The 144,179-nt window shown below is 39.9% G+C and overlaps 1 protein-coding gene across 5 annotated transcripts; it reads right to left on the bottom strand.

Annotated features, from left to right (window-relative positions):
- Window positions 1-25,214: 25,214 nt before the first annotated feature.
- WDR44 (WD repeat domain 44) lies at window positions 25,215-128,667 on the bottom strand. Of its 5 annotated transcripts, none has more exons than XM_055267353.2 (20): window positions 128,157-128,667; window positions 96,078-96,111; window positions 87,167-87,241; window positions 81,016-81,649; window positions 80,111-80,241; window positions 78,955-79,050; window positions 77,187-77,323; window positions 75,835-75,918; window positions 71,114-71,220; window positions 68,465-68,616; window positions 65,843-65,981; window positions 64,511-64,575; window positions 42,373-42,486; window positions 38,447-38,569; window positions 33,677-33,868; window positions 32,893-32,994; window positions 32,568-32,683; window positions 31,565-31,692; window positions 30,764-30,898; window positions 25,215-26,283 (listed from the first exon to the last, which is right to left on the bottom strand). In XM_055267353.2, exons 1-20 carry the CDS (start codon window positions 128,231-128,233, stop codon window positions 26,189-26,191), a joined length of 2,736 nt encoding a protein of 911 aa, XP_055123328.1. In that variant the 5' UTR covers window positions 128,234-128,667; the 3' UTR covers window positions 25,215-26,188. The 5 variants fall into 5 exon arrangements, with proteins under 5 accessions (XP_055123328.1, XP_055123329.1, XP_055123331.1 ...); XM_055267354.2 differs by having other exon boundaries at window positions 31,565-31,668; window positions 128,157-128,633; XM_055267356.2 differs by lacking the exon at window positions 38,447-38,569 and having other exon boundaries at window positions 128,157-128,650.
- Window positions 128,668-144,179: the final 15,512 nt, after the last annotated feature.

Raw genomic sequence — 144,179 nt, 5'->3', positions numbered from 1 at the left:
ACAAATACATGTGGGAAATGCTCCTTAGTGTATTATTCTGTGGAAACTATTTCATCTTCTCACGTCTTCACTTCATTTTCTGGACTTCCTCCAGCTCGCTGACTTCACATCATCGTTTGCTCTTTCCCTGACTTGTGCATGCAAAAAACAGATCTCCACCTCGAAGGCTTTGCCATTGCATTGCTTTTACGCTAGTAGTTAGGGAGCAATTTTTAAGTCTCCGTCTTAAAGGATTTATTTTTTTGCATCTTATCCTTAAGAGCTATTGACTTTGGTTTCATCTTTCTCTTGAAATGGCTGAAAATGTCTCCAGAGTGGGTATATTTTTGACTTCTTTCCCCCTCACAGTACTCCAGGCGAGAAGCTTTCTGAGATTTTCATTTTTCGCACTCATGAATGGGAGTCCATTTAAAAACTCTGAGGTGGAGATCATCCTAAATGCTTAGTTCTTTCCTGGTACTCTCTTCACACAAGGTAAAAGTGTACACAGACATAATATACATATCTATCATTAAGTATACATCATATTTGTGCATATATATATATATATTTGCTCACTGTGAGATTTTGAAGTTTATTAATTAGTGTTTGTGAATGAATAAAATATGTTCCATTATACATTTTTTTTTGAGACAGGGTCTCACTCTGTTGCCCAAGCTGGAGTGCAGTGGGGTGATCTCAGCTCACTGCAACCTCAACCTCCCAAGCTCAAGCCATCTTCCCACAGCCTCCTGAGTAGCTGGGTCTACAGCTGCATGCCACCATGCCCAGCTATTTTTTTTTTAATTTTGTAGTGATGGGGTTTCAACATGTTGTGCAGGCTGGTCTCGAACTTCTGGGCTGAAGTGATCTGCCTGCCTCAACCTCCTAAGGTGTTGGGATTACAGGTGTGAGCCACAGCACCCAGCCTAAATATACATTTCATACACACATGCATGTGTGCAAATATGCATGTATATTCACATATGAAGTCAGTGTCTGTACTTCCCATTGCTAGTTTTTATACTCTTACTGTCTGTGTATTTATTCATAAATACTGTATAGTAGCTCCCTTTCCTTTCATTGTTCGTCTTGTAAAATCAATATTCTACCACTGCTTCCCCTCCTTTTGCTACTCACTTGATCCTTCGCTGCCTGCCACTTGACCTCTCATAACTGCTTGACAAAAATCTTCTCATCTGAAGTCAGATGCGGTGGGTCATGCCTGTAATCCTAGCACTTTGGAAGGCTGAGGTTGGAGGATTGCTTGAGCCCAGGAATTAGAGACCAGCCCTGGCTACATAGCAAGATCATGTGTCTACAAAAAATAATTTTAAGAAATTTATAAAAATTGAAAACAAAAATTAGCTGGGCATGGCAGTGTGCACCTGTAGTCCCAGCTATTCAGGAGGCTGAGGTGGAAGGATCCTTTGAGCCCAAGACGTTGAGGCTGCAGTGAGCTATAATGGAGGCACTGCACTCCAGCCTCGGTGACAGAGTGAGACCCTGTCTCTACACAACAACAAAAAATCTTCTCATCTGAAAGTCATCACCATACTCAGTAACCTTTCCTTGGTCCTCATTACCTGACTTCTTCATTGTTCCTCCTCCCCTCTTTCTTGGATCTCTTTTGAGATGGAGTCTCACCTGGCCTCCCTGGTTCAAGGGATTCTCCTGCCTCAGCCTTCCGATTACAGGTGTGCACCATCATCCCCAGCTAATTTGTTTTTTTTTTGTATGGAGGTTCACCATGTTGGCCAAGCTGGTCTTGAACTCCTGACCTCAAGTGATCTGCCCACCTCAGCCTCCCAAATTGCTGGGATTACAGGCATGAGCCACTGCGCCCAGCCCTTCTTGGATCTCTTTTTTTTTTTTTTTTTTTTTGAGACGGAGTCTTGCTCTTTCGCCCAGGCTAGAGTGCAGTGGCGCAATCTCGGCTCACTGCAAGCTCCGCGTCCCAGGTTCACGCCATTCTCCTGCCTCAGCCTCTCCGAGTAGCTGGGACTACAGGCGCCCGCCACTACGCCCGGCTAATTTTTTGTATTTTTTAGTAGAGACGGGGTTTCACCGTGGTCTCGATCTCCTGACCTTGTGATCCGCCCGCCTCGGCCTCCCGAAGTGCTGGGATCTCTTAATGAAATACTCTAATGTTGAAGGGGCTGGCCCCTGTGAAGAGGTGAAAGGGTGGGGCTCAGGGCTAATATCCTGCTTTGCCACTCTCTGGGCAGGCCTGTTTTCTCTCCCGACCCCCAGCTTCACACAGCCTCATGTACATTTCCAGAGGGATGTTCTGCTGTTTCCTTCAGCTTCACTTGCCTGAAATATAACTCATCATCTTCCACAAAGCCAGTTTCCGTAGCTTCTCTTTTTCTGTCACTAACGTCAGCATCAGACATAAAACCTGAGTCATCTTTGACTCCTTTCTTGACTTCCCACCCACGTTCTATCCATCACCTAGTTGTGTTGATTTTTTTAATGTTTTGAACTTTTGAAATATTTCAAAAACACAGAAAACTACAGAGAATAAATGATTTCATCACTGCTTAGATTTGACAAATCTTTATATTTTGTCACATGGACTTCAGAGTTTTTCAAGAAATAAAACATAATACATTTGAAGTCCCTCTGCACCTTTCCTCAATCCTGTCCTCTACTCCCTTAGAAGTTATCACTACCTAAGGTCTATGTACCCCAAAAGCAATGTTGTATACTTTTCCTACATATGTATTTATCCATAAATAATATATAGGACAGGCACAGTGGCTTATGGCTGTAATCCCAGCACTTTGGGAGGCCAAGGTGGGAGGTTCACTTGAGCCCAGGAGTTTGAGACCAGCCTAGGCAACATGGTGAGGCCCCATCTCTATAAAACATTAAAAAATTAGCAAGGCATGGTGGCATACACCTATAGTCCCAGCTACTTGGGAGGCTGAGGTGGCAAGATCACTTGAGCCCAGGAATTCAAGGCTGCTGTGAGCTATGATCATGCCACTGCACTCCAGCCTGGGTGGCAGAGTGAGACCCTGTCTCAAAAACAAGAATTATCATCATCAACAACAACAACAATATTTTATTATAATAAAGGGTTTATTTTAGAGAAAATCAAAATTATGGGAGAAATTATTCTTATTTTTTGATCTAGTTGTCTACATCTATGTAGATATAGGTAGTCTTGTTCCCAAAGATGTAACCCCATTATCATTTGAGTCACGTGAATGTCAGGTATAGTTCTCAGGAGTAAACAGAGATTTGTGTGTGTATGTGTGTGTGTGTGTGTGTGTGTAAGAGATGGGGTCTCACTCTGTTTCCAGGTGGGAGTGCAGTGACAGGATCATAGTGTGTCCGGAGTTGGTTCCTTCTGGTGGGTTCTTGGTCTTGCTCACTTCAAGAATGAAGTTGCGGACCTTCGCGGTGAGTGTTACAGCTCTTAAAGGTGGCATGGACCCAAAAAGTGAGCAGCAGCAAGATTTAGAGTGAAAGAACAAAGCTTCCACAGCATGGAAGTGGACCTGAGTGGGTTGCTGCTGCTGGCTAGGGTGGCCAGCTTTTATTCCCTTATTTGTCCCCAGTCACATCCTGCTGATTGGTCCATTTTACAGAGCGCTGATTGGCCCATTTTACAGAGTGCTGATTGGTGCGTTTACAACTGTTTAGCTAGATCCAGAGCACTGATTTGTGCATTTTTACAGAGTGCTGATTGGTGCATTTACAATCCTTTAGCTAGACACAGAGTGCTGATTGGTGTGTTTTTACAGAGTGCTGATTGGTGCATTTACAGTCCTCTAGGTAGACGCAGAGCACTGATTGGTGCGTTTTTACAGAGTGCTGATTGGTACATTTACAATCCTTTAGCTAGACAGAGAGCGCTGATTTGTGTGTTTTTACAGAGCACCAATTGGTGCATTTTTACTGAGTGCTGATTGGTGCATTTACAATCCTTTAGCTAGACACAGAGCACTGATTAGTGCATTTTTACAGAGTGCTGACTGGTGCATTTACAATCTTTTAGCTAGACACAGAGCACTTATTGGTGCGTATTTACAGAGTGCTGATTGGTGTGTTTACAATCCTCTAGCTAGACAGAAAAGTTCTCCAAGTCCCCACTCGACCCAGGAAGTCCAGCTGGCTTCACCTCTCAACAGCTCATACCTTATTACAGCCTCAAACTCCTGGGATCAAGCTACCCTCCCATCTCAGCCTCTCAAGAAGCTGGGAATACAGGCATGTGCCACTGTGCCTGGCTAAGAGAGAGCTTCTGAATGTCTTTGCTTATGAATCTAAATGTATAAAGTGAGTAAATAGCATGGAGTCCAAATGAAATTTCTGTTACTAGTGGTAGGGTCACAGGAATATGCTAAATTGTAAGGGCTCAGTGCTATTAGGTAATGAAAGAGAGAAACTCACTACATTGACAAGTGTTTTGAAAAAGATACCTCTTGGTTTGTTCAACAAACCCTACTAGGATAATTTGTTAGCTAACTGTTAGGATAAGGCCTATTTAATCATTACCCAAGCTCCATGCACATTAAAAAGTAAAATAAAGGCTGGGCGTGGTGGCTCTTTCCTGTAATCCCAGCACTTTGGCAGGCCAAGGTGGGTGGATCATGAGGTCAGGAGTTCAAGACCAGCCTGGCCAACATAATGAAACCCCATCTCTACTAAAAATACAAAAACTTAGCCGGGCATGGTGGCGCATGGCTGTAATCCCAGCAACTTGGGAGGCTGAGGCAGGAGAATTGCTTGAACCCAGTAGGTGGAGGTTGCAGTGAGACAAGATCACTCCACTGCACTCCAGCTTGGGCAACAGAGTGAGACTTCGTCTCAAAAAAAAAAAAAGCAAAATAAAACTATCAAATAATACGTAGAAAACTGAAATAAATAAACATTTATCTGATCTCTAGGTAAAATTGTTCTAAACATGGGGGGGAAAGCAAGAAACTTGACCATACAAAACCTTTGTGTGGCTGGGCACGGTGGCTCATGCCTGTAATTTCAGCACTTTGGGAGGCTGAAGCAGGAGGGCTGATTGAGACCAGGAGTTTGAGACCAGCCTGGGCAACATAGCGAGATGCTCCATCTCTATTCAAAATATTTTTTAAAAATAGGCAGGGCATGGTGGTTCATGTCTGTAATCCCAGCACTTTGGGAGGCTGAGGCAAACGGATCACCTGAGCTCAGGAGTTCAAGAGCATCCTGGCCAGGAGGTCATACACACACACACACACACACACACACGCACATATATATATATTATATATATATATATAATATAAATATGTATATTTAAAAGTAAAATAAAACTTCTGTAAAAAAAGGATCGTGAATTAAAAGATAGACGATGAACTAGGTAAAGGGATAGTATATTTATTGTAAGGGGGCTAATGCTGTCTTTGATAATAAAACAGAAAGACTCCAATAGACCAGTGTATATCACATGAAAGATCTCTTCACCAAGAGGGAGATAAAAATAATGAGGATTGGAAAAACTGTTCAGCCTCACTAAAAATCAAAGAAAAGTAAATGAAAACAAAAATTACGTATCAGTTTTTGCCTATCAAATTAGCAAATATTTTTTCTTTTTGAGACAGAGTCTCTCTCTGTCACCCAGGCTTGAGTGCAATGGCACAATCTCAACTCACTGCAGCCTTTGCCTTCGAGGTTCCAGTGATTCTCCTGGCTCAGCCTCCCAAGTAGCTAAGACTATACGTGCCTGCCACCACACCCAGCTAATTTTTGTATTGGGGTTTCACCATGTTGCCCAGGCTGGTCTCAAACTCCTGGCCTCAAGGGATCTGCCTGTCTCAGCCTCCCAAAATGCTGGGATTACATGCGTGAGCCACCACACCCGGCCAGCAAACATTTTTAAAAAGACTATTAGTGAATTAGAAACTTCTGTTCATTTTTGGTGCTTCGTTTAACTAAAGCAATATGATAGCATAGTGGATGTTTGAAATATTCCCGCACAGCTGACCATAATCTTTTGAATAGCATTTCAATTAGGGTTGCCAGATTTAGCAAATAAGAACATGGATGCTTGTTTAATTCTGAATTTCAGATAAACAAGAAATAATTTTTTACTATACGTCCCATAAATGTTTGGGATACACTCATATTAAAAATTATTATTATTATTATTATTTTTGAGACGGAGTCTCGCTCTGTCGCCCAGGCTGGAGTGCAGTGGCGCAATCTCGGCTCACTGCAAGCTCCGCCTCCCGGGTTCACGCCATTCTCCTGCCTCAGCCTCTCCGAGTAGCTGGGACTACAGGCGCCTGCCACCACACTCGGCTAATTTTTTTGTATTTTTAGTAGAGACGGGGTTTCACCGTGCTGTCGATCTCCTGACTCGTGATTCGCCCGCCTCGGCCTCCCAAAGTGCTGGGATTACAAGCGTGAGCCACCGCGCCCGGCTCATATTAAAAATTATTACTTGTTTATCTGAAATTCAGATTTAACCAGACATCCTGTATTTTATTTGGCAAACTTACTTCCTATATTTGTGGAAATTCCAAGTTTATAATGATCGTATCGAATTCTTATTGTCCTTTTCAGCTATCCTGCAAGCGTGTGGTCTCGGCTTTTCTTTCAGGAAACTTATATTAGGCAGTGAGGATGATGATTAAACCAGGCTCTGCATAGAGCTTCCTTTTGTGCTGACAGAGGTGATGAAAGGAGGGAGCCATCTATTTTGGGTGCTGGCGGCAGTGCCAGTGGATTTTTTTATAGTGGGGTTCAGGGCTACCACATATGTATAAGTCTAGGGAGTGCCATTTACATGGACTATGGTATCTGTCACCCAGGCCAGAGTGCAGTGGCGTGATTTCAGCTCACTGCAACCTCCACCTCCCGGGTCAAGCAATTCTCCTGCCTCAGTTTCCCCAGTAGCTGGGATTACAGGTGCCTGGCACCATGCCCAGCTAATTTTTTTGTATTTTTAGTAGAGATGGGGTTTCACCACGTTGGCCAGGCTGGTCTCGAACTCTTGACCTCAGGTGATCTGCCTCACAAAGTGCTGGGATTACAGGCTATAGTATCTTTTCCATCAGCTTATTCTGTGGCCTGATTTGGGGCATTTCTAGCAGCTTAGCCTTGATTATCCAGTCCCTCCAACAATTCTGTGAAAGACTCAATATCCTTTAGTAAACAACTTCTCTGCGCAATTTCCCAGAATCAGCTTCTGTTACTTGTGACTAAAAACCCTAATAGACAGTTGTATCAAGAGTCTTAAAAATGTGCAAATCGGCTGGGCGCGGTGGCTCCCAACAATTTAGGGGGCCAAGGCCGGTGGATTGCTTGAGCCCAGGAGTTCGAAATTGGCCTGGGCAACATAGCAAGACCGTGTGTCTACAAAAAAATTTTTAAAAAGAAAATTATCTAGGTGTGGTGGTGCAAGTCTATAGTCCCAGCTACTCTGGAGGCTGAGGGAGGAGGATCACTTGAGCCTGGGAGGCAGAGGTTGTAATGAGCCGAGATCATGCTACTGCACTCCAGTCTGGGTGACAGAGCAAGACCCTGTCTCTAAAAAAAAGTGCAAATCCTTTGAGTCCTCATTCTTAGACATTTACCTAAGTGTGCACTCTATAGTGCAGATAAAATTTTGTACACAAAGATGTTCATCCAGGTGTTATTTATTTTCTGAGTTGGAGTCTTGCTCTGTCACCCGGGCTGGTGTGCAGTGGCGCGATCTCAGCTCAGTGCAGACTCTGCCTCCCAGGTTCAAATGATTCTCCTGCTCCAGCCTCTGGAGTAGCTGGGATTACAGGCATGTGCCACCACACCCAGCTAATTTTTGTATTTTTAGTAGAGACAGGGTTTCACCATGTTGGCCAGGCTGGTCTTGAACTCCTAACCTCAAGTGATCCACCCACCTCGGCCTCCCAAAGTAATAGGATTATAGGTGTGAGCCACTGCACCCGGCCCAGGTGTTATTTATTTATTTATTTTTGAGACAGAGTCTCACCCTGTTACCCAGGTTGGAGTGCAGTTGCACAATCTCGGCTCACTGCAACCTCTGCCTCCTGGGTTCAAGCAAGTCTCCTGCCTCAGCCTCCTGAGTAGCTGGGATTATAGTCATATGTCACCATGCCCAGCTATTTTTTGTGTTTTTAGTAGAGACGGGGTTTCGTCATGTTGGCCAGGCTGGTTTTGAACTGCTGACCTCAGGTGATCCGCCCACCTTGGCCTCCCAAAGTGCTGGGATTACAAGCATAAGCCACCTTACCTGGCCGGTGTGATTGATTTAATAGAAAACTGAAAAACTGGAAACAATTTAAACCTCTAACATTAAGAGAATGGCTGAGTAAATTATGGTACAGCTAGATATCAGGACACTGAATAGTCTTTAAACAGAATCATTAGAGAAGTATTTAAGGATATGGGAAATGCTATAATATTAAAAGTGGCAATACCAAGATAAAAATTTATTTGTGTCAGCCAGGCGCCGTGGCTCACACCTGTAACCCCAGCACTTTCAGAGGCCGAGGTGGGAGGATTGCTTGAGGCCAAGAGTTTGAGACCAGCCTGGGCAACGTGGCGAAACCCAGTCTCCACTAAAAATACAAAAATAAGCTGGGTGTGGTGACAAGTGCCTGTGGTCCCAGCTACTCAGGAGACTGAGGTAAGAGGATTGCTTAAGCCCAGGAGGTCGAGGCTGCAGTGAGCCCTGATGATGCCACTGCCCTCTAACCTGGGTGACAGAGTGAGAACTTGTCCCCACCAAAAAAAAACAATTATATATGTGGTACAATCGCTATTATGCTAAAAAAAAAAGAAAAAAAAAAAAAAAGCAGAAAAAAAGCTGGAAGAAAATATGCCAAAAGGCGATTTGGGGCATCAGCTTATTCTTTTTCCTGCCTGTTTATACTTTTCAATTTGTTACACAATGAATAAAAATTACTCTTGTAGTCGGAAAAAGAAGCCTCTTCTCTAATCCTATTGGAGACCTATACTCCACTGGCCAATGTTTCTATTGCGCAAACAGGCAGGGTGATTTCTGTAGGGATGGGGATTCCAGAAGCATAAGGTTTTAGAGTGATCACCCAAGTTAGGCCACAGGGGCAGAATAGCAAAAGAGTTTTTAGAGAAATACTGAAATCCCCTTGGGGCAATCTCATTCTCATTGATTCCATTTTGGTTTTCACTTGCAAAAGAGCCCCTCGATTCCCTTCTGACATCACCTTTGGAAATCTTTCCTGTATAAGGCGGCAAAATCTAGCCAGGCTGATTTAAATATTATAATACGGTTAACAGCTTCAGTGCAATGATAAAAAGATCTGTTTCTCAAACAGAGATCAGTAAGCGTGGGGAAGAGAACAGGCTGGGAAAGGGGGTCGTATGTAAAGCAACAAGGTGCATCTTCCTGGAGTTTCCATTTTACTAGACAATGAGTAATTTTGTTATTATTATTATTATTATTTTTGAGACAGAGTCTCGCTCTGTTCACCCGGCTGGAGTGCAGTGGTGTGATCTCGGCTCACTGCAACTTTCACCTCCTGGGTTTAAGTGATTCTCTCACCTCAGCCTCGAGAGTAGCTGGGATTACATGCGCATGCCACCACGCCCAACTAATTTTTGTATTTTTAGTAGAGAGGGGGTTTCACTATGCTGGCCAGGCTGGTCTCGAACTCCTGACCTTAAGTGATACACCCGTCTTGGCCTCCCAAAGTGCTAGGGTTACAGGCATGAGCCACCTTGCCCAGACGACAATGAGTAATTTTAAATGGTATTTTTGTATTAAAATGCATTTGGATATGTTATGGAGCAGGAAGCAAACTTTGCATGGATTTTTGGAATAATACCTGTGAGTTCAACAAAATTGTGTGCTTACCACATTCATACATTTGTGCTTTGGGATACTTCTGTGGAAAGATGTGGGAAGTGCAGAAGGGCATCCTTTGGCTTCTTTGTTAGGTAGGCGTTTGATTCCTCCCAGTATCTGAACGATTGGGTTCTTCATAGAATATCTCTTTCCAACTGCTCAGGGAGCCCCAGGGGGGTTAACTGAGAATAAGATCCGTTTTATTTAACAACTCAAGATTTACTCAACATGACTAAGTAAATGGGCAGTAATAATTTCTCTTTTCCTCTCAAAGCTCATGTAATCTGTTTTTCTCCTTTGCCTACTTGGTTTGTGTCCTGGAGTTTATGTGCAAGACTGGATGATGTATTTCTATTCAACTTTATTTGATGATGCCAGAAATCAAGTGTCATCAGGGAGATCTTTCTTATCAAGTCTTTCCAGATACAGTCTATGATTTTAGAGTCACACGTGTAGGTTCCTCTTCCCGAATCTCTTAAACAAGCTTTTGTCCTTTTGTAATATTTTGTTCCAAACCCTAGCGTGACCTCTGTTTTCCAAGGTGATTGCAGGACATTTCCTTTTCCTTGTTTTTTTTTTTTTTTTTTTTTTTTTAATAGTGCAGTGGCGCGATCTCAGCTCACTACAACCTCTGCCTCCCAGGTTCAAACGATTCTCCTGACTGCAGGACATTTTTGACAAAACTGTGAAATGCTCTGAGATTCTTGAAAGAGAGATGAGTCGTGTAATACTCTGACAGAAACAGGGATCCATTTATTCATCCATGATTTCAACAACATTTATTGAGTGCCTACTACATACTAGGCACCGTCCTAGATGAGGGGGATTCAATGATGAGCCAAACCTGACACTATCCCAGCCCTCAAGGAGCTCATATCCAGTACAAGAGATAGGTCTTAAATAAGTTAGTCACAAATGCATGAAGAATTAGAATAACATAAACAGGACTTCACAGCCACCTCAACTCTACTCTGGTGTATGGACAAGAGTGTCTAGAATATTGGATTATTATTCTCATTTCTTCCTTCTCCCTAGAGAATTATCCATCTGCACCCTCTGTTACGCAACTTTGTAGTACATCCCACCCAGTAGAGTTGGTGGAGTATATTTCCCCATTCCGGGAATTTGGGGCTTGGCCAGGTGTCCTATTTTGACCAATGGGCCAAAGTGATAGTGTGTCAGTTCTGAGCAGAGGCTTTAAGAGGCGTCTTGTATTCCTGATATCCACTAAAAGACAAGCATGCCACAGGTAACTACTTCCTTTTTGGCATGGGTCCTGAAATGAGAGATACATGGAGCAGACCTGAACCTGAGCCTAAGAAGCCAGCCTGGCCAGGCGCAGTGGCTCATGCCTGTAATCCCAGCACTTTGGGAGGCCAAGGCAGGCAGATTGCTTGAGCCCAGAAGTTTGAGATCAGCCTGGGCAACATGGTGAAATCTTGTCTCTACAAAAATACAAAAAATTAGCCAGGTGTGGTGGTGTGGGCCTTTAGTCCCAGCTACTCAGGAAGCTGAGGTGGGAGCATCACTTGGGAGGCCGAGGCTGCAGTGAGCTGAGATGGCACCACTGCACTTCAGCCTGGGCCATAGAGTGAGATCCTGTCTCAAAAAATAAAATTGAAGAAAAGAAAAGAGGGCCAGACGCGGTGGCTCACCTCTGTAATCCCAGCACTTTGGGAGGCTGAGGCGGGTGGATCGTCTGAGGGCAGGAGTTCAAGACCAGCCTGCCCAACATGGCAAAACCCCTTCTCTAGTAAAAATACACAAGATTAGCTGGGCATGGTGGAGGGCGCCTGTAATCTCAGCTACTTGGGAGGCTGAGGCAGGAGAATCGCTTGAACCCGGGAGACGGAGGTTGCAGTAAGCCAAGTTCGCACCACTGCACTCCAGCCTGGGCAACAGAGGGAGACTCTGTCTCAAAAAACAAACAAACAAAACAAACGAACAACAGTACGAAGAACCCCATATACTCTCTTTGCTCAGATTCGGCTATTACTACCATTATGGCTCATTTGAGCATGCTCTCTCTCTCTGTATCCATCTATTTGAGAGTAAGTTTCATGATTTATGACCCCTAAAGACTTCAGTCGCCCAGGCTGGCATGCAGTGGTGCGAACATGGCTCACTGCAGCTTCGACCTCCTGAACTCAAGCGATCCTCCTGCCTGTATATTTTGAAGACTAGGAATATTATTTTACATAACCACAGTACAGTTAACTTCAATTTAATATGGATATAATTTTTTTCTTATCTACTGTCCATATTTCCATTTTGTCGATTGATCCAATAATGTCCTTTATAGCATCATCTCCCCCCCAAGATTCAATCTAGGATCTGGTATGTGTTATTTGTCATGTTGCTTTAATCTCCTTTAATCTGGACACATTTCTACAGTCTTTGTCTTTTTTTTTTGAAATGGGGTCTTGCTCTGTTGCCCAGGCTGGAGTGCAGCAGTGCAATCATGGCTCACTGCAGTTTCGACCTCCCAGACTCAACTGATTCTCCTGCCTCAACATTGTGAGTAGCTGGGACCACAGGTGCGCACCATCATGCCTGGCTAATTTTTAAATTATTTGTAGAAGTCTCGCTGTGTTGCCCAGGGTGGTCTCAAACTCCTGGGCTCAAGTAATCCTCCCACCTTGGCCTTCCAAAGTGCTGGGAGTACATCTATGAGCCATCATACCCAGCCTTTGTCTTTTTCAAAACTGATTTTTATTTTTAATTTTGTTATTATTATTTTTGTAGAGTAGGGATCCCGCCATGTTGTCCAGCCTGCTCCTGAACTCCTGGCCTCAAGTGATCCTCTCGCTTCAGCCTCCCAAAGTTCTAGAATTACAGGCATAAGGCACTCCACCAGGACAGCTTTGTCTTTTATAACATCACTGTTTTTTAAGAATGTAGGCCAGGCACAGTGGCTCATGCTTGTAATCCCAGCACTTTGGGAGGCCGAGGTGGGCAGATCACCTGAGGTCAGGAGTTTGAGATCAGCCTGATCAACATGACAAAGCCCCATCTCTACCAAAAATACAAAAATTAGCTGGGCGTGGTGGCGGGCGCCTGTAATCCCAGCTACTCAGGAAGCTGAGGCAGGATAATCACTTGAACCTAGGAGGCAGAGGTTGCAAGATGGCACCATTGCACTTCAGCCTAGGTGACAGAGTGAGACTCCAACTCAAAAAAAAAAAAAAAAAAAAGAGAGAGATAGAATATAGTCCTTTTTTTTAAAAATAGTATTTCTTATTTGGAGTTTCTTTGGTGTTTCCTCATGATTAGATTCAGGTGATGCATTCTCAGCTCGAATACTACACAAGTGTTGCTGGATCTTTCTCAGGGTGTCAAACCAGAGGCACATGTTATCCATCTGTCCCACTGGTGATATTAATTTTGATCACTTGGTCAAGGTGATGTCCAGTTTCTTTACTGTATAGTTATTCTTTTTGCTATGCAACTAACAAGCAGTCAGTGAGGTAATACTTTTTTTTTTTTGAGACAGAGTTTCGCTCTTGTTGCCCAGGCTGGAGTGCAATGGGGTGATCTCGGCTCACTGCAACCCCCACCTCCCCGGTTCAAGTGATTCTCCTGCCTCAGCCTCCTGAGTAGCTGGGACTACACGCACCCACCACCACGCCTGGCTAATTTTTGTATTTTTTGGTAGTGACGGGGTTTCGCCATGTTGACCAGGCTGGTCTTGAACTCCTGACCTCAGTTGATCCACCTGCCTCAGCCTCCCAAAGTGCTGGGATTACAGGAGTGAGCCACCGCGCCTGGCCAGTGGGGTAATACTTTAGGACCATGCAAATAGTCTACTCCTCATCTAAATCCATTGATGACTTTTGTCTGAACCAATATTTACTATGATGGTTGCAAAATACTGATTTTCCACCTCTAGTACTTCTTCCACATTCACAATTGAATTGTACTGTAAAGTTCTCTCCCTTCTTCATTTTATTTAGCGATTTATTTATCTATTATTGGTATGAACTTATATCTTTACTAATTTTTTAACATGTCCTAATTCATTACTGTATTTAATTATTTTGAATCTCAATCTTCCCAGATTTGGCCCACGGTCCCTTCAAGGTGGTACCTGTCCTTGTGACATACCACCATCATTTATTTTGAGCACTTCCTTAATTTCTGGCATAAAAATATGCTCCAGGCTCACCTTGTGCTTACCTTGCCCAGCCCTGGAATCAGCCATTCTCTAACAAGCTCTGGTACACTAAAATCTTTTGACTCCAGCTTGCAGCTTTATCACGACACAGTAGGTCAGCCCTGAAAACACCAAGGCTACGTTTGTGGGATCTTAATGAAAAGCTGTGTTTTTCCGGTACAGGATATTTTCTGGGAAGTAATGGGAAACAAAATTGGTCAGAAAGTTGGCCAGAGAGCTAGAATTTTCTGTGGCAAGCAAATCGGAATCAGTGAAGGTTCCTGATCAGAATTCTTGACTGGAAATTCCAGTACAAAGAATGGGAAAGGGGTGTGCTTGAAGATTGATTTAGTAGAGATTGTATTTGTTAGTTGGGGACATACAGTCTGGATGAGGCAAGTATATACAGTTGTCCCTCGGTATCCAAAGGGGGTTGTTTCCAGGACCCTCATGGGCACCAAAATTCATGGATGCTCATGTCTCGTATATAAAATGGTGTAGTATTTGTATAACCTACGTACATCTTCCTGTATATATGTATGTGTGTGTGTGTGTGTGTGTGTGTGTGTATATATATATTTTCCGAGACACAATCTCATTCTATCACCCAAGCTAGAGTGCGGTGGAATGATCTCAGCTCACTGCAACCTCCACCTTCCGGGTTCAAGTGATTCTCCTCCCTCAGCCTTCTGAGTAGCTGGGATCACAGGCGCGTACCACCAAGCCCGACTAATTTTTGTATTTTTAGTAGAGATAGGGTTTCAACAAGTTGGCCGGGCTGGTCTCGAAGTCCTGGCTTCAAGTGATCTGCCCACCTCGGCCTCCCAAAGTGCTGGGATTACATGCGTGAGCCACCATTTCCAGCCTTCCTGTATACTTTAAAACATCACTAGATTACTTATAATACCCAATACAATGTAAATGCTATGTAGATATACTCTATTGTTAAATATTTGTATTACTTTTTATTGTTGTATTGTCATTTTTTATTTCATTTTATTTTAGAATATGTTTGATCTGAGGTTGGTTTAATCTATGGATGCAGAACCCAAGGATATGGATGGTCAACTGTGCTTGATTTCCTTATATTAATTAAAAAGAAAATTATGTAAAACACCTCTGTCATAATTCCTTTGTATAACATAGGAGCATAACAGCTAAGACAAATGAAACCAGCTGAAATCCCAGTTTCATTCTTGTCCATGTAATATCAATTTCTTCTGCCAACATTATTTTTTGTTTTTTTGCCGGCAAAGAACACAAATAGCTGGTTTGAGCCTCATCTCCTTTCCCTGGCCACCCTCTAGTGGAGGTGAAATGAAATTACACAATGGCCTACAAACGGCAAGCCTAGAGGGAAAAGGAAACAGCTATAGGTAAATTAGGTGGTGAGATCACCACAGTTAGAGCTGGAGGGACTGAAATATCTTTGTGTCCAATCCCTTATTTTGCAGATGGGGAAACTGAGGCACAGGGAGAGGGAAGCTAATTTGCCCAAAGTCATAAAGCTAATGGCAGAGACAGAACACACTCTACTCCCTGATGTGCAGCATCATTTTAAAGAAATTTTTAAAAACTTTTCTATTAAAAAGCCCATTTTAATTCATAAGAATTGACTTAATTTTTGTAATATTTTGTCACCTTATATATATTTTATATGTAAACATATTTACATATATAATATATATATATTTTTCAGAACTTCACTTTCAGGAATGGGGATGGACAATTAGTAGTTATTTCAAAATACCATACACATCCATCTCCCAATTATTTTCAAAATTGTTGAAAGAAAAAGTGATCAACAAAAAACTGTCATCCAAAGAAATGGAAGTTGAGGGGGATGGACTTGATCCAAATGATGGTTCTGTGACTTCAAATGAATTTTTATGCAGTTCTGAACGTGGGACAAGGTTATAAGAGATAATTGCTTAATGCAGTGGTCCCCAACCTTTTTGGCACCAGGCACCAGTTTCATGGAAGACAATTTTTCCATGGATGGTAGGGTGGGGTGGGGTGGGGAATGATTTTGGGATGAAACTGTTCCACCTCAGATCATCAGGCATTAGATTCTCACAAGGAGCGTGCAACCTAGGTCCCTCTCATAATGCGCAGTTCACAATAGGGTTGATGCCCCTATGAGAACCTAATGCCACTGTTGATCTGACAGGAGGTGGCACTCAGGCGGTAAAATGCTCACCAGCCTGCTGCTCACCTCCTGCTGTGCGGTCCGGTTCCTAATGGGCCACGGACATTACCAGTCCATGGCCCAGTGGCTGGGGAGCCCCAGCTTAAGGTCTACAATACACAGACCCTCTAGGTGTAAACTCAGAAGTAACTATCCTAAGTAGTGTACACCAGTTTAAATAAAAGACCTGAAATGTCTTTTTACCTGCTGATGGAGCTGGGAGGATTTTGGTACCTTTTTAATGAATAATGATGACCTTCCAAATGATGTACCGCATTGTTGTTAGTATATCCGACAGCTATCTTTTCTTGTTGATTTGCAGTTTGGTTTAGCAATATAAGCTGTCACATTGCTTTATGAGGTTTGTATTTAATAACAGCACTAGCAGTTTCCAGTTGTGCCCCACTCAGTCCTTTTCATGCTCAAGGTTTTATCCTCAAACTAATCCTGGGAAGGAATTGTCCTCCAACTGCTACCACTCTGGTCCAAGCCACTATCATTTCTTGCCTGGATTACTGCCACATTTTCCTAGCTGCTTGCTCAGCCTCTGGTCTCACCCATTCTTGACACACTCTGCCCACCCCACTCTTCACATTGAGAGCAGCCCATTGCTCTCAGAACAATGCATGAAGGCTGAGCCCAGTGGGTCACGCCTGTAATAATCCCTGCACTTTGGGAGGCCAAGACGGGCAGATCGCCTGAGATCAGGAGTTCGAGACCAGCCTGGCCAACATGGTGAAACCCTGTCTCTACTAAAAATACAAAAATTAGCCGGGTGTTGTGGCGGGAGTCTGTAATCCCAGCTACTAGGGAGGCTGAGGCAGGATAATCGCTTGAACCCGGGAGGTGGAGGTTGCAGTGAGCCGAGATTGTGCCACTGCACTCCAGCCTAGGTGACAGAACGAGACTCCTTCTCAAAAAAAAAAAAAAAAAAAAGGGAAAAAAGAGAACAATGCGTGAAAGCTCAAAAGGACCCAGACCCAGCTTACCTTAGGCCAGTCCTCCTCATCCTTCATGTTCTACCCCAGTGGTCTTCAACGTTTGTTATACATAATTCCTGACACGTTTTAAAATTGACATTTAAACTTTTACATCATAAATTAAAATACTGGAGAGAATGCAATTCTGGCATTTTGTAAATATTTTAGAAGAAATCTTACATTACTTTTGGAATCTTACTGCCCTAGCAGTTTTCTTTTTAAAAATAACAACTTTATTAAGATATATTTATCATACCATAGGGCTCGTACCATATCAATTTGACAGTATCATTCCTCTAAAAAACATAAAGACAAGCTCCTTAACAGTTGAAGGCTATACATCATTCCCTTTTCTTTTTGAACGTATAAATCCATTCCTCTTCCTCCACAGATTTTTATCCTAATGATATCTTTTGTATTCTGAAAGTATTTATATAGATCATCCTGTCATACTTCCTTGCAGCAAATAATCAGATACACATGTTAAACTTGAAATGATTTTTAATTTTCTGTCACCACAATGCTCTAAAATGTTAACACTTTCCTTCTGAATTAAAATAGCTTTACAAATTATTTATTTACAATTTATATTACTAGACAATCAACATAAATGTAACTTTTTTTTTTTTTTTTTGGAGACGGAGTCTCGCTCTGTCGCCCAGGCTGGAGTGCAGGGGCGTGATCTCGGCTCACCGCAACCTCTGCCTCGCAGGTTCAAGCGATTCTCCTGCTTTAGCCTCCCGAGCAGCTGGGATTACAGGCGCATATCACCACGCCTGACTAATTTTTGTTTTCTTAGTAGAGACAGGGTTTCACCATGTTGGCCAGGCTAGTCTCGAACTGCTGACCTCAAGTGATCCACCTGCCTTGGCCTCCCAAAGTGCTGGGATTACAGGCATGAGCCACCGCACCTGGCTACAACAATTTTAATCAATAATTATTAAGCATGAGAAGTACATTTTTACTGGAAATACAGCTCTAAAGTGTATGGGGCCATTTTTAGTTCATGTTTCTGTGGATTACTCTTACTGCTGGGAGACAGGGTTCAACATCAACTTGGTTCCTACTTTTCTTTTCTTTTATAGATATAAGCATTGAAGAACCTCATTCACAAATTTAAATAGACGAGAATGGAATTTTTTTATAGCAATGCCACCCATTTCTTTGAACCCTTTCCAAGTTACATATAAAAAAGTATTCTATGGTCAAAGTTATTTTTAATGATTAGCTGGCAATTAGGTCCTCCTTCGATGTTACTGAAAGCAATGAATTAGAAACCACTGGACTGGCAAAAAGATATGCTACCCCATTATCAGAGTATCACTAATTTTCTCAGCACCAACACCAATATGTTGGATTGTCCTTCTATTTATATCTCTGGAGGTTTTCACACCCTGTGGCCATGCTCCATACTAACTTTTGGGATGGGTGAGAAGTATGGTTTTCTTTTTTGAAGGTAGAGACTGGCAATCATGAAAGGGGAGGTGGGAAAGAAGATTCTGCAGGTTGCCACTTCCTCAGGCAGATGGATTTTGGGAATCTGAGTACATACGAAAGTGAATGATCTGGAAATTGATTCCTTTAAAACTATCTGTGCCTACATATGCCTTGGAAAATCTTCAAGTACCCTCAGGGGTATGTATACTTAACTACAGCTGCTTCAACCCAGGAGTTCTGGAATTTTAGTGCTTATCAGACTTGCTTGGTGTGTTTCTAAATATGCAAATTCCAGACCAGGCTCCCAGAGATTCCGATTGCTTTTTTTTTTTTTTTTTGAGACGTAGTCTTGCTCTGTGGCCCACACTGGAGTGCAGTGGCGCCATCTTGGCTCACTGCAACTTCCACCCCATGGGTTCAAGCGATTCTCCTTTCTCAGCCTCCTGAGTAGCAGGGACTACAGGCGCGTGCCACCACGCCCAGCTAATTTTTTGTGTTTTTAGTGAAGACGGGGTTTTTTTTTTTGAGATGGAGTCTTGCTCTGTCACCCAGGCTGGAGTGCAGTGGTGCAATCTCGGTTCACTGCAAAGTCTGCCTCCCAGGTTCACGCCATTCTCCTGCCTCAGCCTCCCAAGTAGCTGCGACTACAGGTGCCCGCCACCACGCCTGGCTAATTTTTAGTATTTTTAGTAGAGACGGGATTTCACCGTGTTAGCCAGGATGGTCTCGATCTCCTGACCTCATGATCCACCCACCTCGGCCTCCCAAAGTGCTGGGATTACAGGCGTGAGCCACTGCGCCTGGCCATAAAGACGGGGTTTCACCTTGTTAGCCAGGATGGTCTTGATCTCCTGACCTCATGGTCTGCCTGCCTCAGCCTCCCAAAGTGCTGGAATTATAGGTATGAGCCACCACGCCTGGCCAAGACATTACATTTTAAGCACTTCATGCAGGTCGTCTGTGCTGAAGAAATCCTGGGCTAGAGTATGTATAAGATGCAGAAGGCAGTTTGCCTGTGGGCTGCAGTGCATATAAGCCCAAAAGCCCGTGGTCTTTTTTCTTTTTTTTTTTTTTTTTTTTTAAGCTGTCCCAGTCTTTTTTTTTTTTTTTTTTTTTTATTATACTTTAGGGTTTTAGGGTACATGTGCACAATGTGCAGGTTTGTTACATATGTATCCATGTGCCATGTTGATTTCCTGCACCCATTAACTCGTCATTTAGCATTAGGTGTATCTCCTAATGCTGTCCCTCCCCCCTCTCCCCACCCCACAACAGTCCCGGAGCGTGATGTTCCCCTTCCTGTGTCCATTGCCCGTGGTCTTTTTTCTTAGCTCAGGCTCTAGGGCAAGCCTCTGAATGAGGAGGCTAAGCTGCCTACTTGGTTCTGTGTGGCCACATAGGCCCCAGGGGAATGAACACAATAATAGCTCTTCCTGATTGTTGATTACTGGCCAAATCCATCCCTAAACAATGCCTCCCCTAACACTTCTCCTTCCTCACTTGACCCATGGCAGGTTCTCTGAGATTGCTCATGTGCTCTGATTAGTCCACAGGCCAAAGGAGGGATGTGTGTCTTTTTCAAGAATGTTTTCAGGTAATGGTGAGAGGTGATCATTAAAATTTGCAAGCCATTTGTTAAACACAGCCATAATTTAAATCAATATTACAATGAAGTTATAATAAAGATACAGGTAATAATTACTAAAAACTCATCACTTCCTGATTTTACTATGCTGTACTACCATTTATGATCTTGAGATTATTTATTCTATCTTTCTGGTACAAATACTATGTAACAGTGCCACAGTGCACTGTGTTAGGTGATGTCACATTGTTAGCTTAAAATTGGCCACCGTGGGAGTATTTACACCATGGAAATTAGCAAATATTACAAATTTATTTTTGGTTTTTTTTGGGGGGTGGACTGTGAAACATTTACTAGTACACCACTGGCTGTAGGCCTTGGGCAATTCGTGACCCTACTTGTCTGTCTCTTGGCCTTTACCTGAATGAGTTAGCTGCTTAAACTTCTATTCCTAGCTCAGGGATTCTTAAAGTTGTGGAAAACAGATTCCTGCATCCCTTCTCCAACAGACCGTGATTCAGTGCACGTTAAACTAATTCCCAGGTGCTTCTGAGGAAGGCATAGCGGACCACAATTTTAGAAGTCCCCATGGGGCTGAAAGGAGATGACTTGGAAAAAGGAAAAACAAAATATCCTGCTCTTGACATTAGTGCACAAGAGTGAAAGCTTTCATAGAATTTGCTTATAAGCTTAAAATAACTCCTTTCCCTAATGAAGGTGCATGGAAGCTTGGCTGACTTAATGGTTTATCTAATGGTTTATTCCACTGATTAGTGAATGATCATGTTAAGGCAAAAACTGACCCAAGGAAGTCAGTTTCCAACGTCTCTTCAATTACTCTTTTTCATATGGTTGTATGCACTGCAACAGACTCAATTCAGATCAAATATTTGTTGAACATTACTTACAAGGACCTGTGATTGACTTTCATACATATTCTATGGGTGAAATCAATCCATAATAATCAATAAAGTGGAATGATTCTCTTCTGTATCTGCTTCAACTTGATCTCCTGTGGATTTTGAGGCTTCCCACCACCTTCCACTCCCATTGCCACCTGTGTCCATCCCAGCTGCTGCTGCTTCTCCAGTTGTACCTCTCGCCGCCATACTACTTCATCACTCCTGCTCTTGCCACACACAGAGCTTCATTATGATGACCAAGTGTGCCTTTCTTTTTTGCCTCATGCAAAACTCACTCTAGAGAAGACTGTCCTAATTAAGGACTCTAACAAGGGTAGGTTCAATTTAAGTTCACTTTGGCCATACTTAAAATAGTTGAGTTTTTTTCCCCCCCGAGACAGAGTCTCACTCTGTCGCCCAGGCTGGAGTGCAGTGGCACCATCTCGGCCCACTGCAACCTCCAGAGGCCTCCTGGGTTCAAGCAATTCTCCTGCCTCAGCCTCCTGAGAAGCTGGGATTACAGGTGCATGCCACCATGCCCAGTTTATTTTTGTATTTTTAGTAGAGACCGGGTTTCACCAATGTTGGCCAGGCTGGTCTCGAACTCATGACCTCAGGTGATCCACCTGCCTCGGCCTCCCAAAGTGCTGGGATTACAGGTGTAAGCCACTGTGCCCAGCCAATAGTTGAGTTTTTACTAATGTTCTAGGCTTAGAAAACAGATTCAGTTCTAGTTTGCACTGCTTCACTTTGTTTTGTAAACAACTTAGGTTAGTTTCATGGTTTGCTAAAAACTTAATATTTGCAATCTGCTCAGAGGTTCAATAGAATAGCGCAATTCTTTCTTGCTTCTTGGTCCCCTTTCTATTTGGTTCTGGTCCTAAGAGAAGCAAAGCACTGACGTCTGTTGCAATGTTCCTCCCCCTCTCCAAGTAGGGATGGTGAAAATCTAAGGCATTTCTCCTAGCAATTTTAAATTATGCTTTTGGTCTTCTTATCCAAATAGTATACACTGCAATATTTTAAATGTTGGGTACCACCTAGAGGAGACAGTGTATACTGATCCAGTTGATGAACGTATTTTGAGAAAAAAAAATCAGGGAAAATGCTTCTCAATATACCGATCTTGTAATTAGATATTCTAGGAGTAGAACTCAGTCACTGATTGTGCCATTCTGATGCCACAGATGATTACAAGTTATAATGTCAGCAGGAATTTGAATAAATGAATGAGAAAGTGAGGAAATCCTCAGCTGCACTATTTCTGAAGGACTGCCGGCAAGCACATGGACCACATGGACCATCAGAGTTAGAAATCTTAGTCCAAAGACTTCATTTTAATAGACTTGAAGAGAACTACTTATCTTTCCTGAAGTCACAAGGCCACCACAACTAGGACTACAAATTGGGGTTCCCAATTCTATGCAGGAAATTCTTGTAATTCATACATTGCTTATTCGTTTTTGTTTTTTTTTTTTGAGACAGGGTCTCACTCTGTTGCTCAGGCTGGAGCACATGGAGCACAGTGGCGTGAACATGGCTCACTGCAGCCTTGACCCCCTGGGCTCAAGCCATTCTCCTGCTTCTGTCTCCCAATTCGCTGGGACCACAGGCATGCATCACCACGTCTGGATTTTTTTTTTTTTTTTTGTAGAGACGGAGTCTCACCATGTTGCCCAGGCTGGTGCTTACTGTTAAGAGTTCATGCTTTGTACTTTCATTTTAAGGACCTACCACCTTCGATCAATAATTGGAAATTCTGATGAGATATATATTTCTCTATCTCCTATTGTTATTCACAGTGATAAAAAACAGGTACAACCTGAATGTTTGATGGATTGCTTAAATTGTGCCCATATGATGGACACTACCTCAGCCAGGTGATAAGAACGTACCCTCGATGTGATGTAATGAAAAGAGCAATTCACTTCCTTAAAGTCCACAACCCCAGCTGAATCATGAGAAAAACATTAGACAAATCCAATGTGAGGTACATTCAACAAAATACTTGACCAGTACTCCTCAAAACTATCAAAAGCATGGAAAGTCTGAGAAACTGTCATGGCTAAGAGGGGTCTAAGGACACATGATGACCAAATATGGGTAAAAATTAGCGAAATCTGAATAAAGCGTGGAGTTTAGTTATACCAATACTGGTTCCTTAATTGAAAAATATAACATGGTATCGTAAGAAAAGTAAGGGAATATAATTACTTGTTTCAAAAGTCAAGTGTATTCATTTTAATAGACTATTGGTTGCTCTAAGATGATATGATAGTGTTTGGCCTATGTTTTTAGTATTAAAATGTTTTATCTTTTATGAAGTGGGGATAGTAGATGGTGTCTGTTAAAAAAGTGTTAAAAAATGTCTGTGCCCTATGTCAATCCCTAAAATGCTGTGTGTCCATGAAATCCCTATGTCTAGAAAGTGTTTCTGGCTGGGTGCTGTGGCTCGTGCCTGTAATCCCAGCACTTTGGGAGGCCGAGGCGGGTGGATCACCTGAGGTTGGGAGTTCGAGACTAGCCTGACCAACATGGAGAAACCCCATCTCTACTAAAAATACAAAATTAGCTGGGCGTGGTGGCACATACCTGTAATCCCAGCTACTCGGGAGGCTGAGGCAGGAGAATCGCTTGAACCCGGGAGGCGGAGGTTGTGGTGAGCCGAGATCACGCCATTACACCCCAGCCTGGGCAACAAGAGCAAAACTCCATCTCAAAAAGAAAGCGTTTCCATATATCGTCTTTTATTTTCGGTCTGGGAGAGTACTCAGGGATTTGCGAGAGGCAGTAAGAAATGTATATCTGTTGAGTATACCTACTGGTTAGGCACCAAGCTTTACACATACATGATTTCTTAGCAAATCTTTGCAATTTAAGTTAGGTATTCCCATATTACAGATAAGGAAGTAGTAGTAATGTAGGATAAATAACTTGCCCAAGGAATGTGCTAACGGGAAGGAAGCAAATCCAAGTTCACCTGACTCTAAAACCTGTGATCTTTTTTTTTTTTTTATAATACCATATCACTTGTTATAGAGAATATCTAATACTCATTTTAAAGAGAAATAGTGTTCAATTTTTTTGTATATATTTTGATGCTACCTTTTAAATTCAGTGTATGCATATAGCAATAACAAGTGTCAGTATTATGCTTTTTTTTTTTGAGACAGAGTTTTGCTCTTGTTGCCCAGGCTGGAGTGCAATGGTGCGATCTTGGCTCACCGCAACCTCTGCCTCCTGGGTCCAAGCGATTATCCTGCCTCAGCCTCCCGAGTAGCTGGGATTACAGGTGCCCGCCACCACGCCCAGCTAATTTTTTGTATTCTTAGTAGAGACGGGGTTTCACCATGTTGGCCAGGCTGATCTTGAACTCCTGACCTCAGGTGATCTACCTGTCTCGGCCTCCCAAAGTGCTGGGATTATAGGCATGAGCCACCATGCCCGGCCAGTATTATGCTTTTAAGCTTGCATCCCAACTCGTTTTGTCTTTTTGGTCAAGTAACCATATAAAACCTATCAGGAGATAGTCATATAATAATACCCTGATTATCTGCAGTTAAAACAATCAACACCACAGCCGACTACAAGTTCTCAGGCAGAAGTTAGTGAAAGACAAGCTGCCTCAAAGAGCTTAAGACATCAAGTTTAAAAAAGAAATACGGGATCAGTCACAATGCCACCCAGACCTTGAGATTAAAGAAACTGTGCCTGGTTTTTAGAAAGCGAATGGCATAACAATTCAGTCAGGGAGAGTACAGGAGAGTGAGGAAGCCAAAGTAACCAAAGAGAGATGAGGAGAGGGGAGGGGGAAGGGGAGAGGGAGAAAGCACAGGACTGGCAAGAAAAAAGCAACAAACAATATGTAATTTACTAGAAAGCCTAGAACACTCTAGGAGCATGCTAATCAACAAGGATATGTCTGTGGCTCCCCAACTTCTCACTTACGTGCTGAAAACAAATGCAGTAAAGAACATATAAGCATATAGATGAATTCTTAGCAGTGTTCAATTTAAAGCTAGAATTTAAAAAATTTTAAGGCATGTAACTAATGCATTATAATTTAGGGATCTAAAATCTGGTCTTCTGTTGCTAAAATTTAAATGATTAAAACAAGAGTTTATTTTTCTTGCATTCCTTGATTTACTGAAGTCAATTAAAAATAAAGCCATGTTTAAACAAGTGTTGGAGACCAACTTTTAATAATACATATTTAATTTTCAGAAACATATGCTAACCATCAACAACATGATCAGGGTTTCATTGCCCCAGATGTTATTTCATTGGTACATTATATTGATATTTACAAAGGCTTTCAAATTCAACAACACAAAACAAAACAGCTTAATTTTTAAAAACTACAATGCTTTAAAAAAATGTAAACAGTTTCATTTTTACATTATTGTAAAAAAGAAGACTCACTCCTTAATGTGGCTTAATTTTTTTTAAGTGAGCAAAGCCTGGTGCTCATGGATAAAGAATGAAAATAATTCTTTACATAGAAACATTGTGCTCCAGTGTGGCAAAGAAAAAAAAATTATATGTACACATATAAAGAAAAGAATCTTAAGCCCACAATTTAGACCACAAAAAAATCTTGTCCCCAAATTGAGAAATTTATAAAAACCATTTACATATGGTTGTTGACCTATTGGAAACCTATATAACATTTTCAAAACAATAACTCAGTCAAAAGATACCACTTTTATTAAAAATGAAATTTTGTGCAAAAAAAAATTGTTTAAGCTAGAAACAAGACTATCCACCCTAGTAAGAGGCCAAAAGAGCCACTGAAATAATTTAACTCTGTTAGATTTAATGCATGTAACCAAAAGGCACATACATGTGATTAATATATTAATATCTTTTCATGCAGAAACTTGTGCATGTTCATAATTATACAACGAAAACACAAACATAACAAAACATAAAGCCTAATGTTTGGCAATGTTATTCTAGCCATATTCCTTTCTACTCTATCGGCCCAGGGTTTCCTGGATCATTAACACTGCCTCTCAAAAAATATATTATATTTGAACAACTTTCAATAAAAATTTAAAAAGTATGTTAGCCTGGAACACTATATTTTTTCAGTTCTGATACATATAGAAACTTACTGATATGTTTATTTTAAATGCCATTTCAAATTAAGATATATTTTTTCTTTTATTAACAAACACTTTGATTGCTCCAGTGAAGTCAGCAGAGAGAAGAACTTCTGTGTTATCTGTCTTCGTAATACCTTAAAAGTAAAAAAAAAAAAGTTTTAAGTTGATTTTTAAAGGAATATGAAGCCTGCTGCCACAATTATCCCATGCCCATGACCCTCCACCTTCAGGGGAGAAGATCATCTCCCCACCTTTTCAGTCTCCTTTTCTGGGTGGCTCCTGTAATTCTTTCATTCTGCTGAATCTCTCCTCTGCTCTGAGGCTCACTTTCACTTACCTTGTCTTAGCTGGTCTTTCCCTGGCTTGAGGATATTACAGTCTCTTGGGGCCTGGATGCTTGGACTTATTCCTAGGCAGCCTAGGCATCTAAGTTATCTAATGCTTCATTGCATGGCAAGAAGCTAGTGTGTCATTCAGCCCCAGGACTGGAGTGCCGGCAGAATGGGATCAGCTGGGCAAGTCTGTTGCTAACAGGGGTGTCTAGCGAGGTTGCCAGTAAGGTTTATTGTATAGCAGACATACTGAAACTGCCATGAAATGAAGTACACATGTTTGCTGTGTGAATGCTGACAGCATCTTTTGCCATATGCTCCTTACTGAAAAGCTATATAACTATGCTGAATGGCATAAATGCTTACCTCTTACATTTGCCAGTTGCATAAAAGCATTTAATAAAAATATTCAGTGTTAACTAACTCTATTATACATAGGTGAAAATTGAGATTTTAATTTGAGATTTAAAAAAGAAGAAAATAATCCAAACTTTAATTGGAAAGTTGTGGACAGGATGAGTCACACAAAATGGTTTCACTTAGATGTGCTAAAAACATATCCTAAGCCTTTGAACATTCCTTTACCACCCTTTTGGCATATCTCATAGCAGTGCTGTGCAGTAGTAGCAGCAGCAAAGGACTTAGGAATATGAGAAAGGATAGAGAAGAAAATAATTCACCATACATATAAAATGCTTTGTAAGACACAATAATAATGAAAATGATAACAATAATGCCTACTATATGCCAGGCATTTTGCTAGGAACTTTTACATGTACAAGTATATATATATATACACATATATATATACACACACATATATATATACACATATATATATACACATATATATACACATATATATATACACATATATATACACATATATATACACACACACACACATATATATATATATATACACATATATATATATATATATTTTAGATAGAGTCTCACTCTGTTGCACAGGCTGGAATGCAGTGGCACCATCAAAGCTTACTTGTAACCTCATACTCCTGGGTTCAAAGGATCCTTCCACCTCAGCCTCCCTACAGGCATGCGCCACTGTGCCCGGCTAATTATTTAATTTTTTTGTGAAGACAGGGTCTTGCTATGTTGTCCAGGCTGGTCTCAAACTCCTGGTCTCAGGTGATCCTCCTGCCTTGGCCTGAGCCACCATGCCCAGCCTATACATGTCATATCTAATTCTTATTGAAACCCTATAAACTAGGTTATCATCATTATTTTACACATAAAGAAAATTGAGGCTCAAATTGCCAAATACGTCAGGAACAGAGAGAGAGGGCAATTGAATATATTTTGTGATCCCACATTTTGGGTTTAAGAGAGCTTATTCTTAGACTACACCTACATGGGTACAAAATGACAAACACAAATCTGAGTACAATCCAGTAAAATTTGTGCCTCTTAAAAAAGGACCCAGTTAGTTAACTGAACCTTGTTAATGTGATATATTTTTGAGAAGTTAAAGAAAACCCGTACTTTTTACTTTTCCTCAAATTGTTTTAAAAGCTAGAATTTCCTGTGGAATATGCAGGGGAAGTATATAGAATGTAAAAAGGTAGCACTGGGGAAAAAAGAAAAGAATAAAAAAAAAAAAGGCCAGGTGTGATGTCTCATGCCTGTAATCCCAGCACTTTGGCCAAAGTAGGACTAACCTTTTTGAGGCTGGAAGTTCGAGACCAGCCTGGGCAACATAACGAGAACTCATCTCTATCAAAAAGCAAAAAAAAAAAAAAAAAAAAAAAAAAAAATTACCCACGCATGGTAGTACGTGTAGTCCTAGCTACTGGGGACACTAAGGCAGGAAGATTGCTTGAGCACAGGAGTTCAAGGTTGCAGTGAGCTATGATTCTAACACTGCACTCTAGCCAGGGCAACAGAGCGACACCACGTCATTCATTCATAAGTTAAAAAAAAAGAAAAAACGTAAATGACTTAAGTTAGAAGACAGAAGCTGGATGTGATTCTGAGAAGGAAAGAAAAAGAAAACAGAAAGCAGTTAAACAGGCATTTAGTAAAGGTTAATCATTCTAACTTGGTTTATTTTTGTATCTTGTACTGAAAGAAATGCTAGACTGAAGTTCATCTTTGTTATCAAAATTTTTCTTCACAGACAGAAGGAATAGTGTCGTGAGTGGAGTAGATAGTCCAAATAATACTACAAAAAATTACTTGAGATTAAAGTACTTGATAACTTTTTAGCATTCAAATACTTTAGAAGCACTCTTTGTACATTGTATCTATTCCTGTGGCTTTATGACCTGTTTGTAATCTGTAGCATGAGACAATACAATCAATAAACTATTATGCAATCGATTTAAAAATTTTAAAAAATTATATACATATTTTTTGAGTTGGGTGTCCTTCTATGTTGCCCGGGCTGGTCTTCTATATTGCCCGGGTTCAAGAACTCCTGCCTCAGCCTCCCAAGTACCCAGGATTACAGGTACACACCACAACGCCTGCCATATATATATATTTTTTTAGACAGAGTCTTGCTGTGTCACCCAGACTGGAGTACAGTGGCACAATCTCAGCCCACTGAAAACTCCACCTTCCCGAGTTTAAGCACTTCTCCTGCCTCAGCCTCCTGGGATTACAGAGGTGCGCAACCATACCTGGCTACTCTTTGTATTTTTAGTAGAGACAGGGTTTCAACATGTTGGCCAGGCTGGTCTTGAACTCCTGACCTCAAGCAATCTGCTCACCTTGGTCTTTTTTTTTTGAGATGGAATCTTGCTCTGTCACCAGGCTGGAGTGCAGTGGCACGATCTCGGCTTACTGCAACCTCCGCCTCCCTGGTTCAAGCGATTCTCCAGCCTCAGCCTCCTGAGTAGCTGGGACTACAGGCGTGCACCACCACGCCCAGCTAATTTTTGCAGTTTTTTAGTAGAGACGGGGTTTCACCATGTTGGCTAGGATAGTCTCGAACTCTCAACCTCATAATCCGCCTGCCTCGGTCTCCCAAAGTGCTGGGATTACAAGCGTGAGCCACCGCGCCCGGCCCAGATTTTTATATAACTGATTGGCACTCAATATTACTTGTTGACAGTTTCTTCTCCCTTCCTAATATGAGCACTGTATATAATTGGAATTAATACTCATTCTCAAAGCATATACGCTACAAATGGCAATAAATTACAAACTTGTAAATAGCCACCTATCTCAAGAAGCTGTTAACTTGTGGCAAGTAGAAAAATTAGCCCTGTTTCATTTGGGTTTAATTCATTTAGTCAGCACATGTTCATTAAGCACCTACTATGTGTAGGCCAGCACTGTGTGAGACACTGGCAATACAGCAATAAATAAGACATGAAAAGTCTCTGTCTTCTAGAGATTACGGACTAGTAGAAGAGACAGGTAATAAAGAAGTTTTACATTTGCATATATTGTTTGCACTTCTCTAAAGAGAATGGTTACCCATAGTTATGAACATCCAAATTTCTCTTTTTTTTTTTTTGAGACGGAGCCTTGCTCTGTCGCCCAGGCTGGAGTGCAGTGGCGCGATCTCGGCTCACTGCAAGCTCCGCCTCCCAGGTTCACGCCATTCTCCTGCCTCAGCATCCCGAGTAGCTAGGATTACAGGCGCCCACCCCACGCCCGGCTAATTTTTCGTATTTTCAGTAGAGACGGGGTTTCACCGTGTTAGCCAGGATGGTCTTGATCTCCTGACCTCGTGATCCATCTGCCTTGGCCTCCCAAAGTGCTGGGATTACAGGTGTGAGCCACTGCACCAGGCCCAAATTTCTCATTTTTAATTCTCAGGCGAATTTAAAACAGGTAAAACTTTGAGGAAATATATTACTGAAAAGTTCAGGAATGGATATCTGACAACCATTAAGTTGCAAACAAGAAATATTCTTTGGTGGCTCACGCCTGTAATCCCAGCACTTTGGGAGGCTGAGGTGGGTGGATTGCTTGAGCCCAGAAGTTTGAGACAAGCCTGGGCAACATGGTGAAACCCCATCTCTACAAAAAATACAAAAATTAGCTGGGCATGGTGGCGTAGGCCCGTAGTCCCAGCTACTCGGGAGGCTGAGGTGGAAGGATCACCTGAGTCCAGGGTGGTTGAGGCTGCAGTGAGCTGTGACTGCGTCACTGCACTCCAGCCTGGGTGACAGAGCAAGACCCTGTCTTAAGAAAAAAGAAAAAAGAAATATTCTTTATACTAGTGAAAACCTCATTATACTCATATGAGATAAATGAGGCTACTACGTGCTGACTAGAAAAAAATATAGGACAAGTAAAGATTTACCAGAAGGTGTGGCATCCAAAACTTCAGCATCTTCACTTTTCTCATTCCCTTCTGATTTTTCAGATTGCACATCCAAAGATAACATCAAACTTGGGTTTGGTGCAAAGATGGCTGATGTAACAACTGCATTGTGGGCTGCGGAAAAAATTTACTTCAGGATAATTGACAAATTGGATACCAAGACAAACACGATAGTGTATGTTATATGCCAAATATCCTTAAAAACTAACATAGAAGTAACTAAGAGTGATTTAAAACCCAAAAACTTTTCTAAAAAAATCACATATAAGTTCTGAAATTCCCTGACTTCTCAAATTTTAGACCAAAGTTCTTCCTTAGTATAGATAAAACAAGCAAAGCCAAATGCAAGGCACTTTATCATTGTCAAACTGCCTCTCTAAAATAATGCCTAAATGAATTTACTTCTTTTTGTCTTTTTTTTTAGACAGAATCTCACTCTATTGCCCAGGCTGGAGTGCAGTGGTGCCATCTCGGTTCACTGCAACCTCCGCCTCCCGGGTTCCAGCGATTCTCCTGCCTCAGCCTCCTGAGTAGCTGGGACTACAGACGTGCACTACCACGCCCGGCTAATTTTTTTTGTATTTTTAGTAGAGACAGAGTTTCACTGTGTTAGCCAGGATGGTCTCGATCTCCTGACCTTGTGATACGCCCGTCTTGGCCTCCCAAAGTGCTGGGATTACAGGCGTGAGCCACTGTGCCCGGTCATGAATTTACTTCTAGTACATATCCACTTTAATTTGATTCTCTTATAAGACACACAAAAGCCAAGTATGTACTTACCTTTAATACCTTCCCAGAAGTCATTACGATCTCTCCTGACTGAAGTAAACTTGCTTAGGTCATGGTAAGTACTCCAGATATAAACATACTTATCTTCTGAACCACTAACGAGGTAAGTAAAATCATGGCTGAATTTGGGGGAGAAAGGAAAAGCAAATAAAATGTGTGTGTGTATATGTTTAAAGGTTTCCTTTATCAGTGCTTCCTACTTTGTGATACCTAAAGTAACGCCTGAAGGAGCTTGTTGAATATGTAGACTCATGGTCTCACTCTAGATGTTCTAAATGTGTACGTGGGATGTAGTGGCCTGGCACTTGTATTTGCATCAAAGCTCTAAGTAACTGTGATGTTAGTTAATCCACGTTGGGAGGAATGATGATTTAAGGTGTGAAAGACAGAAGCAGAATACTTTACCAATTGAATTAATTACTGTATAATTCAAGAAAAAAAACTGGTAAGAAAAGGGCAAAAGAAGAGGGCTAGAAAGAAGAAAAGGTAGCTACCTATTTCAGGAGAGTGTCCAGAATCCAAATTAGAAATTTAAATAATAATGACATGTAAAGTTTTGAATACAAGACACTGTGCTGTGGGGTGTTAAAATGCTTTCTTAGAGTCCTAAAAGGTTCCTTCCTTTCCTAAAAGGTTCAAGACAATGGGGCGGGGAGGGGAGTGGCGGGATGAGATGTAAGCCCCCTCTTAAAAGCGTAAACAAAGGTACAAAAGCAAAAACTCCAGAGATGAGAGTCTTCTAATCTTGGCTCTACAACTATGACTTCAGGCCAATCACTTAATTTTCTGAGTCTTGGTTTGTTCATTTGTAGAACAGGGTCAATTCGAATTCTATATACTATATAGGTGGACAAGGTAAGTATTGCATGATGATAAACTACTACTTGCAAAAGTGAAAAGAACCCCATTAAACATAAAGCATAGACCAATGGAAAAATGGAATTAGGGGAGAAATGTCCTGATCTCTTTTGGGAACATCTCATTGCCAATTTACCTGAAACTTGCTTTGATCTGGCTGCTGCTATTGACGTAACCCTTATACTTCATGGATAGTGACAAATCTCTCAAATCATATAGTCTGATTCTGGAGTCATTTGAGGTTACCAGTATCTAAAAGTAGATCAAATGAAAAGTTAAAAATATCATCTTTTAGTACAAGCTAAGCTACAACCCAAAAAGGGTGTTACACACGTACACCTCAAAACTAGAAGAAAAGCGGTATTCCACAAGAAAGAGAATACATTTTTTTGCCAAGATATTAAGAACTTTCAAGAATCTACATATAGTATGGAGAGAGATGGTTTTGAATACTGTAGTACCTTATTTTCTCCAGGTAAAGGCTCAATGCCAGTAATTTTTCTTCCAACCTTGTTGCGCCCTCTAGTAGATCGGACATGTATTTGTGTATGGTATTTCAAATGCTAAAAATAAATCATACATTTAAGATATTAGAATTAGGAGCATGTGTGGTGGCTCGTATCTGTAACTCTAGCTACTCAGGAGGCTGAGGCAGGAGGACTGCTTGATCCCAAGAGTTCGAGGCCGTAGTGAGCAATAATTGCACCACTACGCTCTAACTTGGGTGACAGAATGAGACTTTGTCTCTATAAAAAAATGCTTTTTGCTTGGGCGTGGTCGCTCACGCCTGTAATCCCAGTACTTTGGTAGGCTGAGGCAGGTTAATCGCTTGAAGTCAGGAGTTCGAGACCAGCCTGGCCAACATGGTGAAATCCCATCTCTACCAAAAAATACAAAAATTAGCTGAGTGTGGTGGCACGTGCCTATAGTCCCAGTTACTCAGGAGGCTGAGGCACAAGAATCACTTGAATCCAGGAGGTGGAGTTGTAGTGAGCCGAGATCGCTCCATTGCACTCCATCCTGGGCAACAGAGTGAGACTCCATCTCAAAAATTTTTTTTTTAAAATTAGAATTAGAAGACATCTCAAAAGTCATCTGTTCCAACTCTTAAGACAGACATGGTATTATTTGTCTCTATTTAGAGAAAATACAGTTAAAACCCAGAGGGGATAAACAACTTGTCCAAAACCATGAAAGTGTTTACTAAGTATACAATTATATAATTTACAAAAAACAATCATTTACCTCTGTATCATAGAAAATACATCTGCCATCATATGTCCCAATCACTGCATATTTGCCATTCTGACAGAAATTTGCAGCTGTGATCAATTTAGTCTGACCATCTACTTCATTCCACAAAGCCACTTTTTTGTCAGGTATGTTCCAAAGGCGGAGCTTTCCATCCAAAGACCCACTTAGAAAATACCTGTCATCCTAAAGAGGTGGCAAAAGAGAAAGTTTTCATTTTACCACATCAAGAAAAAACTCATTAGCAAATCAAATCAGTAAGTCTATTAGAATAGTTTAAACATGTAGATTTCAGGGCCAGGCGCGGTGGCTCACGCCTGTAATCCTAGCACTTTGGGGGAGGCCAAGACAGTGGATCACAAGGTCAAGAGATCGACACTATCCTGGCCAACATGGTGAAACCCCGTCTCTAGTAAAAATATAAAAATTAGCTGGGCATGGTGGTGCATGACTGTAGTCCCAGCTACTCGGGAGGCTGAGGCAGGAGAATCGCTTGAACCTGGGAGGCGGAGGTTGCAGTGAGCCAAGATCGCACCACTGTACTCCAGCCTGGTGACAGAGTGAGACTCCGTCTCAAAAAAAAAAAAAAAGATTTCATTTAAAAATGTTTATTCTTTAAGCAAGCATTATTTTATGCACCGAAAGCAGTAACAACAATAAGAAACCTCACTATTCACTTTGGAGAAGTAAAATTCTAATTATCGTATCCTTAAACTGCCGTTTTGCAAGATATGGATGTCAACAGATAACGTAAACATTTGAGTGTGTATTGCATGGAAGAAGATTCTGTGATCAAGTAAGTTTGAGAAATTCTGGGTTACAGAAAGTTAAACGTGATTCTCAGTTAACCTGCATTTTGAATCTCCAAAGAGAGGATAAAGTAGCTAGCATTTTTCAACATACTTAACCACAGACTTTTTTTCAAGGGGCGTGTTTAGGGGAGGTGCTAGACCTTTCAGGAACATGCTATGGGAAACACTATCCTATATCATACCTTCCTCTGGGATACATGTAACACTTGGATACAGAGTAACATCAGTTAGTGGCCCCCAAAACCAGTCATTTTTGGAACTCTAACACCATGTCAACAGAGAATTACTTCATTATTCAAATTCTGCTCTCAGATCAGGGGTTCTCAACCTGCGGCAATCTGACCCCACAGGGGATATCTAGCATTATCTGGAGACATTTTGGTTGTCAAAACTGGTGGGAGGATCAGGATGCTACCAGTATCTAGTGGGTAGAGGCCAGGGATGCTGCTAAATATCCTGTAATGCACAGCCTTCTCTCCCCTGTGTAACAAAGAATGTCAATAGTACTAGGATTGAGAAATCTCCTTTAAACTAAATCAGTCCTACCACTTAGCTTGTTTTGTTTTTGGCAACATAAGAATTTTTCTTTCTTTTTTTTTTTTTTTTTTTTGGTGATCGGGTCTCAGTTTGTTGCCCAGGCTGGAGTACAGAGGCTCGATCACGGCTTACTGCAGCCTTGACCTCCTGGGCTCAAGTAATCCTCTCACCTCAGCCTCCCAAGTAGTTGGGATCACAGAAGCACACCACCATACCTGGCTAATTTTAAATTTTTTTATAAAAATGGGGGTCTCCCTATGTTGCCCAGGCTGGTCTCGAACTCCTGGCCTCAAGTGATCCTCCTGCCTCAAACTCCCAAAGTGCTGGGACTATAGGAGTGAGCCACCATACCCAACCAAGATTCTTCTTCTTCTTCTTTTTTTTTTCCTTCCCCCACCCCAAACCCCCCTGCCCTAAGGGTTTCTGTTCCTTGCCAAAGATTATTATTCTTACCCATCTCTGAAACCTGTCAAAGACAATCTACAAATAATGGATATCTTCATGGCTATGGTATAGTAAGCTCACTCAATGTGTACCAGTAGAAGAGCTGAACAAGTAAAAATACTCTAACTTAGTCTTCTAATTCAGAATTGTCACATACATACATCTATGTGTGTGTATCTCCATTTTGCTATTCCTTTTTTTTTTGAGACGGAGTCTCATTCTGTCACTCAGGTTGGGGTACACTGGCACAATCTTGGCTCACTGCAACCTCCGCCTCCTGGGCTCAAGCAATTCTCCTGCCTGAGCCTCCCGAGTAGCTGGGATTATAGACAAGCACCACGACAGCTGGCTAATTTTTGTATTTTTATTAGAGACAGGTTTTCACCATGTTGGCCAGGCTGGTATTGAACTCCTGACCTCAGGTGATCCACCCGCCTCGGCCTCCCAAAGTGCTGGGATTACAGACATGAGCCACCACGCCTGGCCCATTTTGCTATTTCTTTTCTAACTCTACCTTTCTTCCTTTAACATTATAATAAAAGTCGTATTTCCTAAAAAAAAAAAAAAAAAAAAAAAAAAAAAGGCATCACTACCCTATTCTTTCCCAACCCCTCCAACACTCCAGGTCAGCATGATTTTTAGAAATAGGGCTTTATACTTTCCAAAATAAAACCAAATAAAAGCACTATAAAAAATCATTGGCTGGGCCAGGCACAGTGGCTCCCATCTGTAATTCCAGCACTTTGTGAGGCCGAGGCAGGCGGATCACTTGAGGTCAGGAGTTGTAGACCAGCCTGGCCAACATGGTGAAACTCTATCTCTACTAAAAATACGAAAATTAGCTGGATGTGGTGGTGCATGTCTGTAATCCCAGCTACCTGGGAGGCTGAGGCAGAACTGCTTGAACCCGGGAGGTGGAGGTTGCAGTGAGCTGAGATTGTGCCACTGCATTCCAGCCTGGAGACTGTCTCAAAAAAAAAAAAAAATCATGGCTGAACAGAAAGTTAAACGAATAATAAAATACCACATGGAAAACAACTGGATGGGTGCAGTGGCTCATGCTTTTAATCCCAGCACTTTGGGAGGCCGAGGTGGGCAGATCACTTTGAGCCTAGGAGTTTGAGACCAGCCTGGGAAACATGGCAATACCCTGTCTCTACTAAAAATACAAAAATTAGCTAGGCATAGTGCAGGCATAGTGGTGCATGCCTGTAGTCCCAGCTACCTGGAGAGCTGAGGCAGGAGGATCACCTGAGCCAGGGAAGTTGAGGCTGTAGTAAGCCAAGACTGCACCACTGCACTACAGCCTGGGTGACAAAGTGAGACCCTGTCTCCAAAATAAATAAATAAATAAATAAATAAGAAAAGAAAAGAAAAAGAATGAGAAAGAAAAGGATCACAACCAAATATCTCTTTCCAACCTGATACTTTATAGCCAAAATAGAGTTATGGAAAGATTTATGGATGGAAAGATTTTGCTCACAGTTGCTGATGGGGTAAATCCATCCTTTTGTTGTGTGTATAGGGGACAGGGATGGGGGTGTTATTCAGAAAGAAGACTCTAATGACTTGATCATCAAAACTGGTAAGAATTAACACAGTTTTTTTTTGTGTGTGTGATAGAGGTGGAGTCTCACTGTGATGCCCAGGCTGGTCTTGAACTCCTAGCCTCAAGCCATCCTCCCACCTCAGCCTCCCAAAGTGCTGGGATTATAGGCGTGAGCCACCAAAATTCTTAACCAAGTCTTCTTTCTCTTCTTTTTTTTTATTTTGAGACAGAGTCTCGCTCTATTGCCCAGGCTGGTGTGATCTCAGCTCACTGCAGCCTCTGTCTCCTGGGTTCAAGTGATTCTCCTGCCTCAGCCTCCTGAGTAGCTGGGACTACAGGCACCTGCCACCACGCCTGGCTAATGTTTGTATTTTTAGTACAGACAACGTTTCACCATGTTGGCCAGGTTGGTCTCGATCTCTTGACCTCGTGATCTGCCCGCCTTGGCCTCCCAAAGTGCTGGGATTATAGGCGTGAGCCACCGTGCCTGGCCCTTAAACAAGTCTTCAAGGGTTCAGAATTATCACTGCTTATGTTACAAGCCTGCTCAGGGAAGGAAAGTATATTGAAAACAAGTCAGTCTTCTTAATTTGGGGGAGATTAAGAAATGTGAATATGATTAAAATGTTACATTAAAAAGATAATGTGTGTTAAACATATAAAGATGAGGACATCACTGGAAATGTAATCATAACACCAACTTAGGTAAGGGAAACTTGTTGCTAGGGTCAGCTCGAGTCCTCTGCTTAATAGAGCTAGTGCAGTCAACACTGACATGTGATTTCCCTTTTGCTTACAGTTGCAGAAATCTGTAACTAATTTAGCCTTAAGCATTTGGTGGCTCTATCCTCTACGGGCATACAATAGGTCTGCAATTCCATGACAGCAGATTTTTCTCATTTGGCTGAAATCATATGAAATACTTTACTTCTGGGGGAAAGATATGAAAGGATTTTCTATACTGAAAAGGAATAAAGAAGGGATATCAAGACTAACAATATGAATTCAGTATATCTTGTAATGAATTTTCGTCTTTGCCTCTTTCAGTCTTTTTCTGTCTCCTCCCTCCTCAATCTTCTCATTATTTCTGCCTAGGTACTTCCCTTTCTCATTTATCCATCTGCTGTCTCTTCTTCCTCCATCTCCAATATCTCTCATCTTTAATAGGATACTTTATTTCATTTATTTATACCTTGCATGTCTTAATAAATATTTAGGATATAATATCCCCAGTTTTTCTAATGCAGATCAGCAGAATATTTCCTTTCTCATTTCTAAAGCAAAATGAAACACAAAATTAAATTGCTCATAACTATGTAGCTGTTAATAATTTTTTTCCTGTAGTCCAACTGCCCTCTAGAGAAACCAGGTTCTCTCACCTTCCTTAGAGGTTAACAAAAACATGTATAAATAGTTACTTACTCTTGGATGAAAAGCTATGGCAGTGACAAAATCTATATGTTGAAAACAGCAAAGGCATTCTCTTCGAGAAATGTGCCATAATCTGACTGTTTTATCCATTGAAGAAGAAAGAAGAAAATAGTTCTATGGGGAAAATGACATTGGCTATGTTATCACTATATGAAAAAGAACCCTATTTATACAATAAAAGTGAACTTTTGGTTTTTGTATCCCAACAGTTTTGTTATTGTTAAATGCAGCATCAGAAAGAACAAAAGATTATCAAATTTACTTGGAAGAACCTATTTTCCCCCAAACAGCTAAATACCATATTTCACTGATTCTAAAACTTTTTGACATTACCTGTTCTGAAATTCAGATGAATCTTATCAATGTCTAAAGAAATCTGCCAGGCACCAGCAGAGAACTAAGGTGTGCCTTAGTTGTTATTACCTGCACATATTGGAACTTAGCTATCAGTGTAAGGCATCTGTTCATTTTATTGTCACTTCAGTTATTTTCACATTGATAACACTGGTGAATTTTAACTCACATAGATCTCTAATTGTCATTTAAAATGTCTTCAAAAAGATTATCCTATAATGCAGCATGGAAATGAAAAGTTATTGTGCACCTGTCACACTCTAGGCAAGAAAATTAGAGAATAGAAATTGTCAAATCTTTCAGAATAGATCACAGAATGTTCAAGGCTAGAAGATGGTAGTGTAACTGACTTAGGCACCAGGATGGCCCCATCGCCCAGGAACCAAACGCCTATCTGTCAAAAGCTTTCAGCTGGCAGAAGCTTATTAATTCCTAAATGTAATCTATTTAAGGAGGAGAACTATGAGTTATAATGAATGAGAAAACTCAAATGACACCTCTGTATTCTTTGGTGTGCCTAAAGGTGCTAAACAAATCAAGGCAATGATGACATTTATCGCACACTTACGATGTGTTAAGCATTGTTCTTCGCATTATATAGCAACACTATGAAGTAGGTACATTGTGGTATACCTGTTTTCAAATAGATGGTATACTTTATGATTAAAAGTAAAGAATTAAAAAACAGAATTTGGAAGATTTACAATAATCTTTGAAATATCTAACAATCATTTTTATTTTCAAGATCCACTCAGTTCCAGAAAAGTTTTGAAGAGTATATGCAGTTTGCATTATAATTTCCTGTTGATTAATAACAACTGTATAAAAACTTAACCTATGGCACACCATGAACCTATGTTCATTAAAACTGACTTTATTTGGCTGGGCACAGTGGCCCATGCCTGTAAGCCCAGCACTTTGGGAGGCTGAGGCAGGTGGATCATTTGAGGTCAGGAGTTCGAGATCAGTTTGGCCACCATGGTGAAACCCCATCTCCACTAAAAATACAAAAACATTAGCTGGACGTGGTGGCCCACGCCTGTAATTCCAGCTACTCGGGGAGGCTGAGGTAGGAGAATCGCTTGAACCTGGGAGATGGAGGTTGCAGTGAGCTGAGATCATGCCACTGCACTCCAGCCTTGGCGACAGAGTGAGACTCCGTCTCAAAAAAAAAAAAAACAAAACAAAAAAACAAAAAACAGAAACTGACTGTATTCAATTCCTGCAATAGTTCATTGCTTTGAGCATATGAAAGAGGTACGAAGACATCCCTAAAATATTAAGTGAAGGTGCTGAAGACATGTTAAGACTTGTTCCAAAGAAGCATTCTTTAAGAAAGACTTGTTCTTTTATAAGTATTTAATAAATACTTCTTATTAAACGAAATTAAATAACGTTCTTAAACTAAGCACTGATCTTGGAAGTCAGATAAATTAGATTAAAATCTAAGTTCTACCCATAACTAATTTTGTGATTTTAGATAGGTCACAGGGGCTCAATCTCTTCCTGGAGACAAAATCAGGTTGACTACCTCATGGGGTTGTTATTGTAAGAATTAACAGGGTAATTCTTGTTATTGGCACAAAATACACCTTCAACAAATAGAAAATTCACGAAAAACACTGTGATAGACATTAAAGAGAAACAATATTTGGTTTGAGTTGGTGTTTGAAAAGCAAAAAACAGTAAAATAATATCTGATTCTATCCTGGAGAGGCTTAGAATCTTGTTGCAGAAATTTTGTTCCTTTCCTCTGGATGGAGGTGGGGGGGAGGGGTTGGGGATATGAGGATAGACCTTTAGGAACCATTCCTGTATGGGGCAGCACCTCATTGAAATAACTCATCTAGACTAGTGCTTCTCAGACTATTTCTGGTGAAGGACTGTTTTTGTTTTTTTAAATTTCCAATGAGTTGTGGACTGAAACTATTTTAAAATACAGAAAACATTTACTAGAAAAATGAAATAAAAATAAAAGGCATATAAAATAAAAGCCCCATTTTGTATTATTATACAAAATATAAGCCCAAGTTTTAAAAGATTAAACAGGTATAAACTTATTGTGAAAACTGTCATAAACACTTCTAAATAGTTTACTCTTGGTTTCTGCACTTATCTCTTCACAGACTGGTATTCTATATTCACATCGTCAAGGACCAGTAAGACCAGGTGGTTTTTAGGCTGGCACCAGTTCTTAAAAACGCACATTACTCACTTGAGACAATTAGGTACCTGGATAGATACTAAATCATATTACTGCTGCCTCCTAAGAGATAGAATGGAAATAAAGTATAAAATGGAAAGAAAGTATAAAAAATTTATGATTTCTTAAATCTTTCAACGTGTCCAACATTTGTTATTTTTGTCATCCTGTTTCCTTGTAGTGATTAGCTATTGTGACACTGGAATGGGCTAGAGAGTAATGCTCCAAAGTCATAGGGTTTGAACCTAAACTCCCGTAACTCCCTAGCTATACGCCTTTAAGCATGTTCTTTAACACGTATGACCCTTGGTTTTTTAAATCCTTGATAAGGAAACATCAACAATCGCATAAGGTTGTTTTGAGGGTACGAACAGAGCACATGTAAAGTACTTAACTTTTGTCTGTGTCCCCAGTGGCTAAAATGCTACTTGGCAGATAGTGATGATGATGATGATGATGACTGCTAATATTAACTGAGCATTATTATGTTCTAGGCAAGTGTTTTATATTTACTAGCTCAGTTAATCATTATCATCACTGCTAATATTAATTGAACATGTATTATGTTCTAGGCAAGTGCTTTATATTTACTAGCTCAGTTAATCTTTCCCTATTATAACCCTATGAGGAAGGTATTTTTATTATGTCTATTTTGCAGATGAGGCATGGTGAGGTTAAAAAACTTGCCCAAGGTCACACAACGTAAGGGGCAGACTAGGAAGAATATGTACCTTGGGAGTCTGGCTCCAGAGGTCATTTCTTAACCAGGTGGTAAAACGATCAACAGATATGTTTTGAGTGAATGAAAAGTACTTGGTACATAGCAGGTATAGTTGCACAGGTTCTCAATTTTTTTTTAACTATTACATATTTCCTCCATGAAGGAAACAAGGGAATAGTCAGTGAGATAGGAAGGGAATCTAGAACATACAGTGCTCCAAAATCAAGTAGTTCAAGAAAGATCAACAGCATCAAATCATCAAATGCTAGAGAAAGGTTAAGGAGAATGAGTTCAAAGAAAAGGTATTAATTCTGGTAGGAAGGTGGTTATAACAGTTAATTTTATGTATCAACTTAGCTATACTCAATTATTTAATTATTAAGCTAGTACTCAATTATTTAATCAAACACCAATCTAGTTGTTGCTGTGAAGGTATTCTGTACATGTGATTAATATCTATAATCAGTTGATTTTAAGTAAAGGAGATCACCCTTGACTATGTGGGTGGGCTTCATCCAATCAGTTGAAGGCCTTAAGACAAAAAACTGAGGTTTCCCAGAGAAGAAATTCTGCTTTAAGACTACAGCATCAGCTGCTTATACACAGAATTAATATATGATTCAAATAAGAATTTCTTACTTTAGACCATGAAAGATCAAGGAGATCAGCAGTATGTCCTTTATATTTGCAAAATGGCCGTTGCCGAAAGGGTGCATTTTTATCATCAGGGTCTTCATCAGTTCCACTGCATACCTATTTGGATATAAAGATAAACTTTGAAACTGCAATGTAAAACTAGTTTCACATTCTTCCCACCTCGTCTGTTCTCTCATCATTTTGTATGATGCCTGACTGAAATCTTGAGTCACCAAAAGCAAGCTCCCCTTCATGCTGATTTACTACTTAGCACCTCTTCCTTTCATCTCCTTGCCCTAACAAACCGGGGTCATCCCTGAAGACATCGTGCTATCACAATCTTTTCCCTCCCTAATAGAGCCCCCACTTTATCCTTTTTCTAAGCATCTGTTCCTTCAGGAGAGGTGATGGCCAGTACCAGCGAGTGAATCATGATTGGTCTAAGCTAATGAAGATTAGCTGATTTCCCTTCCCAGTGATGACTGGTTAGGCATGTGGTACAATTTCCATGAATTAGACATCGGGCAAAGTTTATGGGGTGGGGATGAGGGGAGGCTTCTAGAGAGATTTTCTCACCCTTAAAGAGAGGCACACTAATAGGACTCCTCCTTTCCTGCATCTGAACATTGCTGTCTTCATGTGACAACTAAGACTGTAGCAGTCATCTTAAGACCATAGTGTAAAAAGCCAAAAGGAACAAAACAAAGAGTACAAAGCAGGGAGATAGTAGGACGATGCTACTGAGCTGCTGAATTAACTAACCCTGGAACCGCCTTACCTCCAGAGTTGCTTCCTCATTGTTTAAGCCATTTTCAGTTGGATTTCTGTTATTTGAAGTCAAAAGCATACTGACAGAGGTAGGTAGAAAATAATGCCATACATGTGTACTGTGCATCTAGTTACCACATGCTTTCGTATTCATTATCTGAATTCTAACAATTCTTTGAGGTAGGTATTAACAGTATAAAGATAAAGAAATTAGTAAAAACAAACAAACAAACAAAACACACACAAAACCCCTGAGGATCAAAGAGGTTAAAATAATATATTAAAGGCTACACAGCCACCTGTGAACAGCAGAACCAAAGCAGTAATACAAGTCATCCAATTGTAAGTCCAAAGTTTGTCCTTCAAATGTTTTACATGACATAGCATGAGCAAGAACAGAGGGTTAGCTAAGCCTTGCATATTTAGGGAAAGGTAGGTAGGATGATGAGGGCAGAGAAAACAGTATATGGAGACGTAGTCAGAAATTAGGGTAGAAAGGTACTTTGGGATCACATTTAAAAAGGCCTCGGCCAGTCACGGTGGCTCATGCCTGTAATCCTGGCATTTTGGGAGGCCGAGACAGGCGGATCACCTGAGGTTGGTAGTTCGAGATCAGCCTGACCAACATGGAGAAACCCCGTCCCTACTAAAAACACAGTATTAGCCGGGCATGGTGGCGCATGTCAGTAATCCCAGCTACTTGGGAGGCTAAGGCAGGAGAATCGCTTGAACCCGGGAGGCGGAGGTTGCGGTGAGCTGAGATCATGCCATTGCACTCCAGCATGGGCCACAAGAGTGAAACTCTGTCTCCAAAAATACATAAATAAAATAAAATAAAATAAAAAATAAAAAGGCCTCAAATTTGTGGCTTAAAAGTTCAGACATGGAGAGCCAACACAGGTTTCTGAGAGGAAAAAAACACCACCATCTTACCGGTGATTCAGAAAAAGAACTCTGGGCAGTAATGTAAAAGATGGTTTGGAGAGAGCGTCGAGGCAGGAAAAGCAGTCAGTAAGTTTAAGTAAGAATAATGAGGGCTTGAATTAGGTCAGTGGCATGGGGATAGATTAAAAAGTACCACTATTATTCGTGTAGGACTTTACAGTTTATAAAAAACATCTTCACATCAACCATGGAGGTAGACCACCAACACAGACTCCTGTAACCTTTGCCAAGCACTTCTAATGCTAGATGACTACCATCCTCGCTCCCCTCAATTTTGCTACCAGACTAGTGAGCACTGCTGGGAGACATACAGCTAAACAGGCTTCCCTCATTACATACAAATCAGATTCGGAGTTTCACTCTTGTTGCCCATGCTGGAGCACAATGGCAAGATCTTGGCTCACTGCAACCTCTGTCTCCCAGGTTCAAGCCATTCTACTGCCTCAGCTTCCCAAGTAGCTGAGATTACAGGCACATGCCACCCCACCTGGTTAATTTTTTATATTTTTGGTAGACACAGGGTTTCACCATGTTGGCCAGGCAGGTCTTGAACTCCTGACCTCAGGTGATCCACCCACCTCAGCCTCCCAAAGTGCTGGGATTACAGGCATGAGCCACCATGACCAGACTAAATTGTTTTTGTTTTTTTTTTTCTTTCTAGACGGAGTCTCACTCTGTCGCCCAGGCTGGAGTGCAGTGGCTAACTGCAACCTCTGCCCCCCCGGGTTCAAGCGATTCTCCTGCCTCAGACTCCCGAGTAGCTGGGATTATAGGCGCCTGCCACCGTGCCCGGCTAATTTTTGTATTTTTAGTAGAGACGGGGTTTCACCATCTTGGCAGGCTGGTCTTGAAATCCTGACCTCATGATCCACCTGCCTCGGCCTCCCAAAGTGCTGGGATTACAGGTGTGAGCCACCACACCCAGCCTGAATTTTTTAAGTTATAAAGTAATACATGATCAGTGTAGACAATTTGGAAAACAAAAAAACCAGAAAAATTAAAATCACCCCAAACCTGCTAACATTTTGTCTCTTTTCAATCTTTCATTTTTAAAAAATGTATTTGAAATCATATTAAACATGAAATTTACCAATCTTCCTATTATACCATGAGCATTTTCTGCATTTCATGCTTTGAAAACATTTAGTAGCTGCATAATATGGATGCATCACAATTAATCATTCTTCCTTTGTTGGTCACTTAGACATTTCCAACTTTTCTGCTAATAAAAACAGTAATTCGGCCAGGCGTGGTGGTTCATGCCTGTAATCCCAGCACTTTGGGAGGCTGAGGCAGCCGGATCACCTGAGGTCAGGAGTTGGAGACCAGCCTGGCCAACATGGTGAAACTCCATCTCTACTAAAAATACAAAAATTAGCCGGGCGTGGTGCACACCTGTAATCCCAGCTACTCGGGAGGCTGAGGCAGGAGAATCACTAGAATCTGAGCGAGACTCTGTCTCAAAAACAAACAAACAAACAAAACAAAAAACAAACAAATAAAACCCAGCAATTCAATGAATGCCCTGGAACGTGAATCTTTGAATCTTTATCCATATTTGACTATTTCCTTATCTTTTTTTTTTTTTTTTTTTTGAGACTGAGTCTCGCTCTGTCACCCAGGCTGGAGTGCAGTGGCACGATCTTGGCTCACTGCAACCTCTGAATCCTGGGTTCAAGCAATCCTCCTGCTTCAGCCTCCCGAGAACCTGGGATTATAGGCACACGGCACCACACCCATCTAATTTTTGTATTTTTAGTAGAGATAGGGTTCCACTATGTTGGCCAGGCTGGTCTCGAACTCCTGATCTCAAGTGATCCACCTGCCTCAGCCTCCCAAAGTGCTGGGATTACAGGCATGAGCCACTGTGCCTGGCCTATTTCCTTATCCTTATATTAGGGTTATTACTGGGTCAAAAAGTTTAAACCTGAAACTTTTATAGTCTCTGTTTCTTTTTATGTTTTGAATTAAAAAATAATACTTCTTAAGTTCCAGGATACATGTGCAGAATGTGCAGGTTTGTTACATAAACGTGTGCCAGGGTGGTTTGCTGCACCTATCAACCCATCACCTAGGTATTAAGCCCCACATGCATTGGCTATTTTTCCTGATGCTCTCCCTCCTCCCATCCCCCTGACAGGCCCCAGTGTGTGTTGTTCCCCTCCCTGTGTCCATGTGTTCTCATTGTTCAGCTCCTACTTATAAGTGACAACATGTGGCATTTGGTTTTCTGTTCCTGCATTCGTTTGTTGAGGATAATGGCTTCCAGTTCCATCCGTGTCCCTGCAAAGGACATGCTCTCATTCCTTTGTATGGCTGCATAGTATTCCATGGTGTATATGTACCACATTTTCTTTATCCAGTCTATCATTGATAGGCATTTTTGTTGATTCAATGTCTTTGCTATATGGAATAGTGCTGCAGTGAACATATGCCTGCATGTATCTTTATAACAGAATGATTTCTATTCCTTTGGGTATATACCCAGTAATGGGATTGCTGGGTCAAATGATATTTCTGGTTCTAGGTCTTTGAGGAATTGCCACACTGTCTTCCACAATGGTTGAAATAATTTACATTCCCCTCTTCCATTTGTTTTAATAAAAGTAGGTAAGCATAAAAGAAAACTTTAGAAAAACAGAGTATAAAGAATCAAAAGATGTAAAATCCTATCACTCAGAGATAAAGAATATTATTAATAATTTAGCATATTTCCTTAAAGTCTTTTATCTATAAATATTTATAGGGCCAGGCACGGTAGTTCGTCCCTGTAATCCCAGTGCTTTGGGAGGCTGAGGCAGGAGGATTGCTTGAGGCCAGGAGTTTGAGATCAGCCTGGACAACACAGTGAGACTGTCTCTACAAAAATAATCATTATTATTACTATTTTTTTGAGATGGAATCTTGCTCTGTCACTCAGGCTGGAGTGCAGTGGTGCAATCTTGGCTCACTGCAACCTCTGCCTCCTGGGTTCAGGCGATTCTCATGCCTCAGCCTCCCAAGTAGCTGAGATTACAGGTGGCTGTCACCATACCCGGCTACTTTTTGTATTTTTAGTAAAGACGGGGTTTCACCATGTTGGCCAGGCTGGTCTTGAACTCCTGATCTCAACTGATCCACCCACCTCGGCCTCCCAAAGTGCCAGGATTACAAGTGTAATAAGCCACTGTGCCTAGCCCAAAAATTATTTTTTAATTAAAAAAACAGGCCAGGCACGGTGGCTCACGCCTGTTATCTCAGCACTTCGGGAGGCCGAGGTGGGCAGATCACGAGGTCAGGAGATCGAGACTATCCTGGCTAACACGGTGAAACCTCGTCTCTACTAAAAATACAAAGAAATTAGCTGGGTGTGGTGGCAGGCGCCTGCAGTCCCAGCTACTCAGGAGGCTGAGGCAGGAGAATAGCGTGAACCTGGGAGGCAGAGCTTGCAGTGAGCCGAGATCGCGTCACTGCACTCCAGCCTGGACAAGAGTGAAAAAAAAAAAAAAAAAAAGATTTCTGCCCTCACGGAGCTTACTTCGTGGTGAAGAGGATGTACTGAGATGGCTAGAGCAGTTTCTCTCAATAATATGAGTAACTAATGAGTTAGTTACAGATGTCTGCCCATTTTGCCGGGCGTGGTGGCTCACGCCTGTAATCCCAGCACTTTGGGAGGCTGAGGCGGGCGGATCACGAGGTCAGGAGATTGAGCCTATCCTGGCTAACATGGTGAAACCCCGTCTCTACTAAAAATACAAAAAATTAGCTGGGCGTGGTGGGAGGCGCCTGTAGTCCCAGCTACTTGGGAGGCTGAGGCAGGAGAATGGCGTGAACCTGGGAGGCAGAGCTTGCAGTAGCCGAGATCGCGCCACTGCACTCCACCCTGGGTGACAGAGTGAGACTCCATCTCCAGAAAAAAAAAAAAAAAAAAAGGCCAGGCATGGTGGTGCTTGCCTGTAGCACAAGCTGCCCAGAAGACTGAAGTGGGAGGATTGCTTGAACCCAGAATTTGAGGTCACAATGTGCTATGATGGTACCACAGCACTCCAGCATGGGTGACAGAGGGAGACTCTTATCCCTTAAAATATATATGTATATTTATAGGTACTTTTTAGTCAAAATTGTGTTAATATTGTATCCAATTTTACATTCTGCTTTCTTCACTTTATGTTTTATTGTGACCATGTTTAACATCATTAAATAGTCTTTGAAAACAATTTAAGGACTGCATGTATTTTACTGCATGGGTTATACCAGTTTTTATTTTCCAACTGTTAGAAATTTAGGTTGTTCAAATTTTAGCTATTATGAGAACACTAAAATGAGAATCTTTTTACTTATCTTTCAGAATATCTAATAATTTTTGGTTTGTTTTTGTTTTTTGTTCTATTTTTTGGTATTTATTTTTTCTTGATTATTCCTTTATGATAAATTATTAAAGGTAGAATTACCAAGTAAGATGTTATATACATATATTTTTCTTTTTTTTTTTTTTTTTGAGATAGGATCTTGTTCTGTCGCCCAGGCTAGAGTGCAGTGGCATGGCCTTGGCTCACTGTAACCTCCGCCTCCTGGACTCCAGCGATCCTTTCACCCCAGCCTCCTGAGTAGGTGGGACCACAGGCATGTGCCACCACACTCAGCTAATTTTTTTGTGTGTTTATTGGAGAGACAGGGTCTCTCTTTGTTGCCTGGACTGGTCTTGAACTCCTGGGCTCAAGTGATCCTCCCACCTTGGCCTCTTAAAGTGCTGGGATTACAGGCATGAGCCACCATGCCCGGCCACCGTCTACTTTTTATTATGGGCATTTTAAATATATACAAAAGTAGATGGAAGAGTATAACGAACTCCATATAATATATTGAACCCCATGCATCCATCACCTGCTTTAACAATTATCAAAATTTTACCTACTTTATCAATCTTCCCATTTTTATTTTTGCTGCAGCATTGAAAGCAAGATCTAGACATTAATAATTTTATCAGTAGATACTTCTATATATACCTCTGATAACCCTTCTTTTAAATATGATTACTGTGCCATTCTCATACCTAAAAAATACTATTTATATCATCTAGTATCTAATCCATACTCAAATGTTCTAATTATCTAAAGATTTTCTTTTTGAGACAGAGTCTCGCTCTGTTGCCCAGGCTGGAGTGCAGTGGCGCCATCTCAGCTCACTGCAACCTCCATCTCCTGGGTTCAAGTGATTCTCCTGCCTCGGCCTCTCGAGTAGCTGGGTCTACAGGCACACGCCACCACACCCAGCTAATTTTTTTGTACTTTTAGTAGAGACGGGGTTTCACCATGTTGGCCAGGCTGGTCTCTAACTCCTGACCTCAGGTGATCCATCTGCCTGGGCCTCCCAAAGTGCTGGGATTACAGGCATGGGCTACCACGCCCGGCCTATCTAAAGATATTATAAAGTTGGATTGCTATGGAAAATTATAAGGCTTTTGACATTCATTAGCACATACAATATGTAGCAGATATACTGTATTGCTTATTTGGAATACCAGAATTAACAAGACATTTCTTATCTTTTTTTTTTGAGATGGAGTCTTGCTCCATCACCTAGGTTGGAGTGCAGTGGCGTGATCTTGGCTCACTGCAACCTCCACCTCCCAGGTTCAAGTGGTTCTCCTGTCTCAGCCTCCCAAGGAGCTGGGAATACAGGCACCTGCCACCACACCCAGCTAATTTTTGTATTTTTAGTAGAGACAGGGTTTCACCTTGTTGGTCAGGCTGGTCTCGAACTCCTGACCTCAGGTGATCCGCCCACCTTGGCCTCCCAAAGTGCTGGGATTACAGGCATAAGCCACTGTGCCTGGTCCTTATCTTCTTATAGTTTGTTCTCAGTATAGAAGTCAGAATGATCCTTTTAAAATAAATCAGATTATGTCATTCTCTGTTTGAAAACCCACTGATTCCCATCTTACTCAGAGCAAAAGCCAAAGTCCTTGCAATGTCCTACATGTTCTGATCCCTGCATCGATACCTCTATGTTTTCCTTTTCTATTTTCCTCTCCTTCTCACTCACTGGCTCCAGCTGCCCTTGCTGCTGTTTTTTGAGCACACCAGAACTCCTGCCTTATAGCAGCTTCACTTGTTGCTCTCTCTACCTGGAATGGTCTTATCATATGATCATTTCCTTACCTCCTTCATACTTTGCTCGAACAACAACTTCTCAGTGAAGCTTTGCTCACCCACCTTATTTACTCCCTGCCATCCCACTTTGTTTTACTTTTCTTCACAAAACTGATTACCTTTGGAGATACACATGCAAAAAAATGAAATTGGACTCTTATATTACACCATATACAAAAATAAACTCAAAATGTATTAAATACTTAAATGTAAGGCCTGAAGCTGTAAAACTCCTAGAAGAAAACAGGAAAAAAGCTTCTTGACATTGAACTTGGCAATGATTTCTTGGATATGACACCACAAGCACCAGCAGCAAAAGCAAAAATAGACAAATGGGACTGTATCAAACTAAAAAGTTTCTGCACAACAAAAGAAACAACCAACAACATGAAAAGGCAACTTACAGAGTGGGAGAAAATATTTGCAAACCGTATAGCTAATGAATGGTTAATATCTAAAATATGTAAGAAACTCCTACAACTGAATGTCAAAAACCCCAAAATTCTAACAAATAACCCAATTTTTAAAATAGGCAAAGGACCTAAATAGACATTTCTCCAAAGAAGACATACAAATGGCCAATGAGTACATGAAAAGGTGCTCAACATCACCAATTAATCAGGTGATTTGATTTCCAAATCAAAACCACAATGATAGATCACCTCACGCCTGTTAGGATGACCATTATATATACATATAAATATATATATATAAAAAAATATATATATAAATAAATATATATAAAAATATATATATAAATAAATATATAAATATATATATAAATAAATATATAAATATATAAATAAATATATATAAATATATATAAATATATAAATAAATATATATAAATATATATATAAATATATATAAATATATATAAATATATATAAAAGATAACAAGTATTAGTGAAGATGTGGATAAAATGAAACCCTGTACACTGTCGATGGGAATGTAAACTGGTGCACCTACTAGGAAAACCAGTAAGAAAGTTCCTGAAAAAACTTAAAATAGAACTACCATATGATCCTGCAATTCCACTTCTGGGTATATATTTAAAGTAAATAAAATCAGTATGTCAGAGAGGTATCTGAACTCCCATGTTCACTGCAGCATTATTTACAATAGCCTAGACATGGAAACAACCTACATGTCCATTGACAGATGAATGGATAAAGAAAATGTGGCATATACACACAACAGAATACTATTCAGTCATAAAAAGAAAATCCTGGCATTTGTGATAACATGAATGAAACTGGAAGACATTATGCTAAGTGAAATTAAGCCAGATACTTTTTGGACAAATACTACATAATGCCACTTATATGATGAATCTAGAAACATCAAACTCATAGAAGCAGAGTAGAACAGTGATTGCGAGGGCCTGCGGCTGGCGAAACAGGTGGTATTAGTCAAAGGGCACAAAGTTTCACTTTCAAAATGATTAAGTTTGAGAGATCTATTATATAGCACAGTGCCTATGGTTTACAATACTGTATCGTATACTTAATAAATAAGAGGATGAGAATAAACTTTTATAGGTGATGCTTGGGTTATGGCACAGACTGTGGTGATGGTTTCATGCTTGTATACTTATCTCCAAACTCATTAAGTTCTATATAATAAATATATACAGCTTTTTGAATACCAATCATACCTCAATAAAGTGGTTTAAAAAATTAACTTACAGCCTAGCGCAGTGGCTCACGCTTGTAATCCCAACACTTTGGGAGGCCAAGGCGAGTGGATCACCTGAGGTCAGGAGTTCGAGACCTGCCTGATCAACATGGTGAAACCCCATCTCTACCAAATACAAAAAAAATTAGCCGGGAGTGGTGGTGCATGCCTGTAATCCCAGCTACTTGGGAGGCTGAGGCAGGGGAATTGCTTGAACCCAGGAGGCAGAGGTTGCAGTGAGCCAAGATTGTGCCACTGCACTCCAGCCTAGGCAACAATAGTGAAACTCTATCTAAAAAAAAAAAACTTTATATTATAAAATTTACTTATTTTCTGTCTTCTTCCACTAGAATGTATGCTCCATTCTATTTTTGTCTCTTGTTCACAGATATTTTTGTCTCTTTTGTTCACTTACTATATCTCTAGCTCCTAGAACAGTGATTAATAAAAATAGTAGGCACTTAATATCTGTAGACTGAATGAAGACATAGTCCCAGACCTCAAGTTGTCAACCACTGGAGCATAATGGTTAAAAACATAAGCTCTAGAGACAGAGCAGGGTTCTAATTCTGATGCTATGACTGTGTGAAATTGTTGAGTTACTTAACAGCTCTAAACCTTCATTTGTAAAGTGAGGCTATTAATAGTACCAAGACAAATCTGTATCAAATACTGCATACCGACATTTCACAAAAATTCTCTCACTCCCTTATAGTTAACTTCCTTTACCCAAGTCCTAGATTCTAATGATATACTCTCAGAAATTTTTTTTTTTTTTTTTTTTGAGACGGAGTTTTGCTCTTGTCGCCCAGGCTGGAGTGCAATGGTGCGATCTCGGCTCACTGCAACCTCTGCCTCACGGTTCAAGCAATTCTCCTGCTCCAGCCTCCTGAGTAGCTGGGATTATAGGCACATGCCACCATGCCCAGCTAATTTTCGTATTTTTAGTAGAGATCGGGTTTCACCATGTTGGCCAAGCTGGTCTTGAACACTTGACCTCAGGTGATCCATCTGCCTTGGCCTCTTCAAAGTGCTAGGATTACAGGCATGAGCCATTGCGCCTGGCCCAAAAAAATTTATTCAAGACAGGGTCTTGCTCTGTTACCCAGGCTGGAGTGCAGTGGTGATCACAGCTCACTGTAACCTCAAACTCCTGAGCTCAGGTGATCCTCATGCCTCAGCCTCTGAAGTAGCTGGACTACAGGTACACGCCACCACGCTTGGCTATTTTTTTTTAAATAGAGACATAGTCTTGTTACGTTACCCAGACTGGTCTCAAACTCCTGGACTCAAGCAATCCTCCTGCCTGGGCCTCCCAAAGTGCTGGGATTATAGGCATGAGCCACTGCACCTGGCCTATTCTCAAAAATTTTAAGCAGCAGTTAAATGCTATAACACCTATGCTAATGTTCCCTAGTCATGCACATTAAACATAAATTTGCAAGAAAAACATTAATTTCTAGGTAAACAGCATACTTACAGCTTCTAGTATCAAAAAGAAATTTTATACTTATTAAAATGGATACAGTATATTCACATTTGCAATCTGATGCAATTATCAATTCTTAGAAGCCATGAGGTCTAATAGTCTCTGCAAAACCCAACTATTAAAAAAATCTCTATAAGTGTCTAAAATAATGGAGCATATTAAACATGCATCTCTTCCTGTCTTTCTTACATTTATTGAGCTAATTTTGAAAATTAACAGAAACAGAAAACAGCCAGAATTCTAGGCTTGGCATTACCAATGCATAGGTGAGTGATCTTGGGTACATCACTCTGTATGTTCAACTGTACAATACTTTTATATATTATATTTCACACAGATGCTAAGACAAAAGACTGAAAAAGTACTTCAAAAGAGATGAAAAAGATATCACTATCATAAGAAAAAAAAGAATACACACATCAGGAACATAAACTCCATTGTGTTTACTGTGCCTCACTGTGGCTAGCACTAGGTTAAAAGATAATTCCTGGTGTCAAACTCTAATGGCATGTGAAATACAAACCTCTTTTAACTGTCCCCAAATAAAATGACAGAAGGGAAACAAACCCCAAATGATTTCTTCCCGAAAACAATGGATATAAATGTTATTTCTCATGTAAAAAGGCTTTGTATTCAATAAAATTGTGAGTTACTTAGGTCTGTTTGGGGTTAGATGGATGTAGTTAAGGATCTATAAGTAGGATTGCTGAAATAAGCACAATAAAAGATACTACAGATAGTCTCTATTTTTAATAGTAATCAATGCCTGGAAACTGTATGGTAAATTAAACTAATAAAGCAAGCCCTTTTCCCTAAAGCAAAGCAGTTAAAATTATCACTGCTACATTAGTCAGTGAGGCTTTATGGAGGAAGTGGGCCATGAAGAATGGGCATGCTTTGAATAGAAAGATGATCAAGGCATCCAAATAAAGGGAACAATGGGAATAAAGGTCCACAGGCAGGCAGGAATTCAACATGATTACAGGCCTGCTACAATCAGGAATGGAATTAGATTCCAAGGATACTAAAATCTGTGAAGTACAGTTCTTTGCCTTCAATCAGCCCAGAGCCTAGCCAGGGAGACTAACAAGAAAGACTTGGTAATATCAGTATAAAAGTACCTATGATGTACTATTACAATACAAATGAAGAACAATTTTACCTGCTGGATTTGGGGAAAATAATAAGATATTTGAGCTGAATCTTGAAAGATAAGTAGGGCTTTGCCCTGTGAAGGCAAAGCAAACAACAGGGACAGAGACATGAAAGTGAAAGTGCTTAGTGTATGGACCCGTATCAGGCATGGCTGGTAGAATGCACTGGCACTAGGGAATTGGAACTGAGTCAAAAGTTAAGATTAGGCAATATAGGGAAGAATCTTATTGCAGAGGAGATAAAGGGCTGTCAAAAGACTTTAAACCACAAGGCTGGGCATGGTGGCTCACACCTGTAATCCCAGCACTTTGGGGGGCCGAGGTGGGAGGATCACTTGAGGTCAGGAGTTTAAGACCAGCCTGGCCAACATGGTGAAACCCTATCTCTACTAAAAACACAAAAATTAGCTGGGCATGGTGGTGAGTGCCTGTAATCCCAGTTATTTGGGAGGCTGAGGCAGGAGAACCCCTTGAACCAGGGAGGCGGAGGTTGCAAATGAGCCGAGATCATGCCACTGCATTCCAGCCTCAGTGACAGAGTGAGACTCTGTCTCAAAAAAAAGAAAAAAAAAATTTAAACCACACAATGGCACAGTCAATCTGTTTTGAAAAACCTGGCTAGCTGGTGGCAGTGTAGAAAATGAATTGGGTAGAGACCAGAGGCAGAAAAAACAATTAGGAGACTATGGCAAGCATTTAAATGAGTGTTGAAGACCTAGACGATGTGTGTGACAATTAGGGATGAGGGGGTAAGTTCCACAGGTATTTGTGAGTGGGGGTAGAGTGGCTAGGAATTTGTTACTAATTTGAAATGTGGGTAAGGAAGAAAAAGTAATGGAGTATTTTTGATTGAGTTAAAAAGGTAACTTGTAGATGTTGATGCCACTAAACAAGGTTCAGAAGTGAGGAGAAGCAGGTTTGTGGGTGAATGATGAAAATATTTCAATGAATGATCATAAAGATGACAGATTTAAGTTTAAAGTAGCAATAATTACAGTAAGTTTAAATGGTATAAATGTACCAATTAAAAAACAGAAACTGGCAGAGTGGTTAAAAAAACGTGGTCTAACTATAGGCTATCTCTAAGAAACATTTTAAACACAATGGGATGCCATCATGGCAGACAGGATGCAGGACTAGATTGCAGCTCCTACTCAGATCGACAGAGCAGCATGCGGAGGCTCACACCATGAATTTTAGCTGTAGATCAACTCCAAGAAAGAACCAGGAATCCCAAGAGAACCCACAGACCCTCTGAAGGAAGCAGAATGCTCCTGCGGGATACAGGAGACACCCCGAATACTCTGAGTGCTCAAACTGCAGAAGTGGGAGAGGGAGATCCTCCTCTCCCGAACACACACCCCCAATGGGGAAACTGAACGTCTGTTTGCAGGAGAAGTTTCTGACCTTACCTGGAGCTGAGTCAATTTAGAGAGCCCAGCGAAATATAGAAGTAGAGGAGGCAGCAGGAAAGCCCTGGGAGCTCGCTGGGTCTTCAAGCAGGCCATTCCTGCCTGGCACCACAGGGATCCTTCGGGAGGGCAGCCAGAGGAATAGGAGGGGAAACACTATAGGGAGAAGGAAGTCTCCAGCTGAACTTTGTAACAATTTGAACTGGCAAGAAGCCTCCTGGCCAGAAAGGGGAGGGCACGAATCTGGTGTGCAGACTCCATAGGTCAGGGAAGAACCAAGCCTTTTTGTTTTGCATCTGGGAGGTGGGTAGCCTGGGGCAAGTTCTCAGGCCCAGATCCCATACCCACTGGAAACAGACTTGGGGCTGTTGAGGGGGCATGGTGGGAGTGAGACTGGTCCTTTGGTTTGCGTGGGAGCTGGGTGAGGCCTGTGACTGCCAGCTTTCACCCGCTTCCCTGACAACCTGCATGACTCAGCAGAGGCAGCCATAATCCTCCTAGGTACGCAACTTCATTGACCTGGGAACATCACATCCATCCCCCACAGCAGCCTCAGCAAGACCCAACCAAGGAGATTCTGAGCTCAGACACACCTAGCCCTGCCCCCGCCTGATGGGCCTTCTTTATCCACCCTAGTAGCTGAAGACAAAGGGCATATACTCTTGAGGGTTCTAGGGCCCCACCCACCATTTCCAATCCATACTACCATAGCTTGATGCTCTTTGGAAAGTGCCACCTCCCAGCAGAAGGCCAACCAGCACAAAAATAGAACATTAAACCACCAAAGCTAAGAACCCTCACAGAGTCCATTTCACCCCTCTGCCACTTCCACTGATACAGGTGCTGGTATCCACGGCTGAGAGACCCATAGACGGTTCACATCACAGGACTCTCTGCAGACAACCTCCAGTACCAGCTCAGAGCTGGGTAGACTTGCTGGGTGGCTAGACCCAGAAGAGAGATAACAATCACTGCAGCTCGGCTCACAGGAAGCCACATCCACAGGAAAAAGGGAAGAGTACTACATCAAGGGAACACCCCCTGGGACAAACGAATCTGAACAACAGCCTTCAGCCCTAGACTCTGACAGAGCCTACCCAAATGAGAAGGAACCAGAAAACCAACTCTGGTAATATGACAAAACAAGGCTCTTTAACAACACCCCAAAAATCACACTAGTTCATCAGCAATGCATCCAAACCAATAAGAAATCCCTGATTTACCTGAAAAAGAATTCAGGAGGTTAGTTATTAAGTTAATCTGGGAGGCGCCAGAGAAAGGCAAAGCCCAATGCAGGGAAATCCAAAAAACGGTACAAGAAGCGAAGGGAGAAATATTCAAGGAAATGGATAGCATAAAGAAAAAAAACAATAAAAACTTCAGGAAACACTGTACACACTTATAGAAATGCAAAATGCTCTGGAAAGTCTCAGCAATAGAATTGAACAAGCAGAAGAAAGAAATTCAGAGCTCGAAGACAAGGTCTTCAAATTAACCCAATACAACAAAGACAAAGAAAAAAGAATAAGAGAATATGAACGAAGCCTCTACGAGGTCTGGGATTATGTTAAACAACCAAACCTAAGAATAATTGATGTTCCTGAGGAAGAAGAGATGTCTGAAAGTTTGAAAAACATATTTGGGGGAATAATCAAGGAAAACTTCGCCGGCCTTGCTCGAGACCTAGACATTCAAATACAAGAAGCACAAAGAACAAGTGGAAAATTCATCACAAAACGATCATCGCGTAGGCACATTGTCATCACGTTATCTAAAGTTAAGACAAAGGAAAGAATCTTAAGAGCTGTGAGACAAAAGCACCAGGTAATGTATAAAGGAAAACCTAACAGATTAACAGCAGATTTCTCAGCAGAAACCCTGCAAGCTAGAAGGGATTGGGGCCCTATCTTCAGCCTCCTCAAACAAAACAATTATCACTAAGAATTTTGTAACCAATAAAACTAAGTATCATATGTGAAGGAAAGATACAGTCGTTTTCAGACAAACAAATGCTGAGAGAATTTGCCACTACCAAGCCACCACTACAGGAACTGCTAAAAGGAGCTCTAAATCTTGAAACAAATCCTGGAAACACATTAAAACAGAACCTCTTTAAAGCATAAATCATACAGAACCTATAAAACAGAAATGGAAGTTAAAAAGCAAAAACAAAAAAAACCAAGGTACACAGGCAACAAGTAACACTATGAGGTATCTCACATCTCAATACTAACAACGAATGTTAAGTGGCCTAAATGCTCCACTTAAAAGATACAGAGATGCAGAATGGATAAGAACTCACCAACCAACTATCTGCTGTCTTCAGGAGACATAAGGACTCAAATAAACTTAAAGGGGTGGTAAAAGGCGTTTCATGCAAATGGACACCAAAAGCGAGCAGGGGTAGCTATTCTTATATCAGACAAAACAAACTTTAAAGCAACAGCATTTAAAAGAGACAAAGAGGGACATGATATTACAGTAAAAGGCCTTGTCCAACAGGAAAATATCACAATCCTAAATATTTATGCACCTAAGACTGGAGCTCCCAAATTTATAAAACAATTACTAATAGACCTAAGAAATGAGATAGACGGCAACACAATAGTAGTTGGGGACTTCAATACTCCACTGACAGCACTAGACAGGTCATCAAGGCAGAAAGTCGACAAAGAAACAATGAGTTTAAACTATATCTTGGAACAAATGGACTTAACAGATATATATATACAGAACATTCCATTCAACAACTGCAGAATACACATTCTATTCAACAGCGCATGGAACTTTCTCCAAGATAGACCATATGATAGGCCATAAAACGAGCCTCAATAAATTTAAGAAAATTGAAATTATATCAAGTGTTCTCTCAGACTACAGTGGAATAAAACTGGAAACGAACTCCAAAAGGAACCTTCAAAACCATGCAAATACATGGAAATAAAATAACCTGCTCCTGAATGAGCACTGGATCAAAAATGAAATCAAGATGGAAATTAAAAAATTCTTTGAACTGAATGACAATAATGAAACAATCTATCATAACCTTTGGGATACAGCAAAGGTGGTGCTAAGAGGAAAGTTCATAGCCCTATAAATGCCTACATCAAAAAGACTCAAAGAGCACAAACTGACATTCTAAGGTCACACTTCAAGGAACTAGAGAAACAAGAACAGACCAAATCCAAAGCCAGCAGAAGAAAGGAAATTACCAAGATCAGAGCAGAATTAAACAAAATTGAAACAAACAAAAAATACAAAAGATAAATGAAACACAAAGCTGGTTCTTTGAAAAGATAAATAAAATTGATAGACTGTTAGCAAGATTAACCAAGAAAATAAGAGAGAAAATCCAAATAACCTCATTAAGAAGAGAAACGGGAGATATTACAACTGACATCACTGAAATACAAAAGATCATTCAAGGCTACTATGAACACCTTTATGCATATAAACTAGAAAACCTAGAAGAGATGGATAAATTCCTGGAAAAATACAACCCTCCTAGCTTAAATTAGGAAGAATTAGATACCCTGAACAGACCAATAACAAGCAACAAGATTGAAATGGTAATTTAAAAATTATCAACAAAAAAAAACAGTCCAGGACTGGCCGGACACAGTGGCTCATGCCTGTAATCCCAGCACTTTGGGAGGCCGAGGCAGGCAGATCACCTGAGGCCAGGAGTTCAAGACTAGCCTGGCCAACATGTTGAAACCTCGTCTCCACTAAAAATACAAAAACTAGCCGGGCATGGTGGTGTGTGCCTGTAATCCCAGCTACCAGGAAGGCTGAGGCAGGAGAATCCCTGGAACCCAGGAGGCGGAGGCTGCAGTGAGCTGAGATCGCGCCACTGCACTCCAGCCTGGGTGACAGAGTGAGACTCCATCTCAAAAAAAGTCCAGGACCAGATGGATTCACAGCAGAATTCTACCAGACATTCAAAGAAGAATTTGTAACAATTCTTTTGACACTATTCCACAAGATAGAAAAAGAGGGAATCCTCCCTAATTCATTCTATGAAGCCAGCATCACCCACTAATACCAAAATCAGGAAAGGACACAACCAAAAAAGAAAACTACAGACCAATATCCCTGATGAACATAGATGCTAAAATCCTTAACAACATACTAGCTAACCAAATCCAACAACATATCGAAAAGATAATCCACCAAGTTCAAGTGGGTTTCATAGCAGGGATGCAAGGATGGTTTAACATACGCAAGTCAATAAATGTGATACACCACATAAACATAATTAAAAACAAAAATCACATGATCACCTTAACAGATGCAGAAAAAGCATACGACAAAATCCAGCATCCTTTATGATTAAAACTCTCAGCAAAATCAGCATACAGGGGACATACCTCAGTGTAATAAAAGCCATCTATGACAAACCCACAGCCAACATAATACTGAATGGGGAAGAATTGAAAGCATTCCCTCTGAGAACTGGAACAAGACAAGGATGCCCACTCTTGCCACTCCTCTTCAACATAGTACTGGAAGTCCTAGCCAGAGCAATCAGACAAGAGAAAGAAATAAAGGGCATTCAAATCAGTAAAGACAAAGTCAGACTGTCACTGTTTGCTGACGATATGATCGTTTACCTCGAAAACCCTAAAGACTCCTCCAGAAAGCTCCCACAACTGATAAAAGAATTCAGCACAGTTTCCAGATACAAGATTAATGTACACAAATCAGTAGCTCTTGTATACACCAACAGCAACCAAGCAAAGAATCAAATCGATAACTCAATCACTTTTTTTTTTTTTTTTTGAGACGGAGTCTCGCTCTGTTGCCCAGGCTGGAGTGCAGTGGCGCAATCTCGGCTCACTGCAAGCTCCGCCTCCCGGGTTCACGCCATTCTCCTGCCTCAGCCTCTCCGAGTAGCTGGGACTACAGGCGCCCGCCACCACGCCCGGCTAATTTTTTGTATTTTTAGTAGAGACGGGGTTTCACCGTGGTCTTGATCTCCTGACCTCGTGATCCGCCTGCCTCGGCCTCCCAAAGTGCTGGGATTACAAGCGTGAGCCACCGTGCCCGGCCTCAATCACTTTTATAACAGCTGCAAAAAAATAAAATACTTAGGAACATACCTAACCAAAGAGGCGAAAGACATCTACAAGGAAAACTACAAAACGCTGCTGAAAGAAATCATAGATAACACAAACAAATGGAAACATATCCCATGCTCATGGATGGGTAGAATCGATATTGTGAAAACGGCCATACTTCAAAAAGCAATCTACAAGTTCAATGCAATCCCCATCAAAATACCACCATCATTCTTCACAGAATTAGAAAAAACAATTCCAAAATTCATATGGAACCAAAAGAGCCCACACAGCCAAAGCAAGACTAAGCAAAAGAACAAATATCGAGGCGTCACACTTACTGATTTCAAACTATACTATAAGGCCATAGTCACCAAGACAGCATGGTACTGGTATAAACATAGGCACACAGACCAATAGAAAACAATAGAGAACCCAGAAATAAACCCAAATATTTACAGCCAACTGATCTTTGACAAAGCAAACAAAAACATTAAAAGTGGGGAAAGGACACCCTTTTCAACAAATGGTGCTGGGATAATTGGCTAGCCACATGTAGGATAATGAAACTGGATCCTCATCTCTCACTTTATACAAAAATCAACTCAAGAGGGATTAAGGACTCAAATCTAAGACCTGAAAGCATAAAAATTCTAGAAGATAACATTGGAAAAACCCTTCTAGACATTGGCTTAGGCAAGGATTTCATGACCAGGAACCCAAAAGCAAATGCAATAAAAATAAATAGTTGGGACTTAATTAAACTAAAGAGCTTTTGCACAGCAAAAGAATAGTCAGCAGAGTAAACAGACAACCCACAGAGTGGGAGAAAATCTTCACAATCTATACATCCAACTAAGGACTAACTAATATCCAGAATGAACAACAAACTCAAACAAATCAGTAAGAAAAAAACAGTCCATCAAAAAGTGGGCTAAGGACATAAATAGACAATTCTCAAAAAAAAAAATACAAATGGCCAACAAACGTATGAAAAAATGCTCAACATCACTAATAATCAGGGAAATGCAAATCAAAACCACAGTGTGATACCATCTTACTCCTGCAAGAATGGCCATAATAAAAAATAAAAAAATAGATGTTGGCATGGATGCGGTGATCAGGGAACACTTCTACACTGCTAGTGGGAATGTAAACTAATACAACCACTATGGAAAACAGTGCGGAGATTCCTTAAAGAACTAAAAGTAGAAATACCATTTGATCCATCAATCCCACTATTGGGTATCTACTCAGAGGAAAAGAAGTCATTATTAGAAAAAGATACTTGTACACGCACGTTTATAGCAGCACAATTTGGAATTGCAAAAACGTGGAACCAACCCAAATGCCCATCAATCAACGAGTGGATAAAGAAACTGGTATGTATACATGATGGAATACTACTCAGCCATAAAAAGGAATGAATTAACAGCATTTGCAGCAACCTGGATGAGATTGGAGACTATTATTCTAAGAGAAGTAACCCAGGAATGGAAAACCAAATATTGTACGTTCTCACTGACATGTGGGAGCTAAACTATGAGGACGCAAAGATGTAAGAATGATACAATGGACTTTGGGGACTTGGGAGGAAGAGTGGGAGGGGGGTGAGGAATAAAAGACTACAAATAGGTGCAGCATATACTGCTTGGGTGATGAGTGCACCAAAACCACTAAAGAACTTAATGTAACCAAATACCACCTGTACCCCAATAACTTATGGATTAAAATAATTAAATAAAAATTAAAATAAAAAAATATTTCTATGAATGACCATTACCATCTAGCTAACTACTCAAGCCAGATACCTGTGATTCATCCTAGGCTACTCACTTTTACTACCCCAGCTAGTCAGTCACCAAGTCCTACAAATTAGACTTATTTTACATCTCTCAATTCAGCTTATCTTTACAGTTTCTAGCTCTACTGGTATCATAATCATCAAAATCCGAAGTAGCCATTTCTCTGGGTTAATAGCCTCTTACATGGTCTCCCTGTCTCTAACCTGAAGTCCCCACCTAGTTTATCCTTCACAATACTACCAGAATACCCTTTCTAAAACAAAAATCTGAACGTGGTAATTATGCCTCTGAGTGAAATCCTTCAAAGCCCCACCCTGCTCCCAGTAGTTTGCAGGATAAAGTTCCATCTTGGTTTATCACAAAAAGTCATTTAAAATTCCACTCCTACCTACCTCTCCCACCAATCTCACACATGCGCCTTTCCCAGCCATGTGTAATTCCTTGTAATACCTTTAACATACTAGCCTCCATGCTTTTGCACTTGCTATTCCCTGTGTCTGACACGCTCCTTCCTTTCTTCTCTCATATAGCTAAATCCTAGCTCAAATAACAAGTTTCCAGGAAACTATTCCTAACACTGTGATTTATAAGGCTAACCTATTTTTGTGTAGTACCTTCTGTAGAATATCACCATCTAATACTGTAATTGTGAGTTTACCCATTTCACTAGTCCACAAGATCCCTGAGGACAGAGAATATGTCTCATTTGATTTTATAGCATGTAGCAGTGTCTGCCACATATAGCAGGCACTCAGAAAACATTTGTTGAAGGAGTTTAGTTTTGGACCTATTAGTTGATGTGGTTGAATTACATGTAGGTAGAGAGATCCTATATATTATGTGAAAAGGCAGCAAGCACAATAATGTTCCTGTTTAAAAATCATAAAGTTACTGAGAGTAAACAAAGAACTACAGATCTAAAGCCAGTTCAGGACTAGAAGAAGAGCATAAATATGTCTATTGAAAATGGCCAAGAACAGACCCTGAGAAACAGTAAATGTAAGGAGATGGAAGAAGAAACAGTGGGAGTATAAGAGAACAAGGAAAAACAGAACCATGGAAAGCCACGAGAAGGAGAAAACATAGTGTCAAATACTGGAGCCAATGAAATCTCAGGAAAATACTGTTGAGCAGGTAGACATTTTAGGTTCTCTTGTTTATATCACCCTTACCTAATGTAACACACAAAAAGCACAGGTGACAACTTAGTACAATATTGTGTATTCTGCTTTTTAGGTTTAAAATTGGTTATACTTAACCTTCCAGCTCTGAAACCAAATGAAAATCATTAAGATACCTTATCTGAAACTGTGATAAAGTGTTTATTAAACCAAGAAGATTAGAAAATTAAAATACTTAAATATCTTTTTTCTGTCCTTAATTACCTCTTATTTGGGTATCTATTATCATTATTTAAAAAATGTCTAACATGTATTTGAGGGGAGGGGCTTTTGTATTATTTAAGTTTACATTAGTGGTATAGTACCCTGAGCAATAGTATTCACTGTCTGGCAACCTTTAAACATCAAAAATTTTCATTTGCTAATTTCTTCTAATTGAAGAAACTCTTGTTTCTAATGATACATCTTAATTTTAATTAAGTGTCTTCATGCAACTGTAGTTTCTGATACACAAAAATACTTTATGGTAAACAAATTAAATCATACCTGAAAACATAGTAACCATAAAATAAGCATACCCCTGTATCTGTATCCGATTTTGATGAACTTAGACTTTCCTGAGAGGGTGATGGGGACACACGTCCTAAAAACAACATAATAATTGTAAAAAACGCATGTATGTACACACACAGACCCACCAAAATATAACATTCAAAAGTAATGACACAGCAATGTCTAATAGTTAGAGAATATAGTATTCTAGAAAAATACTGACAATTGAGGTATAACCCTATAAGAGCCACAATATTTGTTTTAATCATTTTTACATAAAAACTTCATAAAATGGCTTAACCATTTCCCTACTTTAGTAAACAAAATACTGATAAATCCTCAGTATTCGAATAGAACACATTCTTATTAATCATGGCAAGTAGCAAGAGGAACAATAAAGGAGCAGAAAGGGTCAGGGCTGGGGTTAGTCTCAAGGGCCACTGAAAATAGTCTTTTTGCTCTTGGCAGGGCAGTAAAAGAAATGACACACAGCTAGGACTAGAAAAACTCACCATATAGTAAACACAGTTTAACTTCTTGTCAAATTATTATCATCTTCAACTAAGTATTGAAACATAATGCAAGCAATACTCACAGGATTTACTCAAGTATATGAGGCCTAGCTTGCCAGTTTAGTGAATCTCCCTAGACTTCTATGTTCCTCAAATTGGTGCTTTGACTATATACTCTCACCCATGGCCACCTTTTTTCTCCTTTCTCCTAGGCTTTACTTTTCGTTTGCAGCCTTACTTGATGGCAGGGAGGGTATGGAAAAAACTTATTACACAGTTAAATAGTTATTAGAAAAGAATCCTATGAACTTAAAGCCCAAATTTACATCAATTCTATATATTTTCCTGATAACGTCATGATACATAAATATCTGTACATAGTTGTAATCAGTGTGTACATAATGTTTTGAGGCTTCTCTTTTCAACATTTTTTCATATATCCCTTGATATATTGACAATTCACATTTATTTTCCATGACTCTTTCCTTAATCATTTTTACTTACTGGATATATATGATTTTCATTCTTTTTCCAGTTTAATTAGCAATTCTATTTTAACCTAGGATAGAACTGAAGGTTGCCAGAGGAAACCAAATAACATGTTCTCAATAGTTGATGAAATTAACTACACACTACACCTGGAAAGGGATAAATCAAAAGCTTTGTGGCAGCTCTTTTCATTGGGTTTAGAGACTTTTTGCCATTGACGTCTGTCTTACTTTCAAATTTTTGGCTATTATCATAAGGAGTGGTTGCTGCAAATGACCGCCAGAAAAGTAGGGCATCAGTATACCTAAAATGTAAAAACTTCAGGTTTCTGTAGATTTTTAAATAGATGAAAAATACCTTCAGTATTGTATTTCATTCGCATATTATTGAAATAGTCAAAAGCATTTTTTAAAGCCCATATTCTCACTACATTGTCTTGTCCAGCTGAGGCAAGTAATCGGCCACAGTGAGAAAATTTCATGGTCCAAACAGCTCCCTATGAAAACAAAAGAAGTTTCAAAGTTAATACTTTACACCTTTAGAGACTTTACTTTTGGCCTGGCACAGTGGCTCATGTCTGTAATCTCAGCACTTTGGGAGGCTGAGGCAGGTGGATCACCTAAGGTCAGGAGTTCGAGACCATCCTGGCCAACACGGTAAAACCCCATCTCTGCTAAAAATACAAAAATTAGCTGGGCATAGTGGCGGGCGCCTGTAATCCCAGCCACTTGGGAGGCTGAGGCAGGAGGATCGCTTGAACCTGGGAGGTGAAGGGTGCAGTGAGCCAAGACCGCGCCATTGCACCCCAGCCTGGGCAACAAAAGTGAAACTCAATCTAAAAATAATAATAAATAAAATAAAATAGAGACATTACTTTAAAGCCAAAGTTTAAAATTATGCCAAATTACATATACTAAGATAACGCTCAAATTGCTAACACTACTTAAGTCCAAAAGTTCAATGGTGCTATAATAACACAAAAGTAGACTTTCAGAAGAAAGGTAGGGTAAGATAGTTGTAGTGTTCCATAATCTAAACTAACAACTTCAAGAACTCAAACTCTGTCCACATATTAACAGAAATGGGAGTTCTAAAGTTCTAAAGTGAAAGAAATCTTCACTGGAAAAGCACAAATCCTAGTTGGGGATCTTAGTCCCCTAGCTGAATGTAAAGATGGGTGGCAGAGCCCTCAGCAAAGCACTAACAACTGAGCAGGATTGAGGAAGACTAAAGCCCGCCTTGGCAGTGACCTGTATAGCATCGAGCACTTAGAAGTATTACAGTTTTGGAATGGGCTGGGCGTGGTGGCACGCACCTGTAATCCCAGCACTTTGGGAGGTCCAGGTGGGTGGATCACTTGAGCTCAGGAGTTTGAGACTAGCCTGGGCAACATGGCAAAACCCCATCTCTACAAAAAATACAAAAAATTAGCCAGGCATGGTGGTGTGCACCTGTGGTCCCAGTTACTCAGGAGGCTGAGGAGGGAGGACTGCTTGAGCCCAGGAGGCAGAGGCTGCAGTGAGCTGAGATCCCACCCCTGCACTCCAGCCTGGGTGACAGAGCGAGACTTTGCCACAAAAAGAAAAAAAAAAAAGGTAGTTGTATTGGAATGGTGTGGTCTCATCCTACTTTTCTCTCTAGAAACAAGGTTTCAAAGTATATGACCAGAATCTCTAGATACTGAAAACAGTAGGAAAGTATGTGTGTGTGGTGGGGGTGGAGGAGCAGGGAGAAAGAACATGAACCTCTTAAGTTGGAAAGACCAAATCTTATTACAAGAAATACTATTATATACACATTCAGATGTATCAAAAAGATTATGCCACGGCCCATTTATTGAAATAGCCATTCACTTCTACAAAATTCAAGTGTATTAAAAATGAGTCATTTGGAGCCTACTATGATGAGATTTTATTTAAAACAGGAAATAACGAGTCAATACAGTACTAGGAAATTCATCAATTTCCTTAAGGAAAATACTAAAATCAACTCAAACATTTATCTATAGATTGTAAACATCAAAATTCAAATTTGAATTTGGTTGCCAGCCAATATATTTATGGTTGCTTCATTCCAGTTAAGCCAACTTTTAGACTTAAAATGTAAACAGATTCCCTGATCAAGGGCACAGTATTATTTATTCAGTTCTAAATTTTATCACTACCTTCCTTGTGTTCCTAGCATTTTCAGGGGTTAACTGCAATACAGTTTGTGCTATTGCATCTACATTGGTACATTTGAACTCTAAAGGAGAACTTGAACTTTTACCTCTCTCCTTGTTTTAGCTGAATATCTCACTTTACAACATATATTGACCTTCTGATATATTTTGTAAATTATTTAAAATATGGTTGGGAACATTTTAAACATTTTTCAAAGTTACAGACCACCCTCTAATTTAACTGCTTTAAAGTTTGGTGCCTTTGCATAGCTTTCTTAGTGATACAGGCTGAGAGTTTACTTATTCAATAACTCCTTTTTTTCTTTTTCTTTTTTTTTTTTTGAGATGGAGTCTTTTACTCTGTAGCCCAGGCTGGAGTGCAGTGGCACAATGTCGACTCACCACAACCTCTGCCTCCTGGGTTCAAGCAATTCTCCTGCCTCAGCCTCCCAAGTAGCTGGGATTACAGGCACCCACCACCATGCTCGGCTAATTTTTATATTTTTCGTAGAGACAGGGTTTCGCCATGTTGGTCAGGCTGGTCTCAAACTCCTGACCTCAAGTGATCTGCCTGTCTTGGCCTCCCAAAGTGCTGGGATTACAGGCGTGAGCCACTGCACCTGGCCAATAAGTCGCTTCTGGAATAATTCAGAGATAGACTCTGCATTACCTATTCATTAAATCATGTTAACATAAATTCACTGTTCTTGAGTCAGGCTAGCAAAGTTACATACATAGAAAGAGATAGTTTTGTAGAAGCCAAAGTATTTCTCTTAACAAAAACAGTATCAATCCTAAAAAATGAAAAAGTTGCTTACCATATGTTCACCACTAAGATCTTGCACCACTTTGATCTGATCAAAATCATACGGTCCTTTGAAACCGTGTGCTGCTTTGAATTTAACTGGTCTTGTGTATGGCATTCCTTCATCATCACTTGATGAAGGATCATCTTGATCAGTATGAAACACTGAACAGAAAAGCAACAGAAATCACTACTAGCTAATGTAGATATTGCTACTATCATAATTTCATATTTCCTGCATACCAAGAAAATTCATTAAATGGAAGAGCAAAATTTATTTATTATATAACATACTGGTTAAAAACATGGAGTCTAATGCCAGACTGCCAGGTTCAAATCCAGCTCTGTCATTTATTATCTGTGTGACCACAGGCAAGTTACTCAACTTTCGATGCCTCTTAGTTTTCTCATCTATCAAATGGGGATAATGATGGTACTTACCTCATAGGGTCTCTATGGAATTAAATGAATACAGGTAAAAGTGCTTAGTACAGTCCCAGGCACTGAATAAGTACTATGTAAGTTTCATTAAATAAAACAAATGAGTACAATAATGACAAAGGCATAGGAGGTTAAGATATGTACAAATTTAGAAAATTTACCTAATCAAAAAAATTTATTTATTTATTTTTATACAGACGGGGGTCTCACTATGTTGCCCAAGCTGGTCTCCAACTCCTGGGCATAAGTGATCCTCCTGCCTTAGCCTTCCAAAGTGTTGGGATTACAGATATGAGCCACCATACCCAGCCCTACCTAATTTTGAAAATATAGTTATTCCCCAGTATCCATGGCAGGACCTGCTATGGTACCAAAATCTGCGAATGCTCAAATCCCTTAACATAAAATGGCACGGTATTTGCATATAACCTATGCACATCCTTTCATGTACTTGCTTTCTTTTTTAAAGACAGGGTCTCAGGTTGGAGTGCAGTGGTGCAATCATAGCTCATTGCAGCCCTGAACTCTTGGGCTCAAGCAATCCTGCTCCTCGGCCTTCTGAGTAGCTGGGACTATAGGTACATGTCACTACACTAACAATCCCGCTCCTCGGCCTTCTGAGTAGCTGGGACTATAGGTACATGTCACTACACTAAGCTAATTTTTATTTTTTAGTAGAGACAGGGTCTCACTATGTTTGACCAGGCTAGTCTCGAACTCCTGGCCTCAAGCGGCTCTCCTGTCTTGGCCTCTCAAAGTACTGGAATTATAAGCATGAGCCACCATGCCTTGCCCTGTATACTTTAAATAATCTCTAGATTACTTATAATATCTACTGCAGTGTAAATGTTATATAAATAGTTGTAATTTTTTCTATTATGTTTTATTGTTGTATTGTTATTTTTTATACATTTTAAAAAATATTTTTCTATCTATGGTTGTTTGAATCCCTCCATGTGGAACCCACGGATATGGAGGACTGACTGTATTTGTAAAAACCAAATAGCTGGCCAGGCACGGTGGCTCACGCTTGTAATCCCAGAGCTTTGAGAGGCTGAGGTGGGCAGATCACCTGAGGTCATGAATTCGAGACCAGCTTGGGCAACATGGTGAAACCCTGTCCCTACTAAAAATACAAAAATTAGCCAGGTGTGGTGGCAGGTGCCTGTAATCCCAGCTACTCAGGAGGCTGAGGCAGGAGAATTGTTTGAACCCAGGAGGCAGAGGTTGAAGTGAGCCGAGATTGTGCCACTGTACTCCAGCCTGGGTGACAGAGCGAGACTCCATCTCCAAAAAAAAAAAAGCCTTGTCCAGACGTAGTGGCTCATGCCTGTAATTCCAGCACTTTGGGAGGTAGAAGTGGGTGGATCACCTGAGGTCAGGAGTTCGAGACCAGCCTGGCCAACATGGTGAAACCCTGTCTCTGCTAAAAATACAAAAATTAGCCAGGTGTGGTGGTGTGTGCCTATAACCCCAGCTACTTGGTAAGCTGAGGCAGGAGAATGGCTTGAACCCAGGAGACGGAGGTTGCAGTGAGCCAAGATCATGCCATTCCACTCCAGTCTGGGTGACAGAGTGAGACTTTCTCAAAAAACAAACAAACAAACAAACAAAACAAACAAACAAAAAAAACCAAAAAAACCCAAAACCAAATAGCCTTAAAAAACTAATTTATGGCTGGATGCGGTGGCTCAGGCCTGTAATCCCAGCACTTTGGGAGTCCTAGGCGGGCAGATCATGAGGTCAGGAGATCAAGACCATCCTGGCTAACACGGTGAAACCCCACCTCTACTAAAAACACAAAAAATTAGCCAGGTGTGGTGGCAGGCGCCTGTAGTCCCAGCTACTCAGGAGGCTGAGGCAGGAGAATGGTGTGAACCTGGGAGGCGGAGCTTGCAGTGAGCCAAGATCATGCCATTGCACTCCAGCCTGGGCGACAGAGCAAGACTCCATCTCAAAAAAACAAACAAACAAACAAATTTATAACTGATTATTTAACACTCAACCATTTCAGATTGTCAAAGTCACAAAATATGTATAAATTCATTTTTCTTCACACTCATAAAATTAAGTGATAAGAGTACCTTATTTATTGACATACTAAGACGTCAGCTATAAAGGTTTACTATTTTAAATAGAATGCTTCTTATAAACTACAGGCTAAATTTAGACGATTACAAATTAATTGAATGATCAGTTGAAATGTTCTGTTTTAACTCACCTTCATCTCTAACACTTTTAACTTTATTTATAGCACGTTCACCATATTCCTCAGCAAGGTGCTTTGCTCTCTTTACTGATTTTCCAAGAAACTTCTTTAGTTGAGTCCTTAACAAAAATGAAAAAAGCATCAACTCAGTTAACTGTAAAAGTCCAATAATTTGCAGACAAATGTATTAGCTGCGACTGATAAAGTACACTACTTTGAAATAACTTTTTTAAACATAAATAATAAGGTTTGAGTCCCAAATCCCTTATTCTATGGAATAAACATATTCAAGTCAATATGGCAAAAGAAACATATACCCTTTCCCCCAATTTACAATATTCATATATTCTAGAGCTTTGGTTTTCAATGGTGAATAAAAATTGATTGGCAGAGGTAGTGTGGGGAGGGGAGTGTTTAAAGTGTAGGTACCTCAGCTCCATCCCCAGATAATCCAATTTAGAGAGTCTGGGGGTAAGAACTGCTTTGAGAAGGCTGCTTTAGAGAGCTGTTCTTAAAAACACATTTTACCAATAAAGAGTAAAGAGATATTTACTCACAAAATAGAATGCTTTGGTAGCTTAAGATGGTCCCTGTCCCTTCTCTTTCAGTTTGGGTAGGTGCATGTAATAAAATTAGGCTGAGCTTTCCTAGTAGGTATTCCCAAACATGAGGTAATGTAAGTATGCATCTCAAGCTTCCATAAATAGGACTTATTTATTGCATTTTCAATTAGCTAAGTCTCAGATTTCATATATTAAGATTATAAAAAGCAATGCACAGTACATGATGATATTTAAAACCAAAAGAAATACGAATCAGGAGTAAATTTTTATTGATTCATGGGAGTTCATGAGGGACAGTATTTTTAAAAGTTGTTAAGTTATATATACAGAGAAGTTCAATGTAACGCTGTTTAGAATAGTCAAAACGTGGAAATAAACTAAATTTTTTGTCAATAGAGGAACAAATAAATAAGTGCTGGTATGAAATACAATAAAATTAATGAGGCAAACCTCAGCTTCTTAAATGTGCCAAGCTCTTATAGTAACCTCAGGGGCTTTGCATGTGTGGTTATTTCTGCCTGGAACACCTCTCCCTTGGCTAATTCCCACTCACTTTTTAGGTCTCAGATCAAACAGCTCTCTCAAAATGGCCTTTTAAACTTTAGACAGAGTTTTAGTTATATAGTTCCTGTTTATCCAAAGTTTGACTTTACATGGTTTCAGTTACCCCAGTCAACCATGGTCCAAAAATATTAAATGGAAAATCCCAGAAATAAAACAATTTGTAAGTTTTAAATCGTGTGCCATTCTGAGTAGCATGATGAAATCTCACACCATCCTGCTCCATCCTACCTGGGATGTGAATCATCCCTCTGTCCAGTGTTTCCACGCTATAGACGATACCCACTCATTACTTAGTAGCCTTCTTGGTTATCAGATAGAAAAAACACAGTAGATAGAGAGTCTGGTACTATCTGTGATTTCAGGTATCCACTGGGGATCTTGGAACGTATACCCCATGGATAAGAGGGAACTACTATAATACTTCCACAGCACCTGGAACTTTTCTTTTATAGCAATCACTACAAATGTAGCTAGATTTATCTGTGCAATTATATGTTTAATGCCTATTTCTCCCATTTAACAGAAGTTCTATGAAGGCAGAGACCATGAATGTCTTTTTTTAAAATTTTTTAAATTGAGACAGAGTCTTGCTCTGTTGCCCAGGCTGGAGTGCAGTGGCATGATTTTGGCTCACTGCAGCCTTGACCTCCCAGGTTCAATGGACCCACCTGCCTCTGCCTCCTGAGTTGCTGGGATTACAGGCACACACCACCATGCCTGGCTAATTTTTGTATTTTTGTAGAGACGGGGTCTTGCCACGTTGCCCAGGCTGGTTTTGAACTCCTGGACCCAAGTGATCCACCTGCCTTGGCCTCCCAAAGTGCTAGGATTAGAAGCATGAGCCATTGCACCCATCCTGAATGTCTTTTTTTTTTTTTTTTTCGAGACAGAGTTTCACTCTTGTTGCCCAGGCTGGAGTGCAAAGGCATGATCTCAGCTCACTGAAATCTCTGCCTCCTGGGTTCAAGCAATTCTCCTGCCTCAGCCTCCCGAGTAGCTAGGATTACAGGCACCCACCACCATGCCCAGGTAATTTTTTGTATTTTTAGTAGAGACGGGCTTTCACCATGTTGGCCAGGCTGGTCGTGAACTCCTGACCTCAGGTGATCCACCTGCCTCGGCCTCCCAAAGTGCTGGATTACAGGCGTGAACCACCGCGCCCGGCCTCTTAATGTCTTAACTGTTATATCCCAAGCACTTAACTCTCATATCTGGCTCTCAGAAAGACTGCAATATATGTATCATTAGTGCTGATATAAAGAGATGTCTATGATAATTTGATTTTCTAAAACAAACAAACAAACAAAAAAACAGCAAGTTGACAAACTATAGACATAGAGTAGCCCTGCTTTTATGAGAAAAAAAAAATTCTATGGCAAATACACCATGCTACTAAAACTGATTTCTGGGGCTGAGATTATGAGAAACTTTCATTTTCTATTTTACATATTTCTGTATTTCTTTTGATAACCAGAAAACACAGATGATAAACCATTTTTAAAACCATTATAAGGTCTCTGCTACCTATAACTCTGAAATTGTATTTTCTGGATAATTATAAGTTTACTACCACTTTAAAAGCCAAGAAAACAGACATTTTAATTATTTCAGATGAGAATAGTTCTAAAATATCTACTTTTATGCCTTCTTAAATGGCACTTAATGTTCCCTAAATTTCATTCCTTGATGGATAAGATCGTTACCGTCATTTTGGTTCTTTAATACATTCAGAGCCTTTCTAATGCATTGCAGGTGGGCCATACTATTGGTTCCCCACACAGCCTTCAAGGCAACAGGGCAGGGCCCAGGGAAGCCTGGGCCAATCTTCTCTGGCCATCAGCTGCCTTATCAGCTTACCCCAACATTCAGTGCAAATACTATTATGTTCTCTGTGTGTCAACGGCATAAGAAAAGGTTGAAAAGCACTGGGGTACGATGATTGTGCTACATTATGAGTTCTTTTTTTGGGGGAGGGGGGTGGTGCGGGGGACAAGGTCTTGCTCTGTCACCCAGGCTGAAGTGCAGTGGTGTGATCACGGCTCACTGCAGCCTCGACCCCTCAGGCTCAAGCAATTCTCCCATCTCAGCCTCCTGAGTAGCTGAGACCACATGTGTGTGCCACCATGCCTGGCTAATTTTTAAAATTTTTTTGTAAAGAGTGAGTCTACCTATGTTGCTCAGGCTGCTCTCAAACTCCTGGGCTCAAGTGATCCTCCTACTTTGGTCTCCCAAAATGCTGGGATTACAGGCGTGAGCCACTGCACCCACCTATACTGTGAGTTATTTTATCATTTTTCTGATTACCTGACATTCTTATGTGTCAACTTGCATGTTGTCACAGTTTGCTGCTTCTATTTTGCAGTAAGCTCAGACACTGAACAGAGTTTTAAAAAAATGATGTAAGAAATAAGCATAATGGCTTTGAATAAACCTGAGGAACTTTTCTCTTAGAAAAATAATGAGCTTTAGTGCATGGACTATGTGACATCTCTTCTGGATGTTTATCTGTCCCTGAATAATTGTAGTAATTCCTTATTCTCAGCTTCCCAATAACTGCAACTACTAGATGGCCAAGTTCCAAATACCTAAGGTGCTATCATATGCCTGCATTTTAGGTACATCTTTCCTAAAAATTCTCAATGCTTTCTTTGATACACACTAGGAAAAGGACTCAAGTGGATAATTCACTTTGGACCTTAGACTTAATTATTATCAATTTAGTGACTTGTGTATAATCAAACAAAATGTATAGGCCCACCATTGATCTAGAAGTTTGTAGGGGAAACAGAAGGATGGCATAATCAGAATCCTTTTGCAACATACGCTTTGCTTGTTTAATGTGTATTTGTCTGAAAACAGCTTAAGATAATACATTGTAAAGGGAAAAAGTTAGTTATAGACTACAGGTATTCCCAAAATTGACAAAAGAAAGAAAATTGCCATGGACTGTAGTAGTCAGGAAGAATCTCATTATAGTTGGGTTTAGAAAGACAAACAGGATTGCAGAGATAAAGAGAAAGGGAAAAGACAATTTCAAGGACAATCATGTTCTTCTACTAACACTTTTCGTACCTACCTACTGGTAGAAAAACAACACAAGTATAGTGCAACACTTACTGGTCATTTTCTGTATGTCAGATGCTTTATTATTATTATTACCATTTTTTTTTTGAGGGGGAGTCTTGCTCTGTCGCCCAGGCTGGAGTGCAGTGGAGTCCACCTCCCGGGTTCAAGTGATTCTCCTGCCTCAGCCTCCCAAGTAGCTGGGATTACAGGCACCTGTCACCATGCCCAGCTAATTTTTGTATTTTTAGTAGAGATGGGGTTTCATCATGTTGGCCAGGCTAGTCTTGAACCCCTGATCTCAGAAGATCTGCCTGCCTTGGCCTCCCAAAGTGCTGGGATTATAGGCGTGAGCCACTGTGCCCAGCCCGGATGCTTTAAAACTAATCAATACAACTTCATAACCCATCAGCAAGGGACAGGGAGGAGTGGTGGTGGGTAGACATAAAAACTATATGAAGCATGATTTAAAATAGTATGGTAGTTCTTATATTTTTTTAAATAAAAACTTGAAATGAAGAAAAGGGATGTACTGTAACTCACGTTTTCTGTTTTAACCTTCCACCATCAGTATCTGTTGGCTGAGACTGTAACTTCTCTTCATCATCTGACTGTGCCGCGTCATTACTGTAAGAAGGGGAAGTTGTTTTAAAAGAAACCATTTATTCTATGCTTCTTAAAAATCTGTTTATACTTACTATATAACCAGTTAATCAGAATAAGAAAAACTACGCTAATAAGCTTTACATAATTTTATTTATTTATTTATTTAGGAGATGGAGTCTCGCTCTGTCGCCCAGGCTGGAGTGCAGTGGCACAATCTTGGCTCACTGCAACCTCCGTCTCCCTGGTTCAAGCAATTCTCCTGCCGCAGCCTCCTGAGTACTTGGGACTATAGGCGCACACCGCCATGTCTGGCTACTTTTTTGTATTTTAGTAGAGACAGGGTTTCACCATGTTGACCAGGCTCGTGTCGAACTCCTGAGCTCAGGCAATCCACCCGCCTTGGCCTCCTAAAGTGCTAGAATTACGGGTGTGAGCCACTGTGCTCGGCCCATATAATTTTAATTTAAATGATGGACCTGACAACTTAAAGGCTTCAGAAATTGAAGAAAAGAATCTTTAAGCAAGGTGCAATGTACAACATATAAACGAATGCAATTCAGAAATTTATGAAAAACCTACTACAAACAAGCCTTTTTGCTTGGCAAAATGTGCTGTAGGGAAATAATAAAGTATCTTGTAGGTATCTTCCTCCCCACTCATTAAGTACATCCTGCATTACATTTAATAAAATAGCTCCTGCTTTTACCGAAATGATTCAATAGATCTACATACATCTCGTAGTAAAGTCACTCATCTCATTTTAAAGCCATTTTCTGATCCTACAAAAACAGTACAAATATTTAAACAATTTATGATCCTTAAAGCAAGGTTTCAGAAGACTAAGTGTTCATTCTACATAGCTTTTTAGCCTCTTTTTTTGTTATTTTTGTTTATTTATTTTTGTGGAGATGAGGTCTCACTATGTTGCCCAGGCTCCTCTCTAACTCCCGAATTCAAGTGCTGCCTCAGCCTCCCAAAGTGCTGGTATTACAGGCATGAACTATCACGCCTGGCTGCCTCACTGTTTTTATATTGTCTCAAGTATAATTTAAATCATTAAAAAAGAGAAATTAAGTGCTATGGGATTTAATATTTATACTATTTCCCCCAAGTAACTGTACAGTCATAATGAAGAGCAAAGTTAAAGAATACATACATTATCTAACTCTATTTTAATTCCAGAATAAAGACTGAATGAAACGAAATTAGGGGTTGTCATAGTTCATGAACAGAGAAATCTTAACAACTCTGAAATACTATAAATGACAAATAACAACATTAGGCCATACCTTACATATTCTTTTGTCCTTCTCATGATGTGTAGAGTGAGAGGATTAATGCCTGTTGGTAGTTTCTCTTCTGCAAGACTCAAAGGTATTTCTTCTCCAGTATCCAGGTTCTTAATCATTACACTGGCTAAAATTTCCTGAGGTTAAAAAAAAAAAAAATCACACCAAGATGATCTACAATTTAATTATCTTTTTGAGTCTATAAAATCCCCTAAAATTTAAGCTAAAGGCTTTTTAGATACATTCAATACTGCACACAATAATTTCTAACATTTTTATTGAGATGTAATTCACATGCCACAAAATACACTCATTTAAAGCATATAATTAAATGGTTTTTAGTATATTCACAGAGTTGTACAACTATCGCCACTAAGTCAGAATATTTTCTGCACCCCAAAAGGAAATTCCCTACCCATTAGCAGTCACACCTCATTTCCCTTTCTTCCTAGCCCCTGGCAAATACTAATCTACTTTCTGTCTCTATAGATTTGCCTACTCCATAAATTTCATATAAATCAAATCCTGTAATATACGGCCTTTTACGTCTGGTTTCTTTAACTTAACATGATGTTTTCAAGGTTTATCCATGTTGTAGCATGTATCAGTACTTCATTCCTTCATTCCTTTTAATTGCTAAAAAATATAACATGGTATGAATATACCACATTTTATTTATCCATCCAATCAGTGATGAACATTTGGGTTGTTTCCACTTTTTGGCTGTTACGAATGATGATGCTGTGAGTATTTGTGTACATTTTTTTGTGTGAACATATGTTTTCATTTTTCATTGGTACATACAAAGGAATGGAATTGCTGGGTCATGGTAACACTATGTTTAACATTTTGAGGAACTGCCAAACTGTTTTCCAAAGTGCAGTATTTTAAAAAATGTACTGTTTTAAAGAAACATAAACTAAGATTTTGCTGTAAAATTTAATTCTGAATAAGTTGGCAAATAGGTGCATACTAAGTTTTAATGATAAGAAACCATTAAAATAATAAAAAAAAATTTATGTTGGTATAACATGTATTTATAATATCAAGTTTTTATTATTATTATTATTTTAAATTTTTTTTCTTGAGACCGAGTCTTGCTCTGTCGCCCAGGCTGGAGTGCAGTGGTGTGATCTCGGCTCACTGCAACCTCCACCTCCCGGGTTCAAGTGATTCTCCTGCCTCAGCCTCTGGGTAACTGGGATTACAGATGCACACCACCACGCCTGGCTAATTTTTGTATTTTTAGTAGAGACAGGGTTTTGCCATGTTGGCCAGGCTGGTCTCAAACACCTGACCTTAAGTGACCCGCCCACCTTGGCCTCCCAAAGTGCTGGGATTACAGGAGTGAGCCACCACACCTGGCCTCAATATCAAGTTCTTTTAAAGCCCACTTTCTATAAAATATAAACCTTGCTTTCAATATATTTATTCCACTATGCAATAGAGTGAAAGGGCAAGTTTAAGTCAGAGATGCAATATCAAGCATATCAACAAAACAAAGACAATCTTCAATTTTCATTTTTTCTTGTTTTTTTTTTTTTTTTGCGTAACAGCAATAAACTTAAAAAAAATAAATTGGGGTAACCTACACATAACATAAAATTTACCATTTTAACCATTTTTAAGTGTATAGTTCTGGGTCATTAAGTACATTCACATTGTTATGCAACCATCATTACCATCCATCTCCAGAACGTTTTCATCTTCCCATTATGTTTTTTGTACTTTATGTTTTAAGAACAAGAACAAAAAAATCTATTTCTACCTCATCAGTAAGCTCTCTCCCAGAGTTGGATCTAGGTCTCTGAGGGCCCATCACTTCACCTGCTACAGTCTGCCCATCAGGTGTTTTTCCATTTTCCTGGAAATATAATTTTATAAACAGAAATTAGACTGACTCAATTTCTATAAATTTTCAATTATTACCACACATAATTCTAAAGAATTTTATAATTCAGATAATGGAGTCTGCTGAAAATCTAAATGGAACATTACATTTCAGTCCTTCATTTTTCCCAGCATGCTGAAAAACATTAGGAACCAAAACTATTGCTGCTCATGAAATAATGTCTTAGTGTTCTTGAAAACAAATAAATGTTCTATTTGAACCTGGCCAAAAAGCATTTCTCTACTAAGACTGCTATTAATCTGGACTGTATGTGGCTACCTCAAAGGTAGGGGTCAGAAAACTTCTCTCTATAAAGAGCCATACAGTAAATATTTAAGGCATTTTTGTTCATATATAGTCTCTGTTACATATTCTTCTTCTTATTTTAAACAACCTTTAAAAATGTAAAGAACATTCTTAGCTTGGGGATCCTCCCAAAGCAGGCCACTACTGACCCCTGCTCTAAGGCTATAACAAGACTATAGTGTCCTATGTTCTAGTCTGGTAGCCTGCCCCACCACAGCTACCATGTAAGTAGCTCTGAGTCCCAGAATCTGGCTGTGGTAAAATTAATGTTATCAAGTCTTTTGTGTAGCCCACTTCCTAGCATATAAAGTTTTTCTATGATTAGGAAAAGGAAATTATAAAAAAAAGTCTTCAATTCTGACCAATACAGGACAAACACAGACTATAGTTGGTGTTTATTAGTACCAACAATATTACAAATAGTAGCATCTGTCGTTTTTTGAATACCTATTACCTGCTAGATACTTGGCATATTTTAGCTCATTTCAAACCCTCAAGGAAGGATTTTTCCACCATTTTATTGATGGGGCATCTGAGATCCAGATGCTAAACAGCTTGCTAGGCTCACCCAGTTAGTGTGTAGCAGAGCTGATCAAGAGAAGTAAGGGGGTCAGGTTTGGAGGACAAAGAAATATTTGGCCTGGAGAATATAGAATAATCATCAACAAACCAGTCAGTTGCAGGAAGCTGATAAAGTCTATATGAAACAGAACACTAATTCACCAACCTGGGCAGTAACTATTTTATCTCCACTGGTAGCACTTGCCAAATCAAGAGAAGGCTGAGAATCCTTGACCGTACTTTCTGAAGCCATGCTTGCAGTTAGGAGAGAATCAGACGTAATATTCTCTTTGGGAACTGCAATGATAATAATAATAACAATAACAACCCTTTTTGTTTGATTCTTGTAACAACCCTGTGAGGAAAGTGGCTTGATTACTCTCATTTCCTATACAGGGAAATCATGGTTCAAACAAGTTATTTAATTTCCTCAAGACTATACAGCTCATACAAAAAAAAGATGTAGGACTTGAATTCAGACTTTTGGTCACCAAATCCCAAGTTTTTTTCACCATGCCACTCTCTCTCAGATGGCAACAGATTTGAAAGTTTGAAGTCTGCTGAAGTGTTCAATTATAGTAAAGTAATTTTCACCAATGTAAACATTTTTACATTTTGTCTATTACTAAAGAAATAATTTTAATAACTTGGTTGCCAGTGAGTTTTTTTATAAAGTGAAATAAAAGCAGAAAGGTAAACAGTTTCAACTCCAAAATTTCACCACAAAGAGTTACTTCTTTTTTTTTTTTTTTGAGACAAGATTTTACTCTGATCACCCAGGCTGGAGTGCAATGGCGCGACTTTGGCTCACTGCAGTCTCTGCCTCCCAGGCCCAAGCAATTCTCCTGCCTCAGCCTCCCAAGTAGCTGGGACTACAGGCGCGTGCCACCATGGCCAGCTAATTTTTGTATTTTTTTGTTGTTGTTGTTCAGACGGGGTTTTGCCATGTTGCCCAGGCTGGTCTTGAACTGAGCTCAAGCGATCCACCCGCCTCGGCCTCCCAAAGTGCTGGGATTACAGGGGTGAGCCACTGTGCCCAACCAACAGAGTGATTTCTCAATTAATACTTGCCATCTAGATCAGGAGTTTTCAGAGTCTCAAATTCCAACTCGCTTTTCCTTTTTCTTGGCGGTGGAGCAGGTCGAGATGGAGGTGGGGGTCTAGGAGGTGGGAAATTAGTCGGAGGAGGTGGGCGTGCTGGAACAGGCTTCTTTGTACTAGCCACTATATCAGGCTCCGTAGTAAGGTGTCTTGGGGGTTTGGCAGGGGCCACTTCTTCCACAGCGGCAAAATCTTTAGTAGATAAGGAATCTGAGGACACAGGCTCTAGAACATCACTTCCTTTGACTTCCACTGCTTCCTTGTTCAATACTTCTGTTTCTGTTTCAAGCACATTAAGCTGCTCAGTTGAACTTGTTTGAGTTAACTTTGTAGTTTCATCTACTGGTTTCTCACAGGTTTCATCAGAAGGAAAGCATTTTAATTCTAATTCAGTCTCTTCAAATGTATTCTGACTCTCTGCCTTTTGGGATTCTTCCTGTAGTACTTGATCTACGGCTAACAGTCCGGGTATATTGCTCAGATCTGTTCTAGCCACAATAGGACTGGCAGTAGCTTGATCAGAGAGTTCTTTTCCTTTGGAATCCAAAGAGTCATCTTCAAGCTGTAGTACTTTCTGACTCTCCTCAATAATACTTTCAATAATCTGATGAAAGGGTTAAACGTAGTTTTTAAAAATGAAGCTATTTATAAGAACATAATAACAGCTAATCATTTACATAGTACTTAGTATGTGCCAGGCAATGTTCTTAACACTTTACGTATTTTAATCTTTACAACAACCTTATGAGATTCTACCCCTACTGTCACCATTTTACAAATGAGGGAACTAATCAAATGATTTTTCCAAGGTCACAAAGCTAGTAAGTGATGAAGCAGATATAAACCCAGGGAGTTTGATTCCAGCATCTATACTCTTAACCTTCATAATAGGGAATTTGTGTTAATACTTAGGTACAAAAGATCAAATAACCCTGTCAAATCAAGTTCAATCCTAAACTTACATTAAGACTCAATATCCTGATTCATTTACATATTTATGCCAAACTTGTTGTAATACCAGCCTAATGGTTTGAGCCTACTTAACTAAACCATGATAATCCAAATCCCCAGGAGAAGAATTCAAGTTGTTTAGCTCTGAACTCAAGCTTATGACCCAAAAACCAGCAGATGGAGGGAGATTAACATTCTTAAACAGACTACACCTGAACTCCACTATTTGGACTGATGGCAGGACCATGAAAAGCGTTCAAATACCCAGTCTACCTTGTCTTTTCCCTTCCTTTCTTTCTTTTTCTTTTTTGAAATGGAGTCTCACTCTGTCACCCAGGCTGGAGTGCAGTGGCACGATCTCGGCTCACTGCAACCTCCACCTCCCAGGTTCAAGCAGTTCTCCTGCCTCAGCCTCCCTAGAAGCTGAGATTACAGGTGTGTGCCCCACGCCGGGCTAATTTTTGTATTTTTAGTAGGGACGAGGTTTCACCACGTTGGCCAGGCTGGTCTTTAACTCCTGACCTCATGTGATCCACCTGCCTTGGCCTCCCAAAGTGCTGGGATTACAGGCATGAGCCACTGCGCCTGGCCCCCTTTCTTTCTTATATGTAGCTTAAAATATAAACAGGCTTTCTATTATCTTCTACCAACATTTAGAATATATTTTCTCCCCGGTCTTGTCATTACTAACATTAAATCTCCCAGATCACTTATCCTGCCACCACGTCCAACCATGAACAACTTCTGCTTTCTCAATTCCCTGTCTTCAGAAAGTTAACAGAATGCATCACAGAACCATCCTAATCTGGTTTACTACAATTTCATGCTAATTTGAACTGAACATTACTGCTGCTCAGTAATATTCATCCCTGATTTCTTAGCATGCTCTATATGTTAGTTTTTCTCAATCTTCAAATTGTTAACCTTAGAAATTACCTTGCTTTCACCAGAACCAGAGTCCAACCAATTTGTCAATTAGGTGGTTACTGAGTACTGAGAACCTCAATGATAACAGAAATCATATTACAATGGATTTGAGAATGAATAAGAGGTGAAGATACAGAGACATTAGCACGGTCTGAGTTTTCAAAAGCTCAGCTATAAATGCAAAAAGACTTCGATAAAGTGACCCAGCACTTTTATAACCTGAAGGGAAGGAACTACTGGAAAAGAAGATAACAGAGCAATGTTCTGGAAAAGAAAGGAAAGAAGGCCTACTGTGTATTAGATCTAGTATACACATTCTCATTTAACTGTCATACAGGCCTTTGGGTTAGGTAGCTGGATTATCTCCCTCCTAGAAAAGCAGGACTCTGAGGTAAAGGCTTTAAGAATTTTGCCAGTCCCACAATTAGTAAGCTACAAAGCCAAAACTGAAATCCAGGTCTTTCTTAAAAATCCAGTGATCTTTGTATTATACCACACTACTATGGACAGAAAACAAGAATACTAAATCTTCAGTGATGGATGACATGAAAAAAAGGTAAGAAATAACAATAAATATGTAGGTAAAGGAAGTGAAAGATGATACAAAGGAATGGATTCAGGCTTTTTAGCCTCTAATATTTACGTGGAGTAGGAAACAAGGTTATCGGCTGAAAGTGAGGGGGATGTGAGTGGGTACAGTGACCGTGAGGTGAGTATAAAGGTTTGAAATAATCACTACACATAATGGAAATGTCTGTGCCACAAGAGGGGTTAAAATGAGGTTGAAAACGCGTATTCCCCAATCCCTTATCTGAGAATAATCTCTCCCTCCTCTGCACTTCTATTATTATTCTTACTGTTCAGTATAGTATGAACTATAATACAAATACAGAGCTGTATATAGGCTAGCTCTATTTATTTTCTCTACACCAGATAATTAGTACCTGGAGAGAAAGGTCCATGTTTTCTGCCTCTTGATATGCCTCATGACACCTTCTTATGGTGCCTAGCCCTGTCATTTTTTTCTGGATTTTAGGAAATAGTGAAAAGGGAAAGACTAAGGGAACAATGAGAACCAAGACATACATAGAGATGATTATGCTAAAGCATTGTTTGCTGCAAAAAGCTCACTGTGACCGGACGCAGTGACTTATGCTTGTAATCTCAGCACTTTGGGAGGCTGAGGTGGACGGATCACCTGAGGTCAGGAGTTCAAAACCAGCCTGGCCAACATGGTGAAACCCCATCTCTACTAAAAATACAAAATAAATAAATACATAAATAAATATAAAAAATTAGGCCGGGCACGGTGGCTCACGCTTGTAATCCCAGCACTTTGGGAGGCCGAGGCGGGCGGATCACGAGGTCAGGAGATCGAGACCACGGTGAAACCCTGTCTCTACCAAAAATACAAAAAATTAGCCGGGCGTGGTGGCGGGCGCCTGTAGTCCCAGCTACTCGGAGAGGCTGAGGCAGGAGAATGGCGTGAACCCGGGAGGCGGAGCTTGCAGTGAGCCGAGATCGCGCCACTGCACTCCAGCCTGGGTGACAGAGCAAGACTCCGTCTCAAAAAAAAAAAAAAAAAAAAAAAATTAGCCTGGCATGGTGGTGTGTTGGTGTAATCCCACCTACTTGAGAGGCTGAGGCAGAAAAATTGCTTCAACCCAGGAGGTGGAGGTTGCAGTGAGCTGAGATCACACCACTGCACTCTAGCCTGGGCAACAGAGCGAGACTCAAGTCTCAAAAAAAAAAAAATAAACAAAAAGCAGACAGTTTAGTATGACATAATGCATTCCTATAATCCAGCCCTAGCTTTGCTCTCTAGGCTCATCCTCAAATGTTATGCACATTCCCCACCTCCATGCCTTCAGTAATGCCTTTCCTCTCCCATCTTAGCCTGTCCAAATCTTTTTTTTTTTTTTTTGAGATGGAGTCTAGCTCTGTTGCCAGGCTGGAGTGCAGTGGCGCAATCTCGGCTCACTGCAACCTCCGCCTCCAGGTTCAAGCGATTCTCTTGCCTCAGCCTCCCAGGTAGCTGGGACTACAGGGATGCACCACCACGCCCAGCTAATTTTTGTATTTTTAGTAGAGATGGCGTTTCCCCATGTTGGTCAGGCTGGTCTCGAACTCCCCACCTCAGGTGATCCGCCCGCCTCGGCCTCCCAAAGTGCTGGGATTATAGGCGTGAGCCACCGTGCCCGGCCTAGCCTGTCCAAATCTTATGCATTCATTAAGAATCAGCTCAGATGCTATCTCCTCCATGAAATCATCTTCATTCCTACCCCCAAGCAAGAAGTCTCCTTCCCTTTGTGTTCTTACAATAGTTTCTAAGTTTATTTGAATACTTACTGCATTTAGTTTTGTGTTTATCCAATTTCTTCTACTAAAATGTAAGTTACTCGAGAGCAGAGTATGCCCTTGTCCAGGGTATATCCCCATAGCCTTTATCATTAGTGATTCATACTTAATTCAACTGAAAAGGCTAGAACTTAAAAAGTGATTATTTAGAATCTTAAACCTCATTCTGCTCCACAGTGTTTTCTCACTACTGTTTAAACTTCTAAATTCTCCTTAAAATCATCTTTTTTCCCCACTAACTACAGACAGTTATACATTTGTAATCTATCCTAAGAAAAACATTCTTTAAAAAGATAAGAAAAGTTATAGTGGAAAAAACAGGAATATTTTAAGTTTCAACAATAAAAATGGCTAGATACATTGTAATCCATTTACTTGATGGAAACTGATGCATCTGAGTACAGAAATCATATAGAAGTATGAGGAAAATCTAAAAATGGTAAGAGTAAAAGAATATAAAATTCTACCTACACTACAATTAGGCAGAAAAATGTATGCTAACGGGTGAGAACCAGAAGGAAATGCTGAAAAATCAAGACACCTGTGTGTTACAGTATAGAATTATAGGCAATTTCTTATTTAAAAAAAATGGTTCAATTCCTGTTATGTACACTGCTATGCAATCCACCATTTGTCCCAAAAGGGAACATTTTTCCTTTAAAGGAAAAAGTATGATCAATATTGAAATACATGGTCTGGCTGGGTACAGTGTTGCACACCTATAATCAGCACTTTGGGAGGCTGAGGTGGGTGGATTGCCTGAGCTCAGAATTTCAAGACCAGCCTGGGAAACATGGCAAAACCTTGTCTCTACAAAATATACAAAAACTATCCAGGCGTGGTGGCATACACCTGTAGTCTCAGCTACTCAGGAGGCTCAGGTGGGAGGATCACTTGAGCCCAGGAGGTGGAGGCTACAGTGAGCCATGATTGTGCCACTGCACTCTAGCCTGGGCGACACAGTGAGACCCTGCCTCAAAACAAACAAATAAACAAACAAACAAACAAAAAAACGTAGTCCATTAAATTTCTAAATTCCATAAGGATAAAACAGTGGTTTTCCATTAGGGGTTCTTTTGTTCCACATCCCTTCCCAGACATCTGGAGATATATTTGGTTGTCATAATTGGGAGTTGGGGATGCTATTGGCATTTAGTAAGTAGAAGCTAGGGATACTGCTGAAACATCTTACAATGCACACAACAGGCCTTCCCCTACCCTCTATTAGCCCAAAATGTCGAGTGTCAGTACTGGAGAAACTCTGGGGTGGAGAATGTGTCATTTTGTTAGCCTCTGGAAATCCACTGGCTAGAACATTGCCTGGGGCATAGAAAACACTTAAAACTTGTATAAACGAATAAAAACACACCATCCTATCTTTCTCCTTGAGTTTTATCCTGATACTGTGAACTGCCCATTTTCAAAATACTGATCTTGTGGTCAGTCTCTTCTAGTAAACCAACCTTTGAAGCTTCATAGCATCAATTTTTTAAAAGGTATCAAAGGTACTATCAGAGTAAGGACTTCTTATAACTTCTGATTCCTAAAGACATCAGAATGTTGCTGCACTGAGCTTTTCAATACCCATAACTCCTGGTAGTAACCTCAAGAATAGTTAGGGCTTATTCTGATAAAAATACAAGAATAAAAAATAAAAGCATTTTACAAAATATTGTCTCAAGGATAAATTACCAATTAGAATATGAAAAGGACTTCTAAAAAGACTGAAATGTCTTCAACCACAAATGTGACAGATTCATGAAACATTTGCTGAACATCAGCCATGTACAGAGCGCTATACTAAAAGAATATAAAAACTGTTTGAAATATACCATATAAATATGATGTCTGCTATAAACTAATATTGACATTGTATCTTTCCAACCTTTTTAGACACATCTTGTTTCAATTCTTGTACAGGGGACTCATTTCCAACTTTGTTTGCAGTGTTCTCTGTTTCCTGTTTGAAAAAGAAAAGAAATAGAGACCAAATGATGACATCTTTTCTTTAAAAATATGCTTTAAAGGGGTACAAATGAGAAAATGTAGCATTAATAAATCAAAGGCCCTTAAAGGGCTTAGATTTCTTCTTTTTTTTTTTTTTTTTTTTTTTTTTGAGACAGAGTTTTACGCTGTCACCCAGGCTGGAGTGCAGTGGCACAATCTTGGCTCACTGCAACCTCCGCTTCCCGGGTTCAACTGATTCTCCTGCCTCAGCCTCCCGAGTAGCTGGGATTATAGGTGTGTGCCACCACATCTGGCTAATTTTTGTAATTTTAGTAGAGATAGAGTTTCACCTTGTTGGCCAGGCTGGTCTTGAACTCCTGACCTCAAGTGATCTACCCGCCTCAGCCTCCCAAAGTGCTGGGATTATAGGTGTGAGCCACTGTGCCTGGCCTAAAGGGCTTAGATTTCTGAATACTGATAGATGCTCAGAAACTTTATGCCAAATGGGACAATGTAATTTGCATAAGAAAGTTACCCATCAGCAATATTCTACTATTCTGCAATAGGATATTTACCTTTAAATGTGAAAACTTGCTCAACTTTTTAACATTAAAAAACTGTAATGGATGATAAGAACTTCTAAGTACTTTTATAGCTAAAAAGGATTAAGAATTTAAGCAAGGGGTTGAATCAAAATTGTTATTTTTCCCAAAGCATTGCTCCATAAATATGCACAAATACAAAAGTATATATCACAGAAAACCACATTCAGGGAATAGTTTTCTTAAAATTCTACATGCTTTAGATAAAAGAAATCAAGACTTAACCAGAAGTTAAATGAAGCCCCTAAAAAAAGTATGAAAAAAGATGAAAAAAATTAAACCCACCAAAAATACATATATATCTACGTATACATTTATATACACATACGTACATATATATATATATTTGGGAGGTTAGAAATGGATACTGCATTTCTGCTGGAAAAAATTAGGGTAAAATAAGACAATCATATATTTGCAAATCTCAATACAATACTCTTCTCAGTCTTGTCTATTTATAGAAGTACAACAATTTGAATGCTACTCTTGATACTGAGAAAAAAAATCATAATTCTTTGTGCACATCACAGAGTTTGTTAGGGGAAGGTCATTATAACCATTTTAGACAGAGAAGGGACTCAAGGCACATTAATTATTTAGGTGGCACTTATACAAGTATCAGGATATGATCACAATAGGCTCAATAATGAAATTATTCCAGAGATTATTAAAATGTTAAAGATTTAACGTGCCAGTGAAATTTCTGTAGGACTTGCAATATCTTCAAGCACTGAACTCCTCCCCCAGAATTTGGGGAATACTACCAATCTTACACAGATTCTTCTAGAAAAAAAATTGTTTCATGGACTCTTAAGTATTAGATAAAATCCAAACAGTACCAAGGCCCATGAAGGCCTAAACATGACATAGCCTCTGCCTACATTTTTTATATCTTCTACACTCCTCATCTCCCTCTCATACCACTCCCCCACAATTACATTCTGGCCAATAGGATGGTTCCTTGCCATTAGGGTCACAGCTCAAGTGCTATTTTATCAGAAAATACTTCCCTGACCATCTCAAAATAGCCTTACCTGACTCCTTAACTTTCTATCACATTATCCTATTTTTCTTTTTAACTTTAAGTTCAGGGGTACATGGGCAGATTCGTTACACAGGTAAACTTGTGTCATGCAGTTTTGTTGTACAGATTATTTCGTCACCCAGGTATTAAGCCTAGTACACATTAGTCATTTTTCCTGCTCCTCTCCCTCCTCCCACCCTTCACCCTCTGATAGGCCCCAACATGTGTTGTTCCCCTCTATGGGTTCATGTGTTCACATCATTTAGCTCCCACTTATAAGTGAGAACATGCAGTATTTGGTTTTCTGTTCCTGCGTTAATTTGCTAAGGATAATGGCCTCCAGCTCCATCCATGTCCCTGCAAAGGACATGATCTCGTTCTTTTTTATGGCTGCATAGTATTCCACGGTGTACATGTACCACATTTTCTTTATCCAGTCTATCACTGAAGGGCATTTAGGTTGATTCCATGTCTTTGCTATTGTGAATAGTGCTGCAATGAACATTTGTGTGCATGTGTCTTTATAACAGAATGATTTATATTCCTTTGGGTATATACCTAGTAATGGGATTGAGGAGAGGATGTCAAACTATCCCTGTTTGCAGACAACATGATCTTATATCTAGATAACCCATAGTCTCAGCCCAAAAGATTCTTAAGCTGATAAACAACTTCAACAAAGTCTCAGGATACAAAATAAATGTGCAAAAATCACTAGCATTATTATACAGTAATAGTCAAGTAGAGAGCCAAATCAGGAATAAACTCCCACCATTCGCAATTGCCACAAAAAGAAAATACCTAGGAATACAGCTAACTAGGCAGGTGAAAGGAGAACTACAAACCACTGCTCAAAGAAACCAGAGATGACACAAACAAATGGAAAAACATTCCATGCTCATGGATAGGAAGAATCAATATCGTTAAAATGGCCACACTGCCTAAGGCAATTTATAGACTTAATGCCATTACTATTAAACTACCATTGAGATTCTTCACAGAACTAGAAAATTTTATTTTAAAATTCACAGGGAACCAAAAAAGAGCCTGAATAGCCAAGGCAAATCCTAAGCAAAAAGAATAAAGCTGGAGGCATCATTCTACCGGACTTCAAACTATGCTACAGTGCTACAGTTACCAAACAGCATGGTACTGGTACAAAAACAGACACACAGACCAATAGAACAGAATAGAGAATACAGAAATAAGACCACACACCTATAACTATCTGATCTTCGACAAACCTGAAGAAAACAAAGAATGGGGAAAGGCTTCCCGACTCAATAAATGGTGCTGGGAAAACATTATCCTGTTTTCCTTCATTGCACTTATTGTTCAAAATGACCTTATTTACTTGCTTATTTTTTGTCTCTTCCCTGTCCCACTAGAATGTAAGCTCCATGAGAGATGGACCTTGTTTGTTCTATCTACAGTTTGTTCAGTACCTAAAACAGTGTCCAGCACTAAATAATCATTTGCTGAATGAATGTTGAATGATGCATGCTCTGTTTTTTCTTCAGTTAATACATAGGCTTTAATTGGATCCTGGTTTTATACGAAAGAAGGCCAGGCATGGACTGAGACCTGGAGTTTGAGACCAGCCTGGGCAACATAGTGAGACCTCACCTCTAAAAAAAATAATAATTAGCCAAGCATGGTAGTATGTGCCTGCAGTCCCAGCTACTCTGGAGGTTGTTGTGGGAGGACTACTTGAGCCTAGGAGCCTAAGGCTGCAGTGAGCTATGATAATGCCACTGCATTCCAGCCTGGGGAAGAAAGCGAGACCCTGTCTCAAAAAAAAAAAAAAAAAAAAGGAAAAAAAGAAATAAAAATCTAACCAAGACCAATTGGTAAGATAACCTTGACAAGGTGGAGAGAGAATACTTGGAAGCTGATCACCATTAAGAGAATACTTGGTCCAGCCCGGGACAGAGCGAGACTCTGTCTCAAAAAAAAGAAGCTGATCACCATTAAGAATAGTTGATGCTCTCAGCAGAACAGGGTCTGCAGGAAAAAAGACAAATAAATAAATAAAATAAGTTGATGCATATTAGAGAAACACCTTCAACTGTCCTATTAATTATTTTTATCCAATTATTTTCTAATAACTGTTTATCAATAGGAAAATCAGAAGCATTGTACAGCATAATTCTGTGGATATTTTCCCTAAATTAAGCTACATAAAATTACACGTTAATAATCTTTGGACCTCAATTTGATTAACTGATTTTTAGAAGCAGGGTCTTGCAGTTGCCCAGGCTGGAATGCAGCTATCCTCCCACCTTAGCATCCCAAAGTGTTGGGGTTACAGGCGTAAGTCACTGCACTCGGCCTATGTGTCACTGTACTCGGCCTAATTTGTTTCAATTATTTACTTATAAAAGATTAACATTCCTACACTAGCCAAAACAGGCAAGCAGTGATTAGACTTCCATTTTATTTGGCTTTAACAAAACTCTCTTGGAGTCTGAACTTTTAAAAGATAGTAACTCCTAAGGTACTCTGCTGTTTTAAGTCACAAGTTTAAAGGAGTGATATGGCACCTACCAGAGGGCCTGATCTCCAGAGCAGACTTCTTAATAAAATCAGACTTAGGATATATAGTCAATTATGATTCTCTCTCAGTGATGTATAAGGTCCAGGTCCTTCTAACACCTTGATCAGGCTTTTGGGACAAAGGAATGGAAGCCAAGCATGTGTCCACAGACAACCAATGCCAACTTAGCTATACTTGAGACAGTCCATTACCTACTTCTGGTGATGTGCTGACCCATTATTAAAATGCAGTACTTACTAAATCCCAGCTTCCCTACTATTAGGCAATTTCTCTAACTCCTATCTATCACGGTATCAAAAATTTGCTTCCTTAAAAGGTATGGTAGCTTATTCAATTTTTAGCAATTCATATCACAGTTACCTCCATCTGTGTTGGATATTACAGAGCTGTCTATAACCCCCCTGCAGTATTTGGTTATAAGATTTCAGCTTTTTAATTTTAATAAGCACACCCAACAAAGTATTTGTATGAAAGTGATCTACACTCACAGAAATCTTCATTATTACCTACCAAAGAACATTAAGCTAAAAACATTAATTATAGAAAAATTCAGGTAACTTGTAATTTTTAGTAGTAAGGGAAGGGAAGCTACTAAAGTGAAATTTTAAAAAAAGAGAAAAACTTAGAAATGTGACTTCCACTCTTTTTTTTGCTGAGAAAATTGTTTTAAAAAGCAAACAACTCTTAAATCACAGTCATATCCATACATCCATTCCTTTCAATGCTGTTGCCTTTGCTGAAGTTTCATGTCTCGACATTTTAACTGCCTCTTGACAGCTTTCTTTGCACCTAAGTCTTTTTCCTCCAAACTTTCTTCCACCCTTCCACCAGTTTTCTTAATTTCCGAGCAAAAAAAAACAAACAAACAAACAAACCTTGGGCAGCATAGCTGTAAGACATATAAAAGTTGCCTTTTTAAATGTCCCACTTTAAGCCTGGCACAGTGACTCATTCATGTAATCCCAATGCTCTGGGAGGCCAAGGGAGGAGGATGGCTTGAGGCTAGGAGTTTCAGACCAGTCTGGACAACCTATCTCTAAAAAATAAAAATAAAATAAAATAGCTGGGTGTGGGGTTTGAGTCTGTAGTCCTAGCTACTTGGGAGTCTCAGGTCGGGGGAGTCCTTGAGACCAGGAGTTCGAGGTTATAGCAAGCTGTGATTGTACCATTGCATTCTAGCCTGGGTAACAGAGTGAGACCTTCAGAAAACAAAAATATCCTGGTTGGGCCCAGTGGCTCACGCCTGTAATCCCAGCACTTTGGGATGTCGAGGTGGGCAGATCACTTGAGGTCATTTGAGACCAGTGTGGCCAACATGGTGAAACCCCATCTCTACTAAAAATACAAAAATTAGCTGGGTGTGGTGGTGGGTGCCTATAATCCCAGCTACTTGGGAGGCTGAGGCAGGAGAATTGCTTGAACCCAGGAGGCGGAGGTTGCAGTGAGCCAAGATTGCATCACTGCACTCCAGCCTGGGTGACAGAGACTCCATCAAAAAAAAAAAAAAAAAAGAAGAAGAAAGAAAAAAAGAAAAGAAAAGAAAAGCAAGGAAAAGAAACCCAAAAATATCCTGCTTCAAAATTTTAAAGATCAGAGTTCTTTTCTAAATTTTTTTTTTTTTAACTTGAGACAGAGTCTCACTCTATCGCCCAGGGTGGAGTACAGTGGCACAATCTTGACTCACTGAAACCTCAGCCTCTCAGGTTCAAGTGATTCTCCTGCCTCAGCCTTCCAAGTAGCTGGGATTACAGGCGTATGCCACCACATCTGGCTAATTTTTGTATTTTTAGTAAAGATGGAGTTTCACCATGTTGGCCAGGCTGGTCTCTAACTCCTGACCTCAGGTGATCTGCCCGTCTCAGCCTCCCAAAGTGCTGGGATTACAAGCGTGAGCCACTGCACCCCATCTCTTTTCTAAATTATAATTTAATTTTTAATTGACACATAATATGATACATATTTACAGGGTACAATGTGATGTTTCAATGCAGGTATACATAGTATTATGATAAAATCAGGTAACCTGACATTCAAGGCTCGTCACAATCTGGCCTCAATTTACTTTTCCAATACTCTACCACTGAAACTTTTACACTGGTCACATTAGTTTTTCAATGCTCCTAGCAAATCCCGTGCTTTTGCATATTAATTAGTCCCTACTATTTCCTAACTACAATGCTTTCCCAATTTTTCTCTATCTACCTATGCAAACCTCTCCCAATTTTCAAAGCTCAGCGAAAGTTCTATTTCCTCCCTGAAACTTTTCTCTGCTATTTCAGGTAACAGTGCTCTCACGTCAATTCTATCTTCCTCTTGTTCTTCCAAAGCCCTTGTGGCGGTTAACACATCTATTCTATTTTACAAACATCGAGACCTCATAAATTGCCCTTTTGTATACATGTCTCTTCCATCAGACTGTAAAATCACCAACAATCATAACTATATCAAGCCTTCCTTTATATTACAATATCAATAGATATATTGTTATTCATAATATGCACTCAATAGCCTCAGTACATGTTTATCATAGAATATTACTCGGCAATAAAAAGAAACAAACCATTGATACAGATAACAACTTGGATGGATCGTGACCCTTTCAACCAATCGCATAAGGTCACATAGTATATAATTCCATTTACAGAACATTCCTTAAGTGACAAAATTATAGAGATGGAAAACAGATTTAGGGATGATATGGGGATGGTGGTGGGTGTATTATAAAGGGGTAGCACAACGGAGATCTCTGTGATGATGAAATAGTTCTGCATCTTCATTGTGGTGGTTATGCAAATATACACATATGATAAATTGGCACAGAACTATACACTCGCATTGCACCAACGTTAAATTCCTCATTTTAAAATTGTACTATAATTAAGATATAACCACTGGGGAAATGGTGAAGAATATACAGGACATTTCTGCATTATCTTTAAAGCTTCCTGTGAATCTATAATTATTTCAAAATAAAAAGTTAAAAAAATGAACAATATCCAACTTCATATTTATTTACTAAATATGTATACTTGTTATCTAATTTCATTCAAGTTAAGGACAATCTATAATTACTGGGGTAAAGTAAATTCTCCAGATCTATTTGTTATAATATAAAAATATCTTAGAGCTAAATGGCTTTTAAGACCTGTAAGCATAAAACAGTAATCGCCTCTGGATATGAAGTTTGAGAGGTAGGGGATGAGAAGTGGAAGGAAAGCTACATTTTCAACCATATACCTTTTGTCCTGAGTAAATTTCAACCCTACACATGTTATTACTTTTAAAGACTGTTTTTATTAAATATTAAGTAAATATAAAATAATTTTTATTTAGCATAAGAAAAGAGTTATAACTTTTCTTAAGCACTCAATTTAAGAAAAAGAACATTATTACCAGTTTTCAAGTCTCTTGTGTATCCTTCTCCATTTCCATTACAATCTCTCCCCCTCAGAGAATGACCGATATCCTAAATTTTGTATTTTTCATTCCCTGGTAATTCTTCACAGTTTTACCATGCTTGTATCTCTAAACAATCTATTCTCTAAACAATATATTCTTTAGTTTGGCATGCTTTTGAACTTAATATAAATGGAATGCTAGTGTATATGTTTTTCTATGAGTAGTTACCCCCGACTCAACACTCTAGTGCTGAAATTCATCCATGTCATTGTATATAACTAATTCATTCATTTCTACTACTGTAGAATATTTCATATAAACATATCATAATTTATCAAAGAGACTGGTATCCAATGTGTATAAATAGAAGGTCGGTATACTGGAACTGAAAAAAATACAGCATGTTTGAGATTACACATACATATAAATATACATATACACATATACAATATACACTCTATCTGATATAAATAGTTCTGTTTGGTGATATCTTATACTTAAAATGGCTCTCAGTGGCATAATATCTCAATACCAAACTCCTCTGCCTGAATATAAGCTGGGATTGATTTTTATATATAGTGATGGTACATGGGCCCACAAGAAGTAGTATACATGTGTTTCAGTTACTGTACATTTTTGTCACACAAGTATTAATCTTTTGCTTTTTTTTGAGGTATAGTCTCGCTCTGTCACACAGGTTGGAGTGGAGTGGCATGATCTCAGTTCACTGCAGCCTCCATCTCCTGGGTTCAAGCGATTCTCCTGCCTCAGTCTCCCAAGTAGCTGGGAATACAGGTCTGCGCCACCACACCTGGATAATTTTTGTGTGTGTTGTTTTTTTTTTTAGTAGAGACAGGGTTTCATCATGTTGGCCAGGCTGGTGTTGAACTCCTGACCTCAACTGATCTGCCCACCTCAGCCTCCCAATGTGTTGAGATTACAGGTGTGAGCCACGATGCCTGGCCAAGTATTACTTTTTCAACACACACACACACACACACACAAATGTTCTTTTATTCTAGATATTATAAACAAATAAAAATCAGTAGAAATCTAAAAAATACTTACAGTTCCTTCCTTACAGCATAACATTTAGTTAGGTATTTCTAGAGTACCTATTTATACCAAGTAGGACATAATGACAATATTACTGAGCAAAAAATAAGTAAAAAAAAAAAGCAAAAGGAAGAAAATGAAGAATTACACAAAAACACGAATAAAAAGTATACAATTTCTAAAAACATAACTTTCAGAAAGCACAACTTACCTTGAATGTTGAAAGCCCAACTTTTCCTGGAGACCTGTTCAGAAATAAAAGTAAGGAGGTGTTGAATAGAGGAGATGAGAAGACAAATACTTCTATACACTTACTACAGATAAGTCCACATTTAAAAAATGTGTATATATTTTGTGATTGAAAAGTCCTGTGTGCACATAGAAAATGTGGAAAACAAAAAGTGGAAAAGAGGCTGGGCGCAGTGGCTCACGCCTGTAATCCCAGGACTTTGGGAGGCTGAGGCGGGCGGATCACCTGAGGTCAGGAGTTCAAGATCAGCCTGAATATGGCGAAACCCCACCTCTGCAAAAAATACAAAAATTAGCAGGGCGTGGAGTGCGTGCCTATAATCCCAGCTACTTGGGAGGCTGAGGCAGGAGAATCACTTGAACCAGGAGGCAGAGGTTTCAGTGAGCTAAGATCATGCCACTGCACCCCAGCCCTGTGACACAGCGAGGCTCCATCTCAAAAAGAAAAAGAAAAAAAAAGTGGAGAAGACCAGTCTGGTCAACAGAGTGAGACCCTGTCTCTACAAATAATTTAAAAATTATCCAGGTGTGGTGGCTATTGCCTGTAGACCCAGCTACCTGGGAGGCTGAGGCACGAGGATTGCTTTAGCCCAGGAGTTCAAGGATGCAGTGAGCCATGATTGTGCCACTGCACTCCAGCTTGGGGGAGACAGCAAGATCCCATCTCTAAAAAAAAAAAAAAAAAACAGAAGAAAATTAAAGTGATTCATATATAATCTTATCACCTAGAGCTCTGAGTATCTTTTGTCTTCATATGCATATATAGAGTTGTATATGACATAACACTACTTTCAAACTGCCAACTTGTACCTGTTTACACTCCTACTGCTCTATGAATGCCTGTTTCTTAATACCCTCACCAAAAATGAGTGTTACTTTAAACTTTTTTTTACCAAGTTGACAGGCAAAAGTATATCTCATTGGTGTTTTAATGTGTACTTTGATTTCCAGTGTGGATGAAAATTTTCATATGTATTAGACATTTATACCGCTTTTGAAGAGAGATACCCATTTTTGTTCTCAGCTTTTACTTTTTTTTTTTTTTTAAGACAGAGTCTTGCTGTTGCCCAGGCTGGAGTGCAGTGGTGTGATCTTGGCTCACTGCAGCCTCGACCTCCTGGTCTCAAGTGATCCTCCAGCCTCAGTCTTCTGAGTAGCTGGGACTACAGGCATGCGCCACCACACCCAGCTAATATTGTGCATTTTTTTTGTAGAGACGGGGTCTCACTATGTTGCCCAGGCTGGTCTTGAACTCTTGGGCTCAAGCAATCCTCCCATTTCAGTCTCTTAAAGTACTGAGATTACAGGAACGAACCACTGTGTACCACTCTCAGCTCATTTTTCTACTGGGGCAAGACTCTGTTCTTAGACTACTCTGGATATAATACATATTTTTTTGAGACAAGGTCTCAGTCTGTTACTCAGGCTTGAGTGCAGTGACACCATCATGGCTCACTGCAGCCTCAACCTCCTGGGCTCAAGCGATCCTCCCACCTCAGCCTCCCAAGTACTGGGACTACAGGCACGTGCCACCATGCTCAGCTGATTTCTGCACTTTTGTATAGAGATGGGGTTTGCCATATTGCTCAGGGTGGTCTCGAACTCCTGGGCTCAAGCAATCCACCCGCCTCATCCTCCCAAAGTGCTGAGATTACAGGAGGGAGTCACCGCATCTGGCCTGGATGTAATAATTTTTAAAAGTAACTTTTCACCATTTCACCTCTTCCCCCACATTTTTTTTTGGAATAGGAACAGTCTGATACCTGCTTCAAAGCATAAGGCTACTTAGCTATACCTTGGGGTTATGCAATAGGAAAGTTTTAAATAATTAATATGCCATTTCTAATTTTTTTTGGTAAAATCCAATGATTACATGATGCAAATGTGAATTGAAAGGCACCTTCAAGATGATCTAATCACACAGCCTCTTTTTACAGATCAAGAAACTGAGATTCCAAGAGATTAAGTGACTTTTCCTCAAAGTCGTATTTTGGAGCACAACCAAGAGAAGCAATGAGTCCTACTAACATGTTTTTATATGCCAAATTGGGTAACGATTCCTTTGGTAGAGGAATCCTTGACCTCTAATAAAAACTTAATTTGTTAAAAAAATTACTTTTGAGTAACAGAAAATCAATCCCTTTACTCAACAAACATTTATGGGCTGGGTGCAGTGGCTCATACCTGTAATCCCAGCACTTTGGGAGGCCAAGGCGGGAGGATAGCTTGATCTCAGGAGTTTGAGACCAGCCTAGGCAATATAGTGACACCCCATCTCTACAAAATAAAAATAAACCAGCCAGGCATGGGGTTGCACACCTGTAGTCTTAGCTACTTGGGAAGCTGATGTAGGAGGATCACTTGAGCCCAGGAGCCATGAGCCATGATTGTGCTACTGTACTCTAACCTGGGTGACAGAGCGAGACCTTGTCTCAAAACAAAAAACAAAACCAGACACCCAAAGCTGACATTTATGAATTACCTACTATGTACCAAGACTAGAGATACAAAGATAAATTAGATACAATTCTAGTTTGGGGGAGGGAGTTAAATTTGTTTAGAAAACAAAAAAAGTAGTTGTCATAAAATAGTACCCATTTAATTACAATGTCTGGTCAATATAAATATGTGTTAACAAAGGACAATTTCCAGAAATGAAAACATACATTGCTAATTATTTTGGTCCCCTGACAAACTTACACTACAATGTATCAAAATCCTGTTTATCTAGAATTGATTAGTTAGGACTGAGGCTAATCCATACTCAAAAAAAGAAAGAAGATTCCATACAAATCGTTGTCTTAAATAATACAAGTGCAATCAAAACAATAAATATTAAAAAGCAAAAATGAAAAACCTGTTTTCTTTTTTTTTTTTTGAGATGGGGTCTCACTTTGTTGCCCAGGCTGGTCTTGAACTCCTAGCTTCAAGCGATCCTCCCACCTCAGCCTCCCAAAGTGCTGGGATTACAGAGGTGAGCTACTACACCTAGCCTGAAAAACCTTTAAGGGGCACAAATTTCCATGTGGTACAAATTCAGAATGCCAATCACCTGCAACAAAGGCATAAAGGCAAGAAGGGTAAGATATTTTAAAATTAAGCCCCATATGAGGTAGAGAAGGGAAGAAACTTGGCCTTTCCAGCAACCCTCACACCTTGAGATATCTGAACAGGTTTTTTAGCTGTCAAAAAAAAAACAAAAAAAAAAAAAACAGGAAGCCATATTTATTTCTTGTGTGTCACTGGTTTCAAAAACAGTACTCTCTGGCTGTTGATTCATAGGATCAAAGTTATTGGCTAATTACTGACACACATGGAAATATATGGGAAATATTCTAGATTGGTTCTGGTGGGGCTTTACATATAACTGTATACAAACTATACAGAGTAATTTATTATTTTCTTTTGAGAGACAAGGAGACAGTAAAATATAGGCTTTTGAGCAGATGAACCTTGCTTCAATATTGTTTCTACTATTTATCCTATGTGTGATCAAATCATTTCTCCAAGCCTCGATCTCATCCTCTGCAAAAGGGGGTAAAACAATCTATTTCATAGAACTTCTATGAGGATGAAGTAAGTGAGTACATGGGACACACATGATAGTGAAGTCTCTTCAGCAGCTCTGAAATGCTCCAAGTTTCTCAAAGGCACTTTGGCAGTCTGTCAGTAGTGGGGAGCCTGAGACCAATTTCTGGAATACAGCAAAGGTCCCCTATAGCCTGTCAAGTTCCAGCACATTTACGACAGGGAATATGAAAAAGCTATATCATATTGAGCTGGTGATTAAAATGGGATCCTGCTTACAGCTGGGTGACATCACTAAATAAACTAGTAACAAAAGACACTCATGTTTGAGGTATATTTTAAATGCTACAAAGTTGTTAAGGCCTTGGTAGGTAGGAACATTTCAAATTACTACAATTTCAAGTCTATTAAGCCTAAAACTGTCTTTAACAGGGTAATCTGTGAGAGTAGAATTCTTTTGTGACAAATTTCTAAATCTATTTATAGAACACTAATGCCTAGTAAAAAGTGAAGGCATATTTATAACTTGCAAAGTTAGCTAAAATGATTTGTATCATGTGCCAAGATGAAAAAAAAAAATTCATTTCACCCTAAGAAGCAATAAAAAACATTATTTAGTATTATCACACAAAACTTTCCTAATAGGGGCGTTGTAAAAATAATAAAGCACCACATATTCTCACTCATAAGTGGGAGCTGAACAATGAGAACATATGGGCACAGGGAAGGGAACATCACACACCAGGGCCTGTCAGGAGGTAGGGGGCTAGGGGAGGGATAGCATTAGGAGAAATACCTAATGTAGATGACGGATTGATGGATGCAGCAAACCACCTTGATACGTGTAGCTACGTAACAAACCTGCACGTTCTGCACATGTATCCCAGAACTTAAAGTATAATGAAAAAAAAAAAAGAAAAGAAAACAATGGCCATCATTTATTAAGCATTTGCCAAAAATTATAACACTTAACATGTTTTAGCTTCTTTGGTCCTCACAGCCCTCCTATTAGGTGGTTATATTACTTGCTCTATTTTACAGAACAAAAAACTGGCTTGAGTCAGATTAGGTCAGTTACATTGTACAGCTAGTAAACAGTAGGGCCAGAATTTGACCCTACGCAGCCTGACTCCAGAGCCCATTCTCTCAACCACTTCGCAATATTGCCTCCTCTCTGGGTAAGGACTTAAAAGAAGATAATTATGAAAACACTGTAACTGGTGCTGTGTATGAGCACCAAAGTAAAGGCAATTAACGCTGCTTCTTGAATTGGACTAAACTGATTAAGTCAAAGGCTCTGAATCCTGACCTGCCTTTAACAACTACAATTAACATCTAATTGCCTTGGCACTGCTAGGGAATGAAATAATGAAACGTTCCACATGTAAAATTTCCAGAGAGATGAAGCTTTTGAGTGCCAAATTTTTGATAATATTTTAACTATTTTTGAACTTAAAAATCTCAAAAGCAGCTTGTAAATAAGTACATGAGTAGGTTAAACCTTGCAGTTTCAGTACTCTTTCCCTGAAAATATCTTCTTAAAACAAAGGATATACAATTTTCCTTCTTAATTATCACACTCAAATACTTCATTACATTTTAATACACTTTAGGGACCCTAAAGTGCAGACTTATTTGCCTTCTAGGACCCTAGGTTACTATGCCTGGAATGTCTGTGTTTTATAGTTTTATGTTTCCTTCCTCACTTTAAGTGGTCACTTCTTTTTTTGTTGTTGTTGTTTTTTGAGACGGAGTTTTGCTCTTGTTGCCCAGGCTGGAGTGCAGTGGCATGATCTTGGCTCACTGCAACCCCCGCCTCCCAGGTTCAAGCTATTCTCCTGCCTCAGCCTCCCAAGTAGCTGGGATTACAGGTGCCCGCCCCCAAGCCTGGCTCATTTTTGTATTTTTAGTAGAGATGGGGTTTCGCCACATTGGCCAGGCTGGTCTCGACCTCCTGACCTCAGACGATCCTCCCTCCTCAGCCTCTCAAAGTGCTGGGATTACAGGCGTGAGCCACAGCACCCAGCCTATAAGCGGTGGCTTATTACAGTCAGCCATGCACCTGCATTTAAAAGCTTTCTTCCCACCATCCTTCTCACTTGTGCTTCTAATCTGCATTGAGCTGGGACACCAGATTTCCTTAATATGAAATTGTATGGTGAAGGGAGAATCTAGGGATCCTAAGAGTCTCCCCACGAGACTTTAAGTACACAATCTTATTTTGAACTTTGTGGCACTTTTTTTTTTATTATTGAACTGTTCAGAGGCTTTTTAAATGCTTATTTCTTGTTTTCAGCTGTATCTTGAGAACTGTCATTACCACAGAGGTGGCCACCAGATAAGTGAGGTGTTATTAATCTTCAGTATCCTTAGACAACTCAACAATTCTCTGTAAATAAGTCTCTAATGTCAAAGTAGAGATAATAACAGTAGACTATTTCAGTGTTTATGTGCCTAAAGAAAACAACTATTCATGTTCAAGTTTGGGGATGGGAGGGAGAAATGGGGAACTAGATGTCAAGAAAATTAAGTTCTACTCTTAGCTCTCCCACTAACTAGCAGAAATATCTTAAGCAAGGGATTTTAGAGTTCCTATAATTTTAGGGAATTTTGTCTTAAGATCCTTCATTAGTTTGAGAGTGGAGATATAATTTGTACCATGATTAATGATCTAAATATTATATCCTCTAATTTCCCTTAAATTTGAAATATATTATATAAAACATGGATATAATCAGACATACATGTACATACCCAGAAATGTCCAATACTTTGCTACATCTAGTTAACTAGATAAATATTTTTTTCTCCAGTGATAGTAGGGAGCTAAAAAAAAAAGAAATAAAAAAAGAAAAATAGAAAAAATATTTCTTCAAAATATTATGTAGATACTAAATGGGGTAAATTGGATTTATCCTTTTTACATATTAAGGTCAGTAATTTTTCCCAGAAAAAGTTCAAATGTCTACATAAAATAACTTTATTAACCACATACACGTGGAAAATTTTTCAGAAAACTCTGAAGTTACATGTAGACATATTTGAGTATTGGTGGTATGTTTTTAAAGAAAACCCGACAAACCAAAATGAGAGCTTCAAAAGTTCATTTTCCTTTCCAAAGCTTTCATCATAGGGCACCTTTAAATCAAATCTTTCTGATGCATTTACTATCTGATCAATAAATATTTATTTAAACAATAAATATGCTTCTTACAAAGTTGAACAAAAATATAACTTTCAGGAGCTAGGCTTCCTTGCTCACCTAACAGCAGAAACAAAACAAAACTCAAACTTCCAACACATTAATACTAATTACAAAAATGGTAAATCTTTAAATCAAGCAAATTAATATATTCTTCACTTTACATACTGATCTTTTTTTGTGGTGAGAACATTCAAAATTTACTCTCTCAGCAATTTTGAAACATACATTGTTATAGTCATCATGCTGTGCAATAGTTCTCCAGAACTTATTCCTCCTATCTAACTAAAACTTTGTACCCTTTGACTAATATTTTCCCATTCCTCAGCTGCTCCCTACTCCCCCAACCCCTGGCAACTACCATTCTACTCTCTGCTTCTATGAGTTCATCATTTTTACATTCCACATATAAGTGAGATTATACAGTAGTAGTCTTCCTATGCCTGGTTTATTTCACTTAACATAATGTCTTCTAGGTTTATCCATATTGCCACATATGACATGATTCCATTCTTAAGGTTGAATAGGGTTCCACTGTGTGCTGGCCATCTGTCTGTATGTCTTCCTTTCAGAAATTTCTGTTCAGGTCCTCTGCCCATTTTTAAATTGGGTTGTTTTCTGGCTACTGAGTTGTTTGAATTCCTTACATACTGTGGGTATTAATCCCTTATCAGATGTATGGTGTTTAAGTCCATTTGCATTGCTATAAAGAAATACCTAAGGCTGAGTAATTTATAAAAAAAAAAAAAGAGGTTTAGGCTGGGCACGGTGGCTCATGCCTGTAATCCCAGCACTTTGGGAGGCTGGGGCGGGTGGATCACGAGGTCAGGAGATCAAGACCATCCTGGCCAATATGGTGAAAATCCGTCTCTACTAAAAATACAAAAATTAGCTGGTGTGCTGCTGCATGCCTGTAATCCCAGCTACTCAGGGAGGCTAAGGCAGGAGAATCCCTTAAACCAGGAAATTGGAGGTTTTAGTGAGCCAAGATTGCACCACTGCACTCCAGCCTGGAGACACAGCGAGACTCTTATTATTTTAGCTCATGTTTTTGCAGGCTGTACAAGAAGAATGGTACCAGCATCTGCTCCTGGTGAGGGCCTCAGGAAGCTTCCAATCATGGAATGCAAAAGAGATGCATCACATAGCAAGACAGGACGAAAGTGGGGGAGGAGATGCCACCCACTTTTAAACAACCAGATCTTGTGTGAACTCAGGCCAAGAAGTCATTCATCGTGAGGACAGCACCAAGACATTCATGAGGTATCTGCCCCATGACTGAAACACCTCCCACTAGGCCTACCTCCAATACTGAAGGTCACATTTCAACATGAGAATTGGAGGGCACAAAACAACTAAACCATATGTTTTGCAAATATTTTCTCCCAATCTGTAGGTTGTCTTTTCACTGTAGTTTCCTTTGCTGTGCAATTTTATCAGACCAATTTTAGTCTGACACAATCTCATTTGTGTATTTTTGCTTTTGTTGCCTGTGCTTTTGGGGTTAAATCCAAAAAATCATTGCCTAGACTAATGTCAAAAACAGCAAATTTTTGATTTTGCAGCATAATTTCTGAAATTGAAGACAGTGTCTATCAATGCTGCCATTGAATTTAAACACAAAAAGCAACGTCTGAAACAGCTTCAAAATAAATTCTGATTCAAGTAAGTACTGATATTCTACTAAGAAACCACATGGCTTACAGATCAAATACTAACATTATTTAGTGTGTCTTCCACTTAGGTTTTGAATATAAAGGCAATTTTAAGATTAGTACTTCAGGCCGGGCGCGGTGGCTCACGCTTGTAATCCCAACACTTTGGGAGGCCGAGGCGGGCGGATCACGAGGTCAGGAGATCGAGACCACGGTGAAACCCCGTCTCTACTAAAAATACAAAAAAATTAGCCGGGCGTGGTGGCGGGCGCCTGTAGTCCCAGCTACTCGGAGAGGCTGAGGCAGGAGAATGGCGTGAACCCAGGAGGTGGAGCTTGCAGTGAGCCAAGATTGCGCCACTGCACTCCAGCCTGGGCGACAGAGCGAGACTCCGTCTCAAGAAAAAAAAAAAAAAAAGATTAGTACTTCAGCAACTTTCAATATAAATAGAACATTTTAATGCATTATATCCTGTTTTCTATTAGAAAGTTATTTTCGGCTGGACGTGGTACCTCACGTCTGTAATCCCAGCACTTTGGCGGCCGAGGCGGGCGGATCATGAGGTCAGGCGATTGAGACCATCCTGGCTAACACGGTGAAACCCCATCTCTACTAAAAATACAAAAAATTAGTCAGGCGTGGTGGTGGGCGCCTGTAGCCCCAGCTACTCAGGAGGCTGAGCAGGAGAATGGCGTGAACCTGGGAGGCGGAGCTTGCAGTGAGCCGAGATCCCGCCACTGCACTCCAGCCTGGGTGACAGAGCAAGACTCCATTTCAAAAAAAGGCCGGGCATGCTGGCTCACACCTGTAATCCCAGCACTTTGGGAGGCCGAGGCGGGGGGATCACGAGGTCAGGAGATCGAGACCATCCTGGCTAACACAGTGAAACCCCGTCTCTACTAAAAATACAAAAAATTAGCCGGGCGTGATGGCGGGTGCCTATAGTCCCAGCTACTCGGGAGGCTGAGGCAGGAGAATGGCGTGAACCCGGGAGGCGGAGCTTGTAGTGAGCCGAGATAGGGCCACTGCACTCCGGCCTGGGTGAAAGAGCAAGACTCTGTCTCAAAAAAAAAAAAAAAAAAAAAAAAAAGAAAGTTATTTTCATACACTAGCTAACATTTAGTTTATATTAACAAAGCTCATGTCTGAATATAAAATAGTTTATTACATGCTTTCTCCAGTCCCTATTCATTTAGCATTTTAATTATACAATTTTTTTTTGGCCACGCATGGTGGCTCATGCCTGTAATCCCAGCACTTTGGGAGGCCAAGGCGGGTGGATCGTCTGAGGTCAGGAGTTTGAGACCAGCCTGGCCAATGTGGCGAAATCCCATCTCTACTAAAAATACAAAAAAAAAAAAAAAAAAAAAAAAATTAGCCAGGCATGGTGGCACACACCTGTAGTCCCAGCTACTCAGAACGCTGAGGCAGGAGTGTCGCTTGAACCCGGGAGGCAGAGGTTGCAGTGAGCCGAGATCCACCACTGCACTCCAGCCTGGGTGACAGAGCAAGATTCTGTCTCAAAAAAAAAGGAAGAGTATATGGATTGCTACTTGATATGATTAGTGGCATCACACACACACAGAGGCCTTTCCAGTCTCCCAACACTTCTCCTCTCTAGCTGCCCTGTGATGTCATGAAAGCCTTTCCCAAAGGCCCTTGGTAAACACTGCTGGGAGAAGCAGCAAGGGAGGCCATCAACATCCATGTATCAGCCAAGACAAGGCTTCAGAAGGAGCTGGGGGAATGAGGAAAGGTCCTCAAGAGGTGTGTATATATATCACTATTTCAAAACATGTACATGGCTTCAAAACACTGTTCTGGTGATTTTATAAAACGGTATAGGAATTAGTTTTCTTTTATAAACTCTGACCTGATTCAGTGATAACCTTCAGATACCTGAAGCAAAATTTCATAACAAGGTCATTACTCCTAATGATAGGAGCCTAGTCACTGATGTGATGACAATAACTGTCACTTAACCCAATGTTGCCCATTGATTTTTCCACGGGAAGCAAAATGTCAAATCCTTTATAAACTCTGACATAATAGTATTGCATTCAATACAACTGAAGCAAAAAGTACAAGTATGCAAGCAAAGGGAACATTTTAGTAACCTTCTTAGATGGCTACACTTTGGAACTTGCTAAACCTGACTCTCTAGTATGTTGAGAACACTATCCACATACTTTATAGAAATAAATACCAATCTAACAGAAAATATATAACAGTAGTCTATTTTTAAAGAGATTTCAATGCAATATAACAACTGTGGTTTTTCTATCACAGTTATTCAAAGTGAACATATTACCTACTGATGTTACCTAGTGTTAAAGAAATTTACAGTAATCCTTTTCAAAATCCTAAAAGGATTTTAAAAAAATCAGTCAGAAGGCAAGAGTACTTTTTTTTTTCAGTGTTTGCAGGAAACTTAAGAATCATTTAGATCAACTGTCTCATTTTACATGTGAGGGAAATTATGCCATTGGTTAAATTAATCCATTAATTCAACATTTACTGATTGTTTCCATGTACCAGGCATGGTCCCAGGTATTGAGTATAAAGTAGTGAACAAAACAGACATGGTCCCTGCCATCTTAGAACTTATGCTAAGGCCTGGTGAAGACTAGGACCCAAGTTTCTTTGCTGGTTCTAATAACCCATGCAGCCTCTCTACACTAGTAAGTCTAATGTCCCTTATGGTTTCACATAGGTGGGTAGCCAGTCAAGTGAAACTGTGGCCCTTTAGTAAGGCCTTAATTTATCTACAAGTACCACCACAAATTTCTCAGGGAAAGCCTGGGGGTCCCAGAGACTGAAAGGACAACATGACATCAATCTGAAAGTACAAGAGTTATAATTTTAGCTACACAATAAAAAAAAGAGCAGAATCAGGAGACCTGAGTTTTAGTCCCAAATCTGCCAGTAAAAATCTATGTGACAATAAATATTTAGGGGGAGTTTTTCCAACATTTACTTATGGCTATTTCAAATATATACAAAATTGAGAGAGTAATATTATAAACCCAAATATACAACACGTTGATCATGTTCAACAATAATCAATATCAGTACTCCTCTTCCACCTCTGCCAGATTATTTTGAAGCAAATCCCAGAAACCATTTCATTTTTTTTTTTTTTTTTGAGACGGAGTCTTGCTCTGTTGCCCAGGCTGAGGTGCAGTGGCGTGATCTCAGCTCACTGCAAGCTCCGCCTTCCGGGTTCATGCCATTCTCCTGCCTCAGCCTCCTGAGTAGCTGGGACTACGGGCGCCCGCCACTGCGCCCAGCTAATTTTTTTGTATTTTTAGTAGAGATGGGGTTTCACCATGGTCTCCATCTCCTGACCTCGTGATCCGCCCGCTTCGGTCTCCCAAAGTGCTGGGATTACAGGCGTAAGCTACTGCGCCCGGCTGAAACCATTTCATTTTTAACCATAAATATTTCAGTATGCATCTAAAAGGGACAAAGATTTCTCTTTAAAACATAACCACAACACTACTATAAAATTTAACAATTCCTTATATACATTAATAGATTATATATATTATATATAACATGCTGTTATATAACATTCAGACTTCCCAGACTGCCCAAATTTTTTTACGTTTGGTGTATGTCAATCAAATAAGGTCCATATATTACAATCAGTTGATATGTCTCTTTCAATAAATCAGCAGGTTCCCCTTCAATCTCTCTTATTTCTTGCAATTCATGTGTTGAAGAAAGTAGGTTGCTCATCCTGTAGAATTTCTCATGTCTGAATTTTGTTGATTGCATCTTCATGGTGACATGTCAGAAGAAATATTTTTTTAAAAACATACAGGAGAGATTGGAGGGATGGAATGGGCACATATCCAAGAAAAATTGCAAAAACCTGTAAGAACATTATCAGAAAGGCTGGCACTCAGAATGTGCTAAGATTTAAAAAAAATACCGGAGACAAAGATTTTTTTTAAATTTATACTCAGAACAAGCACAACAAATATAAAGTGCAGGTCTACTTATATATGGATAAGTATACATTATTATAATGTAAAAGGCTATCTCAGCTTTTTTTTTCTATTAAGATTACTGATAAGTCAAACCAGAAAGAGAAAAACAAATTGTAGAATGAGGAAACTGAATCCCAAAGCATTCAAGGAGATAAAAGTATCTAACTATTAACATTATAAGTGACTTCCATTCTACTCTCCCAAATTATGTCTCAGTGTATCGGAGAATTTACAGAGCTCAATTTCCATCTAAAACCTTTGAAGAATCAGGGGAATGGAAGGGGATGATGTAAAGAAAACACTAATAGTCAACTCTGTAAAGCAAGTAGATGCCTAGATGCCACCAACTACAGACAGATTGATTTGATGTCAATTCCAAACAAATTTCTTAAACACTGTTTAATTGTTTAAGAGCCCTATGCAAGGGAAAAAGATACTCATTAAGAGTCAGCAAGCATTCACAGAAGCCAATCATGCAAGAGTAACCTAATTTCCTCTTCTGATAGGCTTACTGGCCTAGAATAAAAGAGAATATTGTATACACACAAAAATCTGGTTTTAAGCACTAAATTATTTTCTACCCTACCTGATGTTCTTACAAATATCTTGGATGAGGACACTGATGGCATATCTACTAAATTTGCAGATAACACAAAGTTGGGAGAGACAGGTAAACTGGCTGACAGGACCCCAAAATCTTATTTATTTTTTTTTTTTGGAGACAGGGTCTTGCTCTGCTGCTCAGTCTGGAGTGCAGTGGCACGATCATGGTTCACTGCAGCCTCGACCTCCCAGGCTCAAGGAATCTTTCTGCCTCAGCCTCCCAAAGTGCTGGGATTACAGGTGTGAGCCACTGCAATTGGCCACCAAAATATTTCAATGGGCTAGAACAATGTGTCAAATCTTAACACTATGAAATGTAGTAGGGATAAATGTAAAATGCATGATGGGAGAGACATGGCTTAACAGCAAAACATGTGAAAACATTTAGGTATTTTGGTTGATTGCTCAGACAAAGACTGTGATATGGCTGCCAAAACTACTGTGTTTTTAGGCTGAATTATCAGAACTATCATGTCCAGAGCAAGGGGAATGGTAAATTCTATTCTACTTCTTACTGATAAAAGCACACTTAGGAACATTATATACTTTTTGAGATTCATTTTAAAAGGAACACTGATGAAACAGAACATATTCAAAAGAGAAATCAATTTGGTGAATGTTCTAGAAACTGAGTAGAATGATATAAAGGATGGCTAACCAGAAGAAGATAAGGAAGAAAAGTAGTTGTTTTCAAATGTTTGAAGCATTATGCAGCAGAACTAGGACTAAGGGTAGAAATTACAAAGAGATAGGCTTTTGTTCAACCTAACAATCTCAGTAACAACTTGAGTTTAGAAAAAGCCATGAGCTGCTTCCCTGATAAAGTATTAAAACAGAAACTCAATGATGTCTCAATAGGGATATTGTAGAAGGCTGGAACAGACAATCTCTGTGGTCTTGTTTCTATTTCTAAAGTCACAATCTCTTTAAACCTCAGTTTCCACACCTGTAAAATGAAGGAGCTGTATTAGTTGAGTCTTTAGGTCCCTTCATTCAGTCAACATATCCTTATTGGTTATCTACCATGTGCCAGGCACTTTCAGGCATTGAAATATAAAGGGTAAGAAAGATCCAGCCCTTGCCCACAGAAAGGTCACAATCTGATAAGCTGAGGAAAATATAACAGATAATTTCAATATAAGGTAACAATTGCAATGAGAGACACAAGCACATGATAACCTTGAAGCACAGAGGAGGGGCACCTAAGTGTGTATGTAAGTGGGGTAAGAGGACATATTTGGATAGGCTTTCTGGAATAGACCCTCCAGCTATTTCTACAAGACAAAATTATATAAGACTATAGAGAGCTAGAAGTGCTTTAAAACACTAAATAAATTTACACTAAACACTAACTTCAGCTTAATGCTCTAAACTGGCACTTACTAAAGATGAATTTTTCTGCTTACTGATGGATATTGTAGACTGTCATAATAGTTTTTACAAAGGAGGAGTTAGAAATCTAACTTTTAAAAATTAATCAAGGAAAACAGATTTCTGATTTTTTGTTCTAGGAATCCTAAAGTTTAGGCCTAGCTCATTTCAATTAATCACTTAATGCATGCTCTAGCTGCTGTTTTTCTTTCCTTTAATTTGGCATATAATATATCTGAACAATCAGTAATCTTTCCAAGTAAAGACAAAAACTGAAGATTCACCACTGTAGACATCAAGTAATAAAAATGAAATTTTCATAAACCAAAGAGTTTAATTATTTTAGATGTATTACAGCAGATAAGTAATCATTCTAGAATCTATTAATTACGCAATATGATCTTTAGCAAACTGGTAAAATTTCAGAATGCCTTTTGACCTTACTTTTTGGATTTTGGATTTATTTTAGAAAGTATATACAGTTAAATTTTGCACATAGGCTAATTTTCTTATTGAAGTCTGTTTTAACTTATCTTTTAAAATGTTATTCTGTATTTGATATGTGCAATGTGTACATGTAATTATGAAGCATAAAAAAATACATCCTGTCACTCACCACATTAACTGAGAATTAGCATTAATACCAGTGCAGCTACTATGTGCTTTATTCCATCTGCTTTCTGCTCCCTTAGAGGTAACCACTATCTCAGATTTCGCTTATTGTTTCCTTAATTTTTTGTTTTCAAAAATAGTTTCATCATACGTGCACGTATCCCTAAACAATATGTTGTTACATTTTTCTATTTTTTTCTTTTTTCTCCCTTTTTTTTTTTTTTTGAGACAGAGTTTCACTCTTATCACCCAGGCTGGAGTACAACGGCACAATCTTGGCTCACTGTAACCTCTACCTCCGGTTCAAGCAATTCTCCTGCCTCAGCCTCCCAAGTAACTGGAATTGCAGGTGTCTGCCACCACGCCCGGCTAACTTTTGTATTTTTTAGTAGAGACGGGGTTTCACCATGTTGACCAGACTAGTCTTGAACTCCTGACCTCAGGTGATCTGCCTGCCTCTCTGCCTCCCCAAGTGCTGGGATTATAAGTGTGAGCCACGTTTTACTATTTTTGAGCTTTGAGCATTGATGCATTTTCAATAAAAAAAAAAAAAAAGTGTTGGACACTAAAATAAACACCATTGCGCTAAAAAAAACTTAGTATTCCCGTGAGAGTAAAGGTTATTCTTGTCAATGCATGGTGTATTTAGATCTCACAACTGTGCCTATATCTACTAGTCTCCTGCCTCTTCCCCACCTAGGGTTGCCAGATTTAGCAACTAAAAATAAAGGATGCCCAGTTCAATTCCAATTTCAGATAAACAATGAATACATTTTTAGTATGTTTATCTGAAATTGGAATTGAACTGAGTGTCTTGTACTTTATCCAGCAACTCTACCCCACCCCCAAGTTAATTAGGTGGATAATTAATCCTATGTTCTGTTAGTGTGTGATAAAGGGACAAAGCAGGAAGAACTGCATGGCCAATGCCACTGTATAAATATTCATCTGATTTTTTAATAGTGTTCACTGAATGGGGAAAAAATTTGCACATGTATCTATTTAGTCAGAGCTCTTCCAGACAGTGCATGCACTGAATAGGCTTAAATGCAAATACTATATGTATGGTATTATGTACATTTATCAAAAATGCTCAGCAAAAAGCAGGAAGGTATATAAACAGCTTCATTATTTTTGGCTTAGATTGCCCCACAAAACCAAGATGGCTACTGTAACACATTGACAAAATCTCTAGATATGTGAATTGACTTATAATCACTGAAACTGTCCTCAGTCAACATGTTCAAAATGAGGTTAACCTGTATAGGTCAAATAACCATCAAAAGCCAACTTTCTAGATAAATATCAATTAAAATTATTTTGTCATTAAAAAGGGATTCAGTTACTACATATACAAAGTCATTTCAGAAGTCTCCTCACTTTACAAAAAGGGTAGTAGAAATATGTTATATTATTCCTATATCAATCTAAAATCTGATGAGCCTTCTGCAACATGAAGTAGAATTTGCTTCTCAATTCTGTCAATGCATAATCTCACAATTTTCCCACAACTGAAGCACTAATAGCTCCTAGATTTGAATGGCAATCAATACAAGTATGTATTAAGAACCCATATAGATTAGATTCCCGAAATAGAAGCTACTTGTACTGTCTTGCCTGGCTTACTGCAAAAGTCATATTTTGAAATCAGCTACTGACATGGCTGACTAGTAGGAATCTAACTTGGTTTTTCATAGCTTCTGCAAGTGGTTTTTCTCTGGGCAATTACTGGTTTTTCTCCAGGCAATTATAGGAACACCTTTTCCAAGTTTAAATTCAGATCTTCAGCACTCATGTGGTATGGCCTTAAAGTAATCAGGACTTAAAATAATGGTGTAAGTGCTTAGGTGTAGTTATTTTTTTTTTTTTTGAGACAAGGTCTCTGTTTCCCAGACTGTAGTGCAGTGTGGCATGATCTCAGGTCATTGCAACCTTCGCCTCTCAGTGATCCTCCCACCTTAGCCTCCAGAGTAGCTGGGACAACAGGCGAGCGCCACCACATATGGCTAATTTTTAAAAAATTTTTTAATTTTTTTGAAGAGATGGGGTTTCGCCACATTGTCCAGGCTGTTCTTGAACTCCTGGGCTCAAGAAATCTGTCTGCCTTGGCTTCCCTGCCTGCCTCGGGATTACAGGCATGAGCCATTGTGCCCAGCCAAGTTGGCTTTTTAAAAATAACTTTAAATTTCTGTGGTTTCAAAGAGCCAGAGACCATAAACCATCCCACAGTTAGTTTCTCACTCATTAGCTATAGACAGATCCTTCTGCCTCTTGGGCTTGGTGTTTCTCTATTCCTTACCTGAAGATTATCTAAAAACAAACACATGAACCCTTCTGCGAATAGGAAGGAATCAGTGTGTAGACTAAACCTACATTTGCCACCTGCTTCATATTCAACTAAACAACTAGGAACTCAAAGAACCACCTCCTAAAGTACAAAAAGGAAATATGAGAGCAATCTCACACTTAACATTATTTTCAGACTTTTCATTATACTCAATGAAAAGAATATACCAGAACAATTGAACATACAGAAAAAAATTGACTAACAAGGTCTCTTTTTATTTTCCTGTCAGTAAGAAGACTCACTTTTTTTTCAGGCCCTGAGGAAAAAAAATGGTGGTTGGCTCTGCAGAAGCCTTTTGTCAGGTTGCAAAATTCCTAACAGAATCCTAAAGAGGTAAAAAGGAGCAATGACATGGAAGGAGGGAGTACAAAGTGAGTCAGCTAGAATAAAGCTGGTTGCTTGGGAAACATTTTTCTTACATGAAAGTGACTACAAAAGGTTCACCAGGAAATTACCCTACAGCTTGATTTTGTTTTTATCCCCCTCTATCCTTTGTTACAAGGAAAATATAAAAGTAAGATAAGCTTAAGCAGTGCACCAAGGAACTGAATCATGCAAAGCAAATAGCTTGCCTGTACAAAGAAGGTGCTAGGATTCTAAGGTCCTTGAGGTGAACAGGGTATGAGCATAGATAAGGACTTAGCCAGTCATTAAAGTAAGCAACTAATTAAAGAGTTTTGATTTCTAAAGCCCAGCAAGTTGAAACAGTAAGATTTGATAGCAAACTAAGACCAACACTGAAGTGCTAAGTCTAAACAGGGAATCATGCGTCTGGTGCTCAGAAAACACTTAACAAGAACTCTTTCTTGGGCCCACTGAAGCCAGGCAGAAAAATGATGACAACAAAAAATGAAGCAAAAAACAAAAATAAAAACAAACAAAACTAACCCTAGGTTGAACCAAAAATTAAAAACACTTCAAGTTTAGAGAACAAGAGACTGTTCTGCTTTGTTCTTAAATCTTGCTCTAAGTGCACAGCTTTTAAAATGTGGTATGTAATACTGTACACTGGAGTTGAAATGTATATAAGCACCTTCAACCTAAGACAGTACTACTCAAATTGAAGAAATAGCATCTAAGAGAAAAATCATCTGCTGGCCTTTCAAACCTAAATCATTTGTAACAGTACCACTCTCATTCTCACAGTCCTATTTTAAGCTGACTACTAATATTTTAAGTTGACTACTACCAAAAGTGATAATACCAACTAAAACTGAGAAGTCTAAAAACAGCAGGAAAAAAATAAGTGCTAGGCAATCATAAATTAGTCTGATTTTCCTAGTACATCCCAAAATGTCATGTAACTAGGCAGCAGAAAATAGAAATCACTCGAATTTCCTTGGATACAAAGCAATACTGGTTTATTAACAACATTCACAAAAAGCTGAGAATAGTTATGACAATTATCTAATAGGAAATTAACTGAATCTTCAAGATGTGAATTATTACTTTTATTACCTTTTGAAAGGACATTTAAATTTTAAATACTATGAAAGCGTAGCAGATTATATCTAAAATAATTATTTTATCAATGATATTAATAGAAATAGTGAGAAAATTTGGCACAATGGCCCTATGTTTTTTGGAAGGTTTTGTGGCAATATTTGTAAATGATCTTTAATGAAATCAAAGAAAACTTTGTTGTGCATCTGGTCACATACAGGGTAATTACAAAACTTCAAGTGGACCTTCTCACAATTATATCTTATCTAAAATAACAACCTGATTTTTCAAAAATGATATATGTAGTGCAGCTTTATGCCATATTCCTAAAAGAACAGCTTGATAATGTATTTACTGACATAAACAGAAAACCATTTTCCTGGGCCTACTCAAGAATTCCAAACTAAAAACATTCTATTCTGCACATTCACAACCATTCAATAAATAGCTAGAGTAAAACAATAACACCAAGGTAAGGCAGCTATATCACAATGTCCCAATTTGTTAAAGTAGGTTAGAATAAAAGTCAAATCTATTAATGACTTAAAGTAATTTCCAGTAAAATCGAGACAGAAACAGATGACTAAATTTATGCCTGGCTAGAGAAATCAACATCTAATGCAATCATGCTAGATCACTGTTACTTTTGAAAAAGTAAACAAGACGTTGGGCTACAGGCCGTATTATAGAAGCTTTATCAAGCTAAAGTGCTAAGATATTTTTTTGGTTTTGAGATGGAGTCTCACTCTGTCGCCCAGGCTGGAGTGCGGTGGTGTGATCTTGGCTCACTGCAACCTCTGTTTCCCGGGTTCAAGGGATTCTCCTGCATCAGTCTACCGAGTAGCTGGAGGAGCTCCTGTGTGCTGCCATGCCCGGCTAACTTTTTGTATTTTTAGTAGAGACGGAGTTTCACCATGTTGGCCAGGCTGATCTGGAACTCCTGACCTCAAGTGATACACCTGCCTGGGCCTCCCAAAGTGCTGGGATTACAGGTGTGATACACCGTGCCTGGCCATATTAATATGATTTTGTAAGTTACCTAAAACATTAAATGGAGTACTAATCTGTGTGTGGTGGTGGTTTTTTCTTTTTTGTTTGTTTTAGACGGAGTCTCGCTCTGTCGCCAGGCTGGAGTGCAGTGGTGCGATCTCGGCTCACTGCAATCTCCACCTCCTGGGTTCAAGCGATTCCCCTGCCTCAGCCTCCCAAATAGCTAGGACTACAGGCATGCGCCATCATGCCCAGCTAATTTTTAAAAACTTTTTGTAGAGATGAGGTCTTGCTACATTGCCCAGGCTGGTCTCAAACTCCTGGCTTCAAGTGATCCTTCCACCTCAGCCTCTCATGGCACTGGGATTACAGGCGTGAGCTTCTGTACCTGGCCAATCCTTATTTTGAGCAAAACAGTAAACATATTTAAAATTTAAAACTATTTTAGTTATATGAATTCTGAAGTTTTTAATAGTTAAAAGTTTGTCAAATAAATATAAAAAAATGAAAGACACGTGGCTTTTTAAAAATAAAGACCCATACAACTATCCAGTCTTTACTGTTCTCTTCCTGTTTATTCAAGGGCTACAAAAGAAAGATAACACTTCCTATTAGTTTTCTAAACAGTTTTCTCAAATTAAAATGAATTAATCTAAAGGCCATTCTTTCTACAACCTATAGAAATCATTTTTGTTAAAAGCTGGGTTATTTGTTAGCTGCTGATGATCAAGATGCTTTTAAGTCATTTTAGCTAGTTTGTGACTACAGGCGTGTACCACCATGCCCAGCTAATTTTCTGTATCTTTAGTAGAGATGGGGTTTCACCATGTTGGCCAGGATGGTCTTGATCTCCTGACCTCATGATCTGCCCGCCTCGGCCTCCCAAAGTGCTGGGATTATAGGCATGAGCCACCACGCCCGGCCGTGTGTGTTTTAAGAGTCGGGGTCTCACTCTGTTGCCCAGGCTGGAATGCAGTGGCGTGATTATGGCTCACTATAGCCTTGAATTCTTGGGCTCAAGTAATCCCCTTCTACGTCCACCTAGCTGGGACTACAGGCAAGTACCACCATGCCTGGCTAAGTTTAAAAAAAAAATGTTAGAGACAGGGTTTCACTATGTTGGCCAGCGTGGTCTCAAGTACCTGGCCTCAAAGGGTCTTCCTGCCTCAGCCTCCTGGGTAGCTGGGATTACAGGCATGAGCCACCACACCTGGTGGGGTACTAATTTTTAAAAGTAAATGCCAGTAACTTCTAAATAAAAAGTAGCATTCTAAAGCACCTGTCGTGAGCCCCCCTTTTTAAAAATTTAAATTGATAAATTCTATTAGTGAACTACTCAGACTTCAAGATTTCTTGTTTTTCTTCTTTTGAGTTCACTGCTCATCACCAAAGATGAGCAGAGGAACAAAACTCAAACCAAACTATTTATTTTTTAAAATTAAAGAAAACCTACTATTATTATCTTTGATAAAAGCTTTGATGGTAAACTAATGACTGAACTGAGATTGTCGTGTAACTGATAGCTTTTAATTATTCATGTTTTCCTGCAATATCATGGATAACAAAAACTCAAATATATTTCAGTAAAATTTGCTATTAAGTACTTTATTTTCTAAATTTAATTTCTATGCTTTATGTACTTGAATTTCTACTTCTACATTCTTTTTCTAATGAAATATGTATCAGACCAGGTACAGTGGCTCATGCCTGTAATCCTAGCACTTTGAGAGGCCGAGGTGGGAGGATCACGAGGTCAAGAGACCGAGACCATCCTGGTCAACATGGTGAAACCCCATCTCTACTAAAAATACAAAAATTAGTGGGGCAAGGTGGCGTGCCAGCTACTCCACAGGCTGAGGCAGGAGAATCACTTGAACCCGGGAGGTGGAGGTTGCAGTGAGCCGATATTGTGCCACTGCACTCCAGCCTGGTGACAGAGCAAGACTCTGTCTCAAAAAAAAAAGTAAAAAATAAAAAAATAAAGAAATATATATCAATGACTTGATATATATATTCTACAAAAATCTTCAATTATCTAGAATGCTTACCTACAGAACACACTATGTAGGTCAAGTTTAAGCCCTTTACTATTTATTATTACAAATTATTCAATCTTATTTATATCTTAAACAGTAATTACTAATCATTTAATTTTTTTGTAATTACCCAGCTATTAGGAATACATTTTTCCCATTAGTTTGAAAGCCAATAGAGGTTTGATTAGGTAGGTAGTCACAAAGAGTGACAAAGCAGTCACTCTTTGTGACTGCTACAAAACACACTTGAAGGGAAAGAGAAAAAGAAACATTGTGTTTCTAGTTAGAGGCTTGTGGCCAAAAAAATGAATCAGTTATACTAAAATAAAAACAAAACACAATACAGTACTGTGGCCTAACTAAGCAACTGACAACAATCCATAAAACAATTGTAGGAAAAAAAAAATCTGGGATTAAGACTTTTTGACATGGCACTGAAACCCAAATCAGCAATGGCTCATATCCTGAGGGGGTTTCCCTTAGGAACAAAGAACATAACCCTTTGAAATGAAGTAACAGTGTCTGGGATTCCAGCTTTTTCAGAAGCAAGGTCATTTTCTGACCTGGCTACCATACCGTAATCAATTATGTCAAAGCTTAAAATGAAGGGCATAAAAATACTGCTTTTCATTGCTTGAAACACTAACTTTTTAAAAGAACTTTGAAAACAAATGACCACCCTTAGTTAGCATTATGGTGTTACCGTTCTTTGCATGTAACATGTAGCACTATAGTATTTCTTACTGTGAACACATTCATTCCTGAAAAAAAAGTTGGTAACAAGGAACTGATAGGAATGCAGGATAACTGGCAACATCTCCCAAGGTTTCACTGTTAACATCTAATATTCACTGAGTATAGGATGTCCCCAAGTTATGAAGATCCTATACATCTAAAGCACTCTCTTTGCCTTAGCTCCCTTACCTACCTCCTCTTATAGGAACTGGTACCTGTGTGTGGTTAGGGGTGACTGGAGATTGGAGAGAACCAGGAAGTTCAAAAGCAGAACCAATTGTGAAGAGCAGTAGATACCACAGAGCATGCTTACTCACCACCCGCCTCCCCAACTAAACCTTGTGTGCACTGCTAGACGTAACTGTGGACTATGCTGGGAAATAAGGCAAAGGTTAAAAGTCAACAGCTAAGGGCTATGATCTGGGACATAATAGGCACAGTAACGTGCACTTAAAGGAAAAAGGACTGATCTCAATCATTAACCTTAACCCTTAAGCCAAGCTAATAAAGATAAAATACCCATTGCAAAATACAGACAAACCTACTTGCTTTCACTCACAAAGCTACTAGTTTTATCAAGCTACTTGTTCATTCTGCTCACCCATCTTTCACTAATCCAGTGACTAAGCCCCACCTGTAACACTAAACAGTCTTTACCAACTTGTCCACCATATCCAAGGTAACCAATTTTTCCCTTACTCCTTCCAAAAGTTCCCACTCTTTATATTTCTTCCATCACTGACCCTTCTCAGTTTTAAGGGACAAGAAGTAGTTATACTAGGAAATCTCTGTACTAATGACATTGAGTAAGCTAGGAAAGAAAAAGCTGGCAGTGAAAGGGGTAGAGTTGGGGCTGAGTGAAATGTTCAATCCACCTGCCATTTTAGTTTGGCATGGATAGGTAATATATTTTAAAAGACAGATTTAAAAAAAAAATTCAATTGTTAACAGTACTGCTAATAACCAGAAAGATGATTCCCTTAGTCTTCCAATTTCAATAAATACTTTCAGGCACAGAATTAAAAGAGGACTATGGATATTAAGTTCATCCACAGCTATTCTTACCAGTTCAAGAACAATGTCAGAAAGAATACTCCCACCTCTTCTCTTGAGCTTGCTTAGTAATCAGGATGCTTGCTCCTGAGACAGTGAGTTTGCATACAGCACTACACACTATTTATAGATTCTCTAGAAAGTTTGATCTGTGGTTCATAAGAATGCCCATGGTTCAATGAGTTTTGTACTGGAATAGTCTGTTACAATTAGTAGTGGCCAAGTAGGTTTTATACAAATATAGATGGCTTGTTACAGGTATGGCTTGTTCTGTATAGGATACCTATTAGAAAATACCATTCAGAGTATACCTATGTAACAAAACTGCACGTTCTGCACATGTACCCCAGAACTTAAAGTATAATAAAAAAATACCATTCAAGTTTTCCCTCAGAAGTTTCAAAAAATCTTATATTTCATCCTCAGATTTTTTAAAAAACTGACTCCTCCTTTGAAAAATTTTAAAGATCAGGACTCTGTGGAGAAAGTGAAACCGGTCTTAAGTCTATTTGTACAATTAAAGATTTCCTTGAAGCATTATCATAATTTAACTATAGTTTTTGTTTTGTTTTGTTTTTTGTTTTTTTTTTTTTTTTAAGAGACAGAGTCTGGCTCCGTCGCCCAGGCCAGAGTACAGTGGCGTGATCATAGCTCACTGTACCCTCGACCTCCTGGGCTCAAGCAATCCTCCTGCCCCAATCTCCCAAATAGCTAGAACTATAGGCATGCACCATTATACCCAGCTAATTTTTAAAAACTTTTTGTAGAGATGAGGTCTTGCTACATTGCCCAGGCTGATCTCAAACTCCTGGCTTCAAGTGATCCCTCCACCTCAGCCTCTCATGGCACTGGGATTACAGGTGTGAGCTTCTGTACCTGGCCAATCCTTATTTTGAGCAAAACAGGTAAACATATTTAAAATTTAAAACTATGTTAGTTACATGAATTCTGAGCTTTTTAAGAGTTAAAAAAGTATGTCAAATAAGTATATAAAAAAAGACCCATACAACTATTCAGTCTTTACTGTTCTCTTCCTGTTTATTCAAGGGCTACAAAAGAAAGATAACACTTCCTATTAGTTTTCTAAACAGTTTTCTCAAATTAAAATGAATTAATCTAAAGGCCAAACATTCTTTCTACAACCTATAGAAATCATTTTTGTTAAAAGCTGGATTATTTGGTAGCTGCTGATGATCAAGATGCTTTTAAGTCATTTTAGCTAGTTTGTGATGATACTGAGTCTAAAATCACATTTGCAAATATATTTCCTAAATGGTCACCCTCGATCTGGAAATTGATTCTACTTGTTATTATAAAGGGATGGCTATTGGATGCAGCGATGCAATGCATTCAATCTTCAGGGCAATGACTAACACTGGATTGAGAAAATTAGTATGAGGAAATTGCTGCCTAAACATGTTTTTGTTAAATTATATGTCTAAAATGTTTAAAAAGGTTTGGAGACAAAAAGGTTTTGTGGACTTAAAAAACAACTGACTCTGATGGAATGCCAAACTGTGAACTGCCAGACAGTTGCAGCTGGTAATAGAACTCTAAGACCTGAAGCGCTCTGGCAGAACCTGATTATATGGTAATCCTAGTATCTGAGAGAAGGCAAAAGAGCTAGAAGAATAACTGATAGACTGGTTGCTATAGTAACCAAGATAAATTTGTATACTGACTGAGGAAAAACATCGGGGTTGTCATCAGGTATGAGGCCCACATTATGTCGTAGGTGCTTTTTCCTCGGTTTTGAATCATGAGATGACAGACTAACACAAAGACTGCTGAGTTTGAAATAAGGGAATAGAAAGAGTTTCACTCTGAAGAGTAAGGAAAGCACCCTATTAAAGGTTTAGCTGGTTAGCTGAATAATATCCAACAGTGAGAGGGGAACAGACCTTGTCAAAGTTTGTAGGCATTAGCCTAACTATGGATAGAAATGAGAAACATAGGTTATTTATCAATTCAAGCTAAATATCAGTAGGACATCATAAAGTAACTACAATTTTTGTTACTTTAACTTTGATTTGAGGTATTTCTTATAGGTTATTAATCTCTTAGAGAAGGGGTTATTTAATTCATGCTGTGAACATGTGTATCAAAATGATGGGATGTGTCTTATCTCAGTTATCCATGCCCCAGGAAGCAGCACTGTAACTTGGTCTCTATACCTACTGCTGGGGCTACCTTTACCTCCTCCACCTCCATCACCACAACCTGCATGATCTCTTTATACTCCCTTCCTCCACCTCCACTACTACTCCAGGAAGTAACTACCAAAATTGCAGAGTATGAGGAGGAAACAAGCAGCCTCTTAAAGGTGCTTGCCTGGCAAATTCATCTGATTCTGTCAGTCTTAACAATGAACTGAAGAGAAACATACGGAGTGTTGGGTAATGTAAAGGTTAGACAGTAAGTCTAAAATACCAATAATTAGAAATTATTTTCTGTTTAAGACCACCACTATACTTCACATCCTAAAACTATTTAGGTTTTTAATATTTTTTAAAATCAAGGGCCAGGTGCAGTGGTGCATACCTGTAATCTCAGCACTTTGGGAGGTCGAGGTTGGGTGGATCAGTTGAGCCTAGGAGTTTGGGACTAGCCTGGGCAACATGGTGAAACCCCATCTCTACAAAAAAAAAAAAAAAAATATATATATATATATACACACATATATATATACATTATATATACGTGTATATACATACGTGTGTGTGTATATATATATATATATAAATTAGCTGGGCGTGGTGGTGCACATCTGTGGTCCCAGCTACTTGGGAGGCTGAGGTGGGAGGATCACCTGAGCCTGGGGAAGTCGAGGCTGCAGTGAGCTGAGATTGTACCATTGCACTCTAGTCTGGGTGACACAGTGAGACCCTGTCTCAAAAAAAAAAAAAAAAACACAAATTTTATCTGTCCTATCTTACGAAGTAGATTATCACAAGAAGAGAATAAAGTTTCCAATTTACAGGAGTTTATACAGATTCAATTTGAGCCCCCAAATTGCCATGCCACTATGGACTATCCTACCCCCATGAGTTACCAATTGACAGTTAGATGTCAATAAATATAACTTGTTTGTTTGTTTATTTTTGACATGGAGTCTTGCTCTGTTGCCCAGGCTGGAGCGCAGTGGTGCAACCACGGCTCACTGCAACCTCCACCTCCTGGGTTCAAGTGAGTCTCCTGCCTTAGCCTCCGGAGTAGCTGGGTGTGTGCTACCATGCTCAGCTAATTTTTGTATTTTTAGTAGAGATGGGGTTTGACCACATTGGCCAGGCTGGTCTCGAACTCCTGACCTCAGGTGATCCACCCGCCTCAGCCTCCCAAACTGCTGAGATTACTGGCGTGAGTCACGGTGCCTGGCCGGATGTCACTAAATTTAGAACTTGAATTTACTAACTAATACGTAGAGGGTTTTTTTTTTTTCTCACTTCAATATGATGTTACATGAGTGCGATAAAACAGCATCTGTAAATATACTTCTATCACTCCTCAAAGCCTTCAGTAATCAAATTTGTGATCAAATGTCAACTCATCAACAGCCATTTTTAAGGAAACTTCCCTAAAGTAATAAATATTGTACAGGTATTTTTAAAATTAAAACTTGTATCAATTTTCAATTCAGAGACAAATGTTTCTGACAACTAAGTAAAGTGAGAAGCTGAGTTTTCAACAAAGGCAGCTACACACCTTTTTGTTTTTCAGACCTAACAATTATTCAGGACAGTTTGGTCTCAGTTCCCATGACTTAAGATTTTATCATTATTCCAATCTGAATATGGTAGATTGCAGTTAATACTAACTAAATACCTAAGAATAAAATAATACAAATAATCACTGTTCTTAGACAAGCTATTTTGCCATTGTTTTTCACTTTCACTTGGAAAAAACTAGTGAGCAAAACTTAGGATTCTAAAACAGTTCAAGACCTCTGATAGGCAAGGTATGAAGAAACAGTCAAGTAAATCATCTTAAAAGCTCAGCTAATAGGGTAAGTGCCAGAAACCTATGGCAGGAATACCCAGCAATACTTTCCCTTCTTCTGCAGACATTGTAGCATGGTATAAGTGAGGAATCAAGAGACCTGGGTTCTAGTTCCAAGTCTGCCCTTATTAGCAATGTGTCACTTCCCCTCTCAGACCCTAAATTTCACTTTCAGTTAAAAGGGAAGGCTGGGCTAAAATGATCTCCAGTCCCTTCCTACTCTAAAAATGTTATGATTCTATCCTTCTTCCAAGGCCTCAAAAATATTTTGGCTGCCACTAAAAAAAAAGAGTGCTGAAAATGTTACTTTTATTTTTACAACATGTTCTCAGTGCCAGCCTTTAGTATGTGTAAGTATAAACCACATGAGTTAGCAGGGGCATTCATCTCATATATAATTTACCCAGTAAATACTTAATTTCAAATGTATGGGTCTTGAACTATGTACCAAATACCATTAAGTTAAACTAAAAGGTTAAAAAAAAATCACAAAAGATTTACCAAGAACAAAAGCTTATCAATACAAGCACACTATTAAACCTCAATATAAAGACATTTAGAGTTGGAAGGGTTCTCAAGAGTGTAATCCCCTCAATTTAAAGATGAGGAAATAAAATGACTCACAGTCCAGGGCTCTTTTCTAGTATACCACACAATTCCTCCTCTCTTTCCTGCTCTATCAAAAGACAGCCCGGTAGCAGAAAGAACACCAGACAGTCAAACTGATCTGGGTTCTAGACCTAGCTCCACCATTAATTTGCTGTGGCAGCTTTTACAAGTTCCTTTCTCTCTCTAGGCTTCAGTTTTCACAACATTTTACACGAAGGAGTTTAACTAGATGTCCCTTCTAGCTGCAACAGGCTATGATCTTGCAAAATTCTTATCTGACTAAACAAAAATACACGTTGCTGAAAGAAAGTGGAATTTCTTGCCAAGAGAACAAAAAAGTTTGGGCTGCTGGTTTTAATGAAGATGTATCAGTTCAATTCAGCAACTTGGTCCTAAAGCATTTTACTCCAGAATTTACCAGGGGAGGATCTCTGTCCACCTCTCTGTCACTGCTCTCATCGTCCTCCACAGAAAAAAAAAAAAATACTGGACTAGGAGTCTGAAGAGCTGGTTTCAAATCCCAGCTCTGCCACTTAAAAGCTCTCTCCTAGGACAAATTCACTTAACCATCTCTGAGTTTAAGGTTCCTAGGCCAGGCGCGGTGGCTCACACCTGTAATCCCAGCACTGTGGGAGGCCGAGGCGGGCGGACCATGAGGTTAGGAGTTCAAGACCAGCCTGACCAACATGGTGAAACCCCGTCTCTACTAAAAATTAGCTGGGCGTGGTGGCGCACACCTGTAATCCCAGCTACTCAGGAGGCTGAGGCAGGAGAATCTCTTGAACCTGGGAGGTGGAGGTTGCAGTGAGCAGAGATTGTACCACTGCACTCCAGCCTGGGCAACAGAGCGAGACTCCATCTCAAAAAAAAAAAAAAAAGGTTCCTCATACGTAAAAATAAAGATAAAAATGAGAAAACCTGGGCCTGGTGAGATGGCTCCTGCCTGACAGTAATCCCAGCGCCCTGGGAGACTGAGGTGGGAGGATTGCTTGAAGCCAGGAGTTTGAGACCAGCCTGGGCAACATAGCAAGACCGCATCTCTAAAAAAAAACTTTAGCTGAGCAGGGTGGTATGCACCAATGGGAAGATAACTTGAGCTCAGGAGTTTGATGCTGCAGTGAGCCATGATCTCACCACCTCTTCAGCCTGGGCAACAGAGTGAGACCCTGTCTAGAAAAAAAAAAAAAGAAAGAAAAAGAAAAAAGAAAAGAATAAAGAAAATCTGACCTAAAATATCAATTAAAAAGCATTATAAATATGGCATATATTGCAACGCTGGGCAAGTGAAGATCATCTGCCACTGTGGAAAAGTAGGCTATATTGGAATTAAAAGTCTCTAAAAAAACTGGGCTGATTTTTAACTTATTAAATTTGCTTTCAAAGAGTAGATTAACAAAGCTGAAGACATCATTGGAAGGAAAATGCAAGAAATAAATTAATTTTAGGAAATAGCCTGTGTATTAGGATTGTGCTAATTAACAAAACATGAGGTAAGTCTCCACTGCCTATTCAATTTACTACAATTTGTTGACATAGTCTGTGTACTCCCAAACACACAACAGCAAGGAACATTTCTGAAGTGCCCAAATTCAGTCTATTAACCTTAGAAATTGTATAGTTTGCCACTCCAGGTCATATCAAGGAACAGAACATATTTCTGATGACCAATATCTAGTAAGGCAATCTGTTTCCACAAATCAAGATTTCTCACTACATTTCTAGGTTATAAGTTGCCCACCCAGATCTCCTCACGGTGTCTTATGCAAATGTACAACCTTCCACAAAGGATAGAGGAAAATGTAAATGATGCTAACCTTTTTTCTGCCCTCAGTGCTGCCAGTTCTTTTCAGATGCAATTCTCCAGATTAGTCTATTCTCTTTCCAATCCTTTAATACAGAAAGGAGCCCTGAAATCCACAAACTGACCCTATAGTTTTATCCATAGAACTCAATACACTTAGTAATTGGGCAGGTTAAAGTTAAAATTAGAAAGCTGAGTTCCAAAAAAACTTTTTTCAGTTTTCACCTAATATCAGAGGATCAAAGTGCTTGAGAAGCTATATTATCTCATGAGGGAAGAAGTGACTCTATCAATTCTATCAAAATGACTCATCCGGTTTAGATAAGTAAAATAGCTCCAAGTTCTATATATCTCCCAAAGTAAGCTCTGTGTAAAGTTAACAAATTTGCCAATGCCAAGAAAGGAAGGAGAAAAGCATGAACATTTTGAATGTTTTCTCTGTGCCCAGGTACTGGACTAGACAGTTTACACAGGTCCTGATATAACTTGCGTCCTTTGAAATTAAACTTATTCAATGGAAAGAAACAATATCCACAGAGTAGTTCTAAACTGATCATCTCATAAACTGATGATTTCCCTCCCCCACCCCAATACACACACACAAAAGTACCAAAGGACTTGGTCTCTCATTTAATCTGAATTGTCAGTTCATTACTTTGAAGGGAAAACCACACACACAAAAATTAAGTTTCACGGAAATCCAATACATTTCAAAACCCAAATGTATTTCCTATGCTCTACACCTAGCTCTAAATTTGTCTCAGATATTGAACTTGAAGGAGATTAGGTGCCATCTCAAGATTGGCCACTGCCACCCCAAAATCCCACAACAGTGACATGAAGGTTGGTGGAAAGACACACACCTGAAATCTACCAACGTACATTGCTTTCTGATTTTATTACTGTAACTTTTTGGTGCATATTGTGTATAAACATACATTAGTTTTTAGAATGACTTCTAGCATGCGTGGCTAACTATACTTGCATCACAGCGGGTATTTCTCCCACGGAGTAAGTATGAGAATTGAAGGCAGTGAACTTCTGGAACCATATTAGTCTTTTATACTAACATGTACATTTTACCAATCCTCAAGTTCTTACAGCATGAAAATATATTTCACTGCCTCTATTTCCACGTACATTCGTAGGGGAGTTCGGCGAAATCGCTTTAAAGCACTACCCCAACTTTGAAAAGTGGAGAAATGGGTAAGTAAATACAAGTCCTAGTCAAGCGAGCATTCCAACTACTGTACTTCCTATTCAGAATCACCCATATTAATCACCACTAAAACATCTTGCAGAATTAGATAAAGAACACAAAGCTGGGGCTCTCCTTCCAATCACCAGATTACTCAGCACTTGTTTGTCCCTCTGCGGTCAGTTGTGCACATTTCTTCTGTCTGGCCATCCTTTTAGACCGCATTCTTCCTAATAGGGACCGTGTATTCGATTTCCTTTACCTCACGATAAGGTGTTATTTTAATAAAACACTGTTGATCTAGAGTACATTCGCTAGAGGACTTTCTTAAGCAGATACCCAACCTTCCCCCCGCTCCTTTTCGCTGTGTGCAAGAAAAAGAGGACGGCAAATAGGGGAGAGTTACAGCCACCTCTGAAGTGAATAGGTAAGTTAGCGGTAAACGGGAGGATGAAAAACTACAAGTTACATTTCTCCTGTTACTGCTCCTTTAATGTACGGTACCCGAGGCCAAAACGGATGTTTGAAAGGTAAGCTCAGAACCCCACAGATACAAATCTCCGACTCAGGCACGTAAGCTGTTCCCCCTCACAGAAGGCTGGATCAGAAGAGAAACGGGCTCCGAGAGAGACCCTGGGACCGTTCAGTAGGGAATCGGCCGGGAGGCTGCCCGAGGTGGCTGACTCCCCCTTCTCCGAGTCACCCCGCCCTAAGAAGCCTCAGGTCTGGGTTCTGAAGTGCTCCAGTGAGACGGGGAGGAACACCGGTGGCGGACACAGCGGGACCTGGGAGAGGTGTAGGGGGAAGGCACAGGAGATGCGGTGGGCTTGGGATGCCCGGCTTCCTGCCATAGCTGCAGTTACTTACCCCACGGGGTAGCCGCCCCCTAGGTGCACATCTTCAGGGGCATCATAGAATTCCTCGGTGTCGCTTTCCGACGCCATTTATAGGACACACCCGCGGGTGAGGGGGCCGGCGCCGCCTGGAGGAAGGGTGACTCTTGTCTCCTCCTCGTCGACCTCCACCCGGGCGAGACTGGGGAAGTGGGTCTCAGGCGAGGCTGAGGGAGCAGACGATCTGTAGCGAAGAGACTGTTAAGGAAAGGGGGCCGCCCTCAGTTGCCGGGCTTCGGGAATGACCGGCAAAGCGGCCGCCTGAAGAGGCGGCGGTGGGTCCAGGGAATGTTGCTGCCACCGCTCCCAGTGATAGGTGTATAAGGAGCGCGAAAGAGGCGGTGGCTCCTCGCAGTAGGGGAGGAAGGGCGCGCCGGCTACAGCGGCTCCAGTTTCTCCCGCAGCAGCAATTTACAGCAGCTGGAAGAGCTAGTTGCCCGCAAAATACCGACGCGCACCTACCCTCGCGAGATTTCGGGAGGGGCGGTAACACGCGGGCGGGGCGACGAGGTGGCGGGGGCGGTTCCAGAGAGGCAGAGCTCCGATTACTTCTGCCCGAGAAGCCTATCAAAACGGCGCAAGCGCGTTGAGGGCGTTCGGTGAGGGCCGGAAGTAGCCAAGAAGGGAGGGGGTGAGCCTCCCGAAGGGAGGAGTCTAGGACCTGCGCAGGAGCGGCGTGGTGCCCTGGCTCTGAGAGCGCGCGCCCGACGTAGGTGGGGTCAGGCAGAACGTCTTAACTCCCTAACTCTGCAGTTCCAAAGAGACGCGTTTTGAGAGGGATGATTTTGAGTCGGTCTTTTACTTGTAAAGAAATACTCTCTGGAAACGTTGGTGTGGACATTTTGGCGTATATTTACGACGTCTTACTATCCAAGCCCGGAATGTCCCACCCTAGGGCGTCGGCAGGTCCACCACCTCTGGCGTTACAAGAATAACTCGCCCTTATTCACTACGAGATCTCTAATTGAGATCCCTAGATATGATCCTGCGGGCCAGAGGGTGGGGTCCTTGAGATATACACGGGGAGTGTGCCAGTTCCATGGAGTAATGATGGATTTATTGCTGGAGCTGAGCCAGTATAAGGCCTCCGGTTACTTTTTCTCCGCACATGTCTGTCGCTGCCAACACAATGTGAGAGAAGTTCTTACATACTGCCCAAGATGTGCGTCAGCTAAATGGTAAATATTTATTGAGCAGATATCATTGCAAGCCTACGAGCTAATGGCTTAATTCTGATCCTCAACTGCCCAGCATCCGGTGATAAAAATAGAAAGGTACTTTTTAAAAAACCGAGATGTTCCTTCTTAAACCACGGGTCATTGACCATCAAGGTGATAACATTGACTTTCGGTATGATCACACAGCATGTTTATTTCTCCAACTGACATCATGATAGGCATTTTGAGCTGTTCGTGCAGCCTCAATTAGTAGTCAAGAAAAGGCTGGATTGGAGCCAGGGGTATGGCCTCAGAGAAGCTGGAAAGGGGCTCTAGACTTTGTCAAGCAATCAGGGCAAGGTCTGCTGTGGTCTGGTGGACTTGGGTAAAAACCAAATGTCATATACTGTATATTCTATAATACCCCAGGGAGTTTAGGGAAAACACTGCATAATCAAATACATTAATATTTTTGCAGCAAGATATATGATTGTTCATACGGGATAAATAAATACAAGTAAATAGCCTCATTCAGTTTGAGTCAGACGCTTCTGGCAAGTAAGTTTAGGATAGATCTATTTGACTGTCAAATAAATTACTAAAAAAAAACAAAAACAAAAACAAAAAAAACCCAGAAACTTGGTTTCCAGAGCTTTCCGAGTTTCAGAATTGGAGACAAAGGATTTGTGGATCCTTGTGAGGGTATGACTTTTGTCAAACCTAAAAATTATTAGGTTTTATGTGCTTTTTTTTTTTTTTGAGACGGAGTCTCGCTCTGTCGCCCAGGCTGGAGTGCAGTGGCGCAATCTCGGCTCACTGCAAGCTCCGCCTCCCGGGTTCACGCCATTCTCCTGCCTCAGCCTCTCCGAGTAGCTGGGACTACAGGCGCCCGCCACCACGCCCGGCTAATTTTTTTTATTTTTAGTAGAGACGGGGTTTCATCGTGGTCTCGATCTCCTGACCTCGTGATCCACCCGCCTCGGCCTCCCAAAGTGCTGGGATTACAAGCGTGAGCCACCGCGCCCGGCTGGTTTTATGTGTCTTAAACACGTTAATTAACTTCCGAGGTATAAAAATGTAACTCAAAGTACTAACTTTTAAAAACGTTTTGCTCACTAAGATAGGTTTTTTTGTTTTCTTTTTGGATTATGGAAAGATACCAGATATAAGGTAGGGAAAGTTATATTTATGGAAAGATGTAACTGCCTGAATGTATTCTCTTCCTAGATATCTAATAGTGAATTTATGGCTTACAAAGAAAAAAAGTTAGTTTTCTCTATTTGATAGAGGTGTTAGTTCCAGGCGCGGTGGCTCACGCCCGTAATCCCTGCACTTTGGGAGGCCGAGGCAGGCAGATTTATTGAGCTCAAGGGTTTCAGACCAGCCTGGGCAACATCGTGAAACCCCGTCTCTACAAAAAATTCAAAATTTAACTGGGTGTGGTGGCATGTGCCTATGGTCTCAACTACTGTGGAGGCTGAGGTGGGAGAATCGCTTGAGCCCAGGAGGTTGAGGCTACAGTGAGCTGAGATAGCACCACTGCACTCCAGACTGGGCAGCAGAGCCACACCCTGTCTCACACACACACACACACACACACACACACAAAACAAACAAACAACAACAACAACAAAAAACATGCCGTGTGTGGAAACCAGTCACTCAGTTCAGTAAACATATACAATTTGGTGTCATGCAGCGTTTTTAGATGCTGAGGACAATTCACAGATTAAAAAGACAACTAGATCCGGCGTGGTGGCTCACACCTATAATCCCAGCACTTTGGGAGCCGAGGTGCGTGGATCACTTGAGGTCAGGAGTTCGAGACCAGTCTGGCCAACATGGCAAAATCCTGTCTCTACTAAAAATACAAAAGTCAGCTAGGCGTGGTGGCACTTGCCTGTTGTCCCAGCTACTCGGGAGGCTGAGGTAGGAGAATTGCTTGAACCTGGGAGGCGGAGGTTGCAGTGAGCTGAGGTCCCGCCACTGCATTCCAGCCTGGGCGACAGAGGGAGACTCTTGTCTCAAAAACAACAACAACAAAAACAAAACAGAAAAAGACAAGTTTGCCTACAAAAAGCTAATAATCTAGCAGTGGAGACAAATACAGAGTCCTAGTTTGGTGCTTTTTTTTTTTTTTCAATATACCCTATCAGCTCCCTTGGACCTTTTAAGCTGTCTTAAACATAATACTTAGAAAAAGGTAAAATGGATAGGAATGATAAACTGGTAACATTTTTAGAGCTTTTAAAGTTGTCCGTTTAAATGCTTTTATCAATTGCATGAGAAAGCCAATTGCTAGAATGAATTGCTGGAAACGTTAAAACACATGTAAATACTGCCCATCATCACTTTTTTTTTTTTTTTTTTGAGATGGAATCTCGCTGTGTCACCCAGGCTGGAGTGCAGTGGCTGGATCTCGGCTCATTGCAAGCTCAGCCTCCTGGGTTCATGCCATTCTCCTGCCTCAGCCTCCCGAGTAACTGGGACTACAGATGCTAGCCACCACGCCCAGCTAATTTTTTTGTATTTTTAGTAGAGACGGGGTTTCACCGTGTTAGCCAGGATGGTCTCGATCTCCTGACCTCTTGATCCATCTGCCTCGGTCTCCCAAAGTGCTGGGATTACAGGCGTGAGCCACCGCGCCCGGCCCCATCGTCACTTTTAAAGATGGAAAAGATGTGTTTATTTTGCCTGAAATATCAGTTCTTGAGTTTTAAAGCAGCAGATTTTAGGTATCATCCAAGGCAGTGGTTTTGAAGCTTTTTTCTGTATTAGAAATGGAAACTTAATCAAACTTAATTTTATGCAAAAGTCCATATAGTATACAAATAAAAACTGCTCTATTTGAAACAGGGTTTCAATGTTGAGGTCCCTGTCTGTTTGACCTTCCTTGAATCTCCAGAGACTGTCCTAAGGCCCAATAAAAAAAAGAACAAATGAAAAACTATTGGTCCAAAGCAGAGATTGGAAAATTATGGTCCACTGAACAAATCCGTCCCGCTCTCTGTTTTTTTTGTTGTTGCAATTTTAAAAGTTCACTTTTAATAGGTAAACATTATTAGAGTAACAAATCAAATCAGTTTCAAAACATAATTTGTGTATACTTACACACTTGTAGTCATTGCTGTCAGTTACTGTCACATTAAAACAATTATCCAAAAATCATGAAAAATAAGGATTTGTATTTTAAAATATTTGCTTAGTTTTTCAATTTACAGATTTATGGTTTACATATTTAAGTTTTTTAGACTGTTAATTTCAAAATAATAGGGACAGTGTAACTTTATTTTTTTATTTTATTATTATTATACTTTAAGTTTTAGGGTACATGTGCACAACGTGCAGGTTTGTTACATATGCATCCATGTGCCATGTTGGTGTGCTGCACCCATTAACTCATCATTTAGCATTAGGTATATCTCCTAATGCTGTCCCTCCCTCCTCCCCCCACCCCACAACAGACCCCGGAGTGTGATGTTCCCCTTCTTGTGTCCATGTGTTCTCATTGTTCCATTCCCACCTACGAGTGAGAACACGCAGTGTTTAGTTTTTTGTCCTTGCAATAGTTTGCTGAGAATGATGGTTTCCAGCTTCATACATGTCCCTACAAAGGACATGAACTCATCACTTTTTATGGCTGCATAGTATTCCATGGTGTATATGTGCCACATTTTCTTAATCCAGTCTATCGTTGTTGGACATTTGGGTTGGTTCCAAGTCTTTGCTATTGTGAATAGTGCCACAATAAACATACGTGTGCATGTGTCTTTAGAGCAGCATGATTTATAATCCTTTGGGTATATACCCAGTAATGGGATGACTAGGTCAAGTGGTATTTCTAGTTCTAGATCCCTGAGGAATCGCCACACTGACTTCCACAATGGTTGAACTAGTTTACAGTCCCACCAACAGTGTAAAAGTGTTCCTATTTCTCCACATCCTCTCCAGCACCTGTTGTTTCCTGATTTTTTAATGATGGCCATTCTAACTGGTGTGAGATGGTATCTCACTGTGGTTTTGATTTGCATTTCTCTGATGGCCAGTGATGATGAGCATTTTTTCATGTGTCTTTTGGCTGCATAAATGTCTTCTTTTGAGAAGTGTCTGTTCATATCCTTCACCCACTTTTTGATGGGGTTGTTTGTTTTTTCTTGTAAATTTGTTTGAGTTCATTGTAGATTCTGGATATTAGCCCTCTGTCAGATGAGTAGGTTGCAAAAATTTTCTCCCATTCTGTAGGTTGCCTGTTGACTCTGATGGTAGTTTCTTTTGTTGTGCAGAAGCTCTTTAGTTTAATGAGATCCCATTTGTCAATTTTGGCTTTTGTTGCCATTGCTTTTGGTGTTTTAGACATGAAGTCCTTGCCCATACCTATGTCCTGAATGGTATTGCCTAGGTTTTCTTCTAGGGTTTTTATGGTTTTAGGTCTAACATGTAAGTCTTTAATCCATCTTGAATTAATTTTTGTATAAGGTGTAAGGAAAGGATCCAGTTTCAGCTTTCTACATATTGCTAGCCAGTTTTCCCAGCACCATTTATTAAATAGGGAATCCCACTCTCCGTTTTTGTAAATAACATATTGTTGGAACACAGCCAGTACTATTCGTTTAAGTATTGCATATGGCTGCTATCATGGCAGAGTTGAGTAGCTGGGACAGAGACTGTGTGACCCACAAAGCCTAAAATATTTACTATCAGGCCTTTTTTACAGAAAAATTTTCAGATCCTTGGTCTATAAGATACTATTTTCTAGGGTATCTCAGAACTAAAAATACCCTCAAATTGAATAGTTTCAGCACATCATATGATGCTGCAAAATCATGTGTGTAGATAAAAATAAGAATAAAACCTTTCCTACCTGGCTCATTCCCAATGACTATTAAAATTTCATAGATCTAAGGGTAAGGTGGGTTTAAGGAAAATTTTTTTTTTTTTTTTTTTTTTTTGGTTTTTTTTTTGAGACGGAGTCTCGCTCTGTCACCCAGGCTGGAGTGCAGTGGCGCGATCTCGGCTCACTGCAACCTCCGCCTCCCAGGTTCACGCCATTCTCCTGCCTCAGCCTCTCCGAGTAGCTGGGAATACAGGCGCCTGCCACCACGCCCGGCTAATTTTTTGTATTTTTAGTAGAGACGGGGTTTCACCGTGGTCTCGATCTCCTGACCTCGTGATCCGCCCGCCTCGGCCTCCCAAAGTGCTGGGATTACAAGCGTGAGCCACCGCGCCCGGCCAGGAAAATTTTTATGCTTAACTAAATTCCTTATCTGCATAGCAAATACTCTACTCTCCAAAGACTAGAGGTCACAGCTACTGTATGGAACAACTTATCTGTGGGATGTTCATTCTCTCCTCTTGGCAAGAATAATACAAACTGGCAACATCCTTAAGGCCAATTTTGCCTCAACCCCAAGGGTAACCAGTCACTCAGAACATCAGTGTTCCAAGTACATCCTAATGCATGTAGCCTTTTGTTACAAACAAGAGCTAAAGTGATAACTCAGGAAAAATAATTTTTTATGTACAGCGTTAGGTGATTTGAGACATAATGTTGACAGGAAAAGATTTAATATTACTCACTATGTTGCCCAGGCTGGTCTTGAACTCCTGGCCTCAAGTGATCATCTTGCCTTGGCCTCCCAAAGTGTTGGGATTACAGGCGTGAGCCACTGTACCTGGTCTACAACCTGCAACCCTTCTGATACCTACTTCCACAAGCAAATTTTAGGTCTGTTTCAAAATAAAGTACCATCTTTATTGTAGCATTTATATATTTCCTAATCATTTTACATGTGTAAAACTGTGCTGCCATTTTTATTAGGTTCATATCTTTTTGTGTATATATCACTGATGAAATTTTTGAATGTTGTGCCCCTACCCCATTTTCCCCATAAGCCTTGTGGTTTTTATTGAACAATTTTGCATAGCAGAGTGATTTTTAGGAATGCCCATGCCCCTTTATAGCAGAACTGACTGTGGTCCAGATGTGGTAGCTTCAGGTATGGCTGGATCCAGGGCCCAAGATATATCAATACACTCTCTCTTTCTGTCCATCTGCTTCTTTTTGTGCTTTGGCTTCAATTTTCCTACTGCAAACAACTTCTTTCTTGTAGTTAGTGAAGATGGCTGCAAGGAACTTTAGCTTATAATGTCTTAATAACTCTCAGTCCCAAAGGAAGTGAGACTTTCTCTGTCAGTGTTTATATATTAAATTTCAGAGAGGATGTTGATTGGTCTTAGGAGGCCCATCTAGCTAGGAGCATACAGAATTCTCATTTGTTCAGGCCTGGGTCAGCTGATTCCTTGCCACTTGCCAAATCAGGAGAGACTACTATGATTATCTTCCTTACTAGGACTGCATAGAATGTTTTTTCAAGGAAAGGATACTAGCAAAACAAACAAACAGACAAACAAAAGGATACTAGCAGACAGTAGCAACATGTTTATATAAGTTATTAAGGGATAAGTCTCTATATAGATTGACATGAAAAGACTTCATAAAGTGTTAAATGAAAACAGATGTTACAGAATACTGTATAGAATAATCCCATTCATGTCAGTCATTTATCTATGCACATGTGTATACCTCTGTGTATGGAGAATTCTGGAAAAATATTCACAAAGGATTAAGGCGAGCATCTTTTGTTGCTGATTAAAATAATAATAATAAGAGGTTTGTGCCTTATGTGTACCTTTGTGTAATGATTTTCTACAGTGAATATGCATTACTTTGTAAATAAGGGGGAATTATTAAAAGAAAATATATAACCTATCATATGCAAGGTAGATTTACATACAAAATTAAGATCTAAAATTAATTTCCAACACAGTGCATAACTGTGAGTCCTGGGCCTATTGTAGGTAAGACGGTTTCTGGAACACTTCAATAAATACCACCAAGAAGCTGAACTTTGAAAAAATACCCACAAAGCAAATCTTGAAATGCAATTAGTCTACCAGTAGAAAGTCATATTTTCTGCACTGCAAGCCTGACACATAAAGAGAATAAGTAATGGTAATTTCTAAAGCAACTAGAAATGGTGAATCTGTGAAACAGGTTGGGAGCTTTTTGGAGCAAGGTTGGAGGTATACTTCTAACAATATGGACTAAGCATAATTTTGTTTTTCAAAACATTAAGTATATATGGTGTGATCTGAAGAGAAATGAATAAAGGCACATGAACTTTATCCTTCAAAAAAATTATTCTGGGTCACAAACTGGAGAAGATGTCTTTTGTCTACCACCCATGGCATCTTTCTTTATTTTTTTTAAATGCTTGAAACTCAATCTAAAGGCAAATATTTATATAGAAATGTCAATCACCAGGCTAATATACACATACACACACACACTCAACAGCAACAACTAGAATTTTCTGGTGCTATAGACTGTGTTCTCTCAAAATTCATATGTTGAAACCTAATCCCCAATGTGATGGTATCTGGAAGTGGGAATGAACTTTAAAGGTCATTAGTCCAAGCCTCATATCTCATAGATGAATTCCTTCTACAAACTTCACCAATAAATGGTCATTCAAGGACATGGAGTTTAGTATTTATCCAATCAATTTTTTGGTAACCTCTAATGTTAGCAGATTTATTCATTTTATTTGGCCCAAATCTACATTTCTGTAATTTTCATCCACTGGTTATCATTCTGGTTACTAAGTCCATACAAAACCTTTCATCTTTTCAAAGATGGTTATCAATTCTCTGTAGTATGTTTCTCTTGGGAATATATACTGATATGTTTACACCGAATGCGTTCAGAGACAGATAAATGGGAATTTTGACTACACAATTAAGGTGGTGCATTAAATAAATATGCAATAATATGTGTAGATACTATACATGTCCACCATATGTGTACAGTACCTGTTTAATGGTATGTTCTCTGTGTGTACCTAGTAATAATATGGTTTTTTGTTTCTTTTTTATTGTTGTTTTTGTTGTTTTGAGACAGAGTTTTGCTCTTGTCGCCTGGGCTGGATTGCAATGGCGCGATCTTGGCTCACCACAACCTCCACCTCCCAGGTTCAAGCGATTCTCCTGCCTCAGCATCCTGAGTAGCTGGGATTACAGGCATGTGCCACCACACCTGGCTAATTTTTGTATTATCAGTAGAGACGGGGTTTCACCATGTTGGCCAGGCTGGTCTTGAACTCCTCACCTCGTGATCCACCCGCCTCAGCCTCCCAAAGTGCTGGGATTACAGGCGTGAACCACCACACCCGGCCAATAATATGTTACGTGACAATAGTTATTCATACTTTCCAAGACAGTTTCATCTATTATTTAATGATAATATAATCACTACCATTAAATTAGTGCTTACTAGGTAACAGGCACCACATTAAGTACTTTGCATATATTATTTCACTTAATTCATACACTAAATGAAGAAGATGCTACTATTATACCCATTTTACAGGTAGGGAAATTGAGGTTTAGAAGAGTTAAGTAATTTGCCCTATGTTTCACAGCTAGTTTTTAGTGGTCAGGATTTGAGCCCAAGGCCTTCTGAATTCAGAGCCTGAACTCTTAAGCACTTTAAGGGTAGGAAAGATCATATTATCACCTTTACTTTACAAATGTGAAAACTGAGATGTTGAAAGTGGTGACATGCCTCAGGTTACACTTTGATTTGATTTTATTATTTTATTTTTTCATTACCTCTCCAGAGTTTGAAGTTTTACTAGCCTGCAACAAATGAGGCATGTTAATGAGTGAAGTATCTAAAACAATAATATTGCAACAAGTAAAAAAGCAATTGGTTGATTTTTTTTCATTTTTTATGGTATGCTTTATCTAAATGGGTACATCTCAACACTGGGGGGTTGTGGTAGGCAGTATTCCAAGATGGCCCCCAGGATTCCCAGCCCCTGGTATACACACATCCCCCAGTTATTCAGTCCCAAACTAATCTAGACGCTGTTGTGAAGAGATTTGTCTGATGTGATTCAAGTTCCAAATCAGTTGACTTTAAGATTAGGTAGATTAGGCTGGGCATGGTGGCTCATGCCTGTAATCCCAGCACTTTGGGAGGCTGAGGCGGGCGGATCATGAGCTCAGGAGTTCGAGACCAGCCTGACCAACATGGTGAAACCCCCGTCTCTACTAAAAATACAAAAATTCCCCAGGGCCTGTCATGGGGTGGGGGGAGGGGGGAGGGATAGCATTAGGAGATATACCTAATGTAAATGACGAGTTAATGGGTGCAGCACACCAACATGGCACATGTATACATATGTAACAAACCTGCACGTTGTGCACACGTACCCTAGAACTTAAAGTATAATAATAAAAAACAAACAAACAAACAAACAAACGAAAAAAAACAAAAATTAGCTGGGCGTCATTGCGCATGCCTGTAATCCCAGCTACTCAGGAGGCTGAGGCAGGAGAATCGCTTGAACCTGGAAGGCGGAGGTTGCAGTGAGCCCGAGGTTGCAGTGAGCCCAGATCGCACTCCAGCCTGGGTGACAGAGTGAGACTCTGTCTCAAAAAAAGAAAAAAAAAGATTAGGTAGATTATATAGATGGATCTGGCCTAATTACATGAGTTCTTTAAAAGCAGAGAGATTTTTTTCTGGCTGATGGGGAAGAGGAAGTCAGAAAAATGCACTCTGGCTGGCCTAGATGAAAACAAACATCTATGCTGTGAACTGCCTATGAGGGCCATGAGGTGTGGATTATGGGTGGCCTCTAAGAGCTGAGAGTGAACCCCCAGCTGATAGTCAGCAAGGAAATGGGAACCTCAGTCCTGTGGCTGCAGGGAACTGAAGTCTGCCAACAGTCAGCAGGAGCTTGGGAGAGGACCCCAAGATCCAGATGTGAATGCAGCCGGGCTGACACCTTGGTTTCAGCCTTGTGAGACCCTGAGCAGAGAGCCTAGTCACACTGTACTCAGATTTCTGGCTTACAGAACTGTGAGCTAATAAACTGGCATTGTTTTAAGCCACTAACCTTGTGGTAATTTGTAATGAAGCAATAGAAAACTACTACAGGGATAAATATCCTTATCCTCTCTCCTGGTTAAGAACCACAGATCTAGGCAGGTCATGATAAAAGCACATGTAATACATCAACATGGACTGTTTGCTTTCTGAAGTCCTTGAGTGCCGTTGGGAATAAATGTAACACTGGAGTGAACATTACGTTGTGTTTCTCTTAACAGAAAAACACTGAATTCAGAAAAAATAACCTAACATGCATTTAAGATATGAAAGAAATGTTTAGCATCATATACACCACACACACACTGTGCCCCAAATTCAAACCCATTTACAAAATGTTCCCCAGAACCCCAGCAATCCTCCTGCGCATGTGATGTTAGGGACTGCCTGATTCCTGCTTCTGTGGTCTTTCCCATTGGGTGAATCTGCTTGCCTTTAGAACTTGCGCTCAGTTCCAATGTCAATCTTTATTTTTTTCATTCCAAATACTTTTAGATTTTAAGGTATAATTGACAAATAAAAATTGTATATATTTATGGTGTACAATGTGATGTTTTAAATATATATACACACATTGTGAAATGATTAAATCAAGCTAGTTAACACATCCATTACCTCACATATGTATCACTATTTTGTGGTGAGAACATTTAAAATCTACTTTTAGCAATTTTCTTTTTTTCATACCTTAGACTTTCAAATGATGTACTCGTGTGTGTGTGTGTGTGTGTGTGTGTTATTATGTCGAACACTTGCAGAACTCTTTCAGACTGAAAACTCACACCCTTCAAATCAGGCAAATTCTCCATTATTTGTTTGCTAATTTCCTGCTTCCTATTTTTCTCTGTTCTCTTTTCTATAACTTATATTAGCCATTGGTCTCATTTTCCATGTTTATTTTCACTTTTTCTTTTTTTAACTTTAAGCTCAGGGGTACAAGTGTGGGTTTGTTACATAGGTAAACTTGTGTCATAGGGGTTTGTTGTACAGATTATTTCATCATCCAAGTATTAAGCCTAGTACCCACTAGTTGTTTTTCCTGATCTTCTCCCTCCTCCGAACCTTCTCCCTCCAATAGGCCCCAGTGTGTGTTGTTCCATTTGTGTCCATGTGTCCTCATCATTTAGCTCCCACTTATAAGTGAGAACATGTGGTATTTGGTTCTCTGTTCCTGAGAGTTTGCTAAGGATAATGGCCTCCAACTCCATCCATGTCCCTGCAAAGGACATGATCTCATTAATTTTTTATGGCTGCAAGCAATTTTCCATTATATAATACATTATTATTAACCATATTCACCATGTTGTGCAATAGATCTCCAGAACTTATTCCTCCTGTCTAACTAAAACTTTGTATCTTTTGACCAATATCTTCCCATTTCTTGGCTATGGCCCCTTACTCCCCCTAGGCCCTGGCAACCACCACTCTACTCTCTGTCTCTATGAGTTTGACATTTTTAGATTTCACATGTAAGTGATATCATGCAATAGTTGTCTTTCTGTGCCTGGCTTATTTAACTTAGCATAGTGTACTCCAGGTTCATCTGTGTTGTCACAAATGACTGTATTTCCTTCTTTTTAAAGGCTGAATAGCATTCCTCAATGTTAATCTTACTAGTGACCTTCCAGTGTCATTATCTGGTGTCACTGTGGTTGCATGATCATTCATCGCTTCTTCAACAAAATTAATAACAGATTAAGGGCTCACTATATGCCAGGTATTGTACTACATATCAGGTTAACAGTGGTATGGCCTGATCCTTGACTGAGCTTTTCATCTCCATTGTCTAATCCTGGAATCTGACACATAATCCATATCATCTGGGGATGGGGCTCCCATTAGTCATTGGCCAGTCCCTGAAAAACAAAATCCCTAACTTTTCACTTATGGTTTTTTGCCTATGTTCCTCACCTTTGAGGCCAAATCTTCAGCATATCAGCCTGCCGTGACTATACTCTTCCTATGTTTCCTAGCCAGTACTAAGTCTGAACTTGAAATCTAGCTTGCCCTGCTGGATTTTTTGTCTTCTTCTGTCATCCTGTCCACCTTTACACACTGCCCATCTAAGTCACAGTGGCTGGCTGGTATGGTTGGGAATATCTATTCCTTTAGACATGCCATATACCTCTTCAAGTTGGGAAATAGTAGACATAATTTTAGTTTTTCAAATTTTCTGACAAAGTTTTATACCCAAAATGATCATTTTGTGAAGAGTAGACAACTTGTTGTGGCCAGCTGTGGTGACTCAGGCCTGTAATCCCAGTACTCTGGGAGGCTGAGGCAGGCAGATCACTTGAGTTCAAGACCAGCCTGGCCCATATGGTGAAACCCTGTCTCTACTAAAAATACAAAAATTAGCCAGGTATGGTGGCACACACCTCTAGTTCCAGCTTCTAGCTACTCGGGAGGCCGAGGCAGGAGAATCACTTGAACTCAGGAGGTAGTGGTTGCAGTGAGCTGAGATCGCACCACTGTACTCCAGCCTGGGCAACAGAGTGAGACTCTATCTCAAAACAAAACAAAACACAACAAAACAAAACAGTAGACAACTTGTTTAGAAATGAACCATGGATCTGGCCTCAGTCTTGGGCAGAAGTCTGAAAGTCATGACCTAAGAAGAGGGATGAGGGTAAAAAGGAAATAATAATTTAGTCTGTACCTATGATCTAGCTTGTATTTTACAAGTTATCGCAATCATTTAATTCTCAAACCTTTCTCCACTATATTTTTATTTTCATTGTGTAGGTAGGAATCTAAAGCACAGTGGCACGGTCAAAATTTGAACTTAGGTGAGTACTGAGCCTTAAGTGCATGCTTTTTCTGGTATACCACACCAAATGCATACCTTTATCTCTATTTTTCCTTTTGGAAATTGCAGAATGGCTGAGCTAGGAGTTAGAATTAACAGAGCTCACCTATTGGATGCTGCTTCCGATTCTGAAAAAAAGTCTACATTGACCATACATAATTTCAGTTCTAGTATTCTGAAACAACCCACGAGTCTTATTCAAGCAACTAAACTCATTGTCCTTTGCTCTTTTAGAGGCTGACATCATGACTGGGTGCCTTGACTGTGGTCAATCCAGGATTCTCATGTAGGCTAATGAAGGGTTGGCATTAGCCTAATTAATTCAGTAGACAGAGTGAAGATGCTCATTAAATGTGGCCTGAATCTGAAGATTTGTACATTTCACTAATTTTGGAAAACTCTCAGCCATTAACTGTTGGATATTGCCTTTCTCCTATTCTGCTTAATATTTTCTTCTAGAACTCACATTAGATGCACAGTGGTCCTTCTTATTATATCCCCCATATGCTTTAACCTGTCTTTTGTATTTTTAAAATGTGTACTATGGTCTTTATTTGTGAACATATATTCGTTGGAACTTTCTCTTTGGAAATTCTTTGAGGCCTAGGTTTAAAGTGTATTCTTCCAGAGAAGAGTTGCACTTAACCCTGCTAGTAACTTGGAACGCTATCAATCCAGGATGATTTTAATTTCCAGTGTGAAATGTCTTGATCATACAGATAATGTGAAAGTTGAACCTAGACCTACCTGAGTACAAGTTTGGGGTTATGAAGCTTTCAAGGAGTTCTTTTTTTCCCCCTTATTTTTTCCCCATACTTCACAGAGCTAAAACCGAGGCAGGCCCATATCTCTACCATCTGCCTCTGAGTGGTAGTTTTACCCCCTGTTCATCTATTATCATTTGGGGATCTGACTTTAACCAGAGAAGAAGGGGGATAGTGTGTGTCTGATCCAATTTATAACCTTGCTTGGGCCCTGGAAGTTGTCTCCTTTGCCCCATGCACTTGAGTGATCCGTTAAAACTACTTTCTAGGGGCCAGGCGTGGTGGCTCATGCATGTAATCCCAGCACTTTGGGAGGCCAAGGCAGGCAGATCACCTGAGGTCAGGAGTTCAAGACCAGCCTGACCAACATCATGAAACCCTGTCTCTAATAAAAATGCAAAAATTAGCCAGGCGTGGTAGGGCATGCCTATAATTCCAGCTACTCAGGGGGCAGAGACAGGAGAATTGCTTGAACCCGGGAGGCGGAGGTTGCAGTGAGCTGAGATTGCGCCACTGCACTCCAGCCTAGGTGACAGAGTGAGACTCCATCTCAAAAACAAACAAACAAAAAAACAAAAACAAAAAACGAAAAAACCTACTGTCTAGGGTTGCTAGGAACCAATAGCTATCCAAAAGGAAATGCCAGATTTATAGCTTTCTTTTCCTTCTGGATTAATGCTAACATATCCTTACTGGCTCTTATTCTCGCCATCTCAACTATCAGTCATGCATTTAAAAGGATATATTCTATCTATCTATCCATCTATCTACCATCTATAATGTATCATCATTTTAAGATGTGCTATACTGGGTGGTATTTCTTTGGCTATCTCTTCTGCCATATAACCTCAGTTAAATTCTATTCCACAGAAAGATGGGGATTTGGATAGGCTGGATTCAGTTCTGATGGAGTTGTAATGGAAGCAGTCTTTTAGGCAGAAAGTAAAACTGTATAAAAGTTCTGCTTTTGGGGCTGTATTGATTAGGCTATTACATAGTTGTTGCAGTGGATATGTTATTATAGTGTTGTATTAGTCCGTTCTCACACTGCTATAAAGAAATATCTGAGACTGGGTAATTTATAAAAAAAGAAGTTTAATTGGCTCACAATTCCATGGGCTGTGCAGGAAACATGCTGGCCATCAACTTCTGGGGAGGCTTCAGGAAACTTACGATGATGATGGAAGGTGAAGGGAGAGCCAGCACTTCACGTGGCTGGAGCAAGAGGAAGAGAGAGAGAAGGGGGAGGTGCTACACACTTTTAAATAACCAGATCTCTTGAGAACTCTATCATGAGAATAGCACTAGGGGGATG

This window comes from Symphalangus syndactylus, chromosome X (genome assembly GCF_028878055.3).
Source record: "Symphalangus syndactylus isolate Jambi chromosome X, NHGRI_mSymSyn1-v2.1_pri, whole genome shotgun sequence".
NCBI lineage: Eukaryota > Metazoa > Chordata > Mammalia > Primates > Hylobatidae > Symphalangus > Symphalangus syndactylus.
The sequence above is the reverse complement of the archived record's forward strand: the minus strand, read 5'-3'. Positions and strand labels throughout refer to the sequence as shown.

Bases quoted from the DNA above. Each gene is read 5' to 3' on its own strand.
- WDR44 (XM_055267353.2), bottom strand. From the start codon at position 128,233: ATGGCGTCGGAAAGCGACACCGAGGAATTCTATGATGCCCCTGAAGAT. The intron at 80,242-81,015 runs GCAAGTATTAAT...TTATCATTGCAG, and splicing joins GAAAACTCCTGATCTAGATG to TTCCCAAAGAGAATATTACG. The intron at 75,919-77,186 runs GTATGGCCTAAT...CCCTTCTTACAG, and splicing joins AGGACAAAAGAATATGTAAG to TAATGACGCGGCACAGTCAG.